Raw genomic sequence first — 106,877 nt, 5'->3', positions numbered from 1 at the left:
TTTTTTATCGTTAGAGATAAAGTGGGTTCTATCTATGAGAAAAAAATTCAAAAATGACGGTTGTAATAGTAAAATAACGATCAAAAAATTGATTTTAATTGACTTTTTAGCTGTACTAAACAAGTTCTGATTTTGGGAAGAATAGGGTTCAGATGGAGGTGGGGGTGGAGGATGGGGTAGGGTGAATATGTAGATTATGCGTAATTAAGTTTTTATTAATTATAATTATTAAAACTTAATTATCACTTGATTTGTGAAATGAAATTTAATATCCTTATTTTATTGAAAGTTAGTTTTTTAAATGTAGGTTTCTAGGTAATTTTCCTATTTTCCAAGTCCATTATATGGCACGCACCTAACGGGCCAGCCCACAAGATATCTTAATTTCCATACAAAATGATTCCTGGGTTTTTCTCTTAACTCAATGAGTCAATCATGCCAACTATTATTAGAGCAAGTTCAACTAGATCAGCTTCAACTAGAGGGGGAAGCTGCCAAATCTCCTGGTGTTTTAAGTCCATTACCTGTCCCAAGTTACTCGATGCCATTATATAGTTTGGGATGCCATTTTATAATTTGGGTTTCTTGCATTTACAGTTGTTTTTTATGTAACGTATAATCTCGTTCAACTTCGTATTCACAATCACCAGTATCTAGCATTCCTAGAGACACAAGGTTCCTCGTCAACCCTGAGATGTACTGACTTGCAGAAAAACCATATACGGGCCATCCCACATTTTGAGTTTAATTGAGCTAGCCTTCGATTTTACAAAAACCATTGTTCTCCATTAGGACTGTACCAGTGTGCACCTCTTCATAGTCGAATAGACTGGCCCTGTTGAGTGTCATGTGGAAGGTATATATTCAGTATCCATTATCCATTCCTCATGAGTCTGTCCGTGGCTAGTAACAGTTATGCATTGCAAATTGATGCATCTCCAGTGTTGTTACCTCTTGGTGCTCTGTGTTTTTTCCTCCTTTTGAGGGCAGAAACCTGTGACGTGTTCCTCAATATGGCACAATGAATACAGGTCTTATCCCTTCTTGATTTAGACCTAGACTTTCGTCCCCTCATTCTCCATCTACCCAACATTTCCCTAAGCATCGCAAACCTCCCCAATTCCTCCTCTCTGAATATCGATTCAAGATCCTCAGGTTGCATAGTCTCCATGATGTCCTAAGCTGACAAGAATTCCCTCCACATCTTTAAAAGATTATGTAAGGGAATCTAACAATATGATGGCCTGAATTTGATCATCATTCTTCTCACTGATGTTTAAGCAGGCCATAATTCGAAACAAAAGAAAGCCTTCATCTTCGTCCTTCCCATATCAAAGTCTCTCGTTTCATAAAATTTTCAACATCAAACTTGGTTAACCCCAACAAAATTTCTTGAATCTTGAACATAACACTGGAAATTCTAGTTCTAACACCAATCTGTCTAGGTATCTTACCAAGATCCCCCAATAGAAGGTAAAGAACAAAAAGAAATGCAGATTAAGGACGCAAGACACTGCAAATTATGAATACAAGACATTCTCGCTGAACTAGACAAATCCCTCGAAAAACTAGTAGAAAAAAAGAATTTCCTAGAAAAATTTTCTTGCTACTGTGCCCCTCATTCTCTGAGGCCAAAACGAAAAGTGAGAAATGCAAAAAAATTTCAGCCTAAAACTGCTTGCTCATGGTGGCTGCAAACTGGTTACTAGCCAAACAGATGAAACTAACTACTACGGATTACCAATCCGACTGAATTAAACGACAATTAACCAACTAAACCATAGATGCTGCCCCTTAAATCTAAACAAGAGCACAGTAGACACCACATCAAAAGAGGGAGAGAGATGCTGAGCAGATGTCCAAAATAGGTTTTAAGCAAAATATATGGAGAAGAGGCCGGATTCCCAACAAGATAGAAAGCCTATCCTGGTTGCAAAATTGTCTAATTACATTGGATAGGATGAATTGAACCAAATAACAAAAAGGAAATCATGTAACTCTCCTAAGTTTGTCAAGAGCAAGATTTAATTTGTTTAAAATATTTTCAAGGCTATTATTTTTCTTTCGTGATGCTAACTAGAGACTGCAAAAGAGGAACAAATACAACAGACGAAAGAGAAGAATACAGATGTAGATTCAACATTGAAATAAAAGTAGTATGATTCATTCTTCTAACCTATGCCAGTAAAGGTTCCAGTGAAGGATTTAAAGCTGGTGCATGGAGCTCCATGCTGAATGTCACCAGCACCCCAACAAGTGCACAAATGGCTGGAACAAGACCTAATCCAAATCTTGTCACAGAAAAACAAAAATATAATGGACTGCAGTACTGCAGCCCTGGAGTAGAACCTGCATAATGATAACACCATTAAACCAAATATGTCACGTATGATTTACAATTGACCAATTGTAGATGCTTACTCTGGTAAGACTCGAGAGCACACAATGCCAACCCACATGATATTTTGTCGAGAAAGCTCAACGACCCATAAACGAAGGCACAGCCATTGAGATCTCTACCAACTAGAAAACTCTGCATGCTTACTGCAGTCACCTGTAACTCCATAAAAAATGTGCAGTAAGGAATAAGAAAAGCAGTAAGTATAATTCTTTTACCAAATATTCATCTTTTATGTTATATTACCACTCGTACTCGTTAGCATTACTAAAGTAGTATCTCTGTGTGAATGTGAGAGGTACGTTCTAGTTTGGAAGTTGTTCTACTCTGGTGTGAGGCTCTACTGTGTAGGGTATGCCTGATCATTAGTTCATTTGCACTTAGAAAATGTGACGATATTCCGAAAAATGAGGCAAACAGTAAATTCTGACATAAATATGAATCAAAAGAGGGAGTCTACAAGTGTTTTACATATATATTCTAAGATGGGTTAAATAATGATGTCACTCACTTAACTTAAATAGAAATTTCCCTTAGTCACCTAATGTTTCTCGTGTTCCAAAGTGATGGATGACGTTCGTTTTCTGTTTTTAATTTTTGCCATTCAGTTAAAATTCTCAAGTTATTGCGAAGGAAATGAAAGACCACGGCGATCAGGGTAAGCCTCAAAGGTCAACAAAAATGGCTACTGGATCAATTCTTGCCTTTGAAGTACCATTCACGTTGTAATACTAAACAAGGGAACAATAAAAGGAAAGAAAACTTTGTTCATACCATCATCAATGAATTTGCTGCTCCAATCACTACCGACAAAGCATATACTATAGAATTCATGCTTCTTGGCAGGAAGAATATTCCCAAACCACAAATTATCCATAGAAGTCCTCCAACAGAATAGAAAGCCTTTAACCGTCGACCGGTCCACCCAATCTCCTATATGAAACCAGGATTAATTAAAGATGCCTATAGAAGGGAAAAAGAAACAAGTGTACAAAGATATGAAAGAATATTTTTAGACAGCAATAAACCTGTAGGAAGATCGATACAATGAAGCTGCAGATATAGATGATTGCAGGAACCTATGCACGCATATTAAACATGAGTATAAGAAAAGGAATTTTGTCCATATAACTTCGTATAGGTATGGAGCTAATTGAATAATACCAAAGCTTTTGATGACTGTGCCATTTGCAGATCATTGATGACGTAGAAAGCAAGAAATGTCTGAGCCAACAAATTCGAGCAAATGAACAATTAAAAAAATAACCATTTCACTTTAATCGGATCCTCTCTTTCTAAGCAACACTATGGAAATGAATATTTGAAAGAGCTAGTACGATTTATGAACGGACCTGTGAAACATTTGTCACTAGTCTAGTGAGTACATAAACAAGTGCAACTTGGTGGTACAGAATTTTCTTAAACCAGTAAGCCCATGAAATTCTAGCATAACTTTTTGCATGAGCTTCTTTCTTCAATCTGCAATGGATATAACCTATAAGGATTTATAATATCTAAATTTGGTAAAAGAAAGAGGAAAGAGGCAGCAATTCAATCGAGCACAGGTCAAATTTCTTGAGAGTATCGAATATCTTAACAGAGGCATTAAAATAAAAAATCACGTTTCTATTTGAATTTTTAGCAGTTGATGCAAATTTATGATGAAAATATCAATAGAAAAACCATTTCCCTTTTAATAACATATGTGACAAACCTTGGCTCTCGAGTCCCAAGATGAAATACACACACAAAACAGCATCCAATGAAGATTGACAAATATGCTATCCAGCGATACTGATCAATCACAGAGAAGTAAGAACCTTTCCAAAAGGAATTTTCAGAAAAAGAGAACAGTATGTTAATTGGCACACCTGATTCTCAACATCGATAACAGTCACTGATGAGCTGATCTTAAATACCACAAAAGCAACTGCATATAGGCTAAGGTTGGCGACCTTCAAAATTATTAATTTCGATAAATATTAGTAAAGTTTTTTGGCTAGGATTGGGAGGAGAGAAAAGAGAATAACTAGTTACAGCATAAGAACTAACAAAGTACGTGTAAAATCATGAAGAGAACTCTTAACCATGGTAAAAGCATTGCGGCAGCTAGTCAAGACTACTCTGCTCGTAGAATTCAGCGTGATGCAATTCACCATTGACCTACAACATAAGCAGGATATATAATTCACTAACTTTAAATCTGGCCACTGGCGCTCGCACAGATAACAAGGGGAATGGAAGAGTTCGAGCACAGCATTATGAAGAAAATCAAGAAATCATGTCACAAAATCCAAGACACACGATCCCTAAGACAGATAAAACAAAGATTAGGAACTTGATGGTAAGGTGAATCAGGTGTACAGGTAGTATTTAAAAGGAAAAATAGTTTAAAATATTGTCTATAATGTGCCCTTTTTAGGAGAAAATACAAGTTTACGAAATTATAAATTGATAAAAATGAGTGGTAGATAAGTAAAAGTTATGGGACCTACGAAATGTTTGTTTATCATTAAAGTTTGACCCTGACCTTTTAATTATGAAATTGAAATTTAATCCAGACAAGTACAACATTGTCCAATACAATTTAGGCCCCGTTTGATCCACATTATTTGAAAAAAATACATTCTTAATCAGTAATTTAACATCATTTTAACCACTCACTTTTCAATAAAATAATATTACACACAAATTCAAAAATTTTCCTTATTTTTTAACCACATATTTTCATTAATACATTATTCAAAAATGCATTTTTCCAAAATAATGTGGCTCAAACAAGGGTTTAACATTGCATAGCAACTATGAACTAACTAGACCGAAGTAAGTCCTTACATGTGTGACACTTGAGTAGCTGCCCAGCCTACATTGAAGATTGCTGCAAACACACTATATCCAATAGTTTGCAGAGTAGATGAATTGGAGCCAAATATTTTGCAAGGCAAACAGCCACCAAAGACTGAAGAAAATGAAACAGCAACCAAGGCAGATCCCGCACCGTGCCAGATCTTAAAATGTCCAAATCTGTCTATCTATTATGAAAGAGAAATGAAAACAACAATATCAATATTTAAAGTTGAAATTCTTTTCTTCTGAATCAAGAATAAATCTCGTAGCTAAGAGAATAAGATCATGCAGCCATTTAAGTTTTGTTTCAAGACTTTTGCGATTTTGTATCTGCTGAAAGTGAATGCATAGATTTGTGGTATGTTTCTTAATAATCTACAAATACCATATTTCAATACTTGCTTAACTTAAAAATACACACAGGCATTATATAGCTTATACTCAATCTCTCCATCAGTAGAAGTAAAAAGATTTTCGACATGTATTCTTATATAAAAGAATTACATCCTCCAAAGTCCACTAACATCTTAGCCTTAAACTCTCCATTTTTACATTTTTTCCCCTATCGGAACATACCAGTTCACCTGCAACAATGGTTGTGAATCCATCAGCCATCTGTCCTGAAAGCATGACTATAGCAGCATCACTGTAAAACAAGAAGCCAAAATGGAACTCAAAATAGCAGGTAATGTTGGGAAAAAAGACCACCACAAACTAATAAATGCTACGAAAAATAAGAACAAGCAGAAGAGACAAAACACAAATTTAAGCGGTCTGCCAAAATCATCTACCACACCACCGTAATGGGCGAATAAATTCGAATAACCAAATCATCAAATTCAAACTCTAATCACTCTCTCAGCCCCAAGTCATAACAAAGATGGTAGAAGAAAACGTCGACCATTTACACCTGTCAGTTGTTCAACATTGTAATGGACAAGTATATGTTGGCATAAATTACTTCAACTCTCACACATTTTATATTTCAGCCTAACTATCCAATATACAGTCGTTAGGTGAACGCATTTACGTTCATTCCATAAAACAGCTAAGATCTACACATCTTTGTTACATTTTAGAGCAACTTAATATTTTGTCCAGAGGAAAATGTTTTTAACTATTTCAAACAAATTTATCCTCCATTGACAACACAAATGTGAAAGGGAATAAAAAAATTTAAGCTAAGAAAATTTTTTGGGGAACTTTGAAGATGAATCTCTTGTAAGCGTCCAAATTAATATGAACATTTACAAACAAAACAATAGCATTACTTTACTAACTTAGCTAAACGAAAGATTTTTCTCTATTAAGAAGGCACTCTAGCTGAAGGGACATTGGCTCGTGAAATTTGAACCTGAGTTTGCTACATCATCTCTGGTATCTTTACACAAGTTTCTATAGAATGCAACCACTAAATGTGGCCTGTACAACAGGACAAGTGCGGCTACTTCAGAATTTGAACTATGTCTCGAGGAAAGCCATCATAAGCAATAGAGGTTGCATAGTCAATAAATTTTGTAAAAAATGTTGTTATGACTATATCCAAGTCTTCCATGCCATACCACAAATACCATTAAAATGCAAAAGGAACTCAGACACAATATTAGTATTTTAGTTCACGAGGACTGCAAAATTTCCGTTTGTACGAGCATTATACGTAGCTTCTCACTCTCCCCTTTCCTCCACCAGGGCAATTACCCAGGCCTTTTGACTTTTAATCCACTATATGCCCCTAATTGCTACAAGCCACCTCCACATTCATATAGTGGACGGCAGCTCTCTTTATTTCCTATTGACAGTACATTTTTATAGCAATAAAAGACTGTGTGCCGACTTCGCTGTCGACCATTCAAATGCAATATAAATTATGAACAACTTGTTATTTTTTCATATGATTCCCTATAACAATATGTTGACAATGGAATTTTTCAATCACCCAAAAAAAAAAAAAAAAAGAAGTCTGGTTTGCAATATGCAACGATTAAAATAGAAATAAACAAGCTGGTAAGTTACAAACCTCGGGGACAGTCCAATATCTGTCAAGAAAACTAAGAGATATGTGAACCAACAGGCTGATGTAATGTCATTGAGCATATGCCCCACACCATAATAGACGACAGAGCACCTTCCAAGGGGCTTGAAGCTTGTTTCATCATCTCTAGCAACATCACCATCACCAGCCATTGTCTTGCTCAAGTTCGAGATGTTTTAATCAAGGGAAATCCTGCAAGATTACATATCGTTTAGGAACTGATTTTTTTCACCAGGAAAATGAACCAAAACTGGTGATTATCCTGTAAGATAACATGCCTGTTCTTGGACGTGAAGAAAAATACTTAGAATTGAGCTAATATATTAGACCGCGTGTTTTAACAGACGACTCTGTAATCCATCTTTGCAAGATCAATGGCATCCCCGAAATTGTTTAAAAGATCGTGAATATTTCTGGAGGGATATTGTTTACCAAATTGCCAGCGTTCAGAGATAAGCTGGAAACTGTTCTTAAAGGAGGAGAACGGAGATATCCATCATCAAGAAGTGTTCTAAAAGGCCGGGATTAGGCAACGAAAAAGCGCGACTACTGCCGGCCTATGCGCCAAAAGGCTCAAGCTTAGGTAAAATTAGGAGATCACTTATTGTGTAAATTAGAAACTGTCCAGAAGTTCTCTCCATCCATTAAAAAAAAAAAAGGAAAAAAAAAACATAGAACATAACTTCACAACAAAGCAAAGTACAGTCTTTTGACGAAACCGATGCACGCGGTTTCATAAAATCAAGACACGTAGTAATCCTTCTGTTACATAACATTAAAAGCACCTAAAACACATACATGTACATACATACATACATACATATGTAAATACCTTTGATCTTCATAACGAGGAAGAAAGAAGAACGTATACCTATAGGAAGGAAGTTTATGCAGAGCCCATCAACTTTCTCGGAATCAACAAAACAGTGGAGACCGGATTTTGATGTTAGGAGGTGCAAAATATATAATATATCTAACTATAAAAATTTGTGAAGGAGTTGGTAATCGGTGAAGATGAAGGCAGGCAGTTTTTCTCTCCTCTTGTATGCTTTTTGCCTCTTTCTTCTTAAATGCGCCAAAGCAGGAAAAGGTGAAACTAGGGTCAAACTTCAATTTCAGCTTTTTTTCATCTATTAAAGATAATTATTTTCTCACTACAATTTTTTTTTTTTTTACCATATTTTAATTCGATTCTTAACCTTTATTCATTATAATATTTAAGTCTCAACGATTTTTTATGTCATTTTTATTTTTAAACTTTCTATTAATTAACACATTTTATACTTGATAACAACTTTTTTTATGTACAAAAATCTGTTGAAATGAATTGAAACAACTTATTTCTCCATCATAGTTTTAAATAAAATATATGTAAATAGAAAGTACAAAAAAATGTTTTTCCCATGTTTCAAAACATGAAAACAAAACTAATTAATGAAAAATTAAAGATAAAAAAAATTAAAAAAATAATTGCTATAATTAACGGAGATTGAGAATTTTAAATGCAATCAAAATGTATCAAATAAAAATTACGAGGACAATATAATTATTCTTTATTAAAATATTGTGATACTGATGGCTGGGAAAGTCTGGGGAGGGGGAAAATTCATTTATATATTTAATAGAACTTTAAACTTTATTTGTTTTACATTGAATGCATTTTTGAATAGTGTATTGATGAGAAATATATGATTAAAAAATAATAAAAATTTTGTTATTTTATTAAAAATTTTGTGATTAAAATGATATCAAATCACCGTTAAAGAATATATTTTTGAAAGAAGATGAGTCAAATAGAGCCTAATAACATTTAAAAAAAAAATTGTATTAAAAAAGATTGCAGAAAAGCTTTTTGGAAAGTGACAATTGGGCGTGTAGTTGATGTATCAACTTAAGCCTAATTATTAATTAAAAAAAAAAGGTTGAATCTCAATTTTGAGGGTCCTCACCATCATGTCTCTAGAGTTTTGTAAGGGAGGTAAATTGCGGGATGTGCTCCAACAGATCAGGGAACAAGAGCAGTCTGTACATTGCGCCTACAAGAAATCCAATTCCATATTTCAGGAATCGAACCCCCACACCGCGACCACTAGCAAGATGTGAGATAACCTCACTCTTATCCTTTACACCATTAGACTATGCCCTGGGAGGCTAAGCCTAATTATTAATTAGTTGAGTTTAAGGTTGTTAGATTAGGCTCTTGTTTAGTTCTTATTATTTTTAAAATGTATGTTTTACCTTTTACATTTAATTATATACTTTTTAATAAAATAATATTATATGTAAATTTCAATTTTTTATTTTTTAATTATATGTTATCCATCAAATAATTATTTTAAAATATACTTTTGAAAAATCATCTAATCAATATTTGCATTGATGCCCAACATTCAAACAAGTGGCATCGTTGACCAATTATTTTATTGCAGAAAAATTTAAATCCTTAATGAGCATCGATATTTCAGCCTATGTTTGACTACTAATTTATAGATAAGGTATAAATTTATTGAAAACGAAATATTAATTTTAATTATATATTTTGTGAGATTCACCATTATTTCTCTTCATAAATTAATTTATAAATTTTTAATACGAAGGCTTAATCATTTGACGCGATATAAGAAAAAATATTCTTTTTCTCGTATTTGTGCAATTAAATAGACGCTACGTACACAACCAACGCCATTCCATTAAGAATTAGACAAAAAGGAGAAGAATTAAAATCATCATATTTTAAAACATATTCTGAAAATGTTTATACGACTTAAATTATAAATAAAACAAATGAGTCGGAAATATAGATAAAAAGTGATCTGATATACAATGTTCATTTCTAATACGACTAGTAAATGATTCAATCATTAATAAGCTTCATGATAAATAAAAAACAATAATGTCAAACTAGTAAATGATTCGATCAGTAATAATCTTCATAATAAATAAATAACAATAATGTCAAACTTAAACGAGGATAAAGTAGAGAAGAGGAAACATCAAACTTAGAGAAAGAATTTAATTTGCTTTGTTAAAAATTAAATTTTCAGTAGATTTTAATAAACATAAAGAAATGTGATATTAAAAAACTTGAAAAAATTTACGAGCTCCGTGTAAGATATTATTAAAATTAATTATTGACTTTGATTTAAATTCATCATTGTTTTTAATTGAATTAAACTAAGATAGAACTTTATACATAAGCCATGCTCACTGCTTTATAAAATCAAGACACGTAAGACAGTATTTATCTTCCGTTACAAGGAGAAATTAATCAGTTTATTTCACATACATAGAATAATTATAATTAATAATTTAATATATTTATTACATTGAACTATAACAAATATTAAACGGACAAGAAATTTAAAAAAAATAAAAAAATATTTTTCTTGTTTTCAATAAAGATATGATCATGTAACCAAAAGTAGGAATATATTTTCCACAAAAAAAAAAAAAATCAATCAAATAGTATAAAAGTATGAATTTTGACAGAAAAATGACATTTTTCATGAAAAGTATTGGCAATCAAACGCACCTTTACTATTACAAAAACTCTCTTTCGTTTTACAAGTTGTGAAAACTTTTCATAAGGATTATTTCTATATATAAATTATATTTTTCTTTTCTTTTCTCAGGTTATTATTGTAATAATGTTTACATAAATTACATTATAATACTTTTATGATACTTTTGACGAACAAAGTAATGAAATGCTTCTAAATTAAATTCTAAACGAAATATATTAATATGTCAATCTATTATAAATGCAATACTTATTATGTTATTAGTACATAGTTAATCTCAGCAACGTTATCTGAAGTTTGCAATAAAATTTAGAATGGTTTCTTACCCTATAAATTCTACCTTGGACAGAAGCGATATTATATTTTGTATTCCGCATGAAATAGAGATCAGGCTCCATTAATAAAGTTGTATTTTGTATTACGTTTTTTCAGTCCACTCAGAAGATTAATTCCTAACACTCACTCTTCAATTTTTTACCCTTTATACAATTGATTTCCCTAATTCAGTCATACAAAATGTTGTGTTATAAATTGGTTGTTCAAAATAAGATGTGGGAAGGATGAATTGGAGAAGAAAAGGAAAAATGGAAAATGTGTCAAGCAAATGGACCTATACAACCGCATAGGTTATAGTGTAAAAAATGTCACCGTTGTGGCTGTTTTTGACCTTTTTTGGTTTGAATTCGGTAGCCTTTCATTTTTGGCACCACTTCGTGGGAACTGATCAAGACCTATAAATAGGTGATCATGTAAAATCAATTATTTGTGACCCATGTAATATTAAAGAATTAATTAAAGGTGATTAATATTACTAAAATCCTATTGGCCCAATTGAGAAATGGTAGTTTTATAATTGTCTACTTTGATGGAAAGTTGAGAGTTTTATGGCACAAATGAGAATGTCTCTCTCTGCCTATAAATGTGAATGAAATTCATCAATTAATTCATTCAATAAAAGAGAGGAAAAGTGAGAGAACGGTTTCTTTAATTTAACAGTTTATTATTTTGCAGATCTAAAATTCTCAATTATTGCCATGGATCAAGGTATATTTCTTGATCAATTAAAATTTCATATGTGAAAATCATGAATTCTAAAGATCTTGGTATTAGGGTTTAATTTCTTACATGTGGTATCAGAGCCAAGTTGAAGAATTCTTGATTTTCCTTAAAGATTTACTGTTTTTCGTATGGGATCTTTAATTTCTTATTAATTTATGGATCAAATCATTACATCAAATCCCATTTGCTATCTACGTCGATTAATTGGTTTTTCCATGGATCTGATTTGGGAAGACTATATCGTGTTCAAATTAATTGGCTTTTCCATGCATATGAGAGAAAGAGACAGACCTTCAAAGTCCATTATTTTGGCTATGTGTTCCTGTTTGTCATTATTAATCATTCAAAGTTTAAATAAATAAATAATTAAATGAGGGGCTGAAACGTGTAAAATCGAAATTGTAGAAACCAATTAATGCATGAAAACATTTGCAAGACACATACTGTTTCTTTCTATATTCCCATGGCCTAATTAAACCCCATCCTTGGAAAATCAAATGAGGCTGACAATTTGTACCTAGAATGCCGTACTGTAGGTATATGTTTCTACCATATATGTTGAATTGTTTAAGAAAATGTCAATCCCTGGTATTGGTTTAAGGCATAACATTAGCTGAAGTTTATGCGTTTGTGTTCAATATCGGTGAAGTACATATATATTGACTGTTTTTGGCAATTGGACATTTATTGTTTCACATTTTAATTTGAATTATGAATTAAATTAGATTATGTCTAGTTTAATTACTCACATTATTCACATTATATTTTTGTAATTAATGTTCGATTGATGTTGTTTGTTAGTCACCAAAGTGGCCAAACATTATAGTATTTTGAACGCTAAATTACATAATTTATTTATCAATTACTCTTGATAGTTTGATGCTTGTAAATGAAAATGACTTTATTATTGGTGTCAAGAGTATATTGACGTTCAAAGATTATAAAATTATTATGGATTGCCCAAAGGTTGATAAGTTAATTTTGTTAATCTTGAACATGATCGTGGTTAATTGATTTACTAGGTCGGATGTGTTTTGTATATCCAAAGATATCATACATGTTTGATTAGAGTATATTTAATTACCAATTAAGTGAAATTTAATTAGCATCATTATATTTATTATGATGGTATAACGTAATATCACCCAAAGGAGAATTACGCTATACATTTATTGTTATCTGAATTTGAAATTAAAACTCAAAGTATTAATGTTAGAGCATTTTATATTTTGCAGTATCTGTTCCCATTTCTTTGCATTCGCATGCTTCACTTGTATCACTGTTCAATGGGCTAAATTTCTCTAACTGGTGTGAACAAGTTCAGTTCAACTTAGGTGTTTTGGACTTGGACTTGGCACTTCAAGTTGAGAAACCTATTGATCTTACTGATGAGAGCAGTGCTGATGAAAGATCTGCCCATAAAGCTTGGAAAAGGTCAAACAGATTAAACTTAATGTTTATGCGGATGACCTTAGCAAAGAATATCAAGTCTACTATCCCTAAAACTGAGAATGCTAAGGAATATATGAAGTTTGTAGAAAAACGTTCCCAAACAGCTGACAAATCACTTGCTGGCACACTGATGAGTACCTTAACCACCATGAAATTTGATGGTTCTCGTACCATGCATGAGCATGTTACTGAAATGAGTAACATTGCAGCAAGACTTAAGACTCTTGGGATGACTGTGGATGAGAACTTTCTGGTACAATTTATCATCAACTCTTTGCCTTCCGAGTACAGTCCATTCCATATGAACTATAATACCTTAAATGATAAATGGAATGTAAATGAATTGCACAGTATGCTTGTGCAAGAGGAGACAAGGCTTAAGAATCAAAGAACTCTTTCCGTTCATCTCGTAAGTCATCAAGGAACTGGAAAAAAATATAAGAAAAGATCTGGAAAGTGCATTAAACAAGGACCACTAAAGATAAATGAGTCTTCTGCCCAGATCCACAATAAGGAACACAAAAAGGATACGTGCCATTTTTGTCACAAACCTGGGCACCATAAAAAGAACTGCCTGAAACGTAAGGCATGGTTTGAAAGTAAAGGTAAGATTATTTCTTATGTATGTTTCGAATCTAATTTGGCAGAAGTTCCTTATAATACTTGGTGGATTGATTCTGGATGTACCACTCATGTTACTAATACGATGCAGGGATTCCTTTCAACCCAGACCATAAATCCAAATGAAAAGTTCGTCTTCATGGGAAATCGAGTCAAAGCTCCAGTTGAAGCCATTGGAACTTATCGTTTGATTTTAGATACTGGACATCATTTAGATTTATTTCAGACTCTATATGTACCTTCTATTTCCGTAATTTAGTTTCTTTATCAAAACTTGATTCTGTTGGATATTTCTTTGATGGTGGAAATGGATGTTTAAATTAAACAAAATCATCTTATCGGTTCCGCTATTCTTTGTGATGGCTTATATAAATTAAAGCTTGATAACCTCTTTGCCGAGACTCTTTTGACCTTGCATCATAATATTGGTACTAAACGTGGTTTACTGAATGAACGATCTGCTAACTTGTGGCATAAACGTTTGGGTCACATATCCAAGGAAAGAATAGAAAGATTAGTAAAGAATGAAATCCTTTCTGACTTGGATTTTAGTGATATTGAAACTTGTGTGGATTGTATTAAGGGTAAACAAACCAAACACACAAAGAAAGGAGCCACAAGAAGCACACAGCTTTTTGAGATAATACATACCGATATATGTGGGCCTTTTGAGGTTTCATCATTTGGTGGGGAAAAGTATTTTATCACCTTTATCGATGATTTTTCACGTTATGGTTACGTCTATCTACTACATGAAAAGTCTCAAGCTGTAAATGCTTTAGAGATTTTTGTCAATGAAGTTGAACGACAATTAGACAGAAAGGTGAAAATTATTAGATCTGGTAGAGGTGGTGAATATTATCGAAAGTATGATGAAACTGGACAACACCCAGGTCCATTTGCTAAATTTCTTGAAAGGCATGGCATATGTTCTCAATACACTATGTCAGGCACACCACAACAAAATGGTGTGACTGAAAGGCGTAATCGTACTCTAATAGAAATGGTTAGGTGTATGTTAAGCAATTCTTCTTTACCCATATCTTTGTGGATGTTTACATTAAAGACTGTTATATATTTACAAAACAGGGTTCCTAGTAAGGCAGTTCCAAAGACTCATTTTGAACTATGGACGGGAAGGAAACCCAGTTTAAGGCACCTGCATATTTGGGGTTGCCCAGCAGAAGCAAGAATTTATAATCCACATGAAAAGAAATTGGACTCAAGAACAATCAGTGGATTTTTCATTAGTTATCCAGAAAAATCAAAAGGTTATAGATTTTATTGTCCTAACCATAGTACTAGAATTGTTGAAACTGGAAATGCTAGGTTCATTGAGAATTGTGAAGTTAGTGTGAGTTTTGAACCATGAAATGTGGAAATACAAGAAGTTAGAGTTCAAGTTTCTCTACCCTCAACTTCTTCTAATGTTGTTGTTCCTCAAATTGTTGAACGACATGAAAATTTACCTGAACAACAAATAAATGGTCAAACACCTCACAATGAAGTTGCCACCGACGAACCTGCATTAAATGAACCATAAGAAATAACATTAAGAAGGTCACAAAGACAACGTAGACCTGCTATTTCTGATGATTATGTGGTTTACCTGCAAGAGTCTGAATTTGACTTGGGAATTGTTGATGATGATCCAGTTTCATTTTCACAAGCCATTGAGAGCGCTAATTCTGATAAGTGGTTAGATGCTATGAAAGATGAGTTGAAATCTATGGAACATAACGAAGTTTGGGATCTCGTTGAATTACCAGAATCATGTAAAAGAGTTGGGTGTAAATGGGTCTTTAAGACCAAACGCGACTCTAATGGTAATATCGAACGACATAAAGCTAGATTTGTTGCCAAAGGTTTTACTCAGAAAAGTGGCATTGTTTATAAGGAGACATTTTCACCAGTCTCTAAGAAAGACTCACTCAGAATTATAATGGCTTTAGTAGCTCATTATGACTTAGAACTACATCAAATGGATGTGAAAACTGCCTTTCTAAATGGAAATTTAGATGAAGAAGTTTATATGGATCAACCTGAAGGTTTTTCAGTTAAAGGAAAGGATCACATGGTATGTAAGTTAAAGAAATCAATATATGAACTTAAACAGGCTTCCCGTCAATGGTATCTTAAGTTCAACAATACCATTACTTCCTTTGGATTTAAGGAAAACGTCGTTGATCGATGTATATATCTGAAGGTCAGTGGGAGCAAGTTTGTATTTCTGATTCTGTATGTTGATGATATCTTGCTAGCTACTAATGATTTTGGTCTATTATACGAGACTAAGAAATTTCTCTCTAAAAATTTTTGAAATGAAAGAAATGGGAGAGGCAACCTATGTAATTGGAATTGAAATATTCCATGATAGGTCACAAGGGTTGTTAGGGTTGTCTCAAAAAGTATACATCAATAAAGTTTTAGAGAGATTCAATATGAAAAATTGTTCAGCGAGTGTTGTTCCAATTCAGAAAGGAGACAAATTTAGTCTCATGCAATGTCCTAAAAACGAATTGGAACGCAAACAAATGACAGCTATTCCTTATGCATCTCTTGTTGGGAGCTTAATGTATGCTCATACTTGCACCAGACCAGACATCAGTTTTGCTGTTGGAATGCTGGGTAGGTATCAAAGTAACCCGGGACTTGATCATTGGAAAGCTGCAAAGAAAGTATTAAGATACTTGCAAGGAACGAAAGATCACATGCTCACTTATATGAGATCTGATAACTTGGAGGTCATTAGATATTCAGATTCGGACTTTGCTGGATGTGTGGATACTAGAAAGTCCACATTTGGCTATTTGTTCCTCTTAGCTGGAGGGGCTATATCATGGAAAAGTGCGAAGCAGTCAATCATTGCTGCATTCACTATGGAAGCCGAGTTTGTGGCATGCTTTGAGGCCACAATTCAAGGAAATTGGCTGCGGAATTTTATTTCAGGACTTGGGATCGTCGACAGTATAGCCAAGCCATTGAAACTTTATTGTGATAATTCTTCAGCAGTCTTCTTTTCAAAGAACGACAAGTACTCTAAAGGTGCTAAGCACATGGAATTGGAGTACTTTGCCGTTAAAGAAGAAGTTCAAAAACAAAGGGTGTCAATCGAACATATTAGCACCAATCTTATGATTGCAGATCTATTAACAAAAGGATTGCCACCAAAGACATTCAATGAACATGTCGAAAGGATGGGCATTATTGAAAATTATCATTAACATTATTATGCAATTTATGATGCTTATGTATTGACATTTTGGGCTCATTTATGTATTGTTTTTGACAAAATATTATTCCTGTCATAACTACTGGTACATGTACGTGAATGAATTATGCAAATGCTGACAGGGATAGTCTTTTCGAAGACATTAATGCAATTATCGAACTTCTCATTATGTGTCATGTTGGGTAGGGACTAATACTGTAGTACATGGAAGGAATTATGCTTATATGATGGTGTAAAACCGCCATGACTCTTATTAGTCTTTACTTAAGAATGATATATTAAGTGACCAATGTATGATGAATTTTAGCTAATGGTATGCGCATTATGTTATATACCACATAACAAAACAATATTACACGAGCCAAGTGGGAGAATGTAAAACCAATTATTTGTGGCCCATGTAATATTAAAGAATTAATTAAAGGTGATTAATATTACTAAAATCCTATTGGCCCAATTGAGAAATGGTAGTTTTATAATTGTCTACTTTGATGGAAAGTTGAGAGTTTTATGGCACAAATGAGACTGCCTCTCTCTACCTATAAATGTGAATGAAATCCATCAATTAATTCATTCAATAAAAGAGAGAAAAAGTGAGAGAACGGTTTCTTTAATTTAACAGTTTATTATTTTGCAGATCTAAAATTCTCAATTATTGTCATGGATCAAGGTATGTTTCTTGATCAATTAAAATTTCATATGTGAAAATCATGAATTCTAAAGATCTTGGTATTAGGGTTTAATTTCTTACAGATCAAAGTTCAAGGAAATAATAATGAAAATCATATGAGAAAATTATTCCCTGTTCATCCAAAATCTTATACAAACTTTTGTTCCTCTACACAATCGAATTCCTTAATTTTCACTTGTTCGTTTGGAAAAGCACTGTTTGCTTTTGGTGTTCTTGCTTAGGCTTGATTAATCCTGGAGACTATTTGTCATTTTCAATCCGTAAAAGCAAATTCGTAGGAGGCAAATATAATTTGAGGACAACGATACATTCTTCGTGTTCAAGCCTTTGCCTGATTGTCATCTTCTTCTTCCTCTTTATTTTCCATCACCTTAATATTTTTTATAACAATCTCAAATGATATTGTCATTTGCTATGATGGAGATAGAATCTACGCTCGCCACTATCAAGATGATAAATCAAGGCTTATTGCGTTTGGACAGATTTGATGGTGCAAACTTTACGAGATGACAAGACAAACTTAAATTCCTTTTGATGGCATTTAGATGTTCTGTGTCCTTGATCTAAAGTTGGAGCCAATTCCTAGCGCAACACACAAAGACATCTATGAAGTTGGTGCAGAAAGAAGGAAACGAGAACAGGACAAACTAATATATCGCGGCAACATTTTAAATGCATTGTCAGATCGATTATATGATCTCTACACCAACACCACATCAGCAAAAGAAATCTAGATCGCTCTAGAAAGTAAATGTATGGCTGAGAAGAAAGGTACCAAATTTTTTTTTAATTTCTAAATATTTTTTTATTTCAAGTTTCTTGTCAATATTTCCTTATTACCTCAAGTAAATGAATTACAAATAATTGTAAACAAAATGAAAGCAGTGAAGTCGAACTTCCTTAAACCTTTCAAGTGGGAGCAATTATTGCTAAACTCCCGGAGTTCTGGAAAGGGTATAGGAAGAAGATTCTTCACAATTTCGAAAACATTTCTTAGGAAGACATTCAAAAGCATCTTCGCATAGAGAAAGAGTCAAGGGCAAGAGATGTAGTGGAAAAAATTAATTTACTAGTCCAAATTGGCCCAAACCATAGAACATGGCCCACAGACGATTCAATCGCGCCATCATCGGCCCAACTCATTATAAAAATCTACCCGAATACACGGTCCAAGACCCACATGTTAATTCAAAATCTCTAATAATTTATCTTCCAGATACATCACGTTAAAATCTATCCAAACCTTGTGAGAGTTATCTGCAAACGGATCTGATATCTCAACTGAACAGATCAGATTAGATTTGGCTTCAACCAACCACGAAATCTCGGAGAATCTCTGCCAATTCCACCTAGATGGTTATCTCACTCCTATAAATTCAGCAGTCGGTCGAGCATTCAGGTATGAGAATCCACTAGACTCTAATTCATTTCTTCTTTCTTCCATCCGGCATTTATCAAACTTTCAACGAGATTTACTGGCTTGACCATCGGAGGGTCTTCAGTCAACATTACATCAGTGTCCTTTTAAGATCTTTTAACAGTCATTTTCCTTTGTTTTATTTTTCTTAAGTTCCATAGGATTGCTGGTGACCCACCTGATCTAATTCTCTTGGTTGTAGAATCTTCCATCTACAATTTGGTGCCCACCGTAGGGCCCTAGCAATCATTTTTACAAACGGGACTGTCACCATTACTATTCAACAATCATCCTCGCCATGTCAGGAACTTCTGAAACCCATCGTACAGATGGCTTCGTTGATCATGCTTCAGAAGGATTAGCTCATTAGGAAGTAGAACTAATGATTCGTCATGAGGCAGAAGCAACAATGCAACAAGGAGACAGATCAGGTCATGCTACCTCTCTGTCTACCGCTCCAACGTTTGCTCATCCTATCCATCCAACAACCATCTAGCCAATCCATTCGATCCAGCCGGTAGTTGTACAGCAGAGTACTGTCCATTTTGCCTCTACACTCCTCAACCTACCACTCCGTTTGGTAAAGTCACTATACGGCTAGCCCAACTCATCTAGTTGACAAAATAGAATTCACAAAAGCTGGAAAGGCTAGAAGCGAAGAAGACTACCATCCGTGTGGAGAATCGAGACCTTCAAGAAAGAATGGAATCCTTGGTATCCGATTCAACATTGCCATGCCCATTACGGTCGACTCCTTCACTCGATCAAAATAGACTTAGGACCATTGGTTCGAATGTCCAATTTGCCACACCGCTTAATGGAGGATCAAAAGATGCGCAACCACAACCTACTAGTAGACAGGACCCAGAATTCGTACAAAAATTAGCAGTGATCGGATCCATGGTTCAACCTATCCCAAGGATGCCAGTGCCTATCAAGAAAAGTGCAACCAGTTGTTTCGTCGACTCTCCCTTTGTCTATGAAATTGCCCTCGTAGAAATGCCCAAAAAGTTCAGCTTTCCTAACATGAAGTTATACGATAGGACAGTAGATCCAGACGATCATATAGCTCAATATAGACAGAGAATGTTTACCATCGCTATACCAAGAGACCTTCAAGAAGCTTGCATGTTTAAAGGGTTCGGCTCTAGTCTAATGGGGCCGGGCCTACAGTGGTATACCAATCTTCCAAATAATTCTATATCGTCATTCACCCAACTAGCTAATACTTTTGTTGAACAGTTTGTAAGTAGCAAAAAACTTAAGAAGCGACTCGACGACCTCTATCATATAGTGCAGAGAGGAAATGAGTCACTGACGGAATTTGTCGGATGATTCAACCAGGAGAAAGTTTCCATCCCTAGCTGCAACCAACAATTGCCATTTTTGCTTTTCAAAAGGGGCTCCTCCCAGGCACTGATTTGTATAAGGAACTCATTAAATATCCATGCAGCACAATGGAGGGTGTTCTTGCCAAAGCTTGGGCTCAGATTAAATGGGATGAGGATGATGCTAATTTCAATTTCACCAGATGTTAACTCCATTAAGAAAAGTCGCGACGACAAAACAAGGTCGAGAAACGGCCCATCGATACCTACTCCCCTCCGGACAAGAGAGACACCAAGTGTAGGGAACTGCCCAGACTAATTGATCGACCTTTCGTAAGAAGAAAGATTGGGGTCCCCGAATACAACCTCTCTATCAGGCCAACAGAACTAATTGCAGTATTCAAGGAAATGGGCAGCACAATGAATTGGCTCGGAAAGATGAGAAGCTCTAGTGACCAGGGAGAGAAAAGTAAATGATGTGAGTTTCACGCCGACCATGGCTACCGCACAGATGATTGTATTGCTTTAAGGTTAGAAGCAGCTGAACTATTGAAGCAGGGACGTCTTACGGACCTTCTAACCAATAAAGGAAATGAGAACGTCGCCAGATGACAACAACATCCCACGGTAAGCAAAGCTCTGAACCAACGGCCGCACCATCACAAGATCGAACCATTAACTTCATCATCGACAGACCGATAGTTAGTGGGATAACAAGGGCGACGACACGAAGGCACACGCATCGAGCAACTCACCTGTATCAAAATCTAAGCCAAATAAGCCAATCAGACACACCACAGATCATTAGCTTTATGACATCCGAGGCTACGATGCTTTGGTCATATCTTTGAACATCGCCAACTGTTTAGTTAAGCACATTTTGATAGACAACGAAAGCGGTACAAACATACTTTTCCTGGAGACCGTTAAGGCTATGGAAATTCCTAAAGAAAATATTACACGTCGGACGACAGTGCTAATTGGTTTCAGTGGTGAACAAAAGAATACTCTAGGCGAGATTGTTTTGCTTGTTTATGTGGAAGGGGTTAACCTTCACAACCAATTCCTCGTTATGGATAGTCTTTCAGCATATAATGTTATCTTGGGGAGGCCCTGCATCCATGAAATGAAGGCTGTACCATCAAATTTCATCAGGTACTCCGTTTCCCGACCAAATGGGGACTAAGAGAAATTCTTGCTGACCAAAGTTATTCTAGAAAGTGCTACCAGAATTCACTCCGCTCTGACCGATCTTCTTTATAGCAATTACAGCAATCCTAGCCGACCATACCAAACCAACTAGATGTGGAAGAACAAGATGAAGAATAGATCCGCCCTGACTTCACAGAATACAAAACTCAAGTCTGAGCAAGGTAGAACTAGAGCTTAGGCAACACCTTATCAGGTTCCTCATGAAACACCATGATTGTTTCGCTTGGTCCCATACTGATATGACCGGTGTTGACCTGTAGGTAATAACGCACAAATTGAATGTTGATCCCCATTACCTTCCGATCAAACAAAAATGAAGAATATTTACGCCTGAACAAAACGACATCATTAATGAAGAGGTCCAAAAACTTTTGGAAGCAAGTTCCATACGGGAAGTCAACTTCCCAGATTAGCTGGCTAATGTCGTCGTGGGGAAAAAGAAGAACTGAAAGTGGAGAGTTTGCATCGATTTCATAGACCTAAAGGAGACATGTCCAAAGGACAGTTTTTCTCTTCCACATATAGACATGATGGTCACTTCGACAGCTGGATATAAGCTTCTAAGCTTTATGGATTTTTTCTTCGGGTACAACCAGATATTGATGTACCCAACTGACCAAGAGAAAATTGCTTTCGTGTTAGAGCGAGGCACGTTCTGTTACAAGGTTATCCCATTTGGACTCAAAAACGCAGGAGCAACCAATCAACGACTAGTAAATCGTATGTTCACTGAGCAACTCGAAAAATCCATGGAAGTCTACATCGAAGATATGCTGGTTAAGTCTTTGATCGCAAAGCAATACATAGACCACCTTAAGCAGTATTTCAAGGTTCTAAAGAAGTACAACAGGAAACTTAATTCGTCCAAGTGTTCATTCGGAGTATCCTCTGGCAAGTTTCTAGGTTACTTAGTAACCGAACGGGGAATCAAAGCAAATCCAGACCAAATCCTATCAATTATTAGGGAAGTTTAAAGGCTTACTGGAAGGCTTGTAGCTCTTAACAGGTTCATCTCCCAATCTTCAGAGAAATGTAAAAAATTCTATAACATATTAAGGAAAAATAAAACTTTCGAATGGACCCCGACATGCGAAGAAGCACTTCAGCAACTCAAACAATATCTGACATCTCCTGTCGAAATCGAAAGACAGAGAACAACTATATATGTACTTGGCAATTTCGGAGACGACGATCAGCGCAGTCTTGGTCCGCGAAGAAGATGGAAAGCAACTCCCTATTTCTTATGTTAGCAAGGCATTACTGGATGCAGAAACCCGCTATAGCCAACTGGAGAAATTAGCCTTGTCACTTTTAAGTGTAGCTCGAAAGCTAAGACCGTACTTTAAGAGTCATTCGGTAGTAGTTGTGACATCATTTCTACTAAAAAAAATAATCCATAAACCTGAGTTGTCCGGACGACTAACCAAATGGGTCGTCAAATTAAGTGAATATAATTTTTCCTTTGCACCCCGCACTGCCATCAAATCTCAGGTACTTACAGATTTCATCGTTGATTTTGCACCTAACTCGCAGGTTTTGGCCTAAAGAGAACTTCTCTACTTGACGGATAGACCGACAACGGGGATATAGACGCTCCAGGTAGACGGGTCGAGCAACATCAATAGCACAGGACTTGCATTGTCTTAACATCACTGAAACGAGATCAAATAGAGCAGGCTATTAGGTGTGAATTCAAGGCAACCACTAACGAGGTAGAGTACGAAGCACTCATTGCTGGACTGGTCTTAGCAAAAGAGATTGGAATCACCCGATTACATGTCTGCAGTGATTCTCAGCTCATTGTAAACCAAATACAGGGCGCATTCCTTGCCAAAGACACAAAGATGACGTCCTACCTAGAGTTGGTCAAGTGGCTCTATAAAGAGTTTGATGAGTTCCATATCACTCAAGTCCCATGAACTGAAAACATCCAAGCAGATACACTAGCCAGCCTCGGAGCAACTCCGAATACGTAACAAAATAAGGTAATCAAGGTAGTTTACTTGCAATGGCCAGTAATTCGAAAATTCGACGAGAACAATAGTATTAATTCATTCGAGGAACAATCTTGGATGAAAATGATCATCAATTAACTCCAAAATGATGAGTTACCACCATACAAGAATGAAGCTCGATGAACTAAGGCTAAGGCTGCAAGATTTTGCATTATAGACGGTAAGCTGTATAGGAGATCATTCTCTAGACCTGTCTCCGTTGCATCAGCAACGCAGAGGTCAAATATATCTTGGCTGAACTTCACGAAGGGGAGTGTGGGTACTATTGGCCAACAATGCAGACGGACTATGTTTTTTTACGTCAAAAAATGTGACAGATGCCAACAATTCGCCAATGTCTCCCACCTTTCACCAGAATGGCTCAACCCCGTTCTTTTGCCTTGGCCATTCATGAAATAGGGGATGGACATTATTGGAAAACTCCCCGCTGCTCTAGGACAACGAGTTTTCGTACTAGCAGTCACAGACTATTTCACAAAATGGATTGAAGCCGAGGCACTCTCAAAGGTATGTGATCATGAAGTTATCCAATTTATCTGGAATAATGTGATGTACAGGTTTGGAGTCCCAAAGGAAATAGTCACAGACAATGGGACACAGTTTATAAGCATTGGGTTTCAAGATTTCTGTAAAGAGTGGAACATCAAGCTAAACTTCTCAACTCCATGATATCCCCAAGCCAACAGTCAGGCCGAATCTTCCAATAAGACTATCATGACCACATTAAAGAAAAGACTATCTAAGGCAAAGGAAAATGGGTAGACGAGTTGCCTGGTGTCCTTTGGTCCTATCGCACCACCGTTCGAAAACCCACTGGTGAAACACCCTTCTCGTTGTCTTACGACATGGAAACGGTCATACCAGTAGAAAGAGACACTCCAGCATTTCGGTATGAATGGACAAATGATGAGCAGAATCAAGTCGAATTGTGCCATGAGTTAGATTTGGCAGATGAACGAAGAGAAAGAGCTTTGATTCGTACGGTTGCATATCAACAAAAAATTGCACAACATTTCAACATGCAGGTGAGAACTAGAACCCTCAAAGAAGGTGAGTGGGTATTGCGAAGAGTATTTCAAAACACCAAGGAAGCTGGTGTCGAAAAGCTTGCAGCAAATTGGGAAGGGCCGTACCTGATCACTAAGGTTGTCGGGCGTGGAGCCTATAAGCTACTCACCCGAGATGGTAGAGATATCACCAATAGTTGGAATGCTATCCACCTCCGCAAATATTATTTCTAAGTCTTCTAAACTCTTCTTTTTTATTTGGTACTTTTATTTTCATTTGAAATCCATTCTAACTTAAGCATCGGAGAGCCGATGGCAAAAATGCCATCAACAATCCTAACCTTCTCTGCTTTTAGGAGAATCGACGATAAAATGTCAAGCTGGAGCGCCATCCACCCCCACAAATATTATTCTTAAGTCTTCTAAACCCTTATTTTTTATTAGGTATTTTTAGTTTCATTTGAAATCCGTACTGACTTAAGCATCGGAGAGCCGATGGCCAAAATGTCATTCAGTCCTAACCTTCTCTACTTTTAGGAGAATCAACGAGAAAATGTCAGACTGGAATGCCATCCGACCAGCCAAATATTATTTCTAAGTCTTCTCAACCCTTCCTTTTTACTTAGTATTTTTATCTTCATTCAGAATCCATACTAACTTAAGCATCGGAGAGCCGATGGCATTTTAACCCTCTTTGCTCTCAGGAGATTCACCAAAGGGAGAAAATCCTTGAATTTGGGGAAGAAAATCCCATGTAGGTATCAAAAGCTATTTTGGAGTCAAGAGAGATAAACATATAAATTCCCTGAAGTCATTTGGATGAAAAAGACCACACAGTTGCCTTCAAACCGTCCAGATGATGAAGAACACACAATTGTTGGACAAGGATAGCATTACCCTAACCATGAGACCGATCCAAACAAAGACTCAACTGTCTCCAGAGCAGCTAATAAAATTACCTACTAAATTAAACGGACTCGTCTGATCGAGTCCTTTCTATAAGTACTTTGATGAGTCTGCTTTATCTTTTATGATGAGAAAGCAAGTCCAATTTTCGTTCCAATATTATGGTCTATTACAAATAAAATTTTACGTTCAATACTTCATGAGTTTTTGGCAGTTAGGCACATAACTCCAATAAGTCTACAAATTATATAGTTTGGAAAGACATGAGTTCAAACACGACTCATACAAATATTGACACATAAGCTTGAAAGAAAATAATAGCCGAAAAGCACATTTGGAAAATGTGCTTCCAAAGGCACCTAGACCTTCCCATCATCGGTATTCCCGATTCCATCGCTGGATGAAGCCCCAACTTCGGGCTGCTCCTCTAATGTATTCGACAGACCAAGCTACTGGCACAATTTTGCATAATCGGCAATAGCTTTATCCACGTCCCAACTAAGTGCCTACCTTTCCTGTAATCATTCATAAGAAAGGCCAGGGTGGCTATCTCGACCTCCAACTGGCAGCCCTCCAAACGATCTTCCAGAGAAGTGATCTAATCCCCTGAAGATTTCTTCGAGTTTGCAAGTTCCTCCTCCAATGCAAGCTTCTCGCGAACCACCTCGGCTAGCTCATAGCCAAATCAGTTCTTGCTTCTCTATCCTCAAACTTTCATTTTCCCACGCAATGAAGTATTTGCATCCTGCAATGAGCGCACCTTCCTAGCTAGCCTAACGGCTTCATTCTTCTAAAAAATGGCCCCTTGTAGTACCTCGAATCAATGGAATAAGTTTATGTTAACCAATTGGGTTATCCATAAATAAGTATATAAAAATATTATACTTGGAAAGCCTGAGCCATCATGTTTTCGGCTGCCTTAACTAGACCAAGTTGTTCATGGCGCACTCAATCTTCGGGGAATAAAATCCCTCACCAAGTGCCACCACCCCAGGGTTAGAAAATGCGGATGAGTCTGATGGGAAGGTAAGCAGGATCGAGTCATCGTCTGCCAACAATGGCCCCAGTCGACCGTGTTTTCAAATCGACAGGGAAGGAACATCATGCAGCTCCGTCTGGCTGGAAAGACCATCGAACGAAACTTGGGTGTCAGCTAGTACCGTATGAGGAGAAACCTTTTTAGACTTCTCCTTCGCCTTTCTCCTTTCCAAAGCATTAAGCGAAGATCCTACCACTCTTAACATAATTTGATCTGCAATCTCACGTTCGGTTGAGTTAAGTGGACTAGTCATAGGAAGGTTACTGTCGAAAATTTCCATACCTCTCTTTGCCATTACAATAAGGATCTTATATCTTTGAAAATTGGAAGAAATACCTCTTAGTTCGGTCGAAATGTGCTCCCACAAGCTGCTTGAAGAAAGGACTTTTGGAGACAAAAGGAATTGGCAATCTCTCTGATCCTTAGGTATCGCTAAGATTTTGGAAATGCCCTCCTTTACGAACAATCCTTCGACTGGTCGTGTGTTGATATGAAGACCTGCAAGAAAAGGAAATAAGAACCTCAAATCAGTAAAGTGTATTGAAAGTAAATGATCTACAAAACTTATCACGGGTCCATGCCGAAGGGAAATCATAACTCTCCGACCAAACCATGTCACCTGATGCAAGGAAATAAGCCCCTTTCCAACTATCAATCGATCAACATTTTTCCTTGCATTTAAGGAAAAACAACATTTCTCACCGTCGTGTTCCTGATAAAGTAGCCATGAAGTAGCTCTGGCATGCCGAACGAGATATCATACCGCTCGATTAAGACCTGAAGTGCTAAAAGTAATCTCCAAGAGTTAGGTATAAGTTGGCAGGGTAAAATCCCGAAATACTCTATACCATCGTAACCGCGTGGGGAATCGAAAATCGAAAGAAATCTTTAAATGGCAACTCATAGAAAAAAACCCAACCTAGGACATTCCACGAAATCCTTTCATGCAGTCATGATAGACGAAGTTTAACTGATGCAAGAATATCATAGACATCTCGAATTCTTAACAAGTAATTTTTCTTCAGCTTGCTGGGTATGTTCTTATTAAACATGATATCACTTTCGCTTGGATAGCTCTGCTCATATGAATCATATCCAGGTTGGTCATCATCACACCTTGGATCAGACAGACCACTACTGATACCAACGTTCTCTAGATCAATCTCATGAGAGGAATGAATCCCCGAATCGCCTACAAACCCCACCAATGTTAGCCCGTCTGAACAATCCGAACCCACATAATCATCCAGCCACGAGTTTTCACCCGGATTGTCAGACTTATTTATATCACCAGTCGGCCATGTTTCGGCCAAAATTTCGTACGGAGCGTCAGAAAAATCACTCCAATCCACTGTTCATCAAAAAAAACTTTTCACTAGCAACTTCACTTCGCAACGAATCAAACTCCAGAAACACCAAATCAAAACATACTCAACCACCAAAGAACTTGGAAAAATGATTAAAGAACACTCAAAGAACATTCAAAAACAAGAACTTGAATAATAGAAAAGAAAAACTCACCAGAATCTCAGAAGCTTCTTGAATAGAACTCAGGTCACTTGAAAAATGAGGACATGAGGCCTTAAATTATAGAAGTTGTCATTCTAAACGAGATGAGTATATGAGTTCATAAATGTGATCAGAACCATCAACAGAATACACTCACCAAACCTTGCAAATGAACATGAGGCTTTCTGACTAATTTGCCGTGTAGAACGCTCATACTATGTAACCAGAGAAATATATTTTCTTCCAAATGGGCACGTCGATCTTTTGGGCCAGTAAACCAAGACACAAATATGGCATGGTCGAGATAGATCAAATAACTTTTCCTTTTGTGTAGATATATTCACCACTTGAAATGGCAAAATAAGCAATGTGTATGACATGATCCATATGAATTAATGATCTTCTTTTTCAAACGGATGCACCGATCAATCTAACTAAAAAATCAAAGGGTGTGTACCACACGGCCCAGACGGACTCGATTAAAAAAAATACAAAACAAAAAAAAAAATTTAATTATTTCTCCAAAACCAGCCGTCATTTTGTCGAGTGGTATGTGACTTGTGTCCATGGGTGCAAGTTGTTGCATGCATGCAACAAGTGCCACTAAATTAATCTCACCACACGGCTTCCATTCCGCATAGTTTTCGAGTCGTGCTCCAAGCCGTGTGGTGATCCTTACCATTCCGCATAGTTTTCGAGTCATGCAGACATTATAATATTTTATATATAATATTATTATATAATGAATATAAATTATTGATGTTCATCACATGGGCCACGTAATAAATTTTTAGAAAAATTTATCGCTTGGCCTCCGAGCCATATGAGAGCTATTGAGTCGTGCCAAACAAGAAAAATAACCGACTTGCAAGCTAAAAAATCGCATGGTTGGACAAGAGACTAGAAATCTCCATGACATTTTTAATGACTAGATGATTCTAATACACCATCATGCAATTAAATAATCCACCCTATGATCCGAATTCGCTCTCAATCAAGGGTCCGATTAACCCTGGACCCAAATTACTCTTCCATTCAAGTAGAACTCGTATAAAACAGTGGGGAGGACAAATTGTAGTGGAAAAAATTAATTTACTAGTTCAAAGTGGCTTAAACCATAGAACAGGGTCCACAGACGATTCGATCGTGTCATCATCGGCCCAATTCATTATAACAATCGACCCGAATACACAGTCTAAGACCCACAAATCTCTAATAATCTATCTTCCAAATAGATCACGTTACGATCTATCTAGATCTGGTGAGAGTTATCTGCAAACGGATCTGATATCTCAACTGAATAGATCGAATTAGATTTGGCTCCAACCAACTATGAAATCTCGAAGAATCCCCGCCAATCCCTCCAAACGATTATCCCACTCCTATAAATTCAGCAGTCTGTCGAGCATTCAAGTATGGGAATCCACTAGACTCTAATTCATTTCTTCTTTCTTCCATCCGACATTTATCAAACTTTCAATGAGATTTATTGACTTGACCGTCAGAGGGTCTTCGGCCGACACCACACCGGTGTCCTTTTAAGATCTTTTAACAGTCATTTTCCTTTGTTTTATTTTTCTTGAGTTCAATAGAATTGTTGCTGGCCTACTTGATCTGATTTCTTGGTTGTAGAATCTACATAAGACTGAAAGTTCTTATGATGGCTCTTCGAGAGCTAATGCCATGGGCAATGTAGACAACTCCAACAAATACAAAAAAAAAAAAAGGAAAGCCTCTTTGCCCTAAAAAGGATCGAGGAAAGTTCAAAAATAAGTCCAAGAGACCTTCCTATATTTTTGGAAAACTGAGATACTATGCCAGGGATTGTAGATACAAGAACAACAAAAGAATGAAGGACTAGTGAATTCCATTGATGAGATTATTGCTATGGTAAGTGAAATCAATGCATTCCAAGGCAAAGCTCCGGGCTGGTAGTATGAGACCTGTGCTACAATCCGTGTTTGTTAGGATAAGTTTCTTTTCAAAATTTATAATGACCTTGAAGAAGGTCAAGAAATCCAAATGGAAAACGAAGGAAGATCAAAAGTGACTGGCAGAGGAAATATGGAACTCATTTTTCACTTCGAGAAAGAAAATCACTTTGACAAATGTTCTTCATGTATCATAAATGAATAGAAACCTAGTAAGTGGAATTCTTTTGGGAAAACCAGGAATAAAGTCTGTTTTTGAATTCGAGAAACTTGTATTAACATATAATGGTCAAATTATATACTTTTAAGGATGATTCTAATAAAAATAAATCATTTGCCTATGTTGTTGATTCTAATGATTTATTTCATGGTAGATTAGCACACATAAGAGTTAATACTATGAAAAGAATGATTAAATATGGATTAATACAATGTGAAATTGATAACTTAGAAAAATGTGAAACATGTGTTAAATAAAAAATGATTAAAAAGACATTTCATAATGTAGTAAGATTAACAAATTTATTTGAATTTGTTCATTCTGATAAATGTGAATTGAATAACATGCTAACTAGATAGGTAATAGATATTTTATTACTTTCTATAAAGATGAAGCATTTAGCACCTTTAAGACATACAAAGTTGAAGTTGAAAATCAATTAGGAAGAAAATTAAAAACTCTAAGAAGTGATGGAGGTTGAAAATACTTCTCTAACGAATTCAACATGCTTGTTGACAAAAATGAAATAATATATCAATGCTCTGCACCACGAACACCAAAATAATATGGTCTAGCAGAAAGAAAAATAGAACATTCCTAGAGATGATAAATGCCATGTTATTGAATTCTGAACTAATTTTTATTTTATGAGGTGAAACCTTACTTAGTGTATGTCATATAGTAAATAAGATTCCTATGAAAATGAATAAGATTTTCCCATATAAGATATGAAAATGTAGGAAACCAAATATCAATTATTTCAAAGTATGGGAATGTCTTGCTTATTGTAAGAAAACGGATCTCAAGAGAACCAAGTTAGGTCCTAGAGGTATCAAATATGTCTTTGTAGGATATGCTTTTAATAGCAAAGCCTATAGGTTATTAAACTTTGAATCGGATGTTGTAATAGAATCAAGGGACCTGGAATTCTTCTAGAATGTATTAGTAGCAAGAAAATATCAAAATAATGAAGTTATTCCGAATTCTAGAGAGCTACAAGAAGAGACATCTACTAGAAATGTTGAAAGTGAACATCGAAGAAGTAAGAAATCAGAAAAGATAAGGGTCTAGGATCTGATGAGATAGATTCCCAATTTATTTCCTTTTATTTAGTAGAAGGAGATAGGAAAGATGTTGTAAGAATAGTACATTTTATTCTTCAAGTGGAAAGTGATTCTAAAACTTATAAAGAAGCACTGTCACCTAGAGATTGTATATTCTGGAAAGAGGCAATTAATAATGAAATGGATTCTATTATTTGAAACAATACTTGGGAAATTGTCGATCTACCAAAAAGTTCTAAAGTTATTGGTTGCAATTGTGTATTTAGAAAGAAATACAATTCAGATGAACACTTAATACCTATAAAGCTAGATTATTAGCTAAGGGGTATCATCAAAATGAAAGAATATATTACTTTGACACATATGCACCTGTGGCTAGGATAACCTCGATAAGGATCTTGTTTGCACTAGCATCTATCTATGATTTACATGTTCATCAAATGGATGTCAAGACGACATTCCTAAATGAAGATCTCAAAGAGGAGGTCTGTATAAAACAACCAAAAGGGTTTATTTTTTCAGAAAATAAACGTAAAGTATTCAAATTAATCAAATCCTTATATGGATTAAAACATGCCTCTAAAAAGTGGCATGATAAATTTAACTCTAAAATAATGTTAAATGGTTTTAATTACAATTTGATAGATAGATGCCTTTACACTAAAGTAAATGATAGCGTAACTACTATGATCATAAAATGATCAAAGATGAGATCTATGATCATGAAATGGTAATATCAGAGGATCCACAATAGAGATATGGTCAGACGGATAGAAGGAAAGCTTTGATGCCAAGTCAGAGTGCCCCAAGCCTCCACGATCATGACACAACTACTAATAAATCGAGTTAAATCTTGTGAACCAATGGATATCACATGATGGATGGTTGAATCGGTATTCGAGTGAGGTGAGGGCCTCGTCCGTAGTGAGCTACTCTAGGTACCACCAGGTGTATGACCATGATACCGCCAAACTCATGGGTATTAAATTAGCAATGGAGACATCATAGCAGTGGTCCCTAACATAAGACAATTAGAGAGAGGGTCATTGCCACGCGATTTATGCAACGTGATTTTTAAATCGCAAGTGTATGGTGTCAAGTTTTGTAATATAGTAAAGAAGTTAGAATGTCGAACCCACAAGGATTGATATTCGAATCAATTGAGTACTATAATTATTTTAGCTTTCCCTTTATTTAAACGTATTTTTATGCTAAATTAAAATTAAATAGGATGAACGATGCAAGTAAACGAGGGCAAATTATGAAATTTCTTATCAAATTACGAATGCTTAGGGAATGATTTCACCGTACATTCGACAATATTATTTAACCGTATAACTATTTCTATCAATTTTTCCAAAATTTATAGGCAGGAACACTAAAGTGATTCTATTTCCCTCTCTCGAGTGCCAAATAAAAGCTATTTTTATATATTAATTCCAATATCTCTATTTCGAATTAAAAATATAAAAATTATCAAGCACGTGGTAATTAATTAAACAAGCCTCAAAGATTCGGACTTTCTCTCGAAACCTACGAAATCTAGGTTATGTTGTCTTAGATCACGCCTAAATTTGCCTCTTTCGATCGCCAAAATTTAGAACATCAAATTAGTCAATTAGTGGCCAGTTAATTGAAAGCATTGCGCACAAACAACATAAATAGATAAAAAGGAAAGATCAATTGAAATAATTATAACGGAATCCAAACATGTCTCAAGTAGGCTATATCATCCCTAAAATAATTGTTTAGTTCATAATTGAGAAAATTGACATGAATAAATTAATAAGAAAGAACATAGAGAAGAAAAGGAATAGAAAAACTCGTTTTTGCCGCTCGATTTATTCTTCCATTGTTGCCAAATTCTCTCAATTAACTTCCTCTTCTTTAATTGTATTGACCAGCCGTGGGTTTTGTCTCCAGATTTTTGCAATTGGCCGGCTAAACTCTTCTTTCGGAATAGAAAAACTCGTTTTTGCCGCTCGATTTCTTCTTCCATTGTTGCCAAATTCTCTCAATTAACTTCCTCTTCTTTAATTGTATTGGCCAGCCGTGGGTTTGTCTCCAGATTTTTGCAATTGGCTAGCTAAACTCCTCTTTCCAGTCACGTGTTCTTGCCGGCTGCTTCCAGTTTTCCTTGCTCGTTTCCCCCCTCTTAATTAGGTCTTTTAGGTAGTATTTATAGTCTCCTCAAGTGTTGGACGATTTTGGGTTGGAATGGGCCGAGAAAGAAATCCAAAAATATCAAAATACGTTCCCTGCATAGGCAGTGCCACGGCACTGCCCTTACTGTCAAATTCAGCTTCATGGGCGCCCGGTTCGGGTGGAAAATTCCTTCTGCGCGTCATTTAGTATTTTTAGCATAACTTTCTCATCCGATGTCCAATTAAGGTGATTCAAAGCTCGTTAGAAAGATAACTCAAAGGGGTACAAATTTTCTTCAGATATTATTCTCCAATTCGATCGTTTTCTACGTCAAAAATGAGTCTCAATATGAGGCTAAAATTTCGGAGCACAACTTTTCGGTTGGAAATTGATTTGTGATCATAATTTGACTAAAATTTGATCCCTTTAACATCTTTTTTTCATCCAATTGACTCCTAGCATGCTCGGATCTTCATTGCGAGATTCAACACAACTTTTCAATATTTGCGCTTTAGTCCTCGAACTTTGGATCTCTTAGATCTCTTACAATTTAGCAATTTTCTCCAATTTCGTCAACTTTTGCTTATTTCTTTCAAGTTCATCAACCTACATCACAACATCAAAACACACAATAAAAAGTTCTAAAACACTCTCAAGAGTAACAAAATAACAACTTGGTAGCATTAATATTATGAATGTAGAGCACACATCAGTCATAATGACCTACTCTCAATGAATATGCCCTTCTCAACTTCAAAATTAATAACCATGCAAAAATTTGACCCTTCTAAGACATGGGCAAAGCCCAATTAATTCAGTTGTCAAGGATAATACTTGAGATAAAAACCCATTTTTGGAGGTCTTTATATGGGTAGACACTCTATGAATGCTAGCAAAATTTTTGCTCAAAAGGCCAAGGATTCTTGATTACTAGCTACTTAGTACAAGGATAGAAGCCAATGAAAAATAAAATATTCAAAAATATATGCTTCGTGGATAAGTACAGGAAAGGTGTCCCACTATGATGCCTTAATAATTCGAACCAACATAGCAAATACTGGAATGAGGACGGTATTGGTCAAAATAAAAACTCGATCAATGTTATCTCAAGTCTACTTGAACCAAATAGAGGTAGACCATCTGTTGACCCCAATTTTGAACCAACTATATGGATTTTCTAGAGAAGATATCATGCAGAGTGGAAAGATAACATTATCTGCCATCATAGGGATCGTGCCCAAGACTGTTCCAATATTTCTGAATTACATGTCAGCTACAATATAGTTCTTGAGAGGCCAATGATGAAAGTAGGGCTGCGCAAAACTCTTGAACTGAAATGAGCCGAATGATTCTTCTTAAATAAAATACCTAAATGGGTATTTGAATCGAGAACTAATCCACTCGATTTGATTCTCGCTTATAGATTAATAACCGAAAAATAGAATAAAAATCGAATCTCCCTAATTTTTTTAATTTATTTATTTTAATAAACAAAATAATTTTATTCTTTCTAAATAAATTTGCTAACTAGTTAATTTAGCCCAAATCAAAAAATACGATTTTTCCTATTTCTAATTTTCAATCCAAGCACAACTTAATCAAATTGACACAAGTTTTACCCAAATATGTTATTCTATCGTAATGTCGTTTATATCATTTTGGGAAAATCAAATTGAAGCTCGAGAGCACCTCTCTTAATTATTGTAAGCTCGTTATCTTTTTCTTTATGTGATTTTAATAATCAAATCTATGAATAACTCAGCAAAGAGGGATGCAAAATACATAAGATAGTACTACGTTATTTTATAAGAGCTAAGATTGAATATGTCATTGCTTGAATTAATGTAGTTTTAAATATTAAAAAAAATTGATTATAGTATAGAACCTGATAATCGATTGGAACCGAAATCGAACGGTTTCATAATTTAATTTGGACCCGACTCTTACACTTACTAAATACCCGAAAATTTCAGGTCCTGTTTGATTCTTGAATCATACCAGACCATGCCCAGCCTTAGATGAAAGATTTGAAAGTCATTATCTCTATAGTGAACATAGACATGAAGTTCTCTACTGATGTTGTAGTGTCAATTGTGAAAGGGGATCAAAGAGGGTCCTGTGAATATTAGCTAAATTATATTCGCGAATCCATTCCTTGGCATGAAGGAAATGGTATCATGATGGTAGACATCAAAATGGGTAAAGCAGTGATGGCTGTGGCACTTATAGTCGATGCAGAGATAGTGAATATAGAGTAAAATATCATGAATGACCCTGATCGCTGAGCCATCGAGTCAAAATTGCAAGCCTCTTTGGTCGAGAAGATCATAAATTTACATGTTAGCTTAGATAGCACTAAAGTACTCCAAGTCAAGAATGACTTGAATGAGGAAATGAGAAAGAAATTGGAAAAGTTTCTGAAAAGGGACTTAGATTTTTTGCATGAAGGTAGAAAGATAATGTAGGGAGGAAAATTCTATATGTACATAACCTTTGCCAGAATTTTGTATAGAATGCTGATCTGGCGATAATTTGAATTCAAAAAAATGTCACTTGGTCAAAATGTCATCTGACACTTTTCTAGCAATTATTAATTTTAAAAACATATTCACTCACACACACTGCACACAAGACTTGTCTCTCTCTCCTCTCCATCTCTCTCTAATAATTCAAAACTCTCTGACTAACCGATTAAGATGTCTTCCAGATCACCGGTATAGATGCCCAACGAACAAATCTAGGAGAACAGGGAAGACGACAGCATCACAAATTCGGCCAACGAAGTTTTTGCTCTTTGTCCTGCACTCGATATAGTCTGCGCGATGATGTCCTTCAAATTGTCGGCAAAGATTGCGAACGAACAAATCTAGGAGAACGGGAAAGACAACGGCATTCGGTCGACATAGTTTCATAATTTGCTTCAAAACCTTCAGGTTAAGAACTTCAAATCTGTATTCCATTTTTATTTTGATTTTGATATTTAGGGTTTAGGGCAATATAGTGATCTGAATGTAGATCTGTTGAAATATTAAGAACCCGATGTTTTTATATCTGAGAAATTGGATTTTTCTGTATGCCCAATTCTCATTCTAGAAATTGAGGGATTTATTTCAACGTTGTACATGCACAATCTGCATATGTGAAGTTCGATTTACAGTTAAATTGATGGGGTTGTTGATGGTGAAATGCATGCGTTGAGAAAGATACCGTGTATTTTTTTCCCATTTCATTACAGTTCAGCTTGTAGAGTGGAAAAATTGCAATGTTATTCATCCTGTCAATTTATGATGAACTAGTAGTTTTTTGTAAATGAATCGATATTGTTGATGGCTAGGAAGAACAGAGGAATTTGTCATTCTTGCCGGGGGCAAGACACATGATGCCGGAATGCCCCAAAAAGAAGAGATGCCTAAACTGTGGAGATGGGTTCGTTAGATGGTTGGAGGTAGAAAAAAATTCCAAGAATCAAGGGAAGTTGTTCCATTCCTGGACTCACGACTGTGGGTTCTTCAAGTTTTGTAACGTTTCACCCGATGAAGAGTATCCATTGCAAGGTGAATCAAGTGGCACAACTAAAGGAAGTGAATCGGTCCATGAGTTGTCCCGTTTATTGAAAGTATGCACAAAAATAACTGAGGAGCGAGATGTAGATATTTCACTTAACATAACCATGCGCAAGGAAAAATGTGTTTCGGATGATTTAATCTGAAGTCTATGTAATTGGATGATTTCAACTTCTTTAGCTTTAAGTTTGTTTTACGAGTATTTGGATGATTTTGACTTCGTTGGCTTTAAGTTTGATTTACTTGTATTTGGATGATTTTGAATTCAACATCTAATTGCCGCTTATTGATCCCATATCTATTGGCTTTGAATTGGTTAGTGAAAGTTGTTGCCTCTTGCGTATATTTGAATAAAGCAAAGTTGTTGTGTACTTGTGAGTTGGCTCTTGTTAATGTTAATCATTTTTCATGCATATGCTCGTCTGCTACCTAAACATCAAGGTAGCCCAAGAATTCTTTCTCTTAAATAATATACGAACACCGTGTTTTTTTATTTTATTTGTGGGCTTAATTTCTATTCAAACAAGCATGTTTATAATTAATTTCTTGAAGTCCCTTTATCATATCGAGAATGAATCAAGTACTTAGAAAAGTAACGTTATCAAACTACTAAATATTGACAGATTCTTGTAAAACAAGCTTAAATTTGCAAAAACACAACACAATATTTGTTGACTTTCCCAGATTAAGATTACAAATATAATTCAAAAACTACAAACAACGATTACTGCAATGCTTTTATAGCCAACAGCCACATTGAGAAAATTTTATAATACAAAAAACCATTTGCATCAAGGTAATATAATTGATTGAGATCTCTTCAATCAAAACCCACATTCTTGAAAACATTTCCAGTGACAGCCAAAAAATCTACATTACAAGTAATTATCATAAGCCAATTGTATAACAACAAGAATGCAACTGCTCAAACAAGAAGCTAATAGCTCAGAGAAAATAACTTACTCATATCAAAAGATTTCCGACCACTTGATTCTTTCTCAATCATCAAAGCAAACTGCAAAATAAGAAAGAAAATTACTAAGACTTTCTAACCATGTGCTAGCAATGGAAACCTAAAAAAATGGAACCCGTTTCTTGATTCCTTGACTTTCAATTCAAATTTTCCACCAGAAAAATTCAAGTTCTCATCTTTTACCTGAAATTCAAGAACTTTAGAAATTTCTTCCTCGAAAAAGCATCGGCTATCACTTTGTCAATTTCTTGAAGTTCCTTTATCATATTGAAAATGAATCAAGTAATTAGAAGTTCGAATATAAACAAGTCAATAATCAGACATGATGTAAACTTTCTCTTCGGGAAAAAATAAATAAAATAAAATAGTAGGATTCAAAGCAGTAAACATTGCACAAATCTTGAGAATAGAGGATAAGTGATTCAATAGAAAATACAACAATTTGCAGTGATATGTAACAAGTCAAGCCAAACATAATTAATTCACAACTGCAAACACTAAAGGTTGCAATATAACATAAACACTGGGTATTCAACTTATGAATTACACCCTTGAACCAAAATCCCCTACGCTTTCCTGCATGCCAAAATGTTGGGAAGGAAGGTTCCTACAAATGGAATTAGAAACATCATTTACAAACAAGTTAATTGGGAACTTAGCAATGTTTGTATGCATAAATCTGGTCCGAACAGTTACCTGGTCATTGGTTGGAGGTGATGTATCATCGTTTAGCTGTCTTTTCGATGTACTTGAGTTCGATGCCACCTACAAAACATGGGAAGAAACAGTATGATTCAATGTGTAGAACTACTGAACAAATGAGAAGAAAATAATAAAAGGCATGAAGTTTTTATACCTTACGATAACATCTTTTTGTCTTTGAATTACTTTCTAGATGTCCCTTTCAACAAAGTTCTTTTGGAATTCCCTTGCTCTTCGTATATTTCGGGTCAAAGATGATTCCGCTACCACTCTTTCCTAATTCATCAAAGCTTTGGGAGCTCATCATTGTAGGATTCAACGTCGATACCTCTACTATTTGGAATTCAATCTACTCCATAACTCTTTCGGATCAAGATTGGTCATGTGCTACCAAGTCCGCTAACTTTGTAAATGCACTGCACAATTCCTCATATCTAACCTTGTCCGGAGTACTAATCCAACCGTCGTAGTTGATCAGAAACCTTGTGTATGGTCTGTTGACATCTTTCCTCCATCTACGTAATATGTACTTCTCGGGAACTAATTTCACCTGATTCCGGATCAAAACTGCAATCACATGCTTGCAAACTATTCCTCTGAACTCAAATAAGTGACAACTGCACTTGAAATCACACTCATCCTTACGCAGCCCCAGTTTAAAAGTACATGTCTTCATACAGTCATTCAAAATAATGTCTTCACGTACATCATTTATAGTATGCATGTACGAATCATGAGCGCATAGTACTTCGCAATATACCTTTCTGGTGAACTGCTCCTGGAATTCCTTGAACTTTGCGATTGTGTAAACCGATTGGAATTTTTTCTCCATTTCGCACCTTGTCGCACATGGGACTATTTTTGAAAATGATCTAAAGTCGTCTTAAAACTCTTTCTCAACTTTACATCGCAACATACGCTCATACTGCTTTAGGGATGTTTTCGAATGAACATACCCATCGAAAAATGCGTTAAAACCCTCACTCCGCTGTGTGGTTGACATACCCGTCCAAAATGAAGATTTCAAATAACATGGCACCCATTGACTTCTTTCATTGTACAGACCCGCTAACCAAGCATGCTTGTGTAAATCATAATCTTTGAGCATCTTGTTCCAACCTTGCTCAAATTCCTCACAATTGTGGACGTCATACACCAAACAATGCAAAACATGAAGAATAGAAGCTTTATGTCTATGCCCACTAAATTTTACAGATAACTTTTTCATTATATGCCACAAATACCATTTATGTTTTGTGTTCGAAAACATGATTTCAATTGCATTTTGCATAACACGGTCTTGATCTGTAACAATTCCATGTAGGGCTTGATCATGCATACATTGAAGCCACGTCTTGAATAGCCATACGAAAGTCCTTGTATCCTCTTTGAGAGCAAACCACATCCTAGAAGATTTGATTGTCCATGATGGTTTAACCCAGCAAATGGAGCAAACGGCATTTCGTACTTATTAGTTAAGTACATGGTGTCAAATGTGATTACATCACCAAATTCCTTACACGCTTGCCCACACCTATTATCTGCCCAAAATATGTTCCGCAGTCAAGCTTCCTCATCCAAGTCTATACTAAAATAGAAGCTAGGACTAGTTGCTTGCATCTTGGAAAAATATGCTTGTATTGCAACTGCGTCTCCTTTACCAAGTTTCAAACGTCGGACTTTGTCAATGAAATTTCTACAATCTTTCTCAACGCATGCAATCTTGTCATATCCACCACTTCAACTATGGCAGAGTTAAAACTCTTGTGCAATGGTATTCTAGCAATGTCGTTAATTTCAAGCTGCATTTTCACGTGTGCACTAATATGGCGATTACGTCGATATAGCCTTGATTTGGATGGGCTTGTTCTGTGATTATGTTCTAAGTGGACAGTGTTAATACGCCATCCCCCAGTAAGTTCAGAACATGCTGTCAATCTTGCTTTACACCAAGTTTGCATGGTTGGCTGAGGCTTCAAAACTATAGTTGTACCACTTGTTCGACGGCCTTCCTGACTACATGTAAAGGTTACATAACAAACAACTCCGTCTTCACCCTTCTTCGAATTCCTTTTTCGCACAGGAAAGCCAATTTGGTAAGTATAGTGCTTATAAAATTCAAAAACCTCATTCTCATATTTAAATTTCATTCCAACAGTGGGTTCAATAATTTTCTTTTCTTCACCTATGCCACTATCATTCAGATTGTCATCTTCGGATGAAGGAATTTGCACATAACCTACATTGACGAGAAGCAGGTAATTAATAGTTGTGTTCACACAAAATCATTCAAATATAGATGATTGTAATTGGGCAAGGCAAAAGTTGGGTCCATTAACAACTAACTGTTTTTCAGTAAAAAAATTATTTCTACTGCACTAAGAAATGATTTTTTCCTCTTACACTTCAGCTTAAAAATTGGGACTTTCACAACATTTTTCTGGATAAGAGCAATAATAGTTCAGTTGACAGCCCCCTCCCGGGTATGAGTATTTATCTTATTCAAGGAAGACATCCCATACATAGTTGAGCTTCCAGCCCCACTCCCAGGTAAAGTAGATTTCTAGTTAATAATATGAGAACCATTACATGCTGGTAGTATATTTCAAGGTTAGTAATAAATATTACCCATGCTGTCGTCGAGGTTGAGGTTGTCGGCCTGGAAGTCGTCGGCTTCAATTTCATCTCTGATCGTAGAATATGGAGATAATAGCCTCCTGTCGTCGCCAATGTCAAAGATGCCTGCGTCGCTGTCGTCGTCCAATGGGTTCAAGCATGACTTCATTTTTACTGTAGACGGCTAAGTTTTTGGTCATCTTCGATTTCGGAGTTGGAAGGTAAAGGAAATGGATTTGGGGATATGGATTTCGGGGGGAAATTTAGGCACCACTCCTTTTTCTTTCTTTCTGTTTTTTTTTTTTTTTTTTGGCACTGTTCCTGTTTTTATTTCCTTCCTTTTAGCCGAGATTTTGACAATTCAAAACTTTGCCACGTTAGCAAGTTGTAAAGAATTCGATAGACAAGGGAGTACTTGTAGCATTCTCCATGTAGGGCTTGACCTGATGGTAACGTGCAGTTCCTAGAAAATTGATCCTAAATTTTGTCCCTTACAAGCAAAAGATAAGATCAACCTAGAGAGGTATGCAGCCTTAAAAGAAGATGTTAACAAGTTCATATCAAATCGATTTAATCTAGAAGCACATTATTCGAGTTGAGTGGCAAATCTAGTCCTCGTTTGGAAGCTCAACAAGAAGTGGCAAATATGCATTGACTTCTAGGTTCTAACCAAGGTCTGCTCGATTTGGGGAATCCGATGGAGTCCAATCAAGATGACCTTGGTTCGAATATCATGGCCTAGATACGATGCTTGTCACGTTAAAGGACAAATCTCATGTCGAATGTAGATGAAAATAAAGAATCAACACTGGAGTTACTTTTTTTAACAATGCTAACTTTTTAAGATGGACTTACGAATCTTAATATAGTGTTAGCGCTCATTAAATTCAAACGAGTAATTTGATCTAATTAAGACCCAAAACAAGTACACCGATTCCTCTTTAGAGCTCATTACATACAAGGACTTGAATTATTCCTCTTAATAAAATTGATATTTTAAGATGAAACCTCAAGTTTTAGTATGATTTTAGAGTACATTAGTCTCAAACGAGCAATTTGATATAACTACAATTCAAAATGAACTTGAATTTCAAGATTGTTCTCAAACGAGCTACCTATTATAGGGGACATATTATGAGATAAATAGATGAAATAATTAACTAACATATTATTAGAATCCAAAGACCTCTTCAACCAAGATCACGAGTGGAAGACTTTGTCAAGCGTTGACTGCCTCGAACATCTCCCTAAGTCTTCGAATTGGAGTCTTTACTTTTGATGTGATGAATCAGCTTTCTCCCTGAATCATTGACACACTAAAGCTACCCCTTTGTCTTAACATAGTCATTTCATATTCCTTTCTCTAGGAACCCAACAATTATGGTTATTCAGAATATTTCATTCATAAACTAGTAAAATGGATCTTAATTAGATTAGATCAATCCAATTCTAAGAATTCTTCGAGAAAATTTGAGTGTATTTGTGTAGGACCCTTTATTTATTTATTTATTATTTTTTTTTTTTGATAACCCAGGAACCCGCAGCTGCTACTGACGACCAGTGCGCACTAGGTAAACCTGGGGGCTGGCACGAGACCCGCAACCACACCAGCCGGTTAAATCTTCTCCAAGGAGAAGGCGGATGTCTCAAGCGTGGGTTGAACCCTCGTCGAAACCAAACCCAGTTTCCCAGGCCATGCCCTTTGCCAACTCGGCCACACGCTCTTGACGTGTAGGACCCTTTCTTTATTTCAATATCAGATGGTATGTACACTTGTATGACTTGGAGCTCTCAATCTCAAAGGGAACATAAATTCTTCGACTTCACTGATTGAGGAAGAATGAAAATTCACTCGTATAATATTGATTTTTTTTAATCTCATTAAATATGGGAGAATATTACCACGATCATCATAGCGAGAGGAATAATAGAGGAAACCTCCATCGATCTTGTTTTTTAGTGTCACCCATAATATAGAAATTAAATACCAATAAAGAGATTTTACTACCTGAATTACATGTGTTGTTGAATCACAAGACAAAAGAGCACTTAACGTAAATATGAACGCTTCGAAATATTCATCTTCATTGAATATGCACAAGTGTCTTTTACATTTCTAGAAGTTTCTTGGAAAATGAAAGGGAAAAAAAAAAGGTAAAAGAAAAAGTGTGAAATAATGGGGGTAAACATAAACGAGTTGGATCTTGGTAGGGCCCAGTATAAAAGATAACAATAAAGCCAATTAACCACAATTAAAAACAGGGAAGGAGGCGACATATTGAGGTGGTGGCAAATGGTTGGGCGTTTTATATTTTAATTTTTCAAAGTGTTCAATCGCGAGACGACACATGTCATCCTTGTTTTTCACAGTAGATGTATAGCACAATTGAAACGATAAATGAGGGCTGACTCATCATATTACTACAACAGAAATGCTAATTAGACAGGGTTTTATACAAGGATTCACTTCGGCCCTTGATTAAATTCTAATCAAGGGCTGTGGTGAATCCCTGTATAAATCCCTATTTCAGAAGCATCTCTCATTGCTACAATGAAGGTCCCCACACGTGGAAAGCAAGAGCAGTGGATCTCCATTTTCATTGTACGGACTTCGACTAAAGTAGTAAGAAGAGATAATATTTAATGGTTTAGTTCTCCTTAATATAATTAGTAGCAAATGCCTAGATGTTTGCATTTATATTATTATTGTGAAAATTCGGGAATCCAAATTATTTTAAGCAATTTTTAATTTTTTTCCCCATCAAAGATGCTTACCCACGTTAGATTTGATCTCATGCAAACCATTCTAGTTTATTTTATTTTTTGCATTATACATTTGTAAAAAAAATACAAGTTTCTATTTTGTTGAAGATGTTCATGTAATTTATTTAACAAATAATTTTCCACATTTGACATAAATTAATCAAAAACAAATAATTATGGAATTTTGAAAAAATGTGTATAGTAATTTATCACCTGTTAACATTTCAAACAATAATACTTTAATTTCTAATTAATCCGCAAATTAAATTTTTAATAGCTAAAAATTAGATTTAATAGAAGTCTATGAAATATGTGTTTGAAAAGTTAATAAAAGTTATGGATATCGTAAAACATGAAATTAAAATTAATTTTTAACTTTGACTTTAATTTTTACTCAACATTTTAAACTACACCAAACGGGGACTTTATGTTTGACTTTTAGTAAGATAAATGTAGATTATCCTAAATTTTAAGAAATTAGAAAGTACGTATATTTCATACCTTTAGTAATATGTTCCATATGTCGAATAAAATTGAGGGCATGTTCGGTAGTGATTTTAAGAATCAATTTTTTTATTGTTAAAGAGAAAAATGGATCCTATATATATGAATCCTATATATATGAATGAAGAAGTTAAAAATGACGGTTACTTTAGGAAAATAACGATCAAAAAATTAATTTTTTAGTATGAAAAATCAGAATCAAACGATGGCTGAATGTAACAATCAATGGTATTTTGTCTAACTTATTAACACACCATTAATCTTAAATACCATTTAAAAGTACTTTACAATTCTTTAGAGGCAACCACTACTTTTTGTTTGAATAGACAAATCAAATTTAAAGGATATGAAATGGGACACACCCATGTGTAAGCAACCTTTTTAATAATGTACCATCCCATAATATTCCATGCACTAAATATTAACTAAAAGGGTTCCCTTAAGATCTGGTCCTGGCCGGTGACACGTGTCAGTTCCTCAGACGTCAATTTCTTTAAATATGAATCTTAACCCTACAGCAGTTGCACCGGCCACTGCATAGATTTTGCTGGATAGCATGAAACAGAGAGAACCCTATATTATGTATCCAAAGCAAATTTAGAACACCTTTTTTAAGCTTTATCAAGTCTTCACTAGGAGAAACTTTTATTACACGCGCCACTTGCAACTTCAACACTAAGCAAAGGGGGAATTTTTTATTTTTTTTATTATTATTTAATTCATTTCTTTATATTCCATCAAAACTCGAAAGTATTCTACTTATTAATAGAGATTTTACAATAGGGATTATGGGTTCTTGAAATCTAACAAATCTTGAAATTATTCATACTTTTCCTGGCCTTATAATTAGTGTTTAGATTGAGTCTACTCAAGTTGAGGTCATTTCAAATCTTATTTCATAGGAGAAATTAATTGTAGTAACTATTTAAAGAAATCCGTTCTTTTTAAACAACGTTGAATTTTTATTTTTACATTTTTTAAGGTAAAGTCGGTTTAGGATCATGAGATTATTTTCTATTCTATAGGATGTGCTCAGGCACAATAATGTGAGCATAATAGAACTTGAAAAAATTGCTTAGGGACTAAGTTTTCGACTAGCCTCATTTTTACTAAGCCCCTGTTTGAGCTCTATTTTTTTATATTAGATTTGTATATAATAATTCTTTTTGAAGATGTGTGATTAAAAGTATAGAAATTTTTTGAATTTACGTGCAAAAGAATAGATGATTGAAAAGGAGTTTAAAAAAATGAATATTTAATGAATATGACTCAATCATAGGATAAAATTTTCCAAACACCCTTGTGCGATTTCTTCCCATCCCATCTCCTCCTCATCCATTCTTCATGCCTATTTTCATGTAGTGTTCAACAATTGTTCAGAAGTACTCCGGTAGCGGCTATGACAAAATAATAATAATAATAATAATAAAGAAAAAAGAAAAAAAAATAGAGATCGAATAGTGGAGGGATAATGAGGAAAGAAGAAAGGAAAAACTACAAGTTGAGGTGAGGAAAGAGGTGAAATCGGGGAATAATTGGAAATGAATATTAATAAACGTATATTGGACATTAACTATAAATAAACTTTTAGCAATGATGGTTGAACAGAGTTAAAAATAGGGGAAGTGTTGACAGATTGAGTTAACAGCATTTGATTGAATTTTCTTTTTTTAAAATTTTCAAACTATCTATTCATGGTTCAACATGTGTCCTTCTTGTCTTGAAGCCTGGTGTTGACCCTGTTCTTATAGCATTTCTCGTAAACTTTACATTGGGCAACTTTTAAATAGGAAAACCACATCTAAACTATTTAAGGTACTTTATGAATAATCGAGGGAGCAAATTAAAAATTTACGTGCTTACCATTATCATTCATAGCGAGTGGTGCTTCACTTTCCATGCAAAAAGGAAACTCTCGAAGTACGTGCAAACCCGAGGCCCTCGTCTCTTTATAAAAAACCCTACTTTCATTACTCACCACACAATAGTCTACTCAACATTATTAAACAACACAAATTCAATCGTAATCAAACCTTGTAAAAAAATGTCCAACGCTTACAATCCTCAGCCTCCTATGCCTGTACACTTATGTTTCTTCCTCATTATCCTCTTCATGTTTGTAGGGTTCACATGGTACATAAACTATGAGTCTATTTTCGAGGGCTTGTTCGACCAGATCAAGCTGCTTCTCATGGTGTCGCCATTAATACTTTTAATGGTTGTGCACTTGCTTTCAAGCTTGGAAAGGTCGCTCTTTTTCCTTCCATTCCCAGAACAAGACGCGATTCATCGGGCTGGTTCGACTCCGTGGGGTGTTGGGTTGCTGCTTGTGCTTCTTCTCTTTATGATTTCTTACCAGTCTGATTTTCGCGAACGTTGGTTTCCTCTGTTAAGCAGATGAATAATTTGTGTAAGATTTTGAGATTTGAGGCTGTTTAAAAATTGTATGGTCCTGCAAGCAACACCATCTAGCATAGCTTTTTTATGGAGTTGAAGTTTTAGATTTTAGTATTGTACTGATATAAATTAATGTTCTTTGTGTGTATTTGTATTGTATCAAGTTTTTAATACAACGTTTCGTAAATTCTAAGAAATTTAAGGCCAAAAGTAGGAAGGGAGCTACTCATTGATTATATTTATTTCATACTAGAATTATCTTTTCTTGTTTGCTTATGATAAAAGCTGATATTTCATTTTAAAATGACAACCTGGATACGAGAACTAGCTCAATTCCTTATATGTTTGTCTATATTTTAGTTTGTATTCGATTTGGGATTTGTCCCTTAATAATCCCTGCAAGATGCTGACTTGGTTGAGTAGACCAATATTGAAATTTGTATGCTTATCTTTTGAATATTAATGAGCTCCGATACCATATTAAAATTTAGAGTTCCTTCTTAAAAAATTAATTTTATTAAGAGAAATAGCTCAAGTCCTAATATATTGATCTATTCGATATGAAATTTGTCCATTATAATACGATTTACTACTAAACATGATCTAGACATGCTCTAAACATTGATAAAATGGAAACCAAACACACGAGTCCATTAACCATTCATGGTAGGTAGTAATTTTAGATTTCTATAAAAAAGAAAAAGAAAAAGAAATGATTTTTTTTTTTTTGTTTTCTAATTGGAAGTGCGTTTGATTATTGGCGAACCGAAAGGTGGAATCTAAAGCATTCAAGTCGGGTAAATTATGATTAACCATTAGTAAAATCAAATCCACTGGAGATTTACCGTATCACTGTGCGGGAATATTGGAGACTGTATGTGGAAAGACATCGTAATTCTCTAAACCATTAGAGAGCACTTGAGGAAGAGAGAGACACTTTAGCGACTATTTCGAAATTTTAAAACAAAATGAGTAAGCATTATTCACAAGAGGGGTGATATTACTTTTGTTAGATGGTAGACCCTGATGGGTCGAGTTGGGTCGGGGTCGAGGTCGAGTTTTTGAGCGGCAGCAAGACTTAGAGATAGCATTTAAATAATTATATTCCTACTTTTATGTAGTCTACATGAGCGTTAGTTCATCGTATTTAACTGTATATTGTGCTCAAGGAAGGCCAACACAAGAGAACACCACGTTTTTCATACTGAATTATGGATAATTCAATCAAAGCACATAGAGCCTAGGCAATTGCAAGATGAATGTGGCGACCAGCGATGAGATGCAAGGATTGGGCGAATGAGTTTGATGCTTCGGGTAAAAAACGAAAGCATTAAAGAACCACAAGTATGACCAAACGTAAACGTCTACCAAAAAAGTAATGTTATTTAGTAATATTGGTGTTACAATATCAGTTTAAGTGGCTCTAAGTATATTAAATGAAATGTAAAATTAAATAAATAATATAATTTCATTTTTAATTGAACATATCATAATAATATCACATATGAACTAGTGTTAAATATCATTATTCCTAATAAAATGCCTGGAATAATAACTTCATCAACTTCGAGGTCGTTTACGGAAATTTTTACCTATGTTATTACTTTATTTTTGTTGTGTGCCTTTCATTTACTATGTTCTAATATCGAGTTAAATATTTCATTAACCACCGTACTTTACACTTCGTCACAGCTTGGTCACTGAACTTCGCTAAACTTCCCAATGGCCACTGAACTTAAGTCCGTTGCACTAAAATGGCCACCGGATGGATTCCGTCTTTGCTTGTGCCTACGTGGATGACGAAAAAGTGCATTGACAGTTAAAATTGTCCACATTTTGAGTGAGTTGCACACGTGGATACCAAATCATCCAAACGAGCCCTTATCAATATAATATTAAACTCGCGTTGGGAGGAAAAACTTGCACACAGAATGAAAACGCGAGAACGATAAGATTCAACCCAAATCATGAAGCCAAACCCTAACCCCCCAAATCAATTTCGAACCTTTCTTCAAATTGAAGCCAAAATCCATCATACAGAAGCCAAAAGCGTGAGAACGATGAACCACAACCTAAAAGTCTCAAACCCAAACCCTACCCCGAAATCAGTTTCAAGCCTCCATCGGCGGCCTCCCAAAATCGGACTAATGAGTTGCAAGTTTTTTGATTGCATTAGAGAAGGCATGCACATGGTTGTCGGAAATGAAAGTAAATTTGGTTCAGATTTTGAAATTTATACATTGATGTAGTTTTACGGGCATTCTTGTACTAGCTTTCTTCTATTAACATTCTTGTTTGCGTTAATTAGTATTATTTCATAACATTTAACTCCTGAATTAGTTTTTGTAATCCAGTAAAGAAAATAACTTAACAAACTTCTCAGTCTTGGAGTAGATTGGGTGGCATTAATCATAGTAACGTAAGAGTGGACAAGATCAATTCGTTTTTAGAAACTTAGAAGGTCTTGTTTCTTACACTTGGAGCAAATGACTAACTGAAATTATAATGAATTTTGAGACTCGTGATCTAATGAAGAATATTATCTGGGAAACTTGTTATTTTGTTGAATCATTAAGATATCGTTCTAATTTTTTTTATGTTGTTATTTATATATGTTGGATTATTTGGTGAACTAGTTAATTTGATTCAAGGCACTTCTAATTATCACTCTTTTATTTTTGTGAGAAACAGTCATGGAAAGTTTCGATAAAACAAAATTCTGGATGCTTCATTGGGTTTATTAATCAAGAAAGATAAAGTATCAAAGACACTGGAAGCCTTTCGTTCGGACCTGCTGCCACCATACATAATGTTCCTCCTAATGCAAATAAGTTTGAAGTGCAGAGCATGGAAGAGGTGGAATCATCGCTGTTGAGGGCAGAAAGGGAACGAAAAAGAGAAATGTGAAGACTTTGACGGCCACATCCATGCAGTCTACGAGCAGGAAGGCACGGGCAGAATGAAGGCCGAATGAAATTAACGTTTTTTGGAGTGTTTAATATCTGTTTATAAACATGAAGCATATTTTTGGATTTGCACAAATAGATGCTGTGTTTAAACATGGAGTAATTTCTGGGCTGTAAACATGCTTTTGGATTTGAACATTTTTTGCACACCGCATAATCGGATGCTATTTTTCTTTAGTTTTGTAGCTAAATACTTTGGTTTATCTTGTTAGGACATCAGCTTAGTAAAACTCCAAGTATTCAATTCAGTGTTGGAATTCTAGCAAAGATTTTAACCTGGTCATATGTTCAGTATCTAGAAGAATACAAGGGCAGAAATGAATGATTATGAAGTTCAATATATTATAGCTAAAATCAGATACATTACAGCAGAACCACCAACATCAGAAAAATCAAAATAGAACAACTATAATCATCATTAATAATCCAATATCAATATGTAATGCAAGAGAACTAAAGCCAAACGCAAACATATCGGGAGTATTCTCACCATGTAAAAGTGCAGACAAGCTCCACATTTGCTAGTAATCATAGATAAAAACTGAAGATAAAACTGCTGACCATACATTCTCATTCTCATTTAACAGAGTTACTACAATATCGCATCCAAGTCTCAAAACATTAATCTATTACAACACTGCATCCAAGTCTTGAAACCTTAAACTATTGCAACCATTACAACTTACGATTACATAAGCATGAAGTTTGACAACTACAATGTAAGACTTTTATTTGATTACATGGTTGGATCAAATTCAAGGAACTCTTCCATTTTCTTTCCCTTTGTACTCAATAACTCCCTTTCCTTTGCGGATCATCATATTGCTGGATATTTCCACATCTTTTTGTTTTGTTATCTGAACAAATGTCTTCAACATACACGACAAATCTTCAAGTGGCTCTTTCGGCTTCGATTTACCCGAACAAACAGATTCGATTCTCGACTAAACTCACCTTCAAATTGCAAAGGTATTTCTTCGAACGATGATGAATTGTAGTTCCACTTGAAATAACCACAATCTCTACGACAACATGAGAATAAGTGGCCTAAGTTTTCAGTTTTTTTCTCTACCTCTATACATTTCAAGAAGCCAAATCCACATCCTCAAAGTCGTTTCTTTGTTGGGCATTCCGACAAGTGGTTTTAATGAAGTAATTAGTTAAAAACAACCTGCACATCCACAAGCCTGCATGCATTAAATCATATGCATTATGTGGTTGATATAATATTTTCTATAAAATAATGATCAAACCAATGGTTACTCAACTGTCCCTTATTCAACTAACCGATATTCAACTTGCTCTAAATTTCACAATTTTTACACATTCAGTCCAACCAAATTAATTCACGCACCAAAGGGTTGGGGGATCTTGAAACTTCAATTCAAAAGTGTAATCATGCTTAAACATCATTTAATTCAGATCAACAACCCATTTAATTTAGCATATCCTCGAGCATTAAAACTAATTACCGTAACTTTCATTTAAAATTTCACAATCAACCAGTCGTTTAAAATCAACAACCATTTTTTTAAAACAATTAAATGCATTGTCACGAAAATACCTTCAGATGAAGTGGACCTTCTGTGTGCGGTATTGGTTGCCAAATTCAGCTAGCGCAAACCGAATCAAATTGGATGTTTGAAATGGATTTGGGGGTTAAGGCTCTGGGCGTGTTTTGGGCTTGACCCCTTTCTTCTCATGCTTTCATTTTCCTCCAAATTAAAGGATTCTCCAAAATCGCAGCTGAAAGCACGATTTGAAAATGAATTGGATTTGGGTTTATATGGGTAAGGGCTCGTTTGGATGATTTGGCATCCACGTGTGCAACTCACTCAAAATATGGACAATTTTAACTGTCAATTCACATTTCCGTCATGCACGTAGGCACAAGCAAAGACGGAATCCATCCGGTGGCCATTTTAGTGCAACGGATTTAAGTTCAGTGGCCATTGGGAAGTTTAGCGAAGTTCAATGGCTAAGCCGTGACGAAGTGTAAAGTACGGTGTCTAATAAAACATTTAACTCTTCTAATATCATTGTTTTGGGAACTATGTTAACGTATTTATTTTTGTTTCAAAATGAACAACTAATGTATTTTAATATTCAAGTTATCGACCTTTTATAGTGTTTGAAATTTACACTTACGATTGATTAGTGAAATTTGTGCACTTATTTAGACCACATTATTAAACTCTGTATGTCGTCAAAGCATTGAATTTTATTTAATTTGAGTTAATTTTTGTTTGTTTCAGTGTTTAACCCGTTTTGAAGCAATTGGAAAAGAAAAGGGATCAATTGGCAATAAAATAGAAGTGTGTGGACCAAATCTCACTTGAATAAAAGTTGGAGAATCAAAATTGAGGAAACAATGAAGAAAAGGACTAACTTGCATCAATTATTGGAGAGAGTCCTTGGAAGATAAATTGCAATTGGGCTCCAAAATAAAGGCGGAAGTGGGAGAAAAAAAAAATAGGGTTGTCTGATATATATATATATATATATATATATATATATATATAAAGAGAGAGTATTTTCTCAATGAATAAGTAATTGTAGGAGTTAAATCTTGATATAATTTGAAAAAGGAAAAAAGAGGTCCCATCGAATTGAGTATGATTGTATGTGTGATATATATATATATATATATATATATATATATATATAAAGAGAGAGTATTTTCTCAATGAATAAGTGAAAATTGAAATTGGGTTTTGAGAAATAAAATAGACGGTTGGAATTCATTGAAAAAGGCTGCCTTTTGGAAATATATACACATATAATTGGGCAACAATTGGTGAGTTAAACTGGGAAGTAATATTGTGTTGAATTAGGATATCTCCTTGGAGATTATTACACGCCAATTGAGGAGGAAACACACAAAAATAGAGGGCTATTGGAATTGAAAAAGAGACGCATATAATTGCGTGGCATGCTGTTAAATTAATAAACATATTGACGACTGCCTTGGAGATATAGAAATACACACGCAAAAGTCAAGGAAATTTGTGATATTAATCACGTTTCGTCAAATTTCGGTGATGTCTTTCTACTTTTTTGTGTTTAACTCCAATATTATGTTAGGCTAATTTCTTTTCATATATTGGATGGATGACAAAACTGTTTAATTTTTAGTTTTTAATTCAAGACGTGTGTGTTTTTTTTTTTTTATCTTAATTTGTACATTGTGATTTCATTAATATGCCTATTAACATTGTTTTAATGTTTGCGTCCTATTAGGATAATAAGTTGTTTATTCGCAGTGTTCGAAAACTCACGATAGGTAGAACGCTATTATTGGGATACACGTGCAATAAATGTTAAGAATAATATTTATGGCGTGTGCGATCATATGTTATAATCCTAAATATCAATGCATGTTTGCCATATGAATTCGGACTAGGAATAGAATCGTCTCGTGGTAATCATAAGTTTATTATATCTTGGGAAAGAATAATAAATAATAGTGGAATTATCGATCGTCACAATTGCATGATTTGAGATAATTATCACTGGTTGAGAATTACAACTAAGAATTGATCAGTGGCATCGAAAATCCAATACGTTCGCACATTTGATTTTTAAACCAACTTTCATTGTTTTCACAAGTTTTAGTTATAAAAATTATTTAGCTATTCCTTCGATCATCTTTTAGTTACAAACACGAATTTGAATATATTAAATATACTAAAATTGATCCTTATACCCTTTGGGACGATAACTCTCTCATCACGATTATTACTTATACAACGAATCTGTACGCTTGCGGGATTCTGACGAACAACGATCATTTCTTATTTTACAATAACACTCCATAAAGGATGAGATATATAGTCTAAGAAGAATGACCATCTGAGCCCCGCCATAGTAACTTAGACCTTATTACAATTTAATGCTCTCTGATAGAGAATTTACGATTCATTTATCAAATTTCATGAGCTAGGAACGTGAAAACACATGAGAAGCTTAATTAGTATTTGAGCCAACTTTGTATAAGTAAATGCCATTATGCCAAGTTAATACGCCCGAAACCTAATACCGTAGCCTACCACACGTCTTCAGATGGAAACAGTAAAGAAAATCCCTAAAGACTTAAATGGTTGTTGAATTATAATCCTTAGCTGGTTTAATTTCTTTTTTCGTTTCAACAATAGGTGCTCTTCAAAACTTTGTGAAGTTTGTATAATACGTGAGCATGGAGATTGTTTCTTCATGTAGATTCTACTTGATCCTTTTTGAATAATTGACAAGTTGGAGATAAGTAATATCAATTATTAAATTGGGCTAAATGTTTGAAGTCATAATTGTGAGTGAAGAAAAGTTTGAGTCGCTAATGCACAAGTCTAACAACAGAGGAAAATATGGGAAGAATACATAACTGCAAAGGTTTTATGACACTTTCAAAAATTAGAAACTTATGAAAAAGTTTCAAAAATCAGTGTGACAACCTAATAAAAGTCAAGGCCACAATAATATGTCATAGTGACACTAATCAGATAAGGTTACAGTCACGAAGACACAAATTGTAATACACAATTACGAATTTAGTTGTAATCATACATTTTGTAAGGTCACATTATTTGTTGGTCACAAATTATCGATTACATATTATCTATTGGTCACAAATTATTCTTTTTATTGGTCACAATCATCCAGATAAGCGGGCACTAGTGCAACAACAGCATCGCAAAGATGATGCAATAGCAGCATTACAACATTACTGCGAAAGCTAGCATCGAGCACTGTTATTGCAGCAGTTGACTCTGCATCTATGATAACAGTAACGCCCCATCGCTTCTTACGTGTGGAAAATGGTGGTAACGATGGTCATTGTTGTGGTGGAAGGTGGTGCTGGTGGCGGCATGGTAGAGTTGGTGGGTGGTGGTGACAAGCTGAAATTGTGGTGGTATGGGGTGTGATTGCGACTTGGGAAATGGGTAAGGGCTTATGGTGGGTGGAGGTGGGAAATACCTGATTTTTGAAGGAAAAACATTGTTTCTGATTGTTTAAATGTGTCAAAAAACTTAAAAACAGATATAACAATATGAAAAATAATACCAAGAACAAAAAATTTACATGAAAACTAGGAAAATAAATCATGGGTAGAGAATGAGAATTCACTAATTTCAAAATATGTAAGGAGTATAAAATTATGTTGGATGATCTCCCAAGAGATATAATTACTCTCGGCGATCCCGACGGATGAGCTTGAGTTTAAAGCTTTTGAAAAGATGATGTCCCAAGGTATTGATGCTCACCTGCAGGCCTAATTCACAATCAAGATTCCAATGCATATCGCTAGTTATCACTCATACGGAATGCTTCGAAGTAGCTGCTGGTTGCTTTAAGTTCTGGAGGTCGAATACAATAAGCCAATAATGGAGTGTTCGGGATTGAATAAGAGAGAAAAAATTGTCACAATCATGAAACCCAATTGCTCCAGATAACACGATCACTCTCGCGGCACTCTCGCGGCTAGTGAACGATACCACAACCGCTCGAGTGCTTACCTAGCAATTAGCAATGATTTATTGATATTTTATTAGAGCGTTTGATGAGCGGCCAATGAGAGATCTTCAACACGAATATTCTCCTTACTTGCGTCTTTAATATCTTCAACTACCAACTCTCAATAGAACTTCCAAATAAAATTTGGATCACCATCAAACTTTAGCAAATCTCCACTTTTAAACGAATTCTACTACAATGAATAAAACAATAACTTTTCAACAAAACTCTCCACCTCAACCAAAAAAGCCCCCAAGGAAACACAACAACAAATGCCAATCAAGTCCAAGCCCCCTATTCAAAGTCAGTTGCATTCAAAGCATAAGTAACTAAATTAGCCTTATCAAACCTCTAATCTCTTCCGAGTCTGTATTTAGCAATAGAATACCGTGGCACTTGTTGTGACGCTCCAATTCTATTGCTCTTTTATTTATTTTTTTATTTTTTTTTTTAAATATAGACTTGAAATGTTACCAAACATCTCCTCTATCTTATTTAGGCAAAAATTTCTCTCTTTTTTTATTTGATTTGATCAATAAATTGACAAAGATAATCTAACGATTCAATTAAAATTTTTCATATAATTCAAGATTTTAGACTACTATAATTTTTCAAAAGCAAAAACTCAAATTTAACATAAAATGTCCAATCTTCGAACACAAAAGTACGAAAATAATGTGCACATAATTAAACATAGGATGTCCTAACAATAAAAAAATTTATGATAATCCGGGTTAAAATCTTTACTTGCCGACCTCATAAGCACCACTTGGTCAATCTGCCACATGTCCTCACGATCCATTCTATCTGAAAGTTATTGTAAGAGTGAGTATTTTGAAAAAAAAAATACTCAGCAAGACATCTATAAATTTCAAATGTACGAAAAGTTAAGTCTGTAAATCAATTGGTCAATTAATATAGTTTTTATTTTCAATCAATCTCAAACGTACAAAAAGTTAAGTCTGTAAATTAATTGGTCAATTAATATAGTTTTTATTTCCAATCAATCACGTCAGTTTGTGGAATTCAAAAATAATAATTAATTAATTATTATATAATTGAATGAATATGCACCGTTTCAAATTTCCTAGGAAATTGTACCGTGAAATTTTCTTTCACATATATTCTTTCTATCAAAATAGCTCAAATATGATTAGTGCAAAATTATTTCTTCTCGGGCCAATTTATATTATTCAACACGAACTATAAAATGAGTATAATATCGATATATTTTTTATTAACTTTAAAATACTTAAATATTCAACCCAAATAACTTACGATAAAATTCTAAAAATACACGTAAACAAAATAAATCATTTATGCAAATGAGTAAGTCGCATGTATCACTTCAACTTTTAGACTTTAGTGTGACGATATGACTTGACATGGACTATATTATTTGCTAAATTATCAACATTAAATTTAGCCATATAGAATTAAGATTTAAAATTCGAGATGTTACAGTTGTGGTGGCAAAAACAAAATTATCCTTAACTTCTGAACTAAACAGAGACATATTCTCTAATATAGACGCTAAGCCAAACTCAAACTCTACCTTTGTGTTTAATTTATGCTAATTTACTTCACAAGAATCTATAGAACGTAAATCACGAAGCATCTCACTTTCATTAAATATAACGCCTCTACTAATTAATACTTTACTTGTTTTTAGACACCATAACTTATATCTCTTAATGCTAGACTTAAAGCTAAGAAACACACACTTTCTCAGACTAGGTTCTAATTTCTCATTATCAACAAAAGAGTAAGCAGGACTTCCAAATATCTTCAAATCACCATCACTAGGAGAATTATCAGATTGTACCTTTTTTGGAATCTTTTTATCAGTAGTTGTTGAAGGCGAACAATTTACAAGAAAACTAGCTGTAGAAATAACCTCAGTCCAAAATGACTTGGGTTAACCAACATTAGAAAGCATATGACATACTTTCTCGATCAAAGTCCTATTCATCATCTTGGCCACCTCGTTCTATTGTCGAGTCTTACTAGCTGTCAATGTCTCAAAATTATTTGACTAACAGAAAGTATTAAACTCATTAGAATAAAACTCCTAAACATTATCAGTGTGGAGACATTTCACCTGCCTCCCCATCTACTTCTCAGTCATGGTCTTCCACTCACTGAATATATAAAACTTAAGAAGAACACTCAAACTTACTAGAAAAAATCGTCAATAATGCTCAGCACATACATGTGTTCTCTTCGTATTATTAATACCTATGGTAAATCTAACTCTTTTTTGCTTCCCAAAAATGCAATGATCACAAAACTTCAATTTACTAGTACTTTGACCACCAAGAAATCCTTTCCTGCTCAGTTCAGCCATTCAATTCTCACCCATATGCCAAAGTCTAGTAACTTTTTCATCTGACAAGGAAGAAGTGGTAGCAGCTACATCGCCTATAACTTAGAACTCTGTAAGACATATAACTGGGCAGACCTTCTTTGCCCCTTCATCAAAACAAGGGCACCTTTGCTAACCTTCACGAGTCTACCTTTACCAATGTAATTTTATCCTTTTGAATCAAGAATACTAAAAAATATAAGATTTCTCTTCAAATTTGAAACATGTCTGGCATCATCAAGTGTCTTGATAGTCCCATAAAATATCTAAATTCTGATTATTTCGATACCAGCTATTCTGTAAGGTGCATTTTGTTTTCATTACCACACACCTTTTTAATCTGCCTCATACTTCGAAAATCAATTCCAATTAGTACACATATGAAAAATGCAAGCTAAATTAAGAATCTAATCCTCACAAGGCTTGGCAATGTCGTAAAAAATAACTAGAAGTTCTCCATCATTGTGGACTTTTTCTTTTGCAATATTGGCTTCACCTAAATTTTTTGATTATCACTTTTGATTTGCAGCAACTAATTTATTTTTATCTACAACTTATAGCAATCCTTTTTTATGTGCCCCTTTTTTGGAATAGTTATAGATTTGTCACTATAATTAGACTTAAATATGTCTATAATTAGACTTAAATATGTCTCTCATAACCACCAAAATTTCTCTCACAAGCAACAATGCCCCTACCCGAGTCTCAGATCTAACAACTTGTTTCATCTTCTCTTTAAAACAAGGCATCATAAACTTCATCAATGGTAAGAGTATCACGATTGTACAAAATGGTGTATCTGAACATCATATACAAAGTAGGCAACGAACACAATATAATAAACCCTAAATCCTCTTCATCATACTTAACTTCTATGGTCTCCAAATTAGTGACAATTTTCTTAAATATAGTTAAACGATCTTTTATAGACCTGCCTTTAGTCATACGATGAGAATACAATGACTGCTTCATATGTAATTTACTGGTTAGACTTTTCGTCATCAATAGCTGGTCCAATTTTAACTATAACACGACGACTTTTTCCTTTAAAACATTCTTAAGAATTTGATTCAAAAGATAAAAATGAACTTGAGATAGGATCTTTCGATCCTTTACATTGTTTCTCCTCCAGCATCTAAGTTGAACATCTTATCAAATTCCAACAAAATATCGTCCAAATCCATCCGAGTGAACACTACTTGCATCTTTACCTATAATAACAAAAATCTAGCATTGTGATCCAAAAGCGGAATATAGAAATTTATACTTACCATGCGGAAAATCAAACCTCGCTCAAAGACCAATTTGTTGACAACTTGAGGACGAGATATGGCAATATGGAAAATAATAATAACACAAGATCTATGTAAACCCAATCAAGAAAAAATCACAAGTAGAGAAGGAGAATTCGCTAATATCAAGATATGTAAATAGTACAAAATTATGTTGGATGATCTCCCAAGAGATATAATTACTCGAATATATAATACAAGAAGAGTCTAACAAAAGGTGTAGTCCTAATAGAATAAGCATAATCCATAGCAGTGTTTAAGATTGAATAGGAGAGAAAAATTTGTCAAAATTGTGAAATACAAATGTACCAAATAACATGATTGCTCAAGCGGTGCCCTCCTGACTAGCAAGTAGCGCTACTGTCGCTGGAGCGCTTTCCTAGCAGTTAGCTAACAGTGATGTTACTGAAATTTTTGCTCGAAAGCATGATAAGCGAGCTATCTTCAATGCAAATCTTCTCCTTGTTTATGTCTTTGACTTCTTCAACTACCAACTCTTATAGAACTCCCAAATAGAATTTCAAATAAAATTTTCAAATAGAATTCGAATCACAATCGAATTCTAACAAAATGATAAGTTGAAAAGTATATGAGGGTATAATGTCCACTAAAAATATTCATATCATATTTTTCCTTATGTAATTTGAGCTCTCCATAAACATATTTCAACAAACGACATAATTCAAAAAGACAATTGTCACCACTCAATTGAAATTCGATTTTGCTACATGTACATTATCACTTACAGATTGATGTACACACATGATATGGTGAAATATGATTGAGTTAAAATTTCTCTAAAAAAGGGGGAAAAGCCTTCTTCGCTCTCTTCTTGACACATCATCTATTTATAAAACTTTCTATAACGTCTTATGTACAAGTAGTATTACTAATTGAAATTAAATAAGTAATTGTAATCTTTTTCTTCGCTCAAGTTTTGTTTAATTGATTTTTCTTGATAAAATTTTAACGAGACAATATTTATTACTCTAAATTATTTGTACCCTTTTTTCCTTTATTTGTTATTTTTATCCTTTCAAGTCTTTGCTAAACAAGATTTTTAATGAGGAAGTTATTATGTAAATAATCATTCAAGGGAGAATGTTGTAGATTATATATTAATTAGTAAATGATCATTTTATCCCGTTGCCCTTGTTATTATGATTATTTTATCTCTTGTGATCCTAATCTTACCCTATAAAAATAAAGTTTTGATTCTTAATAAAATACATACAAATATTTTTCTATTTTCTTCACTTTTCTCCCTAATTTATAATAATTGTATAATAATATCACAATCATATATAAAAATAATAATCTCAAACAATAAGCCCCCAGGGCACATCTCCAAGAGGTAAAAGGGGAGGGTGGAGAAATCCAACTTTGCTTAAAGTTGTTGCATCAAGGGTTCCAATCCTAAAATATAGATTTGGCTCTTGAGTAAGTATAAGTGTACAAGCAGCCTTCCACCCTGTATCCTTGGAGGCATAACTTGCGATTTATCTTCCTCACGATACTTCAAGACAGGAGCGGTGAAGGACCCTTAAGGTTGAGGTTAAACCTTTAATAATGTCAAACAATTAGCGAAAAAAATATCAAAGGGAATAATATCATTATATTATTACAATTATTACATATTGAACCGAGTTCACGATTAGAATAACGGGTTTTAAACACGTGTTCCAGAACAAAAGTGTAATCCTACGGCTACGGTGAACCTAAACCCAAAAAAATGCTTCTATTTTATTGCGTAATTTGTCACTTTCCAAATACAAGGCTGGCTTTGTTTGCCATTTGATACTTATAATTTGATTCTCTCAATCAAAAAGCAAAAGATAAAAAGTTGTTTTCTCATCCACCACAAACGAATCCACGTTCCAAAAATCTATGTTCGAAGGCAACTGAATTTGATGGCCATAAACAATGTGCACCCCATCACCACCATCTAACACCTCATAGACCATGTTTGCTTAGCCTAAAAAGTAAAATTCCTTTCAAGTAAAAAATTAATTTTACATTTTTAGCCCCTGTTTGGCCCCCATTACGGGGAAAATTTAATGTATAGAATAGTTTTTTTTGAAAAATGAGTGGCTGAAAAAGAAAGAAAATTTTCGATTTACGTGTAATATTATTTTATGGAAGATTGTGTGGTTGAAAATAGGAGAGAGAAAAATAGAATGTAATGTAATGTAATGTAATGAAAATCAAACAGGGGCTTAATATGTTCGAATAAATTGTTCTTACGATCAAATTTATGTTTGACGAAAAAATTGCTTTTAGGTGTGGATGAAGCTACAGTGCCAGGGACATAACCCCCACAGGCTTCTCACTAGCATAGGGGTGGGCGTTTTTGGGATATTTGTTTAGGTGTGAGAGGCCTTGTAAAATGGGACTTATACACCCAGCTTTATACATAATTGGTAAATGACCAAAAAGTCGATTTATTATTGTGTTTGTTTTGTAAAGATTTTGATAATTGATTTTTTGATCGTTAGAGATAAAGCGGGTCCTACCTATGAGAGAAGAATTCAAAAATAACAACTATAATAGTGAAATAATGGTCAAAAAATTGATTTTAATTAACTTTTTAGCTGTACAAAACTAGCTCATTATTTTGACATGTTATTTTAAAATTGAGAGGATAAGGGGGTTAAATATTCTCAGTTGCCACAGAATTTTATAAATGTTCCCGATTGCTCTTAAATATTAAAATATCCTCGAGTTGGCATTGAACTTTAAAAAAAAAAAAAAAAAAATTTAATTGATTTTTCTTGATAAAATTTTAACGAGACAATATTTATTACTCTAAATTATTTGTACCCTTTTTTCCTTTATTTGTTATTTTTATCTTTTCAAGTCTTTGCTAAACAAGATTTTTAATGAGGAAGTTATTATGTAAATAATCATTCAAGGGAGAATGTTGTAGATTATATATTAATTAGTAAATGATCATTTTATCCCGTTGCCCTTGTTATTATGATTATTTTATCTCTTGTGATCCTAATCTTACCCTATAAAAATAAAGTTTTGATTCTTAATAAAATACATACAAATATTTTTCTATTTTCTTCACTTTTCTCCCTAATTTATAATAATTGTATAATAATATCACAATCATATATAAAAATAATAATCTCAAACAATAAGCCCCCAGGGCACATCTCCAAGAGGTAAAAGGGGAGGGTGGAGAAATCCAACTTTGCTTAAGGTTGTTGCATCAAGGGTTCCAATCCTAAAATATAGATTTGGCTCTTGGGTAAGTGTAAGTGTACAAGCAGCCTTCCACCTTGTATCCTTGGAGGCATAACTTGCGATTTATCTTCCTCACGATACTTCAAGACAGGAGCGGTGAAGGACCCTTAAGGTTGAGGTTAAACCTTTAATAATGTCAAACAATTAGCGAAAAAAATATCAAAGGGAATAATATCATTATATTATTACAATTATTACATATTGAACCGAGTTCACGATTAGAATAACGGGTTTTAAACACGTGTTCCAGAACAAAAGTATAATCCTACGGCTACGGTGAACCTAAACCCCAAAAAATGCTTCTATTTTATTGCGTAATTTGTCACTTTCCAAATACAAGGCTGGCTTTGTTTGCCATTTGATACTTATAATTTGATTCTCTCAATCAAAAAGCAAAAGATAAAAAGTTGTTTTCTCATCCACCGCAAACGAATCCACGTTCCAAAATTCTATGTTCGAAGGCAACTGAATTTGATGGCCATAAACAATGTGCACCCCATCACCACCATCTAACACCTCATAGACCATGTTTGCTTAGCCTAAAAAGTAAAATTCCTTTCAAGTAAAAAATTAATTTTACATTTTTAATATGTTCGAATAAATTGTTCTTACGATCAAATTTATGTTTGACGAAAAAATTGCCTTTAGGTGTGGATGAAGCTACAGTGCCAGGGACATAACCCCCACAGGCTTCTCACTAGCATAGGGGTGGGCGTTTTTGAGATATTTGTTTAGGTGTGAGAGGCCTTGTAAAATGGGACTTATACACCCAGCTTTATACATAATTGGTAAATGACCAAAAAGTCGATTTATTATTGTGTTTGTTTTGTAAAGATTTTGATAATTGATTTTTTGACCGTTAGAGATAAAGCGGGTCCTACCTATGAGAGAAGAATTCAAAAATAACAATTATAATAGTGAAATAATGGTCAAAAAATTGATTTTAATTAACTTTTTAGCTGTACAAAACTAGCTCATTATTTTGACATGTTATTTTAAAATTGAGAGGATAAGGGGGTTAAATATTCTCAGTTGCCACAGAATTTTATAAATGTTCCCGATTGCTCTTAAATATTAAAATATCCTCGAGTTGGCATTGAACTTTAAAAAAAAAAAAAAAAAAAATCCCCTCCGCCACTCGCTATTTTCAAAAAGTTAGCCGACTTAACCCCTATTTGACAATTATTATTTCAAATTTTTTTATTCTACATACTCATTTTCAATCACATATTTTCACAATAAAATATTCTGTACATATATTCAAAAAATTTTCTTATTTTTTAACTACACATTTTCCAAAAATTCACTACTCAAAATTTTATTTTTGGCAAATAGTAAACAAAGATTGAGAAACATATAAGAACAATTGTTTTGTGAACCCCCTGTGAGAGTGGTTCTGTATGTGTAGCGCCACTGTTTTATTAAACAAACATATAATAATATATATATGTATGCCATGTCATGTCATATCCTAAAAATGTTACAATAAAATCTCATATCTAATTTAAAAATTTTGTCTCGTAGCTTACAATTTTTTATTTTAGGGGGTCATGTAACAATTACGTGAAAGTCAGGTACATCATAAATGTCAACTAAAAATTTCAATTAGTTTGAAGATGGAAGGTGATGATATGTGACTTGAAGATGTTTGAAAAACAAAATTAAGGGTGAGTTTGAACCACATTCTTTCTAAAAAAATGTATTTTGAAATAGTAAATTTATTGAAAATGCGTGGTTAAAAAAGAAGGAAATTTTTTGAATTACATGTAATATTATTTTAATAAAAAATTATGTAGTTAAAAAAAGAGAGAATAATATATTTTAGGAAAACTCAGTATCAAACACTACCTAAAGTTGAATGACTCAGAAATCAAATTAAAATTCCCAACTAGGAAAAAAAAACTTCCTTTTTAACAAAACATGTAGAGCTTATGTCATGCTACATTTCCATGAGGGTCACATGAGATTGTTCATCCCAGTCTACACCCCTAACATGAAGGAAAACTTACTACAAATAAAATATAATTTATTCGAAATGAATTCTCCTCCTCGATAATGGATATCTGGATGGACACCGCATTATCGCATTATGTACAACTAACATATTCCGTTCGGTAATTATGAATTATTTAAAAGTAACATTGACCACTTTTAAGCTTAGCCAAACGTGCTTATAACACTTCCAAGGATAAATACCAGACCACCACCACTACCTCTTCTCCAATTCTCGCTAACAACCACTTTTCTACCCAAAACACACGCAGAGTACAGAGAGCAAATTGAAATGGGAGTTGTAATCATCGACGGTTCAACAGTCCGTTCGTTCGTAGAAGACGAGGCCCGGTTCAAAAAAAGCGTAGACGAAGCCTTTGCCTCCCTTGACCTCAACAACGACGGCGTTTTATCAAGATCAGAGCTCCGCCGCGCCTTCGAGTCGCTCCGCCTCATCGAGACCCACTTCGGGGTGGACGTGGCCACGCCGCCGGAGGAACTGACGAAGCTCTACGACTCGATTTTTGACAAATTCGATTGCGACCGAAGCGGGACGGTGGATAAGGAGGAGTTTAGGACCGAGATGAAGATGATTATGCTGGCTATTGCTGATGGACTCGGGTCTAATCCAATTCAGATGGCTCTTGAAGATGATGATAAGAGTTTCCTCAAGCAGGCTGCTGATCTTGAGGCTTCTAAGCTTTCTGGGTGATTCTCAACCGTCTAGATTTTATATTTTTAGATTAATTTCAGTTTGGGTTTTTACCCTATCTCGTGTTCTTGTAAGAGTTTTGTCTTCAGACAAAAGTTGCAATAATACCTTCTTTAATAAAATAAAAAATTAGACTTAGGTTTCACCTCCTTTGCAGCCATCACTGGACATGGGAACTAGCCCAAGTGGTCCCCAAGGTTTAAATTTTTGGCATGAACATCCTTAATCTTTCAATTAATTGATGGAATTAGTCCTTTTGGATGTTTCCAATCAATTGACCATTAAAATTGTCAATTTTTGGATAAATAGACTAAATGCAACCCTTTTAGTTAAATAATATAAAAGAAAAATTAAAATTAAATAATATACGATAAAAAGAAAAGAGAACACAATCAATCTCTCGTAAGAGCATCTTTAATGTAATCATAAATTATTTTAAAAATTGTCATAAAAACAAAGTGAAAGATATTATAAGAAGTATCTCTAATGCAAGTTAATAGGGAATCTATCCACGTGATGTGGGATACAAAAAATAGGTATTGAAAAATTTTCAATCTATATGACATTAATTGCGATTTAAAAACTCAAGTTCAATTTTGATTTTCAATGCTTCTATATATAAATTTTGCTGAGTTTGGTATGTTTAACGGAGATCTAAAATTATCTATTTTATTTATCGCATCATCTTGATGGAGTTCCTATCAACTTGCATTGGAGAAGGTTTTTTTTATTTTTTATTTTATTATTATTTTAACTCATTCAGTGCATTGAGTTGAGTGGAGTTTTTGTTTGATTTGCGAGTTGCTCATAACTGGTTAATCCATGTTTTATGAATAAGCTTAATCAACTCAGAATGAGAAATTTGTCCTGGAAAATATGTACAAGGATAAATATATATGGACAAGGCCAAATAGGGCGCCAAGGGGCGTCGACAATGTCCGTCCAGCATCTCCCTATGTACAGAGGGATATGCTTACTACCTACTTTAATGAGTAAAGTATCTTCAATTCCTTGAGATGGTCAAGGGAGTGATGTTGAATTTTGTAGACAATTTTTTAGTGGGGAATAGCTCTATAGGTAATTGAAGAAGGGACAACCCCCACAATTTGAATTTGAACCTTCAAAGTAGAAAGATGTTGTAGATTTGAAATGGGCATATTAAAATTTGAGAACATCGTTGACCGTTAATAAGCGCCTAGGCACGGTTACGCGTATCTAGGCGAGCATAATTATCATTTTTTTTTGTTATTTACAATTTCTCTAAGTTAGAAATCAAATGTTGATTTCTTCACTTTGTCAGTTTTAAATTCAAAATAACTGCTTGAAACCTTGAACAAAGAAGATCTCCCAAGATTCCTATTTATTTACTACTTAATATTACATTTGGAACTTATCTTTTTATTGAAAACTCTGGAAAAATGTCTAAATTTCTTATAAATTTGTTTTAGATATCTGGTAGATATTATTTTTAATTATTAAATGATTTTTTGATTGATTAAAAATTTAATAAAATATGTTAAAATAAGAAAACACATTTTTATGTTTTTTTAGGCCTATGTCTTGCCCAAGCTCGCTCAGCCCCTAGCTTGGCATACACGTATTGCCACGCCTTACGCCTTTCAAAACACTGCGATAAATCTAAAAACGTTCCTATTTTTTTATCACACATTTTTCATCAATCTACTATTCTAAAATACATTTTTAACCAAAAATAAAGTTCAAACAGGCGCTTAACGTTGTCTCAACTGTTCCTATACAAGCATATTGATACTTAGAGAAACAAGTATCAAATAAGGCAATTTTAGAAACTGCAAAGAAGACATTTTCTTCCATGGAGAGTAGGAGAAAATCTCACAACTCTGAAATGCAGGTGGGTATATCCTTTAGATGGCCATACTTTAGGATATTGAGAAGGAATTTCAAGCAGGGATGGAGCCAAAAGTTCGATATTGAAGTGTCAAAAAGTGAAATACAAAATTTTCAAACCAACACGACATTAATGAAAATAAGTCAGTTGACCACTACATTTGTAGGCTACGCGTTTTCATACTCTAAACATCTTCGTTTAATTACATCATTATTAATATTGATGAATACATTGTTTTCGATATATGCAATCAAATTATCACTTAACAATTGATCTACTATCTGATTACACAGTCAATTTTTGACAATAATCATTACAGAAAATACCCTCTCTACCATAGCGGTAACAATTGGAATAATTAATGTCAATGTTACAAGTTTGCAGACTAATGGCTACACCTCAATTTTTTAGAATAAAAACATGCAAAATCAAACAAATAGGTTGTCGATTTGTTATCTAGACGGAAGTAAAATCACAAAATTAGCGCAAGAAGAGAAAATCTGAAAATATGAATGGCTGTCCCGAATTCTTCTCTCTGTGAGGTTTAGGTCAAAGTCACAATGTACATAAAAACCCACGTGAAGTGAAGGAGTGGAGAGAAAATGAACTTGATCACTTAGAGTTGGACAAGTGAAAAAGCAATAAATGGATTTGTGCAATTGGGCTTGGTAAACTAGCAATGAACAAGGTTTTAGTCAATTTACAGATTAGAAAAAGGGGGGCTTGGCAATGTACATATTTTGGATAATTTAAAAATTAAAAAAATAAATAAATTGTGGGGGTTAATTGACCCCATGTGGGTCTGTCCATGATTTCAAGAGTGACGAATTGCTCCTTCTTCGTAGCCGGAGAAGATGTTGATCAAACTTTGCGACTTGGACAGATTCTTTAACTTGGGATTTTTGTGGTGATATGAGGATTTGATAATAGGCTGACGGGATTTAGCATAAGGGATGTATGAATTTACAAGTGGTATATCTGTCAGAGGGACTTTATGAGGTTCAAAAATAAGAGATCTCGTGGAGATATTCCATCTTAGAAGCATTAGATTTTCTAAGAGAAGAGGGTGATGACAAAGGAGAATGAAGCATTGAAAAGCTATTTAGATTATTAGAGGATACAGTTAATGAGAATGTTCTTCCTTAGTAACCTTCAACCTAAATGACATAAATATGAATGGGATGAATAAGGTAAATAAGATAATACCAAATGTACGATATCGTAGTTCACGATATTGTAGTCCAAAAAAGCCTCAAACCAAAGGCAACAAACGGGCCTAACTTTTAAAACCTACTATACGTTTTACGGATCGTTTAGTTAGTGGAACACTTTCTAATGCAAAGGAGATACTTTATAGAGAATTGGTTGGTAAAATTAGTTGACTTATTATTTTTATCTTATATTTTTAAATTTTCCTTTTACTTATTCATTTTATTTAATTAACAAAAGTAATGGCACTTGACATTTAGTCTTAATATAAAAAATTTGACCTTTTTAACGATTAATTTGGATGGAAACCATACAAAAAAATCGCTACACCCATTAAGGAAAATGTAAGGGCTATTTCTTGATCAACTAACGGACATAAGGATGGAATATGTCCTTCGGCTGCACACAAGTAAAATGTTTGGTATCGTAGGTGCAAGAAATAAAATGTTGGGATAAAAGTTGCTACAAAGTGAAAAGTTTGAAACCACAATTGCTATTATCTGTAAATTTTATATGCTTTCATTGAACTTTTAACGAAAATCTCAACTAGAACACTAGATTTTAGCTCGTAACTTGAGCTCGATTTTTTAAAATTTATTTTTCTCTGGCTCATTTTTAACTACGCATTTTTCTAATAAAATAATTATACACTTAAACCTGTACCTTTTCTTTACATTTACCCTACATTCTCTAAAAAATCACTATTATAAAATCTATTATCCTAAAAATGATTCTCAAATTTAGGTCCTATTTGATTCTCATTTTTTCAAAAATGAGAAGAAAAAATATAGTCGTTACGGGACCTTCACAAGAGATAAAAAGTTAAATATGATGGCTTGATATGATGGATAACGGTCATATGACTCATATTTTTCATTTTTGTGGCTAGGGAATGGGAATCAAACGAGGGTTTAATTAGTCTTTTTGAGTAATTGAATTTTAATTTAGATTCAATTGGAACATCTCCAATTTAAATAGCTTGAATCGTAAACTTAAGGCCCTATTTGGTAACAACTAAAATTCAGATTTTAATTTAAATCAAAGTCAAAAATTAATTTTAACCATATATTTAATGATTCTCACAACTTTTTAATCACATATTTCATCAACTTTTATCAAAATCAACTAAAAATCAGATTTTAATTCACACCAAACAAGGACTAAATTTAGTTCCTAATTTTTCCACTTCCCACATGCATCTTTTCAAATTGATGAGAATGCCTTAATCGATAACCATGTCACAATATATATATATATATGTCATAACTCTTATTCTATCATTTTCGTTTATAAAGTATAACACAACGATCACATAGAATATTACTTTTGGTGTGTCTATCAACTAATTAATATTTGTCAATTCAAGAGACGATAAGCTACAAATTATATAAAATCGTAAAACTTTAAAGTTAAAATTAATTGAATATGAAATTTAATTAATTACACAACAAGTAGCATGATTGTAATTTAGGTCCCGTTTGATTTTCATTTTTCAAAAAATACGAATGAAAAATACAGTCGTTACGAGATTTACACAAAAGATAAAAAGTCAAATATGATGACTTAATGTGATGAATAACGATGATATTTTTTATTTGTATGGCGGAATTTAACGGGGCTAATTACACAATCGACATGAAATTTACCCTGCCAAACACGTTGAATATGGCCGGGATATGATGTCAATGTCAATGTCCGCCCTAACAAACGCTGGGCCCCATTGTCCCTCTAGTCCATGTCCTTTACTGGTACAGCACATCTGACCCTCCAAAAAGCTACAAGCAGCACCAACTAATCAATCCTCCCACCACAACCATCGAAACAGGAACAACCGACGCCACCGCCGCCGCCATGTCCTCCGCCTCCCCCTCCACAGCTATGCCCCGCCTCTTCAACCACCACGCCTACTGGTGTCACGAATGTGATATGAGCATCGGCCTCCCTCCTTCCCCAACCCCAAATGCCCTCCTCTGCCCTCACTGCCATCACGATTCCCTTGAACATATGGACGATTCCCTTGAACAGATGGACTATTTTGCCCCTTCCCCCACCATTGACACCCCGACCCACCCCTCCTTAACAGCCCCAGATGATAACTTCCTCCTCACAAGCCCCTACCTACACCGCCTCATCCACCTAACAGCCCCAACCGCCCCCACCACCAATTCTCACTCAAACCCTGCCCCTAAATATGCCATAGATTCCCTTCAAGAAATTACCATCACCCAAGAAATGCTCGATGATGACCCCAATATGTTGTGTCCGATTTGTAAGGACCCGTTTCGCTTAGATGCCTCCATGAAATTGATGCCGTGCAAGCACACCTATCACGCGGATTGTATTGTTCCGTGGCTCGAGATTAATAATTCTTGCCCGGTTTGTCGGTTTAGGTTGCCAACAAATGAGGAGAAGTGCAGGGAGGGGTTGAATGGTGGGGGGACGTATGTGGGGTTTGTGAGACTTGAGGAATTGGTGGAGGATGAGGTTGATTTGTTCGGTTTTAGGAATACTCTTAGACACATTGCAAGGAGGCGTCGAAGGGATGAAGTGGGGATAATGGAAGAAAATGTTGCGAGTGGGAGCATGGAGAATTTGTTCTCCCCAACACAAATTGGGGAAGTGGAGAGAGGGGAGGGAGTTTTGGGGAGGCAGAATAGTGTGGAGACTGTGTCGAGTTGGCCGAGGGGGCCGGTGGAGGAAAGTAGTGGTGGTGGAGGAAGGAGTGATAATGTGCTGCTGTGATTCGGGTTTTGTTCCGTTTCAGCAAAGTTAGAGGTATAATTCTCATAATTTTCAAATTTCCATTGCTTTATATTGGAGGTGATTGGTTTATCATTACATGCTTTATTTCTTTGGGAAGCCATGTAATGCTGGAAGTGCTATGCTTGCAGATTTTTTTACTCCTTCCAGATAATAATATAAAATGTTGCATAAGAACAATGATTATTTAGCATCGCAAAATTTAGTTATTTGTTGTTTTAGTTTCAGGGAGTCATGCAATATTAGTAGCGTCATGCATATTGAGACTGCCAACAATGTCTTGATTTTAATGGACAACTCACAATGTCTTATACAAATTTCGGCTAAAAAAAAGAACCTAATATCCTTGAACTTTTTTTTGGAAATTATCAAATTAATTTGGTTCTTGTGAAGTCTTGTTCACCTTAAAACCGTCAAAGAGCATGATCAAGAAGTGAAAGAACTTGATTTTTTGAGCTTTAATTTGGATATTATTTTCTCTGTCATATTTATGTTTTAGAGGCCTAGGTTATGGCCTGATAAGGATATCTACTTGAAGTTGGCTTAATATATATCTATCTCATCTTTGGCAAAGCATTTTGTTGTCCATAAGTTATTTTGGGAAAACCATAGTTATTTCTTTTGGTATGTGCACTAGTTACTAATTACCTTGGCTGCATTTGAGTTGTTGAGCAGATGGACAAAATGTAGAAAATCTAAAGATCATAAGACTCTTAGAAAATCTTGGCGATCCCCATTTTGACCAACAGTTGGCCCGCCTATTCGAACTGCCCTCCATCTTTAGATCACATTTTACTCACATTATCAACCTCAGTCAGAAATAATTTCATTCCTTTTCTACAATTTTGCGAAGAAAAGCATGAAAGGCACAAATATCAGGCACCTAAAGAATTAAAAAGAAAACGCGGGTGTCTAATTAAACTTTCAAATTCCCAGGATCATGATCAATTCTTCGGAAAATAATATTCAACGGAGGCTGATGACATATTACATTTTCCAATAAGAAAATGAAAGCTAAATCGAACAGCAGATACCTGAATAAGATTAGTGGTAGGATTACGGTGAGCTGATAATCTAGCAATGCACTGATTAATATCTGCACCTGGCTGCATTTTTTCGCTTGAATGAATTATTGTTGAAAGGTTGAAAGAAGTAAACTTTGGTTATCAAACGCAAACAAGAAAGCTAGATATGAGAAGGGAAACCCTACATAACGTGTATATAATAATAGGGTGTTTATACTGACCCCATAATTTTAGTTTTAGTTGCTTTTGCATGGAAGGTGTCAAAGTTGGAATATAGGTTGCGACGTTTATCACCTATTGAAGCCAATTGGGATTTCACATTATTATTTTTTAAGTCATACGGGTAAACTATAAAGCTTCTGTCATGAACATTACAATCTTGTGAAGGTCTTTTTTATGGAAAAGATTTTCTGTGAAGATTGAAAGTTTTCACTTTTCTTTCTGTAGAAAGATTTTGTGCACAGTTAATACTGCAACTGATAATCTGGGAGTGGAAGTAATGCTGAAGTAGAACTCTAAGAAATCTCATGCGCCACTAAGACCTTATGTAGTTATGAATTAAATGTGGACCTCTTGCCTTTATGTGTAGCCTGAGTGGGCATAGTCTGAAATTTTCTCTGATTTCAATAGTAAAGTGTGACGAGCAAGATGGCAGAGAAATCTTGATGCTTTTAGTTCATTATCACATATTTATATGTTCTTTTTCAATAGGTCAGAGTAGATTTCTAAGAAATTTTTTTGATCCCTCACTGAAATACGCTTTTTTGTTGTGCTTTATGTTTACACTCTTGATTTAAATAGAGCATTTTACAAGGAATGAAGAAATCTAGTGCTTACATTTTTATTACAATATGTTTTATCTTCTCAGCCATCTAATCATATATTGGCACTATCATTTTTTTTTTGGTCGTGGCTCTGGAATTTTTATTGACTATTGACTAGCATGAAACATCAAAACACACGCTGGCAGATGAGTGTGGTAAATAAATGTATATGGAGATAGTGCGGCTAATGAAGTTTCAGGCATCTATATTTTGCCTGAATGGGTTGGTAGGGGCCTGTGTTTTGTCAGAATGGTGGTAATTGTTTCTATCTAGCACAGTATATCTAGTTATTACCAATCACTTTTCTTGTTTCTTGAGATGCTTGATTGTTTCAGATTGAACCGAATATATTGTATCGGGTTTTGGTCTTACTATCTTTGGAATTCCTCTTCATTTTATGTTTGTAAGATTACGTTAGGTATCTTTCAGTTAATATTTCATATACATGTTATCATTTATATGTGCGTTCTTTTTAATGTTATAGTGTATCAAGTTTTGATTTATCTTTTCTTAAACTGATTTGTTCTCTTTGTAACTGCATCTTATTCTATCCTCCTTGGCTTCTGACTTTTACTGCTTTGGCTGCATTAGATTACATTGAAACCGATTTTTATTTATCTGGTGAAATACTTTTATAGAAATTTAGAATTTGTTCGGAGTCCATGATTACGGAAAGCAGCTATGTTCTGGTAATGTCACTTGGTCCTGCTGAATCTTGTAACTCCGATTTTGAATTTAGCCGATTCCTTTGTGTTTGCAGGTGATGTATAGTCGTCATGGTCATGCAAGGGTATCGTATCGCCAATAATGGTTCTGGCAAGTGTAATTTTTGCCATGGATGACCATGCTTCTGTTTGATAACATATAAGCGCCATTCTTGGTCATAAAAGTGCAATTCTTGTCCTTTTATTGCCCCTTGTACCATCCCTGTTCTTCATTGGCGTAAGCAAAATCAATGCTTGTAATAGAACTTGTGAATTCTATGCAATAAATTTTGTTAAGCAATGACCAAATAATGTTGTGTGCTTATTCAGTTGTGGTTTCAATGCTTTAACGATGTCTCTTATTCATCCGTTAGTGTATTAGACTTGAATAGGTTGCATGGAACAATTTGATTCTTAGGGCCTGCTTGGTAGGTATTTTTTCATCGGGTTTGATTGTTTGTGGGTTGTACCGTTTATGTGAGGTTATATTAAAAAAATAAATAATAATAATAATAATAATAATAATAATAATAATAATTGTTCGTTTTTTGGGCCTTGACGTCTTTCTCAATCCACTAAATCAGTGTATTTTGATTATTTCTCAAATTCTCTTTCAGTGTGATCATTTGAAAAATGATTATTTTCAATTCACATATTTTTGTTCAAAATTAACCTGTAAATAAAAATATGTTAATTAAAAAATTTATTTAAAAGCAAAACAATTACTTTATAACTAAAAATTTTACTTATAACATAAAAATACACTTTTATGTTTAAAATTGCTTGTAAAGTAAAAATACTACTACTACTAAGACAAAAATCACTTATAAATTATAAGTTATTTATAAGAACAAAAAACAATTATGTGCAAAAAATAATTTAAAAGTACAAATTTTTTCACCTTTTAAGTTAAAAATTACTTATATGTTTATAAGAAATTATAAAATTGAAAATTTTATTAGGGGATGCATGTAATTTTATTCTTTCAAGGAACTTTTAGAACTGATAATAAATTCACAGTATGGATTAGATTGTTTTAAAAATCACTATTCAAAATCATCCAAAATCGAACCCCTCATAAATGTCTAAAATTATTACATTAAAAAAGTTAACAAGCGGTACTCCAAAACTCTCAAACAGGCTCTTAGATTCCGTTTGGTACATCTATTGTAAGTGAAGCATTTAAAACTAGAGATTTTTCAAAAAGAGTCGTGGTTAAGAAAACGTTGATTGTTTTTGGATGTCAATTCAAAGTATGTAACAATATTACATAATTAATTAACTAAGCATTATTTATGTATTATATAGTTTTATGATTATTTTGTGTAATATTATTTTTTCAGTATTATATAAAATTTATAAAAAATTAATATATTAATTAAAATATTAACACAATTATTTTAGTATAAATTATATACACATTTGCATATAATTCCATGGACCAGATAAATATGACTTGTAAGCAAAAAAAGAGAGAAATAAAAAAGATAATGGTCGGAGAGGCTACGGTTTTATTTGTTGGGGTTGAGAGTTATAAAAAAATTTCTGTTTTACTTTACTTTAAATTTTTTTTTAATAATTTGGACATATTTAAAAATTTAAAAGTTCCATTATATATAATTTGACTCCCTATAAAAGTTGAATGTAGAGCTTTCAAATCAAAATTTCAGCTTCTCCAATGTAATTTTAAAAAACTATTTTTAGTCAAGAAGTACTTTATCCTGCAGTATTCAGTTGAAAATGCATTTTTTCTTTCAAAGTAGAGAACTTTTAGGTATCGTCTAAGAAGTGTTCGTAAGTCGTTTAAATTATAAATAGATAACAATAAGTCGTAAATAAGTATACAGTATTTATGAATCTCATGAAATATGGATAAAAAATTTATGTATTTATAAACATTAGCCAAATATAGTCAAGTAGGTGACAAGGTCGAGTGAGCTTGTTCGCCTGGGGTTCAAATTGAGCAAGGCAATATTATGAGGCCCATTGGTTGAGGCATATTAGTCCATGAGCCAGCCCGCAAAGGTTAGAGGCCGTGCTTTTATTGAGTCGACCCATCTCCTTTCAAACATCTAGTGCATGTTTGGTAGTAATTTTTCTCACCAAAAAATCAATTTGCTGAATGTTGTTTCACTATTTCAACCGTCATTTTTGAATTCTTCTCTCATAAATAGGACCCACTCTTCTTTCTAACGGTCAAAAAATCAGTTTTCAAAATTACTCCCGAACAAGTCCCTATTTCCCTTTCTTTCACCATAAGAAGCTGGACAGTTGAAAGTGGGTTATTCTGTCACTTAAATTCCTGAAAAAATGGGGGGAAAAAAAAGAAAAGAAAAAAAGAAGCTCATAAATTTTGTTCTTTTAAAACTGGCCGATTCCTCTCTATTTTACTGGTTTTTAAAATTTATTATGTTTGCCATATAGAAATACGGGTACTTAACCATTTTTTTTTTTTTTGGCATGTATATTCTTATTTTCTCATTATCATATCCACGATCACACATTATCCTTAACACTTTCGCTGCATTCATCTTATAAACATCGTGATATTTAACTACAGTCATAAAGTATATCTCATCTAATCAATCTTCCGAATAAATTAGTTTTCGCCCTTATCAAATCTCCCTATCACGTAAAATTTGTCAAATACTCGTACGTTTCATCCTTCTCGCTCTAATCTTGTTTGAGTTTTGGCAAGCACTTAACATGCAAAAGGTTTCATTGTTGGACATGCATGGAAGTGTTTGCATAATTATATCGAATAGGTGGCTCATTAGAAGTGCAATGCACTTCCAATTGTCTACAACAATCACAAACTCAGGCATAATGCAGCCATTTCCTATAATAGGAATATAATATGAACAATTAAGCAGATTCTTCGAGTTTTTGGTGCTCCACTTTGCATTACTTTATCGATTATTGGTATCTTATTTTGATCATAACAGAGAGAAAATCTCTCATTTGACTTCACGTTAATTCAAGAATACACACCATTTATGACATCGTTCCAACCTTCATTTCCAAAATTGTACCCAAAAAGGGATTACACTATCTTAAGATGGTTTAGGGTAAAAGTCACACCAATTAATCAACGTATAAAAGATTGAATTACTTCTCTTAACATAGTTGATTTTCTAAAATTGACTCATGTGTCTTCATATAGTATCAAATCTTATTAAGTTAATCGAGCAATTTGGTTTGTCTAAAAGCTCAAATAAGCATTCAAATTTTAAAATTGGTGCGCTCAAATGAGCCACTTTTTTGGTAGGACACATAATAAGGGTAAAAAATGAACATTATTTAAGTATAACGAGATGATTTTATTTATTATTTATTTATTTTTTGCCTTGAAAAGTCTTTCCACAAACTTTTTGGACAGAACAACCAATTTATAATTTTTATGATAAAAAAAGGTGTGTGTAATCCTGAGAAGGTAGCTAAGTGATCAGGCCTTAGGTTTGCTTCCTAATGATCACCAGTTCGAGTCCTTCAAGGTTATTGAGGTGAGTACCTGATTATAAATTTTACGGTCTCGTGAATTAGTCGAGGTGCACGTAAGTTGGCCCACATCCACAATCATTAAAAAAAAAAAAAAAAAGTGTGTGTGAGCTCATTTTTTTTAACCATTATAACCATTTTTACAAGCTGCCAAATTAAGGAATGATTGACTTTGTGAAAGGGATAAGGGGGTCACGAAGGAAGGTAGTGAAGTTTGCATACTCATCCATGAAATTAAAGTGGACTTTATAAATAATCTTTTAGATATAAAACAAAATGTGGTGGCGTAGTTCATTTAGGACTTGTTTGGTACAACTTCTACTTTTATTTTTATTTTTTATAGAAATGTTTTCTCTAAAAGTTATTCTGATAAGACAACATTTTTTAAAAATTGTCAAAACTGGTTCAAGATAATTTCTTAATCTTAAAATTAACTTTTGACGTTTTAAAAGACGTGCCAAACGTGTCCTTAGTACATAATATGATTCAAGAAAAGATTATGTTATAAATATATTGACTAATTAATTAATTAATCAAGGATTAATGTCATAATTGTTGCCCCAAGACAACTATTATTATACTTCCGCTCGTGCTTGACTTTGCAACACAAAAAAACAAATTTTCTTTTCTCAATCGTCCGTAATTTTTTTTTATATCTACTAGCAAGGGTTTCCATTTATAGTTTAATATATTTTTTCTGTTTTAATTTCAAGTTATACACTAAAATCCCAATCACTTTATTATTATTATTATTATTATTATTATTATTATTATTTTCTTCTCAACACCACTTCTATACACACTTCGAATATGTTTGATTGGCTTTATTTTTCATGAAAATGTCATTTTTATCCAACTTATCATTTTTGTGGTGTTTGATTGACAATTTTTTCATAAAAAATATTTTTTAACTTTTAGTCGTGTGATCATATTTTCCTTGAAAATAAGGAAAACATTTTCTTTAGGAGGATTGGTTTTTATTTTTCAAATAATTCATTCTCTCTCATCTATTCCTTCTCTTTCATCTACTTACCAATAAAAAATGGACAAATATAATATTTTTTTAGGTTGAAAACTAAATTAATCAATCATATTTAATTAATAATGTACATATAAATAGTTATAGACAATTGAATTGTCTAGAATTTATTTTTCTTTAATGCAAATTCTATGTTTGCAATCAAAACACCCTTAATTTAACACATAACGTATCACAAGTAGAATGGATATCTCAACTTAATTAAGTAGACTGTAAAAATGATGTAGAGCATGAAAGTTACAATAAAAAAATAAAAAAGAAAAGAAAAAAAGAGAGCATAATTAATGTAATCTCCAGAATCTTATCATATGAAAACTTGCCGTATGTTACGTATCAACTTACTATTGAGCTAAATGTTGGTTTATGGTGAAAATATATCCCATCATTATAGTTAGGGTGTATTTGATTGTAAACATGGAATTTGTATGGAAAGAAAATAAATTTTAGACAATTTAATTGCCTAAAATTTATTTGCATGAAAATTGTCAATTAAATGTATTTGATTGATTTAATTTTTAACCTAAAAAATAATATACTTGTCCATTTGAGAGAGAGAGTTGATAGATGAGAGAGAAACAGAGAAAGTGAATTCGTTGAAAAATAAAATTTTATTCCCCCTAAGAAAATATTTTTCTTAATTTTGAGAAAAAATATTATTACATGACCAAAAGTAAGATAATGTATTCCATAGAAAAAAAATGTCAATAAAACAGAACAAAGATAGGAATTTGGGTGAAAAACGCATTTTTCATGAAAAATATTGGCAATCAAACGTACCCTTATAAATTTCGATTTTAGCGAAGAAACTTTTTGTTGTAAAAAATATATTTCTTGTTTGTTTCTTCGGAAAAGGTCATCAATGGACATTTCGAGAGTCATTACTCTGCGAAATTTTTTTGTACAAACAAGATATAGATATGCCTCTACATTAGTAGGGTTGGTTGACTGATTACTTTATTTTCCAACTAAAACAATAACGCATGTTGCATAATCATCAGAAGAGTTGATTTTCTTGTGCAAATGGTAGGTATTAAGTTGATAAACCATTATTAATTGGACAAAATAAGACTAATTAATTAGTTTTTCAACTTTCTGAATATTATATGTACATATTGCACATTTATATTATTTACAAGCCTGTCAGACAAAAATCCATCTTATCATCACTTCCAAAGGGCAAGATTGTTTTTTTCTCCTCATATTTGGACTTTTTGTTGCAATTGCCCCAACTAGACATGTTATTCTGCCCACGGTCAAAAGTTTTATCTTGCCTACTTTGAGAAGAACCTTATTTAAAGTTCTTATATTTGAAGACAAGGGCGGATTCAGGGACGTGCAGGTCAGTGCTACAGCCCGCCCATCTGCCCCAAATCCCTTTTAAAAAAAAAAATAGTAAAATTTTTTTGTGTAATTTTTTTGTTTTTTGCCGTATTAGCCCGTGTTCATGCCGAAAGTTGGATCCGCCAGTGTTTGAAGAAAACCGTAAATAGGGCTCTATTTTCATATCAGCAAAGGGGGACTCTTAATCCATCCATTGTGGGCAGGAGAACAATTTTATTTGTTAAGAATTCTAGTATGTATATATTTTTTTAGTTGAAATACCATTAAAGTTTACACGGGATTCTTACCATATCTTATGAACGGGAAGGGGCAGTAGATCTTACCTCTAGGATTATAACTAGATAAGAGAAGGAAGAAAGTTTGATCAAATTTTTGAACTTGAAGTGGTGACTCGCTAGAGTTCACTCGATCGACAATAGTAACATAGCTAAAGAAAATATTCCACTTAATATCCATTTACCAACCTCAATATATGGTTCACCTTGTCTCTCCAACTGAATCCTAGCATGTATATATATATATATATATATAGTGAGAGAGAGAGAGAGAGAGAGAGCTCATCTTCTAAAGTTTATCCAACATATCACCCTCCCTCCCTCCCTCCCTCCCTCTCTCTCTTTCTCTAAAGTGATCATGAAGCAGCCACAGACTTGTGAGACCATGTTAACCCCATCTAAGTTGGCGCTGCACAAGTATTCACACGCAATATCCAAAATAAAGCCAAAGATACGCGTAATTCACATAGTTGCACCAGAGATTATAAAGACAGATGTCGAAAATTTTCGAGAGCTTGTACAAAGACTCACAGGTAAACCTACAACGGGACAAGGAAAAGGGAAAAGTACAAAGAAAGGCAATGATAATGTTAGCGAGTTAATGAAGAAAATGGATTCATCAGGAGATGTGCCTGTATCACAGAGTAGCAAACACAGAATGAAGAAGGAAATCAGTGAAGAAATGTTATATGGAGGACATAGTTCAAATGGGTTTATGACTTTTCTTGGAGATGTGGATTGCTTTATAAATATTCAAGAGATGAATGAATTTCATCTGCCCCCGTTTAGATCTTCTTCTCAAATGAACTTGCTTGGAGAGATGCATCTTTGCTAGTAGAATAAATATTGATCGTGTATGATCACAGATTTTCTTCCTAGAAACTACTGTTTGATCCCTTCTAGTTTGAAGATATCGGTCAGGGATTTCGATTTTCTATGTGTTCGTTCATTCTCTTTATCTGTTTGAGTACTTGTGATTGATTTCATTTTTCATTTCATTTGGATTGTTTAATTTCTTTCTGTGTTCGATAAGAATATTAACTCTATAAAGGGCTTACAATCTTGTAATTACGTAGATGGAAATTGAACCTGAAATACATTGGTCTGTTTCTTATTCTTATTGTTGAGAGAATTGAAAATCCCTCTCCTATTCCTTCATCATTGTCCCAAGTGCACAGTGTATTTCATGTATCCACGTTAAGAAAATACATTGAAAATCTCTATCATGTACTGAAGATTGAATCGATAGACATAAAACCAAATTCGACTTATGAAGAAAAACCACTAGAGATTCCTCAACGAGAAATAAAGTAATTGCTCCAAAAGCCGAAAAGAAGGTTGTACGGATGTTTGGACTTTTCAAACTTATTGAAATGAAACATCTAGTTTGGTGGTCATTTTTCTAGAAAAATAATGTTTTGAATAGTAAATTTTGAGAGAATATATAGTTAAAAAATAGGAAAATAATTTAGGATTACGTATAAAATATTTTATTGTATGAATGTATTATTGAAAATGAACATGAAGAAAAAAGAATTTTAAAACAATGAAAGACAAATAGGTCTAGCAATTATAAAATTCTTTATTCTTTCATGAATTATGTCGAGAGTTTCCGAAATGGATGCTTTCCAATGATCAACATTGTTTGTGATATTGTTTGATTACCTTCGATAAATTTTGTATTTATTATCAATTTGAGATATACGATTTGTTTTTTGAAGCGAGTCGAACTACAGTTTTACCATGCAAACCCACTCGCTGAATTGAGAGAATATGCAATTTCAATAAAAAGCACGAACCAGCTTAGCTAAGTCACCCCATCAAGGGGCAAGCTTGTGGAGCGAGCTTCGCTCATGCTCAGCTCACCCCCATATTGTGAGCATTAGATAAGCCCAATGGTATGAGTAGCTCGACTCGCTCCATTTAGCACTCCTAGGCACAACACTTAATTCAATGGTGGCTACAAAATATGCTGATTTTATTTTTTTGAAGACACAAGTTAAAAAATCGAGTTGTCATTTAATGTGCCAGTTCTAATTCTAGAAGTTCAGATTATATGTGCCAGTTCTAATTCTAGAACTTCATATCTAAATATTTAGACAACTGTAAAAGCAAGTCAACCTATAGAATTTGTTACTTCGTCAGAAGCTTGTTCCCTCCTTAACCTGTGCCCCCTGTCCATCAGCCTTGAATCAGCTACAAGCCTATGACATATATAATTTACGTTTGGGACTAAAGGGGCAAGTGCGAACCTTTCAATGCTAAATTTAAATCCTGCTTGGAGTTTACTGTGATCAAGAGATGAGGTGAACTCCACATTGACGGTCTATAACTCGACTCACTTCCTACTGTTCTATCATTATTATCAAGTGGTAAAGTACGGATTCTTACATGAGAGATATGTATACGGGTAAACACCCACATATGACATTCACATCATTGTTTAATACTTGTGACAAACAAATATGTAGAGAAGTAAGATACAAAAGTCAAAAAACAATAATCATGCTACTTATACAACTAATTTGACAATGTGTAAGTTGACAAAAATTCTAACCATTGATTTGAAAATCAACGACTAAAATCTTTACACCTCGCACATTGTCAAACTCATTGTACAACTAATTTGTACAAGCTTAATTCAAAGGATTAATCTATTTTTGACAGTGACAACAGATAATTGAATGAAAATAGTTGACCGTATTTTAAACTATTCAATATCATATAATATTATGTCAAGAATTATGTCAACCATTATGTCATTGTAACATGATTGTAATTCACAAAACATTATATGACTTCATAATATCAAATCATCATTTTCCAAATGGAAAAAGCAGTCGGTCCAATTCCACGTTCCATTGAGTATCGGTGAAACATTCAAAACGGAAGAAAACACCAAAGAATATGGAGGATCAATTTATTATGAAACAAATCTTGACATGCTCTATGAATTTCTTTCGAGTACTTGGGTAAGCATCACCTATTACTGAAGAGAACTGTATAAATTCAAGTAGCACAACAAAACCTGTATCAATGACTATTCAAAAGTGCCATTACATGCATAGCTAACAAATGGATGAGCTGTTTCTCACTACTATCAGCCTTCTTATTTACAAACTCAAAAAGTTAACATGGAAGTATGACCTCATTCCTTTGCTATTTCCTTATTTTCTTCCCATACTCCCTTTTCTGCCTGTTTTGTATTCTTCAGATCAGGTCAAGAGAATGTGAGATCAATAAATAGTAATAGTGCCTAGGTGATAAATTTTTCTTAAATTTTTCTAACTTTTTAACTGGTAAAACTTCAACTTCAACTGCAAATTTCATGTGCCCACACCTTTTATCAACTTTCAACCACATATTACCTCAACTTCTATCAAAATCTACAAATTTTTTTTATCAAAAGCTTTGTCAAATGACCCCTTAGGCATGACCAAGTGATGTGTTCAACACCTGAAAGAGAAAGACAAAGGCATTATCAGTCCAAAACAATTACTGAAGTAGCCAGTATGAACGACAAAATATGAACCACAACAGATGTGAAAGTGAGAAACACGTCCAGGTGTAAACAGTATAACCCACCAAATAAAACACCGTTTTTGAATATTGCATAGACTGTGATGGCTTGTGCAATATCTCAGTACGACTGGCTAGAAAAATAAAGTTGGCATACGAGCAAGTGAAAAGTTTTACTATATCTAAAGAAAGGCAAATATTGTTCAAAAACAATGATTCATCCCTCGTAATGGCGGGGGAACCAAAAGCATGCGCACCCAACATTTTATAAAGCTATTTAGACCACCATATGCTTTCAATAAGTTTCTGCTATAAAGAACGCAAAGCTGTGAAAATGTAAGATCTCATATTTTATCCGATAAAGGAAGCTCCTCAAATTAATCAATCACTTTTTTACACACGTGCTCTCCAGTGACAGCAGATACATGCATATGCTGCAATTAGTGGCACTTAAANATATTGCACATTTATATTATTTACAAGCCTGTCAGACAAAAATCCATCTTATCATCACTTCCAAAGGGCAAGATTGTTTTTTTTGTTTTTTTTCCTCCCCATATTTGGACTTTTTGTTGGAATTGCCCCCAACTAGACATGTCTAGCTGTTAAGAACACTCTCATTATTCTGCCCACGACCAGAAGTTTTATCTTGCCTACTTTGAAAAGAACCTTATTTGAGGTTCTTATGTTTGAAGACAGGGGCAGATTCAGGGACGAGCACGCCAATCCGTCAGCCCCAAATCCCTTTAAAAAAAAAAAAATTAGTAAATTTTTTTTTATGTGTAATATATATATATTTTTTCTGTATTAGCCCGTGTTCATGCCGGAAGTTGAATCCGCCAGTGTTTGAAGAGAACCGTAAATAGGGCTCTATTTTCATATCAGCAAAGGGGCAGTCTTATCTCATCCATTGTGAGCAGGAGAACAATTTTATTTGTTAAGAATTCTAGCATGTGTATATTTTTTTAGTTGAAATACCATTAAAGTTTATGCGGGATTCTTACTATATCTTACGAACGGGAAGGGGCAGTAAATCTTACCTCTAGGATTATAACTAGATAAGAGAAGGAAGAAAGTTTGATCAAATTTTTGAACTTGAAGTGGTGACTCGCTAGAGTTCACTCGAACGACAATAGGAATATAGCTATCCATAGACCAAGTTTATGTCCGACGGCAGCGGAGAGGAAAAAAAAAATTATGTTTATAAAAAATACATGTTGATAGATGAGCAATAATTGATAAACACAAATTGATAAACCTGTTATATATATATATATATATATATATATAGTGTGTGTGTGTGAGAGAGAGAGAGAGAGCTCCATCTTCTAAGTTTATCCAACATATCACCCTCCCTCCCTCCCTCTAAAGAGATCATGAAGCAGCCACAGACATGTGAGACCATATTAACCCCTTCTAAGTTGGGGCTGGACAAGTATTCACACACAATATCCAAAATAAAGCCAAAGATACGTGTAATTCACATAGTTGCACCAGAGATTATAAAGACAGATGTCGAAAATTTTCGAGAGCTTGTACAAAGACTCACAGGTAAACCTACAACGGGACAAGGAAAAGGGAAAAGTACAAAGAAGGGCAATGATAATGTTAGCGAGTCAATGAAGAAAATGGATTCATCAGGAGATGTGCCTGTATCACAGAGTAGCAAACACAGAATGAAGAAGGAAATCAGTGAAGAAATGTTATATGTAGGACATAGTTCAAATGGGTTTATGAGTTTTCTTGGAGATGTGGATTGCTTTATAAATATTCAAGAGATGAATGAATTTCATCTGCCCCCGTTTAGATCTTCTTCTCAAATGAACTTGCTTGGAGAGATGCATCTTTGCTAGTAGAATAAATATTGATCGTGTATGATCACAGATTTTCTTCCTAGAAACTACTGTTTGATCCCTTCTAGTTTGAAGATATCGGTCAGGGATTTCGATTTTCTATGTGTTCGTTCATTCTCTTTATCTGTTTGAGTACTTGTGATTGATTTCATTTTTCATTTCATTTGGATTGTTTAATTTCTTTCTGTGTTCGATAAGAATATTAACTCTATAAAGGGCTTACAATCTTGTAATTACGTAGATGGAAATTGAACCTGAAATACATTGGTCTGTTTCTTATTGTTGAGAGAATTGAAAATCCCTCTCCTATTCCTTCATAATTGTCCCAAGTGCACAGTGTATTTCATGTATCCATGTTAAGAAAATACATTGAAAATCTCTATCATGTACTGAAGATTGAATCGATAGACATAAAACCAAATTCGACTTATGAAGAAAAACCAATAGAGATTCCTCAACGAGAAATAAAGCAATTGCTCCAAAAGCCGAAAAGAAGGTTGTACGGATGTTTGGACTTTTCAAACTTATTGAAATGAAACATCTAGTTTGGTGGTCATTTTTCTAGAAAAATAATGTTTTGAATAGTAAATTTTGAGAGAATATATAGTTAAAAAATAGGAAAATAATTTAGGATTACGTATAAAATATTTTATTGTATGAATGTATTATTGAAAATGAACATGAAGAAAAAAGAATTTTAAAACAATGAAAGACAAATAGGTCTAGCAATTATAAAATTCTTTATTCTTTCATGAATTATGTCGAGAGTTTCCGAAATGGATGCTTTCCAATGATCAACATTGTTTGTGATATTGTTTGATTAACTTCGATAAATTTTGTATTTATTATCAATTTGAGATATACGATTTGTTTTTTGAAGCGAGTCGAACTACAGTTTTACCATGCAAACCCACTCGCTGAATTGAGAGAATATGCAATTTCAATAAAAAGCACGAACCAGCTTAGCTAAGTCACCCCATCAAGGGGCAAGCTTGTGGAGCGAGCTTCGCTCATGCTCAGCTCACCCCCATATTGTGAGCATTAGATAAGCCCAATGGTATGAGTAGCTCGACTCGCTCCATTTAGCACTCCTAGGCACAACACTTAATTCAATGGTGGCTACAAAATATGCTGATTTTATTTTTTTGAAGACACAAGTTAAAAAATCGAGTTGTCATTTAATGTGCCAGTTTTAATTCTAGAAGTTCAGATTATATGTGCCAGTTCTAATTCTAGAACTTCATATCTAAATATTTAGACAACTGTAAAAGCAAGTCAACCTATAGAATTTGTTACTTCGTCAGAAGCTTGTTCCCTCCTTAACCTGTGCCCCCTGTCCATCAGCCTTGAATCAGCTACAAGCCTATGACATATATAATTTACGTTTGGGACTAAAGGGGCAAGTGCGAACCTTTCAATGCTAAATTTAAATCCTGCTTGGAGTTTACTGTGATCAAGAGATGAGGTGAACTCCACATTGACGGTCTATAACTCGACTCACTTCCTACTGTTCTATCATTATTATCAAGTGGTAAAGTACGGATTCTTACATGAGAGATATGTATACGGGTAAACACCCACATATGACATTCACATCATTGTTTAATACTTGTGACAAACAAATATGTAGAGAAGTAAGATACAAAAGTCAAAAAACAATAATCATGCTACTTATACAACTAATTTGACAATGTGTAAGTTGACAAAAATTCTAACCATTGATTTGAAAATCAACGACTAAAATCTTTACACCTCGCACATTGTCAAACTCATTGTACAACTAATTTGTACAAGCTTAATTCAAAGGATTAATCTATTTTTGACAGTGACAACAGATAATTGAATGAAAATAGTTGACTGTATTTTAAACTATTCAATATCATATAATATTATGTCAAGAATTATGTCAACCATTATGTCATTGTAACATGATTGTAATTCACAAAACATTATATGACTTCATAATATCAAATCATCATTTTCCAAATGGAAAAAGCAGTCAGTCCAATTCCACGTTCCATTGAGTATCGGTGAAACATTCAAAACGGAAGAAAACACCAAAGAATATGGAGGATCAATTTATTATGAAACAAATCTTGACATGCTCTATGAATTTCTTTCGAGTACTTGGGTAAGCATCACCTATTACTGAAGAGAACTGTATAAATTCAAGTAGCACAACAAAACCTGTATCAATGACTATTCAAAAGTGCCATTACATGCATAGCTAACAAATGGATGAGCTGTTTCTCACTACTATCAGCCTTCTTATTTACAAACTCAAAAAGTTAACATGGAAGTATGACCTCATTCCTTTGCTATTTCCTTATTTTCTTCCCATACTCCCTTTTCTGCCTGTTTTGTATTCTTCAGATCAGGTCAAGAGAATGTGAGATCAATAAATAGTAATAGTGCCTAGGTGATAAATTTTTCTTAAATTTTTCTAACTTTTTAACTGGTAAAACTTCAACTTCAACTGCAAATTTCATGTGCCCACACCTTTTATCAACTTTCAACCACATATTACCTCAACTTCTATCAAAATCTACAAATTTTTTTTATCAAAAGCTTTGTCAAATAACCCCTTAGGCATGACCAAGTGATGTGTTCAACACCTGAAAGAGAAAGACAAAGGCATTATCAGTCCAAAACAATCACTGAAGTAGCCAGTATGAACGACAAAATATGAACCACAACAGATGTGAAAGTGAGAAACACGTCCAGGTGTAAACAGTATAACCCACCAAATAAAACACCGTTTTTGAATATTGCATAGACTGTGATGGCTTGTGCAATATCTCAGTACGACTGGCTAGAAAAATAAAGTTGGCATACGAGCAAGTGAAAAGTTTTACTATATCTAAAGAAAGGCAAATATTGTTCAAAAACAATGATTCATCCCTCGTAATGGCGGGGTAACCAAAAGCATGTGCACCCAACATTTTATAAAGCTATTTAGACCACCATATGCTTTCAATAAGTTTCTGCTATAAAGAACGCAAAGCTGTGAAAATGTAAGATCTCATATTTTATCCGATAAAGGAAGCTCTTCAAATTAATCAATCACTTTTTTACACACGTGCTCTCCAGTGACAGCAGATACATGCATATGCTGCAATTAGTGGCACTTAAATTGGAACTCAACGTCGTCTCCTTTAGCTATTGGATAGGATAATACAAGTCCACTCGATCCCTCAACTAATCATTTTAAATCGGTCTACCACCCCAAAATGGCGAGTCTGCGACTAATGGCCATAAATGGAAACAAAGGTGAGCAAGAGATGTCCTTATGTCCTAGATATTTACTATTTATTATTTATTTATTTATTTTCTATTTCTGAGGGGGTGGGGTTAGCTCCCAATGTGTAATTTTCAAATTTTACAAAAGATAATATGTTAGGGTCCAATAGTTGTGCGACTCGATCACCCTCAAGCTTAGGCTTTTGGGAGAGATGGTTAGATTCCCACCAATTAGCATCAGAGCAGAACCACGTCACAGGTTCGAATCTTAGAAGGGGCAACCCAAGTGAAGTGTCAAATACCAGCCCCCAAAGAAAGGCTGGCCGGATAAAGCAAAGGTCATTTTGGAGTGGGCCGTCATGGACGTCGGATTTGAGGCCGTGGGGGTATTGTTAGGGTCTAATAGTTGTGGAATTCAATCACCCTCAAGCTTGAGCTTTTGGAAGAGATGGTTGGGTCGCCATCATAGAGTTGTCAACAAACATGCTTCACGCTTGTTCAAAAGATAGGAAGCTGATAACGTCCAATTGAGCAATTTGTTATTCCGGTACAAAAGTGTAGGTGCCAAATGTAGCTAGCCTTTTTTTTTAATCAACGTTTGAACATGGAAACACGATTTAAATAGCTAAAATTACAATCTCAAGTGCTGATGATGGAACAGGTAATGCTACAAACATAAGAGTAGGAATAATCTGGACTATGCTTTGATAAAAACTTACAAAATGCTATTGAACTAAAGATGAGTCCTAGCCACCAATATGTATCATCGGTCTGTTTGGTGTCTTTGCAATGTCAAACATCCCAGCATGAGCAGCTTTCTTCCTTTTCACCTGAAGTTGATAGTAAATGCCAGAAGTTATAACAAGACATTTCACATTATAGAAGACATATAAAACAATAGGAAGGAAACTGAAGAATTCAGCCTTTATAATCAACTAAGATGAGAAGCCACCAAAGAGAGAATTGTTATAGTTTTCTATGATCTCTGCACTCTTTTTAATATGTTAGTTTATGTGACATTTTATTTTCTGGTGAGGGCTCCTGATATGCATTGCCTATAAAATTTATTTTCCTTTCCAAATAGAAATCACCAAAAGCCAATTAAAAATTGATGTGATGAGGAAAAAATGTGAGCTTACATAGCCCATGTTTGGCCCACATTTTCAGCATCTCATTTTCCCCCAAACTCTCTTTCAACAACACATTTTTCCAATAAAATAATTTTGCACATGGATCCATAACTTTTCCATACTTTTTGACCACACATTCTTCAAAAAAATCACTTTTCACAAAATCAATTCTCAAAAAATCTCTAATAAACAGAGACATAATCTTTAGCCACAACCCATGAATAGGGAGAAAAGAGAAAGGAGGGGAAGGAATTCTCAGCAATTACTAGATAAATGGTATTTGAGACAATAGTTAGTACATACCGCTGCCCCAATAATCTCCTTGAGTTCTTTATCATCAACACCATGACGCAGAGGATCCCTCAAGCTAACCTGAAAGGAATGAACTGAGATAAGACTAATGAAATACCTAGTTCAAATTTAACCTTCACAAAGTAGATTGCTAAATTGTTTCACACTCATGTCACTCTGAATAATGCATGCACAACAATCTGCACCAAACTATCGGATGAAGAACACCTAAATACTAAAATTGATCTAGAATAAAATGCACACTAGATTTTAACAGAGATGAAACAAATATCAAATATAAATTTCATTGCGCACTTAATCTTATATTCAATTTCTGTCACACACGCGTAATTGCCAGCAACAGAGCAAGATCTGCATTCAAATTACTTGACAGAAGAAATTGCTGCCTCAAAGAACTTTGAGGGGCGCCCAACCGCTAAAAGTAATAGGTGGGTATTTTCCCAATTTCATACTAATAACCCATTAGTTACCTGCTCATTCCATCTACTGAAGGTTGGTTCCTTTGTCATATTTAACGGGAGCAATGTTTGGAATATACGGTGGAAACACAATAAAAATTAACTCGATATCACAAATTTGAGAAAGATATAGTTAACCACAAATGGCAGATTTATAAGTATCATCTGCTCAATACAGCACAAAAGAAAATTTGAGAAGAAACACTGGGACATTGATTGATGATGTCAAGCTGTAGAAATATATGATAAACACAAGTAAACCCAACAATGCTTGAAACCAAGAATACATTTGGCAACCCCCAGTTAAACGGATAAAGCATTTTCTGCATTAGGCGATGACAAGAAAATGCCACTTTACAAATTAATTGACAAAAGGCAGTCTACAAAAGAGAGATTAACACGGCCCTTATTATCTACAATTCTTTGAGTTATATTGGCACTATTTTGGGCCTTCACCTCTCCAAGTCTAGAAATGGACAATGCATATTCTGCACTATGGAGCAGCAACATTGCCGTTTCTTTTTCCATTCTTTATTTCTGCATTAGGCGATGACAAGAAAATGCCACTTTACAAATTAATTGACAAAAGGCAGTCTACAAAAGAGAGATTAACACGGCCTTTATTATCTACAATTCTTTGAGTTATATTGGCACTATTTTGGGCCTTCACCTCTCCAAGTCTAGAAATGGACAATGCATATTCTGCACTATGGAGCAACAACATTGCCGTTTCTTTTTCCATTACATGGAGACATCTTTTCTGAGAATCTGGTAAAGGTGTCAATAGTGCCGTGACAAAGATAGATTGCACACGTTAAGGCCTAGATTTCAGGTGTGCTAGACTGTCAGAAAATCTAGAAGGTCCAGCATGACCCACAGGAAGAACCGCCCTGATTACAGAAACTCTTGTTTTATTCTTTAAAATGTTCTTCTTCACATAAGTAGGTATTAAAAGAGGAATTGAAATAGAAATAAAGGCAGACATAAAATAGATGACCAACATAATAATATTGATTGTGAATTTATTTTTAGCGTACAATTTCAAAGGCACTATTGTATCAATCACAGTTAACCACGAGATCTATCACAATAGTTTAAGATCTAAATAGATCTTGTTTTTAAAGTAATCATCTCATACTTTAGATGTTAAAATTGTTCATTATGGAACCAATCTTTGTCTGCTAGTTAGCATTATCACCTATCATTTAGTTTAAGATCTAAATAGATCTCGTTTTTAAACTAATCATCTCATATTTTAGTATTGTTAAAATTGTTCGTTATGGAACCAATATTTGTCCATCATGTTAGCATTCTTAATTCTATATTCAGTGTTGCTCGTTCATCTACTAACCTTATGACAGAATTTAAAATTATTGTTGACATCGGAGGTGCTAGTAAACGATGAGCCATGGTAAAAAATAATCATTGTACAATATCTACATTATCTAATTGTACTTCACAAGTAAAATCACATTAGATATATTTAAATAACTCAATAAAAGATAAATTATGATTTGAGGAAGAGTTGAACCAATATAGTTATGATACATTTTACAACATGCAATGAACTTCATTGACCTTTATATTTAAGTCAGTAGGTAAGTTCTCAAAAATTTAACTCAGATAAAATTCTACACCAAATAAATTACTATGTGTATATATTCTGGCAGCTAATATAAATATCAGTTTCTAGTAGTTTTCAAATTAATTTTCCAATCTATGTCAAATATTAGTAAAATGCTCATGGAGTTAGCTAGAACAATATAAGAACTAAGATAGTGTACAACATATTTTCCATGATAAAGCTTTGTGACGACTATAATCTTTGCAAGACTCTTACCATTTCATAACTTGAAGTCCATTAAATTTCTAAAAAAATCAACTAAATGTTGAACAATTTGGAAACTAGTGTGATTACATTCTACAATTCGTCAAATACAAATTCTCTTGTTTTTTAACAATCTTATTCAAATCAGTATCATGAGAACGCAAATATAATCTACATTACAAAAGCACAAACTAAATCATACATAAAAGAAATTATATTATGCTCACCCAATTTCATGTTCATATTTCAATAAAATTTAAACAATGGGATGTAAGAGAAAATGAATTGGAATAACTTGAATTTGGATCCATATTATGATAATAAAAAATCTAACCATACTTATTTTTAAGAGTAAATTTAGGAGAATAAGAATGAAAAATATAACAAGTTTAAACAATACTCTGTAAAAATATTATACTAACATTAATTGAATGTAATACAAGTTAGATGGTGAAATTGAGAGAACGTGTGTGAGAAATTTCCAAAATGTATGAGGTTTGGGGATATTAAGCAGAAAATTATGCAAACAAAGAAAAGAAAAAAAGAATTGTAGTCCAAATTCCACATCACTAGATGTACATTATCAGATTTGTTTTTTCATTTTTCTTAAATCGGTCTGTGGCCAACTTGCAGGAAAGCAGGCCTGACATAACCCACCGTTATGGACTTATTGGTGGTCCCATCAACAGGCACGGTCCCACCCAAGCCACCTCTGGCCTGGCTGTCTGCAGCCCATTCTGACACATATACAGTGAGGTATATAGACTTGTTTTTTTAATTAAAAACATTGACAGAAAAAATGCATAGATAGTAAACCATGAGAAAAAGCAGCACAAGTTTCAATATAGAGTATGAATGAATTTTATGACAAGAAAGTAGGCAAATATATGAAGAATGATGAAAAACTTCACCTCTGAGGGTCCAAAAAGGCAAACTTTAAAATTTCCGTCCGCTAAGAGTCTCAATCTATTGCAACCAGCACAAAAGTTCTCAGTCATTGATGTGATAAAAGAAACTGTACCCTGGTGGCCATTAATTCTAAAATTCTTGGCTGTCTCTGAAGGATGGTCCCGAATCCTTTGAAGCCCTGTAAACCGTTTCGCCTGTTCAGTAAAATTGAGCCATTCAAGGCATGCACAAAAGAAAATCATAATGTAAAAGAGTCAAATATTGTAGAGTTCTACCTTACCACTCTATCCAACATTTCAGAGTACGATACGAGTTTCTTCACATTCCAGACATTTCCATCAAAAGGCATAAACTCAATAAAACGGACATTGATTGGCTTCTCACGTGTTAACTCGACAAAATCACAAATTTCATCATCATTGAATCCCCGCATTACGACACAATTCAGCTGAAAAAGAAAATTCAAAGCATTTATTTGAATTGTCCTAAACACTCTTCACAGTGGAAAAGAAGAAACCAAATAAATTAAATATCTTTCAGTGTTCAAGATAACCAACCTCTGTGCCAGCTCGTAAGGCAGTTGTATGAATTGAATACAAAAAGGTCAAAATGATGATATAAAATATAATAAAACTTACTTTGACAGGATTATATCCCAATTCTATTGCCGCATCAATGGACTTCATTACCCTTTCATGTCCTTTGCGTCTGGTCATAAATTCAAATTTTGCAGGAACCAGTGTGTCTAAACTTATGTTCAACAAACTAAGGCCACATTCTTTTAAAGATGGAAGCTTTCTTTCCAAAATAATTCCATTTGTAGTCATGGCCAGGGTCTTCAATCCATTTAAATTTGACAACTGTAAACATATTTCTTCAATATCCTTCCTAACAGTTGGCTCCCCACCAGTCAAACGAATTTTTTCTACACCTGAACTTACAAACAAATTAGCTAAACGAACAATCTCATTCGTCGAGAGAAGTTCCGGGCTAGGAGTAAGCTCTGCACCCTCAGCTGGCATACAGTATTGGCATCTTAAATTACAACGTTCTGTTAATGAGATCCTCAAGTAAGTATGTTGCCTCCCGAATGAATCAATTAGCATATCAGAGACAGGATTATCTTTAATTGCATCTTCTGACAACGTTCCACATGAAGTTGAGAACATCTTCGATGTGGATACATTTATGTGGCCAATTCTCAAATGTTGAGTGTCCCTGATTCTATGCAGAATCTTAGCCTGTTAATTTAACAGGACAATAATTAATTAATTGCAGATTAATAAGTGATGAAAATACATTATCAAAGACTCAAAGTCAATCAGCAGACTGCCAGGCAATGCAACAAACAGAAATAAAAAGGAAAGCAAAAGTTACAGAAATGAAAAATGAAGGTATGTGGTCAAAGGGTAGAAGGGAAAAGTGATCAACTGCTAAACTAACTACTTGCAATTTTTTTCGAAGACAAAGAATTTAAATAGAGAAGTACTAACAAAACACAGTCAAATTAAGCCCTGCATTCCAAAAGTATGGTTTATAAACTCAATAACTACAATGATTAGTTTGTCTAGTAAAAACAATGACAGATGACAGATGAATCTTTGTTGGTTTCTGATTCTACATACAAACCCTTCAAACTCCAATGGCGCTTTAATGTTATGTTTTTGGAGTGGCATACTGACTAGTTAGCATAGTGAAAAAACAAATTACTCTTCATACAGAGCAAATGAATTGACCACAATAATGTAAATTAAAGAATGGTACAACTAATGCACCCAAATTCCCCTTCCCGTGTCCGAAAATGAATGGAGGAGGGGAAACAATCATCGTAAAGGCTATCTTAATTTTTGAAATCACTTATTTTCCAAATTGCGTCTGCTCATAATTGTAACTATCGACATCCTTCTGAAGCTTATATCTTTAACAATAAAAATCGGTTTTTTTCTTAAACCCTTTTCTTTTTCAAATTCAAAGAACAGAAATTATCCCGTCCGAGTTTTTCAATCACACATATTCCCACAAATTCAAATTCAAATTCAAAATCTATGAAGTAATAAATACATAAACCACGCTCAGATCATTTTGAATAATCACGTGCGTGTACGAAGAAAAACTCCCACAAATGTAAATTCAAAATAAAAACCCAGTTCAAATCGAAGTCGTCGTGCACCTGATAAATCACTTAATTTCCTTAATTAGTGGATACACAGCCCCGTTCACCTCTAAAAAATATATTACAAAATTGGGAGCAAAAGCACTTAGTGCTGCATAAACAACGTAAAACTATTTTAAAAAAAAGGCAAGGAGGTGTACCGAGCTCAAATTTCTGCAACCGCGATGCCATTGGAAAAATTTGGAGATGCAGGGGCGCATGAGGAAAGCAAATTAATCCCACAAATATTTCTGCTCTTTTTTCCGTCTATGTGAAGTTCAGAATCTCAACGAGTGAACGATGTAATGAAGAAACGTTGGATTAGATCGGATTCCGACCCTTGAATTGATGAAAGGGATAAAGACGAATTGGAATCGGATTTGGATTTTAGGACCATCTCTTCTATAAAAATGGTAAAAAGAAACAGATGGCAGTAAGACAAAATCTATAGGTGGAAGTATAGAAAGGGATAGAAAGAGACATTTCGTGCCCTGCACCAAAGGTCAACCATCGTTTTTCATATTTATATTACTTCGGAAAATTGTAGCCACAGTGTGAAATCTTCCCATACAGACTTGATTTAAATATTTTACGAGGAAATTACAAAAAGTCAAATTTTGGTATTGTATTTACAAAAATGTCACTTTTTTTTTTTACATTGCAAGAATGTCAATTTTAGACAATTTTAGACATATTTACCCTTAAAACTAATTTTAATTATCCTATAGGTCCTAATTAAATGAGATTTGACCAATCAAAGAAATTGTACAAAATTTTGAAAGAGTGTCTGACAAAATTAAATTATTCAAGAAAAAAAGTAGAGCAAAAACCAAAATGCACACACCAATCCCCCATTCGAAGAACCCTAAATCTCTCGCTCACTCTCTCATTTCTCTCAATGAAGTGAACGCAAGTATGTTGAAGATGTGAAGAATCTGATGAAGAATTCCACTGAATATCAGAATATTGCCAGCAATAGTTTAGCCATTGTATCTCAACTGCTCGGAATAAGGAAATTAAAACCGGCAGAGCAAAATCCACCCAAAGTCCGAAACTCCATTTGAAACCGGCTGAAAAGTGCAAACACTGAACCCTTAAATTTCCATATTTCCATTCGGAGCAGAAGTAGTAGCTCAGCTGGAGGATCGGAGGCGGTGGAGTCTGTGGACCGTGTGTCGCTCTCAGTATTCAATCTCACACAGTTCAGATCTTCTTGTTTATTAATTCAAAGCAATTTTGTGAGCCCTATTTTAAATATATTCTGTATTGCTTGTGGGTTATTGTTTTTAAATTAGAAAGAAATGGTTGACGATGTGAAATTGTTGTTGTCTGTGAAAATATATTAAAAGATTATGTTTGTTAACTCTTTTGAATATATTATCCCCCATTCGTCAGTTGTTGAAAAGATTATGTTTCCTTTTTTATATTATTTTAGTTAATTCAACCGTAAAGCATCCAAGATCGGGCTCGGGATTCACCAGACCTCGCAGAAACTATCTAAGCTTGCGAAATGTAAGATAGGAACTGACATCTTGGTTGATTTTTACCATGTGTTTTTGTGATTGGTTTTCTTCTTGTTCTTCTGTGCTGAAAATTAATGCAGTTTGATCAGATGCTTTGTCTTCCCCTTGAATGACCTAAGATAATGGTAAAATGGATTTAAGTTATCTTTGCATCAGACGACTTTGATGTTTTCCAATGAGGTCCCATATTACTTGATCCTTGCTATAAATCTGTAATTGCTATAAAATGAATCTTATTCTATTTTCAATGAGCTCTTGGTCCTTGATACCTTCTTCCTCTTCTTCTTCTTCTTTTTTTTTTTTTAAAAATTTTTTTGGTGAAGTCCATTCTAGATAAGGTAATGTTTTTTAGGCCTCTTACCTTAACAAAATGGGGAGTTAGCTTTGCCCCATCGCCTAGTATATTGATTGGCTAAAATTTTACAAAGGAGTTGGACTTCAATGAACCTTGCCTTCTTGGAAATATAACAAAATTTAAGGAAAGAAACCTAGTCTATACATGAGTTATGTTTGCAGGTAAGAGAATAAAGGAACAAGAAACTAAGGCCACTTACATCCTTATGCTTGACAAACCACATTTATCTATTCTAAGCAATCCATTAATCTCAGCAGTTAACTCTTGTTATTGAAAGCTTGAACTTTTTATATTTGTATCCCCGTATTAGCTAAATGGTAGGCAAATGTATTGCCTTCTCGCCAAATATGGAAAAACTGAATGTTGAGCCTACTCTCCCAGTGGTGAATTTCTTTTAAATAGTATTGGACTTTCTGAGGTTCATCTATACCTTCCTTTTTTATTTTTATTTATTTATTTTACATTGGAGAGTGAATCAATCTCTGCCCATATTTGGGCTGTATCCAAATTGATCGCATAGCTTAAGAAGAACATGAGCCATAGAAGTCATAACATGCAAGGAGAACCTTACCTACATGATTCTTATCACACCCCCACCTGCAGCTAGATTTGAGTTCCCTTTGAGGCATTCATCAGAGTTTAGTTTGACAACATCAACAGAAGGTTAATGGACTAAAATTAATTGAATTTTATGAGTCTCATGGCTGTCTGAGAGGAGTCCACTTAGTGCAGAGGGCATCGCGTGCCTTCTTTTGAGGACATGTTCAATTGTTTCTTGATACTTACTTTTAAATATAACTAGTGCAAATTCTGTCTCTTACTTTGGTTTTATGCTATAAGTGGTAATGCAATTGTGCACAAATATACATGTTGTATGGGGCTGATTGCATAAGTTGCTTGGTAGCATGGGTCAAAATCCCAATACAAAAGATATCCCTACTTTGATGCCAATGCAGGAAACAACTTCTATATAATTCATGTCTTGTCAAGATTTAAAAATTATGAATTGTAAAGATTTAAATATTTGAGTGTTTATCTGAAGAAGGAGTTTCTTAGTACACTGCATCATGTGGCTCGTGATCAAATTTTGCCAGTTAAGACTTATAAGTCCAAGAAGGTTTTAAGGTGAAACTGAAAAGATGCATTGCTCTCAATGAGGACCATTTTTATTGTTTGTTGAAAGAAGGTCACGTCTTTTGAGATTGTTGAGATTTAGAACTTAGTTATGAAAATCCTGAACATGCAAGGAACTGGTAATGATGGAATATCATCATTTCCACTTGCTGTTCTTTTGCCCGTCATTAAACTCATTTAGGTAATTAAATGCAGTAGTACTGCATGAGAATACCATATTGAATTGGATATACACGAAACAGTAAGCATTTAGTATATTTTCTCTTTATAACTGCTTAAGCATCAATTAGTTGGGTTATATGTCAATTTCTAGTTTCTTGATATCAGTATTCTTCATGTGTGAATATGAACTTTCTCTTGATACATATGTCGTGAACTTGATATCCTTTCTTCACATTTCAACATTCAGCACTGTGGTCTCTATCAAAACCATGAATTCTTTAGGTGTAACTTATATGAATCAATATTCTGTGGGCTGATTTGGAAAAGGGATTTGACCATTACAAATTAGCTTTAATATTACTTTTGGTTATACTTGATATACACTTTCAAGTTATAATGCGTAATAATTAAAATATTTGGAGATTGGTATTCAAGAAATGTGGCAATTTTAATGTATGGTCCTCTTCAATACATTTTTTATGCGTAACATTTCTTTCTGTTGTTGCAGACCTAAACTTTGTGGAGTGTGGACGAAGAAAAGAGACGTATCTGTCCATAGCTCTTTACACTTGCTACAACTAGACGAGGTGAAAGCACTTTCTTCTCTCTTGTTATTGTGATGTACGAATATGTATTGAATTTATGTCGCACAAGATATTCACAAACCAACTTGCTGCTTTGCATATCTCTTAGATTGCTCGGTACGCAGTTGCATCATTTGGTGTTTTCGATGTAGTTATAAAGGAAAAACTAGTCTTGTTTGCTTGCCTTCTATTGTAACGGTCATTTTTTACTTGGTTGCTTCGTTGTGTTTACATTCGTACATGTTTGCATGGCTGGCTATGAAATGACTTTCTAGAATTAATATCCACGTTTTCACCTTTATTGTGATTTTTGGGATGACCGAATTTGGGCATGTTCTACATTTTGATATAAGGCACCATGCATATGTAACATCTAAGTTTTAAAGCGTGTTGTGAATTTTCGAGAGCCTGGTTTTCCGCTGTTATGTAGCAAGTTTGTGGGTTGGGGCACCATGCATACGTATGCCATATTTACGTTGAAAACTGTCATTCCCGACATTTGCCTCCTGTTATTCTCGACAGTTGGCTGAACCCTGACAGATGAACTGTCGTTCCCGACAGTTAGCTGCGGGCATTCTCGACAGATGACGTATGCCATTGTAAGGCAGAGTGCAGTCATCTGTCGACACAAGTTTCGATGACAGTGTCTCGACACATGACGGTGGGCACAGACGACACTGCACGTGTGTCGAGAAACAACATGTCTGTCAAACATTCAGATGTCATTACCGCATGTATTTTCGCACATTACAAAAATTTTTTGCTAACATTTTATTTTGATGAATATTGCAAGCACAATTTGCTATAATAAATGTTTATTGCAACTTTGGGTAGATGACATGTTCTTATACGTTTCTTGTATTACTTGTTCCAATTGATGTGGTTGTATGCTCTGCGGAAGTACGCTTGTAATTTGTAATATTCAGCTGCTGTTAAATTATGGTCTGACCGTTATCGTTTCATCTGCAGATATTATGGAATTTCAATTTCTGGCGCCCGAGAATGTGCGGTTGCCGGCGTGTACCTCGCAACGGAGCAACTTGAAGTACATAAAAACAGTGATGGATAACTTCGACGACCGACTTCGGGCTGACTTTCACGACTCCTGCCTTAGGTTTCTCGTTGACGTTCTGGAGATCCAATTTTTCGCTCAGCTAATCCAGGCATTGGTGTGCCGAGGGATCCGTTGCGATAAGTCCCATGAGTTGTGGTTTAACGTGCAGGGCCACCTTACCCGATTTGGACTGCAGGAGTATGTTATCATCACTAGACTGCATGCTGGGTCGTTTCCGGAGGGCGATCGGTACACAAAGGCATTGGAGAAGAGGAGGCTGAAGGAAAAATATTTCAAATCACTGAAGAAGATTTCATGTGCCCAGTTGGAGAAGGCATTTCTCCGCGCGTCGACACCTCGGGCAGATAGATACAAGCTCGGGCTTGCTCTAATTGTGGAAGGAGTTATCACTGCTCCGGACAACAATGTCAGCATTGATGAGGATACGCTTGCCATCGTGGACGACCTGGAGCTGTATTTTTCGTACCCCTGGGCCAAAGTGGGGTATAGGCATTTGTTGAAAGGATTCCAGGGTACTTGGGCACGTAAAATGAGCGATGTGAAGATGAAGAACGAGAAGGACGTCAGTTACACAATTCATGGATTTTCAATCGTCATGTAGGTACGAACAACATTATGTTTATGTGTTTTGTTTGTCAGTATTAGACCATGCCTCCATAGTGTTTGGACGGATATTAATGCGACATTTGTTTTGTTATCGTCTGGACAGATTTGAGCATATGAGGCCATGTCCGAACTCGACGAACGCTTCGGTGAGCGTGTGGGTGAACGCTCGCCCTGGCTTCCATGCTGACCTCCACCAAACAACCGCAACAGCATACATACGATCTTCAGGGACGTATAGGTTATGGACATTTTCAATTGGCTTTCCATTATATTGTTTAATTGGGAATAGTCTGCATTATATTTTAACTACATGTTCTCCCTATTTCTACAACTACACATGCACGCCACACTGTGTCCCACGGAGGTCGAGCGTGATCTGTCATACATCGCCAGTTTGGTGCCGTTCCCCGACCGTCCAGTGCAATTTTTGGACGACCTCGCTAGGAGGGTTGTCGGCCTACAGTTCCATGAGGCAGCACCAGCTAGTGGGGGAGATGACGGTAGCGCTGCGGGTGATGGGCATGACGACGAGTCTGGTGCAGGGACCGAGGACGTTGACACATCCTCGAGCGATGGCCATCAAACACCGGAGGGCAATGGGGATGATGGGTCTAAGCCTGCTGACAGTGGAAAAAGCGGTCGCGACCCCTCCAGGGAGACCAGTGATAGTGACAGCGAGGACGAAGTGGATGCCTCGGGACGGCAGTCGGGTCCATTACCCACTCCAATGGTTGCCCCGTCCACATCTGGGGTTCAGGGTATGCGTGGTGGAGCGACTTTGACAAGAGAGGATGTGGAGGGCATGTTGTATGACCAGCGCATCCTCTTCGAGATGAGGTTGCGGACCATGAAGCTTGAAATCATGCAGCACGTCACCGAGGAGTTCGCTAGACTGAGGCACTTCATATCTACCTTGGTGTCCCCGTCTAGTGGCACCTCCACTTCCGCTGCTGCTCCGGTCGTGAATGAGCCAAACCTTTGGGACGACCCCCATAAAGGTATGAGTTTATGTCACTGTTTCTTCCATTTACAACACGTGTGCAATTTTTCCTATGCGTTTGCTTACAAATGTATTTTTGAAATTGCCAAATTACTTAGATATACATGGAGGCAACATGGACTTGTGCCCGGATGATGGTGGCCATCCTTCCCCTATCGGGAACTTGGAGGTGAATGGTATGTCCGTTAGTTGTATGTAACACATTTTTTGTCTTCGATGTCATCTCATCTCGTGATATGCTAGTCGATTGAATTTGACTGTAATACTAATTTTTTTTTGGTTTCCAAGTAGACGGGCAAGGCAGCGACGTACGGAGCCCGCATGACGACGACCGTGCTGCCGAGGATGAAATGCAGAAGGGGAACGGTACGTGCGTAAATTTTGTATTTTATGTCATCTCATCTCATGATATCTTTCTTGTCCAATTTTATTCGCCTTTACTTACTGTCTTCAATTTAAGTCGTTCAATAATTTCTTATTTTTTTGAGTAGCCGGGGAAGGCAGCGACAAATGGAGCCCACACGACGACGACCATGCAGACGAGGGTGAAATGCATGCGATGAACGGTACGTGCGTTCTTTTTGTCAACTCTATCGTCTCATCTCGTCATACGCATATGTATTCAATTTCACTCGTTTATTCGTTTGTTCTCTTTCTTCCAACTAGACGGGGAAGGTGGAGACGAACAGAGCCTGGAGGATGACGACCGTGCGGAGGAGGGTGACATGCAGGACATGAACGGTACGTGCGTAATTTTTTCTAACTTCTGTGATTTGGGTTCTATTAACAAACACTTCCCCCCTACACAAATGATAATTCATATCTTGTGTTTGTCCATTTCACCCAATTTCCTTTGAACTAGACCCAGGAGAGATCGTCCCCACCCTCCCCAGCGACGACAACGAGGAAGGCCCATTGACCCATGACGTCACGGAGGTGGACAGTATATGCTTTTTTTTCCTTCAATAATCTTATTCCATGACTATGTGGCGTCGTTCACAGAGAACTGTTTCACTAAGCTCGGACTGAAATGTTTTATATGGCTGCTAACACAGAGTTGCCGGCACAAGTGATCGTACCCCAGAAGGGAGGCAATGTGGGCAGCACAAACAAGCAGCAATCGACTCATGTTCGACATCCTGCACCACCTACCCGGACGCCATACACGAGGGGAAGGGCAAAGAGAGTAAAGAAATGAGTGAGTTCAAGTGGTTTGGTAAGGTCTGATGTAGTAGTAGATATGTTGTTGGTAACAAAGACATGCTTTTAATTTGATTTGTTTTATGGACGGATACATTTGCTCACCCATATTCTACACGTTAAATTGTCTTATGTACAGTACATAAATGTTTAGTGCAAGCATGGGATAGTATTGTCGGTACATTTTGTGTGTATGCGTTGACGACATAATGCATGTATTGTTCACGAAATGTGAAAGGGTACATCAACATCATAACTAAAATGAATATATCATCATTCTTATACATCCCAGTCATATGACTTGTCAACACGAACTGACGGTTTTTCCTGTTAGAGTCCTCACAAAAATCTGCATGCCTACCTGCAACCTCAGCACGAAATGCAGAGTTGACTCGTGGTCTGGTGGGATTCCTTCCATGTCCTGAATTTTAGCTTTGACATTATCGCTGGTGTCGGAGCTTTCACCTTCACAGGTTATTGTCTTCCCAGTAAGGGTTTTGACAATAATCTGCCTGCCACCACCAAGCCTCAACACCAAGTGGAGTGTGGACTCCTTATGAATTTTATAGTCGCCCGAACTACGACCATCCTTAAGTTATTAACCAGCGAACATGAGCCTCTGTGTTGGTCTAGTGCGATACCTTCCTTGTCTTGTATGTTGGCTTCACCATTATATTTATGGCCTGTATTGTACATGATATGCGAAAGGGTTCGTTTTTTGGTGATTAGATTGCATGCACGTTTTCTACTCCATGGGTGAGTACATTTTCTAGTTCTTACGTTGATTGGATGGATAGTTACGAACTTGCTCTGCTCTGTCATTTCACTTTAGCGGACATTTGATGCTGGTTGGAGCTGATTAATTCGAAGGGCTGATTTTTCAGTTGAGCATGTGCTTTCATCGAGGTGTGATGACGAATTTTCGTATAATGATGAAGAGGTGTAGTTAATAGCACCAAATAACAGTCAAAGGGATCCAAACCTGGGTTCATGCCTGAAGGTGCAACTGTGGAGACGATTACATCGTATCACATATGATGTGGTTGATGATGTCAAGGGGGTTTATGAGATTACTTCAATTCTATATGGGGATATGGTTAACTGGAACGTACATTGAGACAGGACATTTTTTTGTACTCAAATTAATTTGATGTTCATGGTACTTGATGAAGTAGTAGTATTCTGTACTTTAATTTCATTGGAGTTGAAGGTGTTATACCTGCATAAATGAGTCATGGTATGAAATGATCTTGTGTCTAATGGAGTGTGGTCGAACGATCGAGGACAATGATTATTGTAAAATTCACATTACCGTAGAATGAAAAATTCGATGTTATCTTTGCTACGTTGGCCCCAACATTACAACCGATGTATATTTATTTCGACATGCATTTTAGTATAAATTCGCTTGTTCGAAGAAATTAAAGTTTATTTTAAAAATGGCTTGTAAAGTCACCCAATGTTTATCTTCAGTGGCAGGGACATTAATTTTATCAATTTTTCATGCAATTCATATGATTTAGAATTTAAAAACTGTATTCAATTGTGACTAAGGACTGCAAAAATTCTATAAAGTAATGTAAGTACAAATTCATTGCAGGAATGTTGCCATTGCATGTCTTGCAAATGGGTACAATTTACTCATAATTCTCACCATTTATGGACTGCATTAAAGTACACTTACACCCTTAACCATCACACTAAACCATCACACCAATGGTCAATCAAGTGTTAAGTAGAAATGAAATGGTGGTTGGTTGGTAAATTGCTTTAAATGTCCTCATATACCTCTAGTATAAAGCAAGGCTTGCACTCTTCAAGTGGGATATATGAAACTCTTTCTGAGGCATCTCGTAGCAGGAACGTATGTGAAGTCTATTTCTTCGTACGAAAATAATGACATCGTCCACGGGAAGCAATTCACCGCTGGCAGTTTAGGAGCCGATGTCGACACCCGGTTCAACCCCGCTATGTCCCATCGTAATTTCTTCGGACAATGAGGAAATGAGTTCGAATGGTGGTCGGAGAGCCATCACTGTCATTCCCTTTCCGAACCTGGACGAAGTTGCAAGTGATGAAGGCGAGTCTCCGAGAAATGTGCTTCAATGGGTGGTCCCATTTATGGATGCAGACGAAGTTCAACGTTACGAGGATGAGGGACAGGGTCACGTTCCATCGCCAGAGGTAATTGTCATCAACTCGGATGATGACGGTGGGGAAGAAGGTTCAAGTGTTAGGTCCGAGTGAAGAGTCCGGCTTTGTTGCGTGTGTGGGTTTCTACGTATGTATGTGTAGTGGTTTTTTGTAACGGATGGATTTTGTGACGCTTAACCAATTCTGTACCAAGTAGGAAACTCCCATTGGCAAGTTATGTGTTTTTTGTATTTTCTTAAGCGGAGCGTCGCACAACTGTCGAAAATGGCAGGCACCATCTGTCGAGAACGACAGATGAACTGTCGAGGTTTACTGGCAAATTTTCTATGTATGTAGTATGCATATTCATATAACATGTAGTTTGGCTGAACAAACACAACCTAATGTGTACATTGAACCTAGTTTGTGAACTTTGCGAATAGTGTTTTGCGCTACAAATGATGTGTTCGTAATATGTATTTCAAAGGAAACTTGTATAATGGTTGAACTTTTCATATTCTGTACATTCTATTTATGTGTCAACAATGGCAACAATGTTATGCACAGCAAAATTGTATTTTGGTTCGAGACAGTTATGCAGTGCGTTGTGCCTATTTGCGTTCTGTAAATGTTAACTTAACAAAGAGTAATGTTTACGCGTAAGAGAATGAAAACAGTAATACAATATTTACATTGTCATATACAAACAACATCGAGAGAACCCTTCACTTACAACTTCAGCCACTCACGTACAAAATGCTGCTTACATCGGACGTGGTACAGTGTGGTTCGAACATGTGGTCCGGTCATGACCAAGTCCACCGCAGTGAGTGCATTTCCTAAGCTGTGTGGTGCACTCGTGTCTGGATCGCTTACGTCGTGTGGATGGTCTACCTGGAGGACGACGCACACTAGGGGGCATAATAGGAGTACCTGTAATTTCGGGTGGAACATTCCAGTCCACTTCACGCTGAACAGGGTATATAGTTTCTCCATAGGCACCCTTCCAGTACTCAGATGTGTAATACGGTGAGCAGAGATCGTACAATGACTTACCTCTCAAGCAAGCATGGCATACGGTTCAGTTGGAACTCACGACAAGTCCATGTCTTTTCGGAGAAGTCTACGATGTCATGTCATTGGATATTCCAACTTGTCTTAAGTTATTTGTCAAGCCATGCGCTCGCAGCCTACTACCTGCTTTGAACGTCGTCCGTAACTCATTCTCCATCGTTGGTGACAGAACGGTACTGCATGCGGTTGCACTTGCTCGACGTTCATAAAGCCACTTCTGCATAGTATGCCGAATGTGTTCCACTAAGCACGTGATCAGTAATGAACGGGCATGTCTCAACATTGAGTTCAAAGATTTTGCGTTGTTGTTGGTCAAAATGTTGTACCGTTGGCCAACAAATAGTGCAAGTGACCAAAATGGGAAACCTGCTCGCTCCAAGTACCCATACGCTCTTGCACTAACCCTACAAAGCTGTCTCATAAGTCTTTCAAACTCTTCGGTTCGGTATGTTCTTGCGGCTCTTTTGAATAGGAATATTGAACTTGCGTTGTCGTACCGCTGGATTAAATTCTTTTCCATATACCAAACACAGCACCTGTGGTGAGCCCGAGGAAATAGATGGGCAATGGCATTTTCAATACTATTTTTTCTGTCTGAAACAAACACCAATTCATCCGAGTCACCTATAAGATCTTTCAAATTTGATAAAAACCACATCCAAGATCTATTCGTTTCGGGATCAACAATCCCCCATGCTAACGGATAAATCTGTTTGTTGGCGTCTTCGGCAGTTGCCTGTAGAAGGGTACCTTTGTACGGACCTTTCAAGTGACTGCCGTCAACACAAATAACGAGCCTCATATAGTGCAAGTAACCCCGAATGCTTGCACCGAAAG

The 106,877-nt window shown here is 34.9% G+C and overlaps 8 protein-coding genes and 3 long non-coding RNA genes across 14 annotated transcripts; 5 read left to right on the top strand and 6 right to left on the bottom strand.

Moving 5' to 3' along the window:
- Positions 1 to 1,901: 1,901 nt before the first annotated feature.
- LOC111410426 (major facilitator superfamily domain-containing protein 12-like) lies at positions 1,902 to 8,361 on the bottom strand. Of its 3 annotated transcripts, none has more exons than XM_023040743.1 (13): positions 8,110 to 8,361; positions 7,263 to 7,469; positions 5,822 to 5,891; positions 5,234 to 5,430; positions 4,486 to 4,561; positions 4,270 to 4,353; positions 4,113 to 4,192; positions 3,751 to 3,877; positions 3,563 to 3,622; positions 3,427 to 3,477; positions 3,173 to 3,331; positions 2,422 to 2,554; positions 1,902 to 2,349 (listed from the first exon to the last, which is right to left on the bottom strand). In XM_023040743.1, the coding sequence occupies exons 2-13, from the start codon at positions 7,427 to 7,429 to the stop codon at positions 2,177 to 2,179; spliced, it is 1,377 nt and encodes a 458-aa protein (XP_022896511.1). In that variant the 5' UTR covers positions 7,430 to 7,469; positions 8,110 to 8,361; the 3' UTR covers positions 1,902 to 2,176. The 3 variants fall into 3 exon arrangements, with proteins under 3 accessions (XP_022896511.1, XP_022896509.1, XP_022896510.1); XM_023040741.1 differs by having other exon boundaries at positions 8,149 to 8,361; XM_023040742.1 differs by lacking the exon at positions 8,110 to 8,361 and adding an exon at positions 7,556 to 7,902.
- A 27,906-nt stretch (positions 8,362 to 36,267) lies between these two features.
- Positions 36,268 to 37,466, top strand: LOC111411032. Its single transcript, XR_002705812.1, has 2 exons — positions 36,268 to 36,579; positions 36,981 to 37,466. It is a non-coding gene; the product is annotated as an uncharacterized LOC111411032 (long non-coding RNA).
- Positions 37,467 to 37,849: 383 nt separating this feature from the next.
- On the bottom strand, positions 37,850 to 38,435 carry LOC111410425. The gene is made up of 2 exons (XR_002705685.1): positions 38,366 to 38,435; positions 37,850 to 38,224 (listed from the first exon to the last, which is right to left on the bottom strand). It is a non-coding gene; the product is annotated as an uncharacterized LOC111410425 (long non-coding RNA).
- Positions 38,436 to 38,721: 286 nt separating this feature from the next.
- LOC111410424 (protein FAR1-RELATED SEQUENCE 5-like) lies at positions 38,722 to 41,759 on the bottom strand. The gene is made up of 4 exons (XM_023040740.1): positions 41,513 to 41,759; positions 39,044 to 41,123; positions 38,879 to 38,947; positions 38,722 to 38,789 (listed from the first exon to the last, which is right to left on the bottom strand). Exons 1-2 carry the CDS (start codon positions 41,667 to 41,669, stop codon positions 40,552 to 40,554), a joined length of 729 nt encoding a protein of 242 aa, XP_022896508.1. The 5' UTR covers positions 41,670 to 41,759; the 3' UTR covers positions 38,722 to 38,789; positions 38,879 to 38,947; positions 39,044 to 40,551.
- Positions 41,760 to 50,672: 8,913 nt separating this feature from the next.
- Positions 50,673 to 51,969, bottom strand: LOC111411031. Its single transcript, XR_002705811.1, has 2 exons — positions 51,695 to 51,969; positions 50,673 to 51,317 (listed from the first exon to the last, which is right to left on the bottom strand). It is a non-coding gene; the product is annotated as an uncharacterized LOC111411031 (long non-coding RNA).
- Positions 51,970 to 64,737: 12,768 nt separating this feature from the next.
- Positions 64,738 to 65,380, top strand: LOC111410423. Its single transcript, XM_023040739.1, has one exon. The coding sequence runs from the start codon at positions 64,832 to 64,834 to the stop codon at positions 65,249 to 65,251; it is 420 nt and encodes a 139-aa protein (XP_022896507.1). The 5' UTR covers positions 64,738 to 64,831; the 3' UTR covers positions 65,252 to 65,380.
- Positions 65,381 to 70,035: 4,655 nt separating this feature from the next.
- On the top strand, positions 70,036 to 73,969 carry LOC111410422. The gene is made up of 2 exons (XM_023040738.1): positions 70,036 to 71,102; positions 73,697 to 73,969. The coding sequence occupies exon 1, from the start codon at positions 70,179 to 70,181 to the stop codon at positions 71,067 to 71,069; it is 891 nt and encodes a 296-aa protein (XP_022896506.1). The 5' UTR covers positions 70,036 to 70,178; the 3' UTR covers positions 71,070 to 71,102; positions 73,697 to 73,969.
- Positions 73,970 to 80,151: 6,182 nt separating this feature from the next.
- On the top strand, positions 80,152 to 80,628 carry LOC111411366 (VQ motif-containing protein 25-like). The gene has a single exon (XM_023041905.1). The coding sequence runs from the start codon at positions 80,152 to 80,154 to the stop codon at positions 80,626 to 80,628; it is 477 nt and encodes a 158-aa protein (XP_022897673.1).
- Positions 80,629 to 84,688: 4,060 nt separating this feature from the next.
- Positions 84,689 to 85,165, top strand: LOC111411365 (VQ motif-containing protein 25-like). Its single transcript, XM_023041904.1, has one exon. It carries the CDS (start codon positions 84,689 to 84,691, stop codon positions 85,163 to 85,165), a length of 477 nt encoding a protein of 158 aa, XP_022897672.1.
- Positions 85,166 to 87,217: 2,052 nt separating this feature from the next.
- LOC111410421 (GTP 3',8-cyclase, mitochondrial-like) lies at positions 87,218 to 95,625 on the bottom strand. 2 transcript variants are annotated; one of them, XR_002705683.1, is made up of 7 exons: positions 95,356 to 95,625; positions 93,681 to 94,283; positions 93,318 to 93,490; positions 93,045 to 93,236; positions 89,839 to 89,907; positions 89,125 to 89,235; positions 87,218 to 87,780 (listed from the first exon to the last, which is right to left on the bottom strand). XR_002705683.1 is itself a non-coding variant. In XM_023040737.1 (7 exons), the coding sequence occupies exons 1-6, from the start codon at positions 95,413 to 95,415 to the stop codon at positions 89,152 to 89,154; spliced, it is 1,176 nt and encodes a 391-aa protein (XP_022896505.1). In that variant the 5' UTR covers positions 95,416 to 95,621; the 3' UTR covers positions 87,218 to 87,780; positions 89,125 to 89,151. The 2 variants fall into 2 exon arrangements, 1 of the variants encoding a protein (XP_022896505.1); XM_023040737.1 differs by having other exon boundaries at positions 93,323 to 93,490; positions 95,356 to 95,621.
- Positions 95,626 to 106,089: 10,464 nt separating this feature from the next.
- On the bottom strand, positions 106,090 to 106,842 carry LOC111411364. The gene has a single exon (XM_023041903.1). The coding sequence runs from the start codon at positions 106,840 to 106,842 to the stop codon at positions 106,090 to 106,092; it is 753 nt and encodes a 250-aa protein (XP_022897671.1).
- Positions 106,843 to 106,877: the final 35 nt, after the last annotated feature.

Source organism: Olea europaea, chromosome 15, assembly GCF_002742605.1.
Source record: "Olea europaea var. sylvestris chromosome 15, O_europaea_v1, whole genome shotgun sequence".
Taxonomy (NCBI): Eukaryota; Viridiplantae; Streptophyta; class Magnoliopsida; order Lamiales; family Oleaceae; genus Olea; species Olea europaea.
This window is presented reverse-complemented; position numbering and strand designations above follow the sequence as displayed.

Excerpts from the sequence above, each read along its gene's own strand:
- LOC111410426 (XM_023040743.1), bottom strand. The coding sequence starts at position 7,429 with ATGGCTGGTGATGGTGATGTTGCTAGAGATGATGAAACAAGCTTCAAG. Across the intron at positions 5,892-7,262 it reads GATATTGGACTGTCCCCGAG|TGATGCTGCTATAGTCATGC; the intron begins GTTTGTAACTTA and ends CTTGTTTTACAG. Across the intron at positions 4,562-5,233 it reads GCTACTCAAGTGTCACACAT|GTCAATGGTGAATTGCATCA; the intron begins GTAAGGACTTAC and ends CTTATGTTGTAG.
- LOC111410424 (XM_023040740.1), bottom strand. The coding sequence starts at position 41,669 with ATGAAGTCATGCTTGAACCCATTGGACGACGACAGCGACGCAGGCATC. Across the intron at positions 41,124-41,512 it reads CAACCTCGACGACAGCATGG|GTTATGTGCAAATTCCTTCA; the intron begins GTAATATTTATT and ends TCGTCAATGTAG.
- LOC111410423 (XM_023040739.1), top strand. The coding sequence starts at position 64,832 with ATGGGAGTTGTAATCATCGACGGTTCAACAGTCCGTTCGTTCGTAGAA.
- LOC111410422 (XM_023040738.1), top strand. The coding sequence starts at position 70,179 with ATGTCCTCCGCCTCCCCCTCCACAGCTATGCCCCGCCTCTTCAACCAC.
- LOC111411366 (XM_023041905.1), top strand. The coding sequence starts at position 80,152 with ATGAAGCAGCCACAGACTTGTGAGACCATGTTAACCCCATCTAAGTTG.
- LOC111411365 (XM_023041904.1), top strand. The coding sequence starts at position 84,689 with ATGAAGCAGCCACAGACATGTGAGACCATATTAACCCCTTCTAAGTTG.
- LOC111410421 (XM_023040737.1), bottom strand. The coding sequence starts at position 95,415 with ATGCGCCCCTGCATCTCCAAATTTTTCCAATGGCATCGCGGTTGCAGA. Across the intron at positions 93,491-93,680 it reads TGGGATATAATCCTGTCAAA|CTGAATTGTGTCGTAATGCG; the intron begins GTAAGTTTTATT and ends TTTCTTTTTCAG. Across the intron at positions 93,237-93,322 it reads CTGAAATGTTGGATAGAGTG|GCGAAACGGTTTACAGGGCT; the intron begins GTAAGGTAGAAC and ends TTTACTGAACAG.
- LOC111411364 (XM_023041903.1), bottom strand. The coding sequence starts at position 106,842 with ATGAGGCTCGTTATTTGTGTTGACGGCAGTCACTTGAAAGGTCCGTAC.